General features: G+C 39.8%; 5 protein-coding genes and 2 long non-coding RNA genes across 7 annotated transcripts; 3 read left to right on the plus strand and 4 right to left on the minus strand.

Moving 5' to 3' along the window:
* Nucleotides 1-25,189: 25,189 nt before the first annotated feature.
* On the minus strand, nt 25,190-26,712 carry LOC104116105 (probable glutathione S-transferase). Its single transcript, XM_009626924.4, has 2 exons — nt 26,179-26,712; nt 25,190-25,738 (listed from the first exon to the last, which is right to left on the minus strand). Exons 1-2 carry the CDS (start codon nt 26,485-26,487, stop codon nt 25,379-25,381), a joined length of 669 nt encoding a protein of 222 aa, XP_009625219.1. The 5' UTR covers nt 26,488-26,712; the 3' UTR covers nt 25,190-25,378.
* LOC138896556 (uncharacterized) lies at nt 25,310-81,271 on the plus strand. Its single transcript, XR_011409912.1, has 2 exons — nt 25,310-25,369; nt 81,081-81,271. It is a non-coding gene; the product is annotated as an uncharacterized lncRNA (long non-coding RNA).
* LOC104116178 (uncharacterized) lies at nt 26,887-28,202 on the plus strand. The gene is made up of 3 exons (XR_690807.2): nt 26,887-27,181; nt 27,270-27,339; nt 27,988-28,202. It is a non-coding gene; the product is annotated as an uncharacterized lncRNA (long non-coding RNA).
* Nucleotides 80,893-82,546, minus strand: LOC104110588 (probable glutathione S-transferase). The gene is made up of 2 exons (XM_009620114.4): nt 82,095-82,546; nt 80,893-81,439 (listed from the first exon to the last, which is right to left on the minus strand). Exons 1-2 carry the CDS (start codon nt 82,401-82,403, stop codon nt 81,086-81,088), a joined length of 663 nt encoding a protein of 220 aa, XP_009618409.1. The 5' UTR covers nt 82,404-82,546; the 3' UTR covers nt 80,893-81,085.
* A 21,607-nt stretch (nt 82,547-104,153) lies between these two features.
* On the minus strand, nt 104,154-104,750 carry LOC138896158 (uncharacterized). The gene has a single exon (XM_070180943.1). The coding sequence runs from the start codon at nt 104,748-104,750 to the stop codon at nt 104,154-104,156; it is 597 nt and encodes a 198-aa protein (XP_070037044.1).
* Nucleotides 104,751-107,463: 2,713 nt separating this feature from the next.
* On the minus strand, nt 107,464-112,116 carry LOC138896159 (uncharacterized). The gene is made up of 7 exons (XM_070180944.1): nt 111,974-112,116; nt 111,380-111,794; nt 109,665-111,206; nt 109,424-109,509; nt 109,068-109,266; nt 108,436-108,789; nt 107,464-108,087 (listed from the first exon to the last, which is right to left on the minus strand). Exons 1-7 carry the CDS (start codon nt 112,114-112,116, stop codon nt 107,464-107,466), a joined length of 3,363 nt encoding a protein of 1,120 aa, XP_070037045.1.
* A 1,024-nt stretch (nt 112,117-113,140) lies between these two features.
* On the plus strand, nt 113,141-114,343 carry LOC104100720 (probable glutathione S-transferase). Its single transcript, XM_009608024.4, has 2 exons — nt 113,141-113,530; nt 113,781-114,343. The coding sequence occupies exons 1-2, from the start codon at nt 113,222-113,224 to the stop codon at nt 114,129-114,131; spliced, it is 660 nt and encodes a 219-aa protein (XP_009606319.1). The 5' UTR covers nt 113,141-113,221; the 3' UTR covers nt 114,132-114,343.
* The last annotated feature ends 21,394 nt before the right edge of the window (nt 114,344-135,737 follow it).

Raw genomic sequence — 135,737 nt, forward strand, 5'->3', positions numbered from 1 at the left:
TTTTATTTGGGTTAAATAATTAATTTGGTATTTACAAATTAAATTAGTCCATTTTATTATTTTCAAGCCCAAGGTCCATTTCATCTTAAGGCCCAGACTCATGCCATGTATCAGGTGACATGACATATCCAGTCAAACTCAAAGCCAACAAGATGACGCTACGTGTGAATTGATGTAGCAATCACAGTCTAAAACAGTGACCAATCAAGAGTTGTCAAGTGTCTAAAATGACATGTCTTGGCCAATCATAAATAAGTTTATCATCACATAACTTATGTGATACGTTTGATAACTCACATGAGCCAATCAGAATCAAGCAAGAGAGTTCATATGTAGCTAGACTGTCCATCCTCTACCATTATGAATGGAGGGGTTACATAACTCTCTGAGGACATTCAGAGTTGGAGAAGAGCTTTCGCAATTGGTGAAGGCATCCACATACAAAAAGATCAATCATCAAGTGCATAGTTCTTCAACAAAGGAGTGGTCAGCGGAGTTCTTCCCGGAGATCAACCCGAAACAACAAAGTGCTTCTCGACGGTTCTTGGCAATTAAATACATCACAAGGAGGTCCGCATCTTCCTATATTCAAGAAACACACTTCTAAAGCCCACGAATTACGGAGAATTCTTTAGAGGAGAATCAAGGGATACATAGAATTGTGCTCACAAATATTTATCAATAAAATCTTTGTTCTTCATATTTTTTGTTGTAGTTTATTTTTCATACTACAAAACTTTGTTGTGAACGAATTTTGACACGCCCAGCGGGACAAGTTCTATCCTTTGTCTCTTCCTCTTGCAAGTTGAAAACTATAAATTTCAGATCTACTACTGCAATGGCCTTTCGGAAGTGCGATGATGTTCCATGCAAGGATGCTACCCCTGCCGCATCCATTGAGCTCAGTCGTGTTGTCCTAATCACTTGAAGAAAGTTCAAGGGTAGTGGCTTGGATGGATCCAAATACTTTGCCTCCTTGGAGATAGCAAAGAAGAGTGGATCTCACATAACGTCCGCAACCGCAATCTCTGGGGGCAACACCACATTCTTGCTATTAGTCGAACTTTCTCAAACAACCTCCAACCTTGGTGGATTTGAGGATTTGGTGGATTCTCCTGTTGCAACGAAAGTCAACGCCTTAATGACTAATGCAACTAACGTGGACGAAAAGTTTGCCATGGTGGAACAGACTATAGAAGTCTTAAAGAAATCTATTGAAGATAAAGACCTTCAAATCGCTAAACTCATGAAACAATTTGAGGCCTATGTACCGGGAGAGTCGAGCTATGTCCCTCCTCGTTCACCTATTTTCACCTTACAGAAAATGACTATTGAGGAATCACTCACCAAGTTCAACATTCAAAAGGAAAAGCAATCCATTTAAGTTGTGGCATTATCTGCCCAACAATTGCAAGACATGATAACAAATGCCATCAGAGCTCAATATGGTGGATCATCACAAGGTTCGTTATACTATTCTATGTCTTATACGAAGCAGATTGATTGTCTAACTATGCCAACCAATTATCAACCACCAAAATTGCATCAATTTGATGGAAAAGTAAATTCAAGGCAACATATTGCCCATTTTGTCGAGACTTGTAGAAATGCTGGAACACATGGTGACCTTTTGATAAAACAATTTGTTCGTTCACTGAAAGGAAATGCATTTGACTGGTATATTGAATTGGAGCATGAGTCTATTGATATTTTGGAGCAACTTGAGAAGGAATTTCTCAATCATTTTTACAGTACCCGAAGAACTGTAAGCATAATAGAGTTGACATGCACCAAGCAAAGGAAGGACGAGCCCGTGGTGGGTTACATCAATCGTTGGAGAGCATTAAGTTTGGACTGCAAGGATCGCCTTTTAGAAATATCTGCTATAGAGATGTTCATTCAAGGAATGCACTGGGTTGTACATCCTACAAGGGATCAAACCGCAAACTTTTTAAAAACTTGCAACGCGAGCGCACGACATGGAGTTAAGCATCTCAAGTTATGGAAAGGCATCTCCATTTAATGATCAAAAGCAGTTCAAGAAAAGTGTTATATCAAAGAACCAAACCTAAGAATCTATAGTGGTGAAAGCAACTTCTGTGAAAGCCACGACCAAGAAAAAGGTGAAGGAGGAGAAGACTCCTAGTCAATATCCCAAAGAGGAGAAACGTCATCCAACTTTGAAGGAATTAGAGGCGAAGGTTTATCCATTCCCAGATTCAGACGTACCCATGATCCTTGATGAATTGCTGGCCAAGAAAGTCATCGATCTCCTTGAATAAAATAGGCGTGGGAAATTTGTAAAGTTGGCGATCCAAAATACTACAATTTTTATCGCGTCATTGGCCACCCTACAGAGAAATGCTTCGTCTTGAAGGAGAAAATCATGTCTCTTGTAAGTGAAGTAAAAATAACCATAGACATGGATGAAACAACAGAAGCAAACCATACAAGTGTCACGCCCAAGGAAAATAAGCGTTCAAGGTTGCAGAACATGTCAAGCACTGCCTTCTTATAATTTTGAAGTTTCGAGCATGTTGAGGTTGATCTTCCAAGGAAAACTTTTGAAGGTTAACTAGAGTTGGAATATCACTCCAAAGACAATGACGACGAGGGTTGGATTCCAGTCACTCGCAAGAAGCAAAAATATCAGGTAGTTTTGAGGCTATGAATTCCTAAACTATGACAGATGATGAGCAATGTGGATAGGCTACAACCACCAAGAAATATCAAATCTTCTACTAGCAAGAAGATTAATGGTGCATTATCACAAAAGTTTCGAAAGCCCATTACCTTGCATGAATTCTTTCTTGAAAAAATCCTTCATGGAAGTCACGTTGATCCACTGAAAATACAAGAACATCATGATAACGGAAAAGTTATCACATGTTGTGCAACAATTTCTTTCACAGATAATGACTTGCTGATGGGGTCTCAACCTCATAACAGACTTTCATTTATTATAGGGGCCATTCGGGAACAACGAACTCAATCGCATACTTGTTGTTTATGGATTGGTTGTCAACACCATGCCAAAGATGGTGCTAAAAATCTTGGGATCTCTATCGATGAGCTATCCAAAAGTAACCTAACAACCCAAGGTTTCAACCAAGAAGGACAACGAGCCATAGGTATAATCCGCGTGGGATTATCCATTGGTGAGATGAAGTCAAACACCCTGATTCACATCATATATGCTAAAACATCATGACACTTGCTGCTAGGACGTACCTGGATTCGTGAGAATAGAGTGGTATCATCTATTTTTGATCAATGTATGAAGTACAAAAGGGATGGAAAGATAGTCAAAATTGATGCAGATATTTATCCTTTCGCTGAGACAGAGTCATACTTTGCAGATATAAAATTCTACCTAGATTCTTGTGAACGGAGTATGGAGAAACCATCATCAGTTGACGAAGTTGATATCAATTCAAAAGATGAAAATGAGGCTCAATGGACTACCACCAAGCTGTCTAAGAAAACAACTGAAGAAGTCTTTATTAAGCTATCATCATTTGAAGGTGACATACAAACAAAGACTGATAAAGAGCATCCAATTTTCTGCTATGTTTTGCGTGAACATCAAAAGAAAAGGCAAGCTCTGTTAGAGGAATGTACTCCAAAGAACCAAATGAGCCACGAAGCTATCCAAGATTTGAAGAAGCATATGATTGTCCTTGTTGATACCCAATTTTGCCCTCATATTTTACAGAATATTATATATACTTTCCAAATATTATTTGCATCATTATCCAATTTACAAGAGTCATTTAAGTATTTTCTATAATATTTCATAATTTTTAAAGCTTTAAAATTGATTTTCTAGCATTTAGATTATTTAAATATTTATTAATTATCCTTTCAAATTATTTTGTGATGACTTAATCATCCAAATTTATTATTTACAAACCACATGCATTTTATAATATTTTATCTCATATTTTTATGATTACATGTGCATTTTTACTATTTTTATATTAGTTACAATAATAGCCTATATTCTATAAAATAATTATATTTATTATATCATTTATGCTAAAATAGCATTTTATATTTTTATAATATTTATTTATTATTTTTAATTATTTTTATTTTATAAATAATATTTTTTACTATTTATTAGACATTTTAATAATTTTTATTTTTTAATTTTGGGTGTTTTAAAAGATGACCCAAAACAAGCCAATTTTCAGACCAATTTAATGGCCCAAACGCCCCAAAATCTCTGGCCCAAAGCCAATTGCCAACTGTTGTAAATTATGCCGAGTAGTCTATTGTTATGCTGTTTGTGACCACATTCTCATTAGGGTCTCATGATAAAAACCTTCATGTGAAAACTACCATCCATTTGTTCCTGTCTATGACTTTGCTAGATTCTCATGTTAATTGTATTAAGTTCTTTAGGCTAATTCAGGACTATGCTTTGCTTTGAAACTCTATTTGAAATAGTTTGCTAGCTTATGATGTTTGATCATATCACTTTGAAACCAAGCATGAGCCCACCTTATGTATGCCTTGTGTACTTTCCAAAGCTTAATGTAATCCTGTTTATATTCTTTGGTTAGAATTGTTGTTAGTTACAACTTTAAGAATTAAGTGTGAAAAGCTGTTTAATTAAGTCCTTGAGTAGTTGTCACTTGCATGGTTAAGTCTGGCATCAGTTGGTTTAAGTAAGTCATGCATCTTGGGCCTGAAATTGGTCCATATATGTTGTTGGTCCTGGGTTCCAAATTCGGGCATACTCTATTGTTCAACTAAGGCTGGGATTTGAGTATGTTGGTTGTGTGAAGAGTGAGGCTGTTGAAAGCCCAATCAGTACTGGCTTACTTTCGTTTGGGCCTATTCTTAGTCTTGTAGTTGTTCTTTGTGTAATATTTGTACTTGTACTCATTATCTGGGCATGTAATAATTTGTAAACAAATAATTGGGGAGTTAGTAAAATTGGGGGAACGGGTATATTCGATTCTTGCATAAACGGGTAGAAAACATGTCCTTAGAATTTAATTGCCTTGTTTACTATTTACTCGACATGCTACACATAGGAATCATGCATATATGGAATCACACACTCCACTTAACTTGACTAATACTTGTACACTATCCAAAAGCATGTTAGTTTGAGTAAATGATGTACTTGCTCCCATGTCTACTACTGTGCGCTATTAGTCAGCATATCTATAGGAATCAAACACCAATAACTACTTGTTTAATTATTAGACAACATGCCTATAGGATACGATAATACATGTATTCGCTAATGCTCATCTTGACATCATGACTATAATATTTTAATTAATTAATCGATTGCTTTTGTTGCTTTCATTATACTCCCCCGCCTAGATGACATGCCTATAGGGATAAGTGTGATAAAATAAAGTTCAAATGCCAACTGTTAGAAATCCCATATAAGATATTGTTACTCGCCTAGAAAGCTTGTCTATAAACTCAACACTGGTAATTCTAAATTCTCGAACTGTTTTACTGCCTCGTTGCACTAATAATTTCGAGATCATGCTTATAGGGTTTGTAATACCTTTAATCTGAAAATTTGTTAGTCTAAATGAACAACGCTGCATGTACGATTCTTGAAATCATAATCACATAAAAGCCATGCCAATAGGACTTAACGACTCTAATGCGTCTTAATCCTGGAACTGTTGATTGCCTAATATAAAAATCTGCCAGCGTGCATTTGTTGCTTATGTGTGGAGGCTAACTTGGGCCGTCTATTGCCTTTATGTGTAGTTCTCTATGTTTTGAATGTGCGCTTAGTTTTTTCATTTTTGAGCATCCTAAGTAAAGTCTAGAACTACCCAAATAGTAGGTCCAAAGCCTCCTGAACCATAGGCATGGGACGGGTAGCGCACGCATAGGACATGATTTAGAATTGAATTAGAGCGCTTTAGGTAAACAACTTTAACATAGTAATCGGGTAGCATAAGATGATAGTATGTGCCCGCTGAATAATATGAGCAACCTCTACCCTAAGGAGGTTGCGAAGTATTATTTATGTTCTATGGGGTGATTATTTTGCCTAAAAAACTTAAGTCCCCCTCTTTATATATTTGTTGTTTGCACTTCATCTCTTGAATCTAGAACGATTAAGTTTTATCTTGTAACCTCTAAAGACTTGTACTGATTACTTATATAGTTTGATTCTTGTACGAATTTCTTCACACTCGTTTATATTATAGTAGAACTTCTAAATTTCTTGTCTTCCCTCACTTATATGATTACCTAGGATAATTATAATTCGATAATCCCACATAGTGTAAACTTCGGCTGGGACCTACAGTTGTGGACCTCGAAGAGTGCCTAACACCTTCTCTTTGAGGTAATTTGAGCCCTTACCCGATCTTTGGTGACGTGGACTAGTGAGTTACTTGCAAATAGGTGCCCTAACGCACCTTAAAATTGTTAGGTGGCGACTCTTCTATTTTAGTACCTATTTAAAAGAGTCATCACATGTCGAAGCCCGCTTTCGAGAGAAAAAAAGGGGTGCGACAGTCCCAGTTACACAAATCCCATCCGTGACTTATGAGTCTACTAAAGGCAATCCCCAAGCTGATAAAATAAAAGGGAACTTTGATCCTAAGGCCTTCATACTGCTTGAAAAGTCTGGTTACGACTTCTCCAATCCATCAAGATTAGGAGAACTCAAAGATAAAGTAATTGGTGAAAATATACATGGTCTTACTGTGTCTCAAACGAGGTTGAGAAAGCAAGGGCACTACTCCACCACTCCTAAGTTTGGGTTAGGATTCAGTTTGGCAGAGCCTCTTTGAATTTCATCTAAGAGAGTCAAAGAGATAGCTTCATCACAACACAACTAGGTAGAGGAGACGAAGGAAGTTAAAGACAAGAAAATAAAACAACAGGCTTTAGTCTTTGATCGCATTGGAGGCTCAACACCTCATGTCTCAGTGTTTGGAAGGTTAGGTCACAAAAGTGAATGTGTATCTTCCAAACAGCTAAAGGGGGTTACCGCTATCTCAAAGAACTCCGTCTTTTGTCGACTAGGAACCATAAACAAGAAATCTCGGTATCTCTATCGAAATAATCTACTTTTTAGGGATGAACCTATTGAAAGGCGTTGAAAACTTCCAAGCCTTTTCTGTAGGTGAAGAGTTCGAAAGTCTTTCTTTTAATAATACTGGTAAACGTCATGAGATAGGAGGTTTTATTAGTCGTCTATCTCGTTTATTATATGGTGATAGTAGTCTCTTTCATAGTTTTCTAGTCAATTTAAGACAATCATTTTTGTGCAAAGCAGAGGCATTACGTGAACCATTTATAGAAGACTATCGCCAATACCCATTTATTGAATCATTATCGCAGCAGGAGGAGGATATTAATGATAGGTTTATCGCGATTGGTTATCGCTTTTTTCCAGGAATGAGTCAGTTCCATATAGATGAATATCTGCTTCCACAATCAGTTGTACGATTAGAAAAACTATGGAATTTTCTTTCTTTAGTTTATAGAGGGTCCTCTCTCTCTCCCCATATGGTTTACGATTTAAGCCGTAGCGGGGTCGGTTTGCATGGTGTGGCCATCGACGAGAATAACTCTACCCGCGACCTTAGTGGAAGTCATGACCAATATGAATGGATTTTATGGGCGTTTCATTGTTTCGGTGATCTTGGGTGTTGGTTGTATCATCTGGTACAGCTTTTGTCAGGGGCTGCCTCATGAGCGCCCCACTCATGAGTCCTTCGCTCCTATAGAGTCGTATGATGTCTTTTTAAATACTAGTTACACTTCTCCTCTCTATAATAAGATAACTTTTCTTGAAGGATACGACCTTACTGCAGCAGTTGAGTATGCCTTTGAGCATGTCTTACCATTTTCTCAGATCGATCTTGCTGTTGGCGAGAACAAAGATCTCTCTCATAGAGTTGGTTTGGGTGTGATGCTTGCAGTCTTTCTAACGCTAGGTATAGTACCTAGCCATTCTATAAATATATACCAAGAATGATGATGATGTTAGCCCTTCTATATCTATTTCCACTTTTTTTAAAGATCATGACAGGGGAACCACTGGTACGAAAATATCGAAGATCAGAAAGATGTATTCCATCATCAACACCAGAGGCACCATCAGAGGTAGCATCAACATCAGAGGCACCTTCAACATCCAATAATGCTTCACCCCCCATTCCTAAGATTTCTAGCCCTGTCTGGGTAAAGCCATTTTTAAGGGAGTCGGCTTCCGTTATCGATAAGGAAATATTGGAAAGTAAAAATATTCGTTTTTGGGCGCATCAAAAAGAAGGGGGTCATCTAGAGAGATACATAAAATATCTGCTTAGATGGGACACCTATCATTATATCTGTTATAATGATTGCAATTTGATTTTCGGGAGAAATAAATTTGGTCATCCTTGGGTTCCTTATGTGCCAGACAGCAGAGAACTTCCTGCCCCATACCGATGGGGTCGTCGTCGTTTTCGCATTAGATCGCCCGAAAGAGGGGGTTTAACAAATCTAATCAAAAGATCTTCCCGAATAAAAGAAATAGAAATAAAGCACGCAATCCGCTATTCCTATTGCAGAGATCATCGATTCGTTTTACTTTTATGCTGTATGCTAGGGTTTGCAATCTGGTGGGCATTGGCGCCAGAGATACTTCTATCGGAAGAATGCTGATGCCACCTACCAATGCGCAATGCAAAACATATTTGACGACATGCTTTATATGAGGGTTGAATGCTATGTCGATGACTTAGTGGTGAAGACAAAGCATAAGCGCTACCATCTTGAAGACCTTCGAATTGTTTTCAAAAGGTTAAGAAAATTTGACCTGAAGATGAATCCACTTAAATATGCATTTGGAGTTACCTCAGGAATGATTCTTGGCTTCATTGTACGTCATCATGGAATTGAAGTTGATCCCGCAAATATTGACGCCATTCAAAAAATGCCTGAGCCAAAGAACTTGAGGGAGCTTTGTAGTCTCCAAGGAAACTTAGCATTCATCCGGAGGTTCATCTCTAATCTAGTCGGACGGTGTCAACCCTTCAATCATCTATTCAGGTTGGATGTCCCTTTTCAATAGGATCAATCTTGTCAAAATGCTTTTGAAAGCATCAAAGGGTACTAGCTAAATCTGCTTGTGCTAGGGGCTCCAATGCTAGGGAAGCCATTGATACTCTACATCGTGGCACAAGAACGTTCACTTGGGGCACTACTTTCTCAAGAGAATGATGAAGGAAAGGAACAAGCCTTGTACTACCTCAGTCGAACTCTGATAGGAGCTGAGTTGAACTGCACGCCTGTTAAGAAAATATGCTTAGCATTACTTTATGCGATAAAGAATCTAAGGTATTATTTTGAAGCATACACCATCATACTCATCTCTCGAGCAGATTCCGAGAAGTTCGTGATGACTCGACATGTTCTTTCTCGATGCCTAGAAAGATGGTCCATATTGTTAAACAAATATGAGATCACATACACACCTCAAAAGGGTGTGAAAGGACAAGAACTCGCCGATTTGCTAGCCGACCACCCTCTTCCGGCAGAATGGGAGCTTTTTGATGAGTTTCCAGATGAATACATTTTGTTCATTGAAGAATTGATACCATGGACAATATTTTTTGATGGATCTACACGTCATAACGGTGCGGGGGCAGGTGTTGTGTTGATTTCTCTAGAAATACAAGTCTTGTCATTCTCCTTTGTTTTAGGTGAAACTCTCCAATAATGTCGCAGAGTACCAAGCTTTGATCGCTGGTCTTGAAATTGCATTAGACATGAAGATTCTACAGTTGGAGATCTACGGCGACTCTAAGATGATCATCAACCAAATTTTGGGGAGTTCCAATATAAAGAAGGAAGATCTTTTGTCATACCACCAATATGCTTCTTGTTTACTTGAAAGATTCGATCAGGTGTTCTTAAACCACGTCCCAAGAGAAGAAAATCACATGGCTAATGCTTTGGCTAACTTGGCCACGACGATGGAACTTAGAGAGAATGAGTCAACAAAGGTACATGTGTGTCATCGATGGTTCATTCCTAGACTTCTTAATCTTCAAATCAATGAAAGCCATCATACGTACATTCGGGTGATTGAAGAAGAAGATTGGAGGCAACCACTGATAGGGTACCTTGAACATAGAAAGTTACCTGAGGATCCGTGACAAAGAACAAACATCAAGCGAAGGGAACCACGATTCATCTTCACTCTTTTAAAGGACTATTCTTGAGTTGTCTTGACAAAGAATAAGCCCACCAAGAAATGGAGAAAGTAGATTCTGGCTCATGTGGAATACACCAATCTGGTCCCAAGCTCCATTTTTGTTTCAAGAAGATGGGCTACTACTGGACGATAATTGTGAAGGATTGCATGGAGCATACCAAAAGATGTCAAGCATGTCAATTTTATGCCAACCACATCCACCAACTTCCATAGCATATTCATCCAACTATAGCTTCATGGACTTTTGATGCGTGGGGACTTGACATTGTTGGACCACTTCCAAAGTCATCAAAGGGATATATATATATATATATATATTGGCTACCACATACTACTTCTCTAGATAGGTTGAAGTTGTTCCACTTAAGGAAGTGAAAAAGAAAAATATTGCCGATTTTATCAAGTCAAATATAATTTTTAGGTACGATGTACTAAGATACATAATCATCGATAATGGAATTCCATTTGACAACAAGCTCGTAAGGAGTCTATGCGAGAAGTTAAATATTAATCAACATAAGTCTTCGAAGTATAATGCACACACCAATGGACTTGCTGAAGATTTTAACAAGACGCTTGGTAACCTTTTGAAGAAAGCTGTTGCAAAGAATAAGAGAGATTGACATGAGAAAATTGGTGAAGCTTTGTGGGAATACCGGACAATCTTTAGAACTGCTACATAATTAACTCCTTACTCTTTGGTGTATGGCGTAGAAGCAGTCCTTCCACTAGAGCAACAAATTCCATCATTGCGGATCGCAATCCAAGAAGGACTTACATCTGAAGAGAATTATCAACTTCGCCTAGCAGAGTTAGAGGCATTGGATGAGAAAATATTGGAAGTGTAAGTAAAATTGGAGTGCTATCAAGCTCGACTAGCTAGAGTCATCAACAAGAAAGTGCGGCCACGATCATTTCAAGTGAGAGACTTGGTCCTAGCTATTCGAAGACCCATAATCCTCAGCAAATGCATGGGCGACAAGTTTACTTCAAAATGAGATGGGCCGTATGTTGTGAAGGAAGCCTATTCAAGTGGCTCATACAAAATCGTTGATAAGGATGGTCTCAGAGTTGATCCAATCAACGACAAATTTCTGATGTAGTACTTCCTATGAAAGTTATCTACGCTCCTCGTCGTACGAGCCTAAACTGTAAGTCGTGAAGTTCCTTGATGTATGAGCCTAAATTGCACGTTACTATATTCCTGGCTCGTATGAGTTTAAATTATGTACGACCAACCAAAATAAAGTCCGCTAGGTTGAAAATCTCAAAAGAGATGGCCTAGGAAAAAGTTAGGACAAAACAAAGTCTGCTAGGTTGGAAACCTCACGAGAGGTGGCCTAGGTAAAAATTAGGACATAAACAAAATCAAAAAACATACTCATTTGTCTGAACTATGTTATAACTTGATCCTCTTCATCGAGATACATAGGCAGCTTAGAGTTTTATTCTAAGTTCATTTGCATGAGTTTTAAAAAAATGATTTAGTTTATGGGATCATCACATTAACTCTTTCAAGTAGAGAGGCATATATAAATACAAAAAAGAAGATAATTTGTGTTGAAGTGTAAAGATATTTTATTGCTTCAATATTACAAAAGTTGATATATCCAAAAATGTGAAGACGAAAGGGATTAGACATTATCCTGTACAAAAGCCTAAGTAATGAAAATAATCGTAAACTAGGCTTTGTTGCTGACGCGTCTTAAATGTGTTTCCATGTATGTATGACGTCTACACATTTAATACACCATTCTCAATGTACGTCTCTCGCTTTCCGTGGTTGTGATGATCTGTTGACCATGTGTCTTGTTGTTAGGCCTCGAGCATGATAGTTGCTTCTCTGGTGCAAGTGTTGGTTGAAGGTCCCATATGCGAGAGGTCGTATTTCTTGAAAGAAAAAAAAACCTCCAATCACCATGGGAGACGTCATTGATGAATTTCAAGAATATCAACAAATCAAGTGCAGCAGTTGGTGAAGGGGTGGTTTTGCATGACGACCAACTACAATAAATCTTTCTTTCTCATAGAGATTTTGCGTGCTCTAAACTTCAATATATTCGCATCTTGTATGATATCTCAGTCTGATACCCGGACCCTTTGAGATCCTTTGTGAGTTTGCAAAAGAAATAAATGAAGAGATAAGATTTGTGAAGCATGATAGCTAGAGTTACTACATGCAAGACTGTAGAGTCAATTTCAAGAAAACAACAACATTCGTAGGACAACTCAGAGAGCATAGAGATGGAAAGCAAGCTCAATGGACAATGATATTATTTCAAAACTACTGCATTCTATCTGGAAGACGTTCTTCCCCTAACATTGTATATGTTGTAGATTCGGATTTCTAGTTTCCAACAACACAAACCGTTTGCAATTTGGAGGCTCCTACCTTAAGATGCAAATTTTTCGCCGGAACTACACAAATCTGAAAGTTTACCGCAGCTAGGTCGAATTTGAGAATTTTTTGTTTCCAACTCGAAAGGAGTTCAGTTATGAAATTCATATATGTTGCAGCTCTATGAGTTTACTTTCTAATATCACAAAGAGATCGCAATTTCTACACCTGTAGCTCGAGATATGTATTTCTTGACGAGAGTGCACAAAGCTGAAAAGCAGCAATGTAGACATTAGGAGAAACTTCAAAATAATATTTCTGCCAATCTAAAAAGAGTTCTGCCATGATATTTTCAAGTGCTGAAGGTCTCGAACTTATCTTTCTTATGGCACAGACGTCTAATGATTTGGACATTCCTAGGTTGAAATATGTGATTTTTAATGACAACATGTAGTACTGTGAAGTTGAAATGACATACGTGTGCATCCCATTCGAGAGTTTATTCTGACTTGTCCTGATGGAATTTGCCCCTAAATTTTGGATATGTCACTGTGGTGCAAGTTTTGATTTTGTAGAATCAATAGGATTGTAGTTTGGAAACTCCTAGGTCGAGATATGAGTTTTCAATGCGAAAGCGGCAGATATTTGAGTTCTGATTCTTTAGGAAGAAGCGGCTTGTGATTTCATCGCGCCTACACCAAAGAATGGATATGTTTGTGGAGATGTGCTAAGTGCTTGCTCGTCAAGGTTGGAAAGGAATGCTCCAAGTAGTGTTAATTTCGCCAAGACGCAAAAAAGAGACACGCCATATGCTCGCTTGTAATGAAGAATATGGTTGCTCGTTTAGCCTTCTATGACAAATTTCAAGAAGACAGTGCTTCGTCTACTTCTTCACGAAAACTGGGACTTGGAATACCATGTACATATTCGGCCAACTATAAGAAGAGGATGCTCCATAAATTTATTTGCTAAGTTGCAAGAAGTTGTCTTAGCCAAGGCTTAATGGATACAAAGTTTTCATGCACCTCTTCGCATGTAAAAAAAACAAAAAGATATGGTTGAACATGTTTTACTTTGGTGAGAGCGCGTGAAGTTGAAGGAGCTCGGATGTCGAAACTCGTCGCCTAACTTCTAGAAGATATCTGGGAAGATGTATGGTCAATCTAATTGTGATCATCATATATTTTGTAACCCTGGAAGTCTAATTTCCGACGCTACAAACCACTCGTGATTTGGACGCTGCTACACCAAGATATGAGTCTTTTGGTGAAGGCATGCAAGGATGTAAATTTGAGCACGATAGCATCTGAAACGAAATTTCAAAATAATTCATGAGAAGCTACAGAAGAAGTTTCACCCCAAATTTTTGATATGTTGAAGTATTTGAAGTGTAGTATCAAAAGGATCAGACGCCTTGTGTTTCCAATGTTACTACGACAACATATGATGGTTTATTCTACAGATGCCTAAAGATGACTATCCCGGACAATTTTTGCAGTGAAAGGGAAATGATTTTGGAGGCCTCGGTACCAACAGAATGAAGCTTTTGGTTCTATCTAATTGATTGGTGCCAACGACCCGAAGCTTTGATTCAGCAGCAGGTACCGGTGTCAATGACATGAGGCTTCAACTCATCATGATAGATAAATGTACTCGCGACTTGAAGTTCGGATCAGCGTGACAGGTAATGGAGCCAACGACACGAAGCTTGAAACTATGGCCAAGTTTATGATACGCACTATATAGAATTAGAATAAGAATAAGAAAAACCTAAGAAGCAAATGTGTAGAATTGATCTTGAACAATTGAGCTTGATGGATAAAAAGAATAGAAGAAGAGCTGAGAGAGATAAGAGAGATTTTTATTGATTAAAATGTTCGAATGAATTGTACAACTAAATCCACTGTTATGTATACATGAGAAGTTCGAAAGAGAAAAGGAATCTGAAAGTTAGTTATAACTAACTCCCTCGCAGCTGTACCAGAAGTCACATGATGCACATGGCCTTAACTAACAACTAATACAATGATTAAATCTTCAATTGAAATACAAATTGGCTTCAACTAAAATATGAATTGGCAACTAAAATAGCTAATCTGAAAATCTAACTTGATAAACTCATATCAATACTCCCCCTTGAGACAATCATTGTCCTCAAGGATTGAAATCAGGAAATTGCTGGAAGAAGGACTCATAATCCTCCCATGTGCAGTCCTCTTCAACATCATTGAGCCATTTAACCAGTAGTTGAGCTACAGGTTTGCCATCCTTTTTGATCAACCTCCTATCAATGATTACTTTAGAGACCATCAGAACATGACCTGCCTCTGAGTGAACTACAGGCAATGTGACAGAAGTTGTATGTGATCCCAATTTCTTCTTGAGTTGAGACATATGGAAAGTGGGATAAATCTTAGAGTCCCTGGGTAAGTTCAGGGTGTAGGTCATAACTTCTACCTTTTCAAGGATTTGAAATAGACCAAAGAACTTAGCAAATAGATTTTGGAAATTATGGGACTTCAGAGACAATTGCATGTAAGGTTGCAGCTTAATGTTCACCCAATCTCATACAGAGAAAGATCTATCAGTTCTTCCTTTGTTAGCCTGAGTTTTCATTCTGTTTTGAGCTATCTACAGGTGGAATTTAAGGCACCTTAGCTTGTAAGCTTCTATCCACAAGGTCAAGCTGTGAGTCAAAGGCCATATAGGGTACAGGGGGTGGTTTCTGACCATAGACAACTTCATATGGAGTCATGTTAATGGCATAATGAAAGTTGGTGTTGTACCACCATTCAGCTAATGATAACCACCGGGGCAACTCTTTTGGCTTTTCAAAGGTCATACACCTCAAGTAACACTCCAAACACCTGTTGACCACTTATTTTTGTCCATCAGTTTGTGGATGGTAGGAGGTGGAAATCAAGAGAGACACCTTCTGTAGTTTAAACAATTCCTTCTAGAATTTACTAGTGAAAATAACATCTATATCATAGAAAATAGTTTTAGAAATTCCATGTAGCTTGAATACACCATCGATGAACAGATGTGCAACATCCAATGCTGAGTAAGGATGCTTGAGAGACACAAAGTGAGCTGACTTGCTTAGCCCATCCACCACAACAAAAATGGCTTCCTTGCCAGCTGCCTTGGGAAGTCCCTCAATAAAGTCCATAGAAATATCTTTTCAAACCCTGTCAAGGATTGGCAGAGGTTGTAGCAAGCCAGGGTAGGCAACATTTTCACCTTTGCACTTCTAGCAGACATCACAACATCTGATATAGGAATACATATCTTGTTTCATATTTTTCCAGTAAAAATCTTGTATTTCCTGCTTGGATGGATTGAACTAGCTGTTGCAGCATAATATCCTGGTTCCATAAATCCTTGACAGCCTCCAATAGTTGAGATTCTACACTAGAGATGCTAAATAGTTGGATAGGGTCCTACTTCCTAGATAAGGCATCTGCAACTATATTATCTTTTCCCTTCTTATAAGAAATAGTGTAGTCATAGCTAAGTAATTTCACTAGCTATTTCTGTTGACTAGGAGTAGTGATCCTTTGTTCCAGCAAATACTTCAAGCTGTGGTGATCAGATTTGATAGTAAATTGCCTTCCCAGTAGATATGAGCTCCATTTTTTCACAACAGTAACAAGTGCTAACAATTCCCTCTCATAGACTGAAAGGGCCTTGTTCCTTTCAGACAGTCCTTGGCTAAAGAATATTATAGGTTTGTTGTGCTGAGCCAACACATCCCCAATTCCACTACCTGAAGCATCTGTTTTCACTACAAACTCTTCAAAAAAATCTGGAAGAGCTAAGACAGGAGCTGAAGTAATTGCTCTTTTTAGCTCCTCAAAGGCATGTGTAGATGCATCATTCCACTTGAAGTTGTCCTTATTCAGAAGATCATTGAATGGTCTTGCAATAATGCCAAAACCTTGGATAAATCTTCTGTAGTATCCAGCTAATCTCAGAAACCCCCTCAAACTCTTGAGAGTGGTTGGTTAAGGCCAACTGACTACCGACTCCACCTTTTGTCTGTCCATAGAGATACCTTCTTTAGAGATGACATGGACTAAATAATCAATATGTCTGACCCCAAAGGTACAATTGCTAAGTTTTACAAATAAGACATTGGTTCTCAAGATGTTGAAGGCCTCTTTTAAGTGAATCATATAGTCTTGTCAGTTGGGGCTGTAGATGAGGATATCATCAAAGAAGATTAGGATGAACTTCCTCAAGTGAGAATGGAAGATCTTATTCATCAAACTCTGAATATTTGAAGGAGAATTAGTTAAGCCAAATGTCATAACAGTGAACTCATAATGACCATGATGTATTCTAAATGTTGTCTTGGGTATATCAAACTCAAACATTCTAATTTGATGGTAGCCAGACCTGAGGTCTAGCTTGGAAAAGTACTTAGCACCATGGAGTTCATCTATCTACTCTTCAATCACAGGGATATGAAACTTATCCTTCACAGTATGGTTGTTCAGTTCTCTATAGTCCGCACACATCCTCCAAGAACTATCCTTCTTTTTCACCATTACAATGGGTGAAGAGTAAGGGATGGTACTTGGTCTTATCACCCCTGATTCCAACATTTCATCGATCATTTTCTCAATTTCATCCTTCTCTACTGCAGGGTATCTATAAGGTCTGATATTGACATGTGAGGTGCCATCTTTTAGTGTAATATTTTGGTCATGGTCCCTGAGTGGAGGCAACTCCTTGGGGTACTTCAAACAAATCTTCATATTATTGCATAATAGTTTGCAACTCCTTCATATCCTCTGGCTGATCAGTGTGGCCATTCATTGAAAGTAAACTGGCACCAACTTCTTCCTGCAGTTCACACTTAAACATTTCCACAGATATCATGTAAAGTTCAGTTGGTTTAGCTAGTACTTTTTCCATGCTATGTTGTTGAATCATCTTAACAACAGCTAGTTGCATTCCCCTCAATGATACCTTATTCCCCAAGTCACTAAACTCCATTTTGAGTTTCCTGAAATTCCAATACCACCCAAGGTGATCAACTATTATATCCTTAGAACCATGTTTCACCCTCCAATAGGTAGGACTAGCATATCATAATCAAATGTAACCCCTTGCCTTTTACAGTTCAGCTTCTTACACACATAATGGCTTTGTATCTTTTTCCCATCAGCTACAGATACATCAAAGGGTGCTATAGCAGTCAAGATACACCTTAATTTCTTAGCAGTATTGAGATCCAAAATATTATGTGTGCTGCCAGTATCAATCAGCACATGAATGGCCTTGCCTTTGATAGATACTGTGATTCTCATTCATCTAAAGTCATCCAAGCCATTCATAGCATGAACTGAGACATGAGGTAGAATGGAGCCTTCATCATCAGCCGCAAAATCCTTGGCCAATCATTGTTAAGAACTCAGCAGGTTCTAGTACTACATCATCATCCTCTAACTACCTTATTTATTCACATCCTTCCTCTACTTCCATAGAAAATAGCTGCCTTCTATTCTTACAAACATGACCATAGGTGTATTTCACATGACAGTTAAAACATAATCCCTTACTCCTCATTTCATCCATTTCAGCATGCGTTAGTAGTTTAGCATGTTTAAAGTTTGGTTTAACATTTAGGTTGCTATTTAGTTTGGACACGGGATTGTTATGGGTGGTGCTTTGGGATCTTGGGTAATATTGGGCTTGTTTAGCAGGCTGGGTAGGTCCATAGGAAAAAGTAGGAACATGAGGACCAAACTTGTTATTAGCTCTGGGATTTTAAGGGGAATGGTTAGAAAAACTTTGTTTCTAAACCATTAGAGTTTGTTCTTGAATTCTAGCTAAGTTTACAGCCTTAGCTAAAAATCTAGGGCCTAGAATTTTGATAGTTAACCCAATATCTAGTTTAAGCCCCCTCATAAAACAACTCACAACATAATCTTCAAAAAGTTATACCTTGTGAGTAACTCATCAAAAGCATTTACATTGTAACGACCCGACTTGTTATTTTGAGAATTTTACGTCCTGTTCAATGACTTAAGATCTCAAGCAGCTTCGTAATATGTGTTATGACTTGATTGTGTGGTCGAGTTTAGTTTTCGGATGATTCAGGATTAAATTGAAAGAAACATTCGTATTTTTGAAGCTTAAATGAAAATAGTTGACCGGAGTTTGACGTTTGAGTAAACGACTCCGGAATAGAATTTTTATGATTTCAATAGTTTTGTATGGTGATTTCGGACTTAGGCGTATGTCCGTATTTAGATTTGGAAGTCCGTAGGACAATTCGGCATATTTTGGCAAAAATTGGAAAAACTTAAAGTTTGAAATATGTATAAGTTTGACCGAGGGTTAACTTTATTTATAACGGGTTCGGATTTCGATTTCGGAAATTGAAATAGCTCTATTATGTTATTTATAAGTCGTTTGCAAAATTTGAAGTCATTCAGGATTGATTTGATATGTTTCGGCGCAAATTATAGAAGTTGGAAGATTTAAAAACTCATAATTAGATTCGAGGCACGATTTGGATTTTCGGTATTGTTTGATGTAATTTGAGACCTCGAGTAGGTCCGTGTTATGTTACGGGACGTATTGGTGTGTTCGGACGAGGTCCCAAGTGGCTCGGATGTGTTTCAGACAGGGTTCGGATCTATTTGAGCATTTGGAAGACTGCTGGAAAATGGACTGCTGGTCCAATCGCTTATGTGATGTCCTGGTCGCAGAAGCGACCTCACAGAAGTGAGTTCATCATCACAGAAGCGACTGGAATGGAAGCTGGGCATGACTTCGCAGAAGCGATCATTTTGTCGCAAAAGCGACATCGCAGATGCGAGCTCTTACTGGGCAGTGGACAGTGGAACTTCACAGATGCGCATTTTGGCTCGCAAAAGCGAGCTCTTAGGTGCTCAAATTCTGTCTGCAGAAGCGAAATTGGACAGAATGTTTAAAGACCAAAAATGGTCATTGCGTCATTTTCGATTGGGATTTTCGAGCTTGGTTTTGGGGCAATTTTGGAGGAATTCTTCAAGACTTTGACTTGGGTAAGTGTTCTATATCCGAAAGTGATTATATTTCATGATTCTATAGTTATATCCATCAATTATTAGTGAATCAATTGGAAGAAAATGAGATTTTTGTAAAATCTTTCGAAAACGAAAAATTAAATGAAGATTTGGAGGTCGATCCGTTATCAGAATTTGATAAAATTGGTATGGTTGAACTTGTATCGGAATGAGTGTTCGAATTTTCATGAATTTTTGTCAGGTTTCGAGATGCGGGCTCCGGGTTGACTTTTAATATGAAATTTTAAGTCGACGTTATATTATCCGGAATTATTTCCGATATATTTTAATGAAGTTATATAGTTTATTTGGCTAGGATCCGTCCGGTGGTCATTTCACGCAAGAAGGCTATTTTGGAATATCGACCTAAATTTAAAAAGATAAGTATCTTGCCTAACCTTGAATGAGAAAAATACCCCTTAGGCATTGAGTCTTATGTGGAAATTATGTGATTGAAAGCTGTGTACGCGAGGTGACGAGTACGTACTTGGCTTATATGTGCAAATATATCGGTTAAAATTCTTAGACATCCTTATGTATTAAATTGGAAATTGTTGGCACTTGTTAAATCATTTTTTTGCCATGTCAAATTCTTTACTTATCGAGTTGCTCCTAAATGCTTATTTGGAATTATTACTATATTGTCCATTCATGAGCACTTTTATTGTTAAGCTGCCGTGATCATGGAATTAATTTCATTATTGATTTTTATGTGCAAATAATTAACGGAAAATTTAGTTAATAAGAAGCATAAATTATTTACCTGAAGTTATGATTAAAGGATGTTGTTTTCCTTGCTGAATTACTTTTCAATTATATTGTTATTATTAGGAATTTCGTAAATGTTGTGTGTGGCCTTGGGCTATTTGCTGTGAAGTTAATTGATTTTGTCGCACCTTCGGAATTGGTTGTGGCCTATGGGCAACTTGTGTTATGAATTGTTTGTGTTGTGTTGTTGTGATAATATTTCGTATAAATTATTGTGTGATTTGAGTTATTATTATGCGGACATAAGGGTGGTATTTCACTGTTTTTATGTATGTTGGAATATTTTCTAGGATGAGAGAGGCTATTATAGGAGCGATAAGAGTGGCTATAGGAGCGATAAGGGTGGCTATAGGAGAGTTAAGGGTGGCTATTATCAGAGATTTTTATATGATGATGCGGGGTTATTGCGTTGGTAATTTTTATGTGATGTTGTGATTTTTCTTGTGTTTATTTTTATATCTTGTCCAACTTGTCTTGTTATTTCGGTAAACTTGATAATAGTCTGATCTATGTTAAAATTGTGAGCCTGTGTGGCTACTGCCGGGCAGATTATGTTATTGGCACGTGAACTATCTGTGCATATGTGATATGAAATGTGGGCACGAGGTACAGGAGAATTATAATGATTATGTTATTGGCACGTGAACTATCCGTGTATATGTAATATGAAATGTGGGCACGAGGTATCGGGAAAATATAATGGTTTTTATTATTGGCACGTGAATTGTCCGTACGGTTATGATAGAAATATGGGCACGAGGTGCCGTGAAAATATGAAAGTGGGCTGCGACCTGTGTTACGAAAGTATGAAAGTGGGTTGAGACCCATATTTTATGATTATGAAATGAGGTGTCACATGATGACTTTTATTTGAAAGAATTATATTCGAAAGATATTTATTTGAAAGAAGTGTATTCGAAAGATATTTATTTGAAAGAAGTATATTCGAAAGATATTTATTTGAAAGAATTATATTCGAAAGATATTTATTTGAAAAAAAAAACTTATATGTGAAAGATTTTTATTTGAAGACTTGATTAATTAGTTGTAGTGGTGTTTCTTATTCGTTTGAGCAATACTTATGGTGTTCTTGTTGCCTTGATGTTTATATCACTGGTTGATTTTTGTTGCTATCATTGCTAGTTGTTTTCCAGTACTATTGTATACTGCTATGTTGCACGGGTTATTTGACTAGTGAGTGTCTTGACTGTACATCATCCCTACTCCACCGAGGTTAGTTTTGATACTTGTTGGGTACCTACTGTGGTGTACTCATACTATACTTCTGCATATTTTTGTGCAGAACCAAGTATTGGAGATATCGGACTCGGATAGAGCTAGAGTGTGATTGCAATGATTCAAGGTAGAGCTACCTGGTCGTCGCAGTCCCTTTGAGTCTTTTTATTTTATTATACTGAAAATTTCTTATTCGAACAATATTGTATATCCGATCCTCTAGATGATTCCATGAATTCAGTTAGAGTTAGTGACTCTATATTACCCGTCTTGGGAGTTGTTATAATTAATTCTGCTTTTGGTTTCAACACTTGTGTTAAATTCTATTTTTTTTTAAATGATTCGAAATGTAATTGTAATCGGCTTACCTAGTCTTAGAGACTAAGTGCCATCACGACGCCTGTGGTGGAATTTTGGGTCGTGACATACATAATCTTGGGCAGTAGTTACCTGGTGAAGTTCCTTGAAATCACCCATTGGGTCATCAAACAGTTCTGACCCAAATCCCGCATACAAACTTCTGATATATTCACCCCATCTTGGCCATTCTCTTGTGACCCTGTGCTTCATGTATGATTGATGCCATTGTAAGGCCTTCCCTTCTAGTTTGCAGGAAGCCAATTTCACCTTCGCATCCTAAAGTGTTTCATCCACATCAAAGAAATGCTCACAATTGTAGAGCCAATCCTTCAACCCATAACCATCAAATTTTGGGAAGTCCACCTCGTAGTTTCAAGCTGTTATTTGACAGTGACTAGCTAGGTTATTAGATCTGTACCCATTCTCCACAGGAACAACATTATTATCCACATGGTTTTCTCCAATAGCAGGAAGGTTTTGAACCATTTGAGGGTTCAAATTTCCCGTTATTAACCTCTTAATTTCCTTAATCGCATGTGCCACCTTTGCATCTACTGCTTGCTACTGATTTGCGATAGAACCAACTACACCTTCCATCGATCCCTTCAAAGAATCAACTTCTCTTCGTAACTCTTGCATACGAGTGATGTGATCACCCATGGTAACAGGTCGGAAGAGCACTGATCTGATACCAATGATACGCACTATACAGAATTGGAAGGAGAATAAGCAAAACCTAAGAAGTAAATGTGTAGAATTGCTCCCGAACAGTTGAACTTGAGGGAGAAGAAGAATAAAAGAAGAGCTGAGAGAGATAAGAGGGATTCTTATTGATTAAAATGTTCGAATGAATTGTACAACTAAATCCACTGCTATGTATACACGAGCAATTCGAAAGAGAAAAGGAATCCGTAAGTAAGTTATAACTACTCCCTCACAGTTGTACCAGAAGTCACATGCTGCACGTGACCTTAACTAACAACTAATACAATGATTAAATCTTCAACTAAAATACAAATTGGCTTCAACTAAAATTTGAATTGGCAACTAAAATAGCTAATTTAGAAATCTAACTAGATCGACTCGTATCAGTTTAATATCAAAACAACCATCTAAATTGCTGAAGGTTTGCAGATTCGAACTTCCTTTTTGGGTGATGTCAATTCCTGAAAAAGAAAAAAAAAATAAACTGTGAGAAGGAATATAAAAAAAAGAGATGCGAGAGAAATGAATTACAAATGGTAAGAGGTTTGTATATCTTCTGAAATGGTTAGCCGAACTTCTCAAGTTGCAAGTTTGTGCTCTTATATGTCTGAGGTCCAGCTCTTGTCTTTTTTATAGAGCTCATGAGACGGTGGTGTCTTACTTGGTGTACAGGACATCCACGTTAAATAAAAAGAGAATTCCTAGTTGATTACAAAGTCTCTTATTCTTTAAAGAAAAGGATTCTGAGTCGTATTCGAGGAAAAACTACCAAACTTTGGGTGGGTTTGGTATTTTTCAATTTTCTCATGTTTGGTTGGATTAAATATTTTTGAAAATATTTTCCTTATCAACTTATTTTCCTTCAATTGGAGGAAAATGTTTTCCCTATCAAAAGGAGAGAAAACGTTTTCGAAAACTCCTTTTCAACCTTCTCCACCCTATCCCCATGCCCACCAACCCACCCCAACAACACTCCACCCATCCCAACCTCGCCCACCACTTGACCTAAATAGAACTATTATTAAGAGTACTTTATTTTCATATTGTAGAGAGAATACTTTTTTTTTATTTCAACAAAATAAGAATATTCTTTTCAAGATGTAGTAAAAGTATTTCCTTTTATTTCAACAAAATAAGTACTTTTTATCATGATGTAGAAAAAAATATTTTCTTTCATTTAAAAAAAACGAGTACTTCCTTTTCATGATGTAGAAAAAATATTTTCTTTCATTTTAACAAACTAAGTATTTTCTTTCCCTGGAATAGAAAAAAGTATTTTTTTTCAAAAAATGAGTATTTTCATTTCATGATGTAAAAAAAATATTTTCTTTCATTTCAACAAAACAAGTACTTCTTTTTATGATATAGAAAAAATATTTCTTTTCATCTCAACAAACTACATATTTATTTTTCCTGGAATAGAAAAAGTATTTTTTTTTCAAAAAATGAGTACTTTCTTTTCATGTTGTAGATAGAGTACTTTTTTATTTCAACAAAATGAGTATATTCTTTTCATGATGTAGTAAAAGTATTTTCTTTCATTTCAACAAAACACATACTTTTTTCATGATGTGAAAAAAGTAGTTTCTTTCATTTCAACCAAACGAGTACTTTCTTTTCATGATGTAGAAAAACTAATTTCTTTCATTTCAACAAACTAAGTATTTTTTCCCCTGAAATAGAAAAAGTATTTTTTTCCAACAAAGCGAGTACTTTCTTTTGGGGAGGGTTGGTTGATAAGAGTAGTATAAAAATTATTTTCCTAAAAATATTTTATACTCTCTAACCAAACACTAGAAAATATTTTCCAAAAAACTTTTTCCACTCACTAACTAAACCAGGGAAAATAAGTGATAAAATCATTCATTTCCATAAAAATATTTTCTATTCCTTTGTACCAAACACACCCTTTGTCTTCAAATTAAAGATGCAACACAAGAGTGGGATACCCGTTATTTGACTAGGATCTACTTGTCACTATGATTATGTGGTTCCACCTAATGCTCAACCAAAGTGCATGAGCAAGTGTTTTTGTTAGGTGACAAAAAAATTATTGTCTTCTCCAGTACTTCAAGCCTCGTCCCTAATACTCATCAAGTTTACACTTCGACAAGATTTGAAGTAGGGACATCTGTAGACATATAAAATTTATTTAGTTTAATCCATACAAAATTTGGATTGAATCTTAATTTTATTTAAGTAAAATAAATAATTTGGACTTTACAAATTAAATTAGTCTATTTATTATTTTCAACCCCAGGTCTATTTCATCTTAAGGCCCAAACTCATGCCATGTGTCAGCTGACATATCATATCCAGTTAAACTCAAAGCCAACAAGATGACGCCATGTGTGAAATAATTTGGCAATCCCAGTCTAAAATAGGGACCGATCAATAATTGCCAAGCGTCTAAAATGACATGTTTTGGCCATTCACAAGCAAGCTTATCACAAAATCTGTTGCGAACAACCCCTAAAAACCTTTTGTTTGAAACTCCACTAGATTAAGGCGAAGATAAAAACATGACTCTTATCATGTAGTAGCTGGAAGAAATTACAATCACATACAATCACTGACAAAGCAGCAAAACAAATACACAAGATACTACCTACTCTGTGAAAAGCAGGCTAAGCTAGTTTTCTTTAATAGGTAGTTTTATTGCCAAAATCATGATAATTCACAAACAAAGAAGTGGTTTCATTAGGGAGCTGATACGGCTGCCGCAGCTTGAAAGCGAGCTTGGAAATGGGCAAGTAACGCATCCCTTGAAGGGAAATATTCTTTAACTTGGCTGCAGTTAATATACTCATCTTTCCAAGCACAAAAATTGGGGAATTTTTCCCTTGTCACCAAAATTACTCCAGAGGCTTCTTCAACAATTCCAAGCCAAAATGCTATCAAATTAGCAGCTATATCAGCAAACCCAAAGCTGTCTCCCACAAAGAACTTTTTGTCCTTGAGCTCATTATCAAGAATCTTCAGCAACTCACCACATTCCTCTTTAGCTTTGTCTGACTCCTCTCCTTTGCCAAAATAAGCTTTCCCAGTTGTAGTCAAGCACTGCAAAAAACTCAAATCTTGAGTTCCAAACATTTCTACTTTTATCAAAATATATTCTGCAGATAGGTATATATTGCATGACTTGCGGACAACAGGGTCAAAACTAATCCATTTATTCGTAATTCGCCCAAATCGTCCAACCTTAAACTGGTTGGATTAAGACTCATTTTACAAAATCAAAAATTGAGATTGAAGATTATATCAATTTACTAGTCCAAGCTATCTTTTAACTTGACATGTTTTGACTAGCCCAAATTTGATTCAACCTGCCCCTTTGCCACCCCTAACAACGTGACCATGAATTTCAATTGAAAGAAGGCAAGAGCAAGATAAATTAAAAAACGATTGACATAGCGAGGCTCAAATTAATAAATAATTTAAAATGGATCCTTAAAAGAAAAAGGACAAGTCAATTTGAGCAAAAGCAAATTCAACCTTACCTTAACATCAAGAAAATTAGCCCAGAAACGTGCCATCGCTCGTTCATAAGGGTCTTTAGGCAAAATAGAAGGGCCTTCAAATGTTTCATCAATGTATTCAACAATGACCATAGACTCAGAAATGGGTTTTCCATTGTGAATTAGCACTGGTATTTTTTGGTGAACAGGATTGGATTGAAGAAGCAGAGGGCTCTTGTTTTGTAGGTCTTCTTCTATAAATTCATATTCCACTCCTTTAATCTTCAGAGCCCATTCAACTCTGCAACTAAAAGGGCTGAGTGAAACACCAAGCAACTTCACTTCTGCCATCTCAATAATTAAGTTGTCTGGATTATTACTTCACTATGTTTAAAGGAAAGGAAATTTATGGGGTGGGTTTTGATTCTTGAATTTTTGTTTTCTTTATAGTGTTTTAATGACCAGGAGATGCAATGTTTCTTGATCAACAATTTTTTTATGCTTCATGTTGACCGACAATTTATCCTCAATTAATTCAAGGATGACTTATGTGCACTCGTCACCCACATTCAAATCTCTGCATTTTCATTAATGTTTTCTTCGTTGAGCTAATTGATGGAAGCAAGGGGTAGGGATGGTTGAGGTCTGTGGGGTATGTGTGGGTCAGGGGAGTGAGTGGATTTATTTTTGGTACACTGGAAAATACTAAAAAATATTAAAATCTTTCATAAGCACTGGGAAAAAGAAATTCATTTCGTTGAACGCCTCTCTTGCCATACTAGCAAGTTTTCTTTATGTTTGTGACCTTCATTTGCCAAAAATCCATGCCACAGATGTGACTAATTCGCGTCGTTGACTTGTAGCAAGTATCTGCAATCTTCAATAAAAATTCGAAGAGGATGATCCTGTATGTCGTCTTCTTTGATAAGCTTGACAGCAAACAGACCATCTATTTTCACTTCTATCTCTTAATTTAAACTTTGGACATGTTCGAATATGTGAAGAGTCCTCTACATCATCATCACATGATTGTTCTCATTTTTTGGTGAGTCGATTATCTTCCTGGTGAATTTAAGCTTATTGGACATTATAAGTCGTTTATTATGTCTTACAAGTCATATGAAATATTTTAGTTTCTCAGGAAGGCGAAGTTTCCATATATTAGTTCATCTCCTATCAACTGGAGTAGTAGCATCATCACAGGTATAATATATATTGCCGATTTAGTACTAAAATTTTCATTACTTGTTCTAATCCAAGTAACCGTATCGGCAAATAGAACATGGTCAGAAATAAATAGGGATAAAATATTATTTATGTCAGATAGGTTAAGAAAATAAACGACAAAAGAAAAATCTCATGCTCAATCCAACAACACGTCAGAGACTTTAGCATCTGTGTCAATTCGGTTAGTGTTTGACCCAAAAACTTAGATCTACCAATTAGATTTATATAAAACAAAGTCAATTTTAGCTAATATTAATAATTAAAAGATAAGGTTATCGATTTTATGACAGATAGTATGTATATTTGATTGAATGGCAATAAATGTAAGTAATAATAACAGTGTTCAAGTGTTCAATGATCCAAAAAGTTGGAAGATAGCATTAAAAAATAATAAGTAGAAATGAACGACATTTAAGTAAATAAAAATATGTGAGTCACCCGAAAAGGGCGAGATCTAATGGATATTTTTTCTGACAATAATGAATGATTGATGAGCCTTTGAGCATTTAGGTTGTTCTCGGATCAAGTGGAAAAGTTAGACACGAATCTTAGTGAAAAAGTTATTTTCGTATGCTTGTAATATGCCCAGATTCTCTCTATAAAGTCAATACGTTTTTCGTGCAGGTGAATACCCTCATCATTGTGTCTTTTTCTATTTATAGGGAACATATTCCAAAAATAAAGCTAGCAGTACAGGTACATGAATATATTCTATGCGTTTTCGTATGCTTGTTTAACAATGCAGTAGCAACATTCTCTTATATTTCAATTATTTGTAATGTACCCCTTTGTATGAGCAGAATTGGTGTTTTGCATAATAAATTTTGAGTACCTTGCAAGAGTTAGTATTAATTTAGTTTGATGAATTTATGATGTTTGCTATTATGAGTTTTTTGTAATGGAATAATGCTACAATCTGCTTTTTTTTTAAAAACAAATGAGATCATATTACGGGGTTACAAGTCCCCAAATATATATATATATATATATATATATATATATATATATATATATATATATATATATATATAAAAGTTGTTTTCGTATGCTTGTAATATGCCCAGATTCTCTCTATAGAAAACCGTCACAAATTTAAAATTTAATTTGTGGGGGTTATCGTGGGAGTTTCAAAAAATATCACAATATTACTCGTGGCAATCGTAACTGTGGCATTTTTAAAAACCGCCACAATTCATTTTGTGGGGGTCAGAAACCGTCACAAATTATCAAAATAACCCCCCAAAAAATAAGCATTTTCTTGTAGCGTCTTTTGTCTCATATCCTAAAACTAGCCGTTATAAATCTGTTCAGGATGCTCGACCTCGACCTTAATCTATGACGACTTCTCGACCTTGATCTTCGCTGACTCTTCGACCGCACCATTCATCTCTTCAGGGACCACTTCGACCTTGGGCAGGTCTTTATTTAGGTCGTACTGATGACACGTGACAGTCTGTGAGTGCCTCCTTAATGTTAACATGGTTTGGTCATATTGGAGATAATTTTTGACCCATACAGTTAGTCCCTCAGCTTATTGAGGTCGTCCTCACAGGTAAGCTTAATGAGTGGATAATTTCATTTTCGTTCGACTTATCGAGTAAGCTGCAAGAGTCATAAACGTGGTGTCGAACAGGCAATGTGGCCCTCGGTGGGCGCATATTTCAAATACCTCAGGTTTCCCGGGTGATTTGTTGGAGTTATCCTGTCCAAGGGTTAGATTGATGTCACGACATCATGCATCATTATGACGCATATTCCCGATACGTTGCTTCGATTCGTGCATGAACCTTGATTGGATCTGCCGTTTAGATTACGTTGCCAATTATGACGAGCCATTTTCGATTTTAGCACCATGATCTCTATAAATAGAGGTTCTTGAACTTGAATTTGAAGTTTGTTTCCTCTAACTTTTCAGAGCACAAACCTCCATCTCTGCATTTTTCTTCTTTGAACTTCCTTTCCTCGTTTTGTTTCTCGTTTGTTATTCTTCTTTATTACTTTGCATCATGTCCAACTTACCCCAAACGTTGGCGAAGGGGTCACGTTGCTCCCTTGGCAATTGTGTTTCCTTCCTATGGGGATGGTGTTTCTTCCATTGTTGAGGATGAAGTATTCTCGTAAGTGGATGAAATAATCCCCTGCAATCCTGACGTTAGGTCTGACCTCACCCGATCACCGGACGCTGCACCCAGGAATTTCTTATCGACGATGACGTCTAAAGAATTGGCAGAACTTAAGGCCAAGTTCGGCCTTCCAAATCATGTCGAACTGATCCTGACTGGTGGGGACGTGGTACATGTTCATCGCCCTGGATATTGTACTTTATACGTGATGTTTGGCTATAATTATATATTTTTAATGCATTACTTACCTTACATTTTAGGTGCGTTATTGCTAAACTATACTATATTTGTGCTTAATTGAGTTTATTTTATGTGTAGGTACGTTGAAGACGAAAGTGGGAGCAAAGTAAAAATTTTATGTGTATTTTATGCACTACAAGAATGACTTGTGATTATTTGATGATGGAAAATATTATGATATCATGATTAGATAATGATTGAAGACAAAATTGTTAGAGGATAATGTGTGCAAATTGACGTGAGATGAAATTGGAAAGCAAAGGAAAGAAATGAGAGTGTTAGGCAACTAGCACTAACAAAAGACCTCAAAATTGAATTGAAGCGGAGAAGCATCAGGCGTAGCGAGTCAACAAGCTTGCGTTAGAGCAGGCGAAGCGAGGGATTTTTCTCACGATAGAGCTCGTGTTGCCAGGGTTGTAGCGAGGTGGAGCGCGCAACATAGCTCGCGCCGCGAGGCTTACAACGAGGTTCACTGGGCGGTAGAGCTCGTGCCGCACGGTCTGTAGCGAGGGTGTTCCGAGTTTTAAAGCCTATTTTATCTCTTTTTTGGTTTTGGACTTGGTTATTTCGTCTAGGCTTTTTCCCTACACATATAAATAGTCATTAAACACTATTTTTAGAGGAGTTTTGCGACCGGAAGCAAGAATTCACGTGGAGGAACACACACCACGCTTGGAGGAGGCTTTCAACTAGTTTTTCTTCTCTTCTCTTCCTTTAATCGCATAGTTTATTAGTTCTAGAGTTGTTGGGTGCTATATGAACGTTGTAGTTTAAAGTTTAATTTGTTATTACTATTTTATCATATTGGTTTATTTATTCAATTTTGCGCTTAATTATTTGATTGTTTGATCACCAATTGAATACTATCTACGAATCTAGGATTGAACTCGGGAGAGGGAATTCTAGATTGCATATAAAATTGAGTAGAGCAAGATCTTAACTCTGAAGGGGACGAATTTGCGGTTAGGATAGGAATATACCTAATCGCCTTGCTTGGTTACTATACAGAAATTATTAATGCGTTCTTGTTAATTCTAATTCCATAGGAATATAGGCGTTATATTAGCTTGAATAGGCGAGTAGTACTTCGGGAGAAGGCTACGAGCAATATTAACCTTGTCAACCAATAAACCTGATACATTAATTAGACGATTTAAGTGAAAAGCTCAATGAGATTGTTAGCTAACCCGTAGCTCTAGAATATTTACTCATATTGAATTCGTCTTTAAGCTTGTCGTTGTTTTCTTTAATCTCTTAATTTGTTACTCTAGATTAATTTTAGTTAAATATTCATACGTTAGGATTCACTTGAATAGATTAATTGCTTGATTTAATTTAGTTGATAGTTAATCACAAGTCCATGTGGGTACGATATCTGGACTTACAATCATATATTACTTGTACGACCACGTATACTTGCGTGTGCGTTTTGGAGCAACAAGTTTTTGGCGCCGTTGCCGGGGACTTAGAAATTAACTAGTCTACTAGATTAGATTTTTACTCTTTGTCTATTCAAGTTTTTAAATTTTTATCTTAGTTTAATATTTACTATCTTTGTTGATATGGCATCTTGGAATGATAATTGGTCGAATATTGGTTATTCTTATTATGGTGATCCTTGTCCATATTATGGAGGACTACACTTGTGGCAAAATTGTGCATCTCAATCTTATGTGTGGAATTTTTGTAATGTGTGTGGTTGTCAAGGTGGCCATTGGTATGGTTGTCCTAATTCTTGTTATCCTCAGAGCTCTTATTATAATATTTCAAATAATGTTTATGAGTTTGATAGGAGCAATGAAGTGGAGGATATGAAACGCGATGCTCGTATTATGGACATAATGAGGCAAGTAGCCGAGCAACAAGATGAAAATTAAAAAGCTATTATGGACATGATAAGTCAAGTAACCGAGCAACAAGTTCTTGATGCCTTAGCGATCAAAAGACTTCAGGCTAGAATGGATGAATTAATGGCCAATTTCCAAGAAGAACCTCAACTCGACGAAGAGAGCGTGTTCCCACAAGAAGATAACTTTGAAGAAGAAGATATCATGAGCCAATCTTGGCTGGAGGAACAAGGTCAACTGGTAAAATTTCATGGGGTTCTACATAATGGTTTGTCAAATATGGCAGAATAGCTGATACACAAAAGAAATGAGCTCAGGCAAAAGGTAGACCAATTTGGCTCAGATATCCATTACTTGTAGGATTAATTGAATAAAACGTTTGAGCCGTCTGATGCCCTATAACCTATATTTGTGGATACTGGCCAACTTGTGGAGCGGAAAGAGGAATTCTAACTATTCGACCAAAATATATTTAATAATGCCCAGGTTGACTAAGTGTGCAAAAGCGAGGATGTCAAAAGTGAAGTAATTCTAGAGTTGGACCGCATTGGACCTCATTCTAACCATTTTTCAATATTGTGCTTAGTTGGTGACACGAGAATTGATCCATTCGAGCATATAGAGGAGTCAATAAATGGGGAACAAAGTATTTATATACTGAAACTTGTCATACCAATGAGACAAAACGACATCCCGCACTTAAAGGCCAAGAAGTGCAAGATGCGATACCTATTACTTGGTTCCTTTATTTTTACACCACCATCCCAGGAATGTGATAGAAAAATTGATGCAAAATTTGGGGCACAATTTATATCCTCAAAGTGGAAGGAAAAGTGGTGAAAGTGATGGCGTCGTGCCGCGACGTTAATTCAGGCACTTGTTGGGAGGCAACCCATCTTTACTGCTTTCGTTTATTTCTATTTTTTTCTTATTATTGTTGCAGTATTTGTTTTTGTTTTGGAGGATTATGAGCATAGGAGGCAAAGCCATTGGAAGAGTGCAAAAGTGAGCTTGAGGGTGAGAACTAAGTGTGGGGTGCCCACACAAAGCATAATACATGGGAGAAGTCTGGGTATCCCGTGAGCTGCTAATTCTTCGGCCTTTGGCCTACCAGGGAGTCTCTTTTTCCCTCTTGTTATTTATAGTGTGCATTGAGGACATTGCACAATTTTAAGTGTGGGGTGAGGAGATTGTTTGGGTATTTTTTTGTGCTATCTTAGCTTAGTTGTAGTACTCGTTCTTAGTGTAGTAAAAAAGAAAATTATAAAATTTTGGACTTCTCCCAACGATGGATCGCATTCGACAAGTGTCTTGAGGGATATAAGTTGAAAGAAAAAAGATAAAAAGATTTCTTTTTGTTAGGTAGTGTAATAATTCCCCCTTGATTATTTTATTGTGTCTAGGTTCTTTTCCAAGGGTTTTGTTTGAACCAGGTGTAGTTAGTTTTATTTTTTTAAGAGTAGGAGCCACTGTGAGATAAATTAAATTGGAGCAATATCTCTTGAGTTTGTTATGCCTTGAGAATAGTGAGTACTTTGGTTGTGACGCTTAGGCTCAGTTTTTGACTCTGGTATAAGTACCTTAAATCGTATGATCTTAACTTTGCTTGCTTTGACTAGAGTATCTTGATGAGTCCAATCGTGAGTGAGTTATGTGCCATGTGTATGTGAGGTTTGTGAGTTATCTTGTGCATTGAATTAGATGTCTAGAACTTACCCCGTGTGATTGCAAAGCGAAATAGTAGTGTTGTTCAGTCTTGGAAGTGATATAGGTGTTTCTTTGTTGAGCCAGATATATATAGTTTACCCGCCTAATTGTTATGTATCGTAGTTAACCCTTTGAGCCTGTAATCCTATTTCTTTGGCAACCACATTACAAGCCTTACCCATTTGTTTGAATTAATAATCTATTTGAACCTTTTAACCTCTCATGAGCACTTGAGTTGTTATGAACTTTGTAAAAGTTAAAGTGTGAGGTGGTTGGTTTGGCTTTTGAGTGGAATTAATGAAATAAGGAGAAAGATGCACTGTTTTGAAAAATAAATAATAAGAGCCACTTGAATTGAAAAAGAAAAGAAAAATATAGTTGTATTGCTGTGAAAAATATTCCTTAACAATGGTGACTCTTGATGTAATTGTGCTTAAAGAAGTATGGAGTTAATATACATTTATGTGAAGGTGGAGTTATGGTTTGAAGTGTGGGGTTTAAATGTTAAAGTGTATGTATTAAAGTGCTTAGGGAGGTGTAGTCACTCTTATATCCAAATATATCCTACCTGACCTGCAACCTACATTACAACCAATTAAAGTCCTACTTGATCCTAGACTGAATGAGCTCGATTAGTAGAGTAGTACACTACGGGCAAGCCTATGGTGCATCTTTTGTGGCATATGAATATTATTTCTGAGAGTGAGTGAATTTTTTCTATCTTGAGTTCCTAATTGTTCTTAAATTTTTATTGTGTGTGGAACTACTCTCTTTTGTTGTGTGAGGGCACTTGATTCATGAAGAAAATGTAATGTCATTGACCCCTATGTTAGAGTAAGTGAGTGAGTTGTCAATAATGCGTGGTACTTGTGAGTCAAATTTTGAGGTGAAGATGTTACATCCTTGTGCTTAGTCTATTTTAAAGATTTTTGGTGTGATGAGTTAGGAGAATTGTTTAAAAAGGTCATGTCTATATAAAGTGTAGTTTGATTGCTCGAGGACGAGCAATGTTTAAGTGTGTGGGGGTGATGTTTGACTATACTTATATATTTTTAGTGCATTACTTACCTTACATTTTAGATGCGTTAATGCTAAACTATACTATATTTGTGCTTAATTGAGTTTATTTTATGTGTACGTACGTTGAAGACGAAATTGGGAGCAAAGTAGCGATTTTATGTGTATTTTATGCACTACAAGAATGACTTGTGATTATTTGATGATGAAAAATATTATGGTATCATGATTAGATAATGATTGAAGACAAAATTGTTAGAGGATAATGTGTGAAAATTGACGTGAGATGAAATTGGAAAGCAAAGGAAAGAAATGAGAGTGTTAGGCAACCAGAACTAACAAAAGACCTCAAAATTGAATTGAAGCAGAGAAGCATCAGGCGAAGCGAGCCAACAAGCTCACGTTAGAGCAGGCGAAGCGAGAGATTTTGCTCGCGACAGAGCTCGCATCGCCAGGGTTGCAGTGAGGTGGAGCGCGCGACATAGCTCACGTCGCGAGGCTTACAGCGAGGTTCACTGGGCGGTAGAGCCGTGTCGCACGGTATGTAGCGAGGGTGTTCCAGGTTTTAAAGCCTATTTTGTCTCCTTTTTGGTTTTGGACTTGGTTATTTCATCTAGGCTTTTTTCCTACACATATAAATAGTCATTAACCACCATTTTTAGAGGAGTTTTGTGACCGGAGGCAAGAATTCACGTGGAGGAACACACACCACGCTTGGAGGAGGCCTTCAACTAGTTTTTCTTCTCTTCTCTTCCTTTAATCTCATAGTTTATTAGTTCAAGAGTTGTTGGGTGCTACATGAACGTTGTAGTTTGAAGTTCAAATTATTCTTACTATTTTATCATATTGGTTTATTTATTCAATCTTGCGCTTAATTATTTAATTGCTTGATCACCAATTGAATACTATCTACGAATCTAGGATTGAACTCGGGAGAGGGAATTCTAGATTGCATATAAGATTGAGTAGAGCAAGATCTTAACTCTGAGGTGGGGCGGATTTGAGGTTAGGATAGGAATATACCTAATCGCCTTGCTTGGTTACTATACAGGAATTATTAATGTGTTCTTGTTAATTCTCATTCCATAGGAATATAGGTGTTAGATTAGCTTGAATAGGCGAGTAGTACTTCAGGAGAAGACTACAAGCAATATTAACCTTGTCAACCAATAAACCAGATAAATTAATTAGACGATTTAAGTGGAAAACTCAACGGGATTGTTAGCTAACTCATAGCTCTAGAATATTCACTCACACTGAATACGTCTTTAAGCTTGTCGTTGTATTCTTTAATCTCTTAATTTGTTACTTTAGATTAATTTTAGTTAAATATTCATACGTTAGGATTCACTTAAATAGATTAATTGTTTGATTTAATTTAGTTGATAGTTAATCACAAGTCCCTGTGGGTACGATATCTGGACTTACAATCCTATATTACTTGTACGACCATGTATACTTGCGTGTGCGTTTTGGAGCAACAATACGCCTATCCCTTTCTTATCGTCTATTCTTTCCCCCTTCTTCTATTGGTGGAGGAATTTTGCCGTCACTATAGCGCCTGTCTTGCTCAGCTTGCGCCATACGTCTACACGATTATTAGAATGCTGACCAAATTTTTCGATCTGGCCGGAGTCGAACTGACGTTGCAACACTTGGTATATCTCTTCGCCCCTAGCTTCTTTAGGGGAATGATATTGAATCTTCGCCATCGCGAAGGCAAATGCTTGGTGTTGAAGACGGATGATAAGGCCAATCGCTAGGTCTGTCTCAATTTCTTCTACCTCAGGACCGAGGATGTGGTGGCTAACGCTGATGGCTTTCCTGAGGCTTAGAATTATACGCGTAAGTGTCCGGTTTTCATTTGCATTCTTTTACTTGATTCAAAATTTGTTGAAGGATTTTCTTTTTCTTGTAGCCAGCAATCAACCTCCCCTTCTAGTCATGCGCATTTTTGACTGGCTCAAGCAAATCCTCCCCCACGTCATAGGAATCCGCGACTGGCCGAGTTTCATCAAGAAGTTCAAATCGGCTCTTCCTTCAATAGGTAACTTCTTCTGCTTGACCGTGGTCGTTTCATTTTCCGGTGTATGCAAATTCATTTTAGTAATTTCAACGTTTATCTTTTTCCCAGGCAGGGGGTCTTCTCGAGGGAGTCGGGCATCGGTGCCATCCTTTCAGAGAAAGGCTGTTGCACCTTAGGCTTCTGCCCCTATTGTGGCTACTGCCTCTTCTGTACCGACCCCTCCCTCGGCTACCGCATTCCAACAATCTACCTCCGTTCTGTCCGCTGCTTCCGCTCCTCAACTCGTTTCACTAATTGATGAGAACTACGATATCTCTCCTAAGGATTGTGGTCTAATGCCCCGTAAAAGGAGAGTCATTGATACGGGTGGAGAAAGGCCAATAGTCGTCGACTTAGAATAAGGCAACTTTTTTCTTCGAGAGACGGGCACATTGCATGTTGGGAAGAGCACTGGGGAGGACTCTGAGGCCCTGCATTTGGAGGAGATGAATGTGGATGCATCGGTACATCTCGCAGGGGACACGGTCCAAGGCGGGATGCCTGACGACGGCCTCGTACTTCTGAGGCAAGAGGAGGCTTCGTCTTCTAGGGTTGCAGTGGATGTCCCCTCGTCTACTGATGACAGAGTGAAGACCGTTGCTGAAGAGGACGCTGGGTCTGATTCTGATATGGATCTGGACGAGTTGAGAATGATTGACGATGGACTTACTCAACTCGAGGTGAGGTTGGAAGGGGGCTCCATGACTATTACGATCTCAATAGATCGTAATCTATTTGTATATACCGAGGGAGTAGTCCCTGCCCTCAGTCCTCTTTGTTCTTAGATTGAGGGTACGACCCTCGAGACGATAAACGATAGTACTTTATCAAATAACATTGATGGTCTCGCTCTCAGGGTAAGTACGATTGTCATCTGTTCCTTTCCTTATGCCTTAGTTTCTTTATAAGTTCTAACACCTTTTCTTTGTTTTGTATACGGTTATTCTAGAGATTGAGAGTTCTCGATGGGAGAGGAGACGTAAAGAAATTTACGTGAAGCTAAAAGACAAGTATACAACGTGCCTTAGAAAGTACCGGGAGCTTTGGTGCCGGCTTTGTGATGGCGGCGATGTGCGGGTCCTGAGGGAGAACTTCAAGAAGAGGGACGAGGAGATGATACATGTTGTGGAGAAATGTAGTATCCTTGAAGGGACGTTGAGGAGTAAAGAGGACGAGCTCGAGCTTAGTAGAGGCGTAGAGACCCAGTGCAGCAATCTTCAAGCCCAAGTGGTCTAGCTACAAGGTAAACTTGAAGAGTGCCAGTTCAAGGAAGAGGCTCTCAATGGCGAGGTCGCCGAGAAGTAGGAGGAGCTTGATAAGGCGGAGTCCGCTCTATTGGAGGCTCGGAGAAGGGTGGAGTTCCTTGAGTTGGCGAACCGAAACCTTCATTCTGAGCGGGAAAATGACCCATCGATGGCGAGGGCCAAAGAGGAATGGCTTGATGAAAGGATTGGGGAGTTGAAAAAAGAGACCTCCGATCTTTATGATCGAGTTTCTTCTCTGGAGCACGAGAAGGCCCAACTTCTTGCACGACCTTCTTCGTCTACTACGACTTCTGGCTTTCCTGACGTCCCCTGTGAGCTGTATGAAGAATGGATTCATGCTGAGGCCCGACTGGATATGTATCGTGAGTTTCATACGATGAGTTCTGTTTCAGAGGCGGCCCTTGAGGATGCTCGGGTCAAGGCTCGTGAGGCTCGAATTTCTTATGGCTACGACCCAGCTACGCCTCGCCTTGGCGAAGAGGATGAAAATGGGGAGGATGTTGTAGATCATCTTGAGGATAAGGGCTGGTACTATTCTATTGACCCTCTAGGCAAGGATGGAGAGGACACTGAAGATTGGGACGGTGATGGCGTTGACGGTCAAGGAAGCGCCGTTGTTGAGGGTCGGACCGGTCAGGATGTTGTGGGTCGTGATGGCGATGGCCAATAATAAGTTGTTTTTATCATTTTGTGTACTATTGCTGGCGTCTACATGAGCCTTTGTAAAAAAAAACTTATCTGTAAATATTAAAGTTGATTTTTGCTTCCGTTTGTGTCTTTCTTATTTGTCGTGATTTGTTTTTGTACTTGCATGTTTTGTTCCTTTATATTTTTGTTGACGTCCTCTAACTGGTCGTAGTCTTTGGGTTGAATAGCCATAGGCTGAATCATCTCTTTGTCCGTATAGATCGAATATGTCTGAGGATCGATTGGTTAAGTTTGAACTTAGTTGGACTTAGCTTCTCGTTTGGTTAAATTTAACCTTCCATTGCAACATGGCTGAGGGCCGATAGGTGTTATTCGAACTTGGTGGAATTTTTACCTCTTGTTAAATCACGGTCGAGGGCTGACAGGTGTTGTTCAAACTCGGTCGAGCTTAACTTTTTATTAATTGAGCAGTCAAGGGCCGATAAGTATTGTTCGAGCTGGGTCGAACTTGACCTTTTATTATGGTGCATCCGAGGGCCGATAGGTGTCATTCGAACTGGGTCAAACTTAACCTTTTATTAAGGTGCGGTTGAGGTCTGATAGGTGTTATTCGAGCCAGGTCGAACTTAACCTTTTATTAAGGTGCGACCTAGGGTCGATAGGTGTTGTTCGAGCTGGGTCAAACTTGACCTTTTATTAAGGTGCGGCCGAGGACCGATAGGTGTTGTTCGAGCTAGGTCGAACTTGACCTTTTATTAAGGTACGACCGAGGCCCTATAGGTGTTTTTCGAGCTGGGTCGAACTTAACCTTTTGTTGAGGTGTTTTTGATAACCGTAAGTTTCTATTACTTTGACATTGTTGCTCTGATTACATGATTAAAGAAAGTTACAAACTTTGGGCATTGGCTAGCGTTCCAGTCCTAGTCCCAGTCTATCTAGTACCTTCATTGTTCGACTTGGAGAGTATTGAGGAGTCGGGCAATGTAAGAGAAAGCAGTCCCTTCTTCGCATACTTTGACTCGAAGTGTCCCTTTAGTCGCCTCGTTAAAAACTTCCTAGAGAAAACCCTAATGGGACTAAACTCAAGTGAGGGAAAAAGGGTACGACTTGGGGGAGCTTCTTCCTTTTAGTAGTTGAAGTATTTTAGGTGGCTGATATTCCAATTGTTTGGTAATTGTTTTCCTTCTCCCAGTTTGTTCCCAGTTTTGGCTTTGAGTATGTAGTCCCTGACTTTGAGCGGCCGGACCTTTGACTTCTTGTTGTAGTAACATTCTGCTTGCTGCTTCTGGAGAACCATTCTTATGTATGCCATATCTCTTCATTCGTCAATCTCATCGAGCTCTTGCCTTATACTCTCGTTATTACTAGTGTCGCTTTATGGGAATACCTTAGGCTGGGTTCTCCGACTTTGACTGGTATGACTGCTTCAGTTCCGTAGATCAGAGAGTAGGTGTCTCTCCTATGCTAGTTTTCGCGGTAATTCTATATGTCCTCAATACTTTTGGGAGTATTTCCGGCCACAGTCCCTTGGCGTCTTCGAGATTTTTCTTCAGGATGTTTAATATAGACATGTTGGAGGATTCTGCCTGCCCGTTACCTGCTAGGTGATATTGGGTCGAAAGTATTCTCTTAATATGTCATTTCTCGAAGAATTCGGCGACTTTCTTTCCCATAAACTGGGTTCCGTTGTCGCAGCTGATCTTTTTGGGTATGCCGAATCGGTAGATGATGTTTTTCGATATGAAGGTGATTACCTCTTGTTCGCGTATTTGGGAGAACGCTTATACTTCCACCCATTTAGAGAAATAGTCAGTTAAAACTAAAAGGAATCGTACGTTACCTCACCCTGCTAGGAGGGGGCCCACGATGTCCATTACCCACTTGATGAAAGGCCATAGAGAAGTAACTGAGTGGAGATGCTCGCCTGCTTGGTGAATTATTGGTTCATATATCAGGCATTGTTCGTATTTTTTCACAAATTCTGAGGCATCTTTTTTCATGGTGAGCCAGTAGTATCCTGCCTGTATGAGACATCTAACGAGCATTGATCACCAGAATGAGCGCCACAATGGCCTTCATGGACTTCTTCGAGGACACGCTGGGCTTGGTTTGGGCCCAAACATTTCTCTAGAGGGATGCCGTATGTCCTCTTGTATAGGTCGTTGTGGAGGAGGTTGTATCTGGTTGGCTGCATTCTTAGTTTTTTGGCTCCCTTTTTGTCGTTTGAGAGTGTGTCGTCCTGCAAGTAGGCGATAATATGATTACGCCAATCCCAAGTTAAACTTACATATCTTACCTCGATTTGGTCTAGCGACGAGTTGAGGAGGTGGACAACACTTTTATCCTCGGTCGTAATGCTTTTGGTAGCTGCAGCCAATTTGACGAGGCCATCCGCTTCTACATTCTGAGCACGCGGGATCTGGTCCAGCTAGCATTCGTCGAATTTGGGCAACAACTTGCAGATCTCGATCTGATATGTTTGCAACCTTTGTTCTTTGATTTGGAAAGTCCTTGTGACTTGGTTGACTACGAGCTGGGAATCACAACAAAGTTTTAACTGATTCGCCCCATACTTGAGTGCTAGTCTCAATCCTTCAATTATGGCCTCATACTCGGCCTCGTTGTTAGTCATATCTGGGCATCTTATGGACTGGTGAATTACTTTGCTGGTAGGGACCTCGAGTACGAGTCCCAATCTGGATCCGGAAGAGTTGGATGTGTCATCGTTTTGTAGGACCCAGAGGTCTTGTGTTTGGAGAGAAGCTGGACGGATTCTTTCTCGACCTTATGCACTATCTTTGCGCTGAAGTTCGCGACAAAGTTGGCGAGCACTTGCGACTTTATTGTTGTTCGCGGTTGATATGTGATATCGTGCTCGCTTAGCTCAATGGCCCACTTATCCATCCTCCCCGATAATTTGGGTTTATGTAAAATTCCTCTCAGAGGAAAGGTGGTAATGACCGAGATAGGGTGGCACTAGAAATATGGTCTAATTTTTCGTGAAGCTATCACTAGTGCCAGGGCCAATTTCTCGAGGTGTGGCTACCTCGTTTCAGCGTAGATGAGTGTTTTGCTAATGTAATAAATGGGATATTCCGTACCTTTACTTTCTTGGATCAGGACTACACTTACTGCCACTTCGTAGACGGCCAATTAGACAAGGAGATGTTCCCCTGGTTCGGGCTTTGAGAGTAGAGGCAGTGATGAAAAATACTCATTCGGCTCTCGCAGAGCTTGTACGCACTCGGGAGTCGACTCAAGGCCGTTATCCTTTTTGAGCACGCCAAAAAATCTGTGACATTTGTTGGATGACCGCGAGATAAATCTTGATAGGGTGGTGATTCGACCAGTAAACCTTTAGACTTGCTTCTTAGTAGTCAGTTGTTCTGGTACCCCTTGGTTAGCTTTGATTTGGTATGGGTTAAATTCGATCCCCCGTTGTGACACTCATAAACCCAAAAACTTCCCCGAGGCTATGCCAAACACACATTTTCTCTGGGTTTAGTTTCATTCTGTACCGTCTCAATATGTCAAAAGCTTCCTTCAAATGGTCGATATGGTCCTCCGCCTTTATGGATTTGACCAGCATGTCTTCGATATATACCTCCATGGTCTTGCCAAGCTGATCTTTGAATGCTCTGCCTCTTTTTCCTTATCTTGCTCTTGTTGGTTGTCATGCCGTCTAAGGCGATGCAGTAGCATTCCTTGGACGTGCGTTGTTCTTCCCGTATGCTGAATATCCCCCAAGGTATTGGGAATTTGATCACTTGGTATAAGATGGAGGGGACAACTCTCATGTGATGTATCCATGGTCGTCCTACTATGGCATTGTATGCGGTGGATTGGTCCATGATATGGAACATTGTCTCCAGAGTTATACCACCGGGCAAGATGGGGAGTGTGATTTCGCCTGATGTTCGTTCAACTGCATTATTAAAACTGGTTAGTGTGATACAACGCGTCACTATCTTTTCCTCGAGTCCCATCTGGGTGAGGACTCAGGGATGGATAATGCATGCTCCGCTCCCATCGTCTACCATGATACATTTGACATTAGTATCTAAATTTTGTAAAGTAATGACGAGAGCATCATTGTGAGGGAAAGCCAAACCGTCGACATCTGACTCGTCGAAGATGATACTTTCTTCGAGTCTGTCATACCGTTCGTGGGTGATAGATCTTTTGAGCTTGTGAGTGGCAGTTAATTTAACGTCGTTGATGGAGGCATCGTCGCTGCCGCCAATGATCATGTTGATGGTGTGAGCTGGTGATGGTGGCTTCGGCGGGCCTTAGCGTTCACGGCCTCTGGCGAAGTTGTTTCTTCCCTTATCGCTCAGCAGCTCTTTGAGGTATCCTTGCTGCAACATGTTCACAACCTCTTGCTTGAGGGCGATGCAGTCTTCTATCTTGTGCCCGCGTTTCTGGTGGAATTGGTAGAGGGCATCAGATTTTCTGGTGCTCGGGTCGGACCTCATCTTTGGCGTCCACTTTACCTTCGTGCCGAGTCTCTCCAGGGCATAGACTATTTCTATAGGTGACACACAAAAATTGTGAGCAGAGAATAAGGGGGCATGCCTCTCTCATTTCGGTGAGTCCCCATCCTCGACCTAGATGGGCCTTCATCATAACGGAAGGAAGGCGGGGTAGGGGCCCTGACGTATGGCTGATGTCATTCCCTATTTGGTTGTGAGACCGGGTGATCCCTTCTTATGTTGTCTCTTTGTTCTTTCCTAGGCTTGGCTTGTACCAAGACGAGCCATCGAGTTGGTCCGTTGAGGTCGTCATCATCTGCTAGGACTTTGGCACAGTAAGCATTATGGATTTTATACCAAGTGGTTGGAGCGTACTTCATCAACCGGCTCTGCAATTTTCTGGTTGCTCTTGAACCCTCTCTACTCAACTCGTTCTGAAAGTCCGCGACTGTCATCCCTTCGTACACATTTGGCAGGGTCATCCTTACCTTGTTAAATCGGGCGAGGAACTGCGTGATGGCAAAGATGTCATTTACTCTTGTTTCGGCTTTCTTAGCCCCAGCATGCACTATTACGAACTTATCGGCCATTCTTTCTAAGGTTTCTATGGAACGGGTTGGTCGCTGTGAATACCATGTTAGTGCTCCTCCCGTGAGGGTTTCGCAAACTTTCTTCAGCAAAATAAAGGATACCTGTCCCTTGGTGAGGTCGTTTCCCTTCATGGCGGTGACATAATGAGTCACGTGATCTTTGAGGTCAGTCGTTCCATCATATATTTTGAGATATGGCGGCATGTGGGGCTGCTTCCATGCTATACGAATGTTATATGAATCTACCGGCGTCCTTCGTCGGCAATAGCTTCGGGGCCTCTGGTATCTTGTCGACTCATTCTTAGTGTTCTTTTATTTGATCTCATAGCGTTTTGTTTAAATTCTCCATTTCTTCCATCCTCTTTACGACGGCGGTGCGGACGTTGTCACCTGCATTGTTAGTAATATTGTGAAATATACCTGGTGTTGGTTGATCATCCTGCTCGTTTGCTCGTTGCACTGTGTGGGCTCTTGTGGTCTCTATGGTCATACATGGAGCAGGTTTGTTGAGCACGCTTACTAACATATCGGTCATCCACGCTTTGATGAGATTTTTCATGGCCGGTGGCGTACCCTCTCTTGTGGACGTGACGACCCCTTTTTCCATTTGGTTTTGTTATACTGCAATGGGGGGAGGCAACCTCTCACGCCTGGGGAGAGGCAGTGGGTGCCACGCCATCGCCTAGCATTTCACAACTCTCGTTGATAGCGTTCATGAGGTTTCCATAGAAGTCACCTGTCACTTTAGTCCTATCTCCTTGGTTACCTGCCATGTAGGTTTCCGTATGTGCAAAGAACGAGAATGATCTTGTGGTTTTTTAGGTTAGTGACTCACGTGAGTTATAGATCTAAAAGAAATTAAAATATTAGCTAAGAAGTCCCCAGAGACGGTGCCAAACTGTTTGACCTTAAAATTTAGATCCGGGTTCAACCAATTAGATTTATATAAAATAGAGTCAATCTTAGCTAATATTATATCCAAAAGACAAGGTTATCAATTTTATGGCAGATAGTATGTATATTTGATCGAATGATAATAAACGTAAGCAATAATAACAATGTTCAATGATCCAAAAAGGTGGAAGATAACATTAAATAATAATAAGTAGCAATAAATGATATTTAAGTAAATAAAAATATGTGAGTCACCTAAAAAGGGGCGAGATAAGTCGATATTCTATCTGACAATGATGAATGATTGATGAGCCTTTGAGCATTCAGGTTGTTCTCGGATCAAGTGGAAAAGATAGACAAGAATCTTAGTGAAAATGTTGTTTTCGTATGCTTGTAATATGATCAGATTCTCTCTATGAAGTCAATGCATTTTTTTCACAAGTGAATATCCCCTCCATTATTGTGTCTCTTTCTATTTATAGGGAACATATTCCAAAAAACCTAGTAGTACATGTACAAAGAATATCCACTAGAATATTCTCTTTTGTGTCATATCCTAAAATTAGTCATTATAACTCTATCCAGGATGCTCGACCTCGACATTAATCTACGATGACTTCTCGACCTTGATCTTCGCTGACTCTTCGACCGCACCCTTCATCGCTTCGGGGACCACTTCGACCTTGGCCGGGTCTTTGTTGAAGTCGTATTGATGACACGTGGCAGTCTCTGAGTGCCTCCTTAATGTTAACATGGTTTAGTCATATCAGAAATAATTTTTGACCCATACAGTTAACATCAACAATAAATGAATAAATTTGTCAATGAGTGGCCTATCACCACACCATCAATCAAGCCAGAAGTTAATTAATCTATAAAATAAAAAAGCAGCCTGGTGCACTAAGCTCCGCAATGCGCGACGTCCGAGGAAGAGCCGGATCACAAGGATCTATTATATACAACCTTACCCTTCATTTCTGCAAGAGGCTGTTTCCACATCTGTTTACCGAAGATAATTAATCTGCAGTAACCCAAATTCCATCTTACGCTCTTAAGCAGAACACCCTTCGCTTTCATAATACTTCGCCAGAAATAGGAAGTATTTTGCGTAAGTAACCTATTCGATATAGGTTGATTTTGAAAGTACATACTTGTATACGAGTAAAATTAGGGATAAAGTTATCACTGATTTTTGGGTAAATAAATGAGAGAGAAGCACGATTTGACATGGCGTCGAGTAAAGCCGAGGGATTCCACATCTTAGAGCCCGGGGAGGACGAATGGTGCACCCGGGATTGGACACGGCCGAGCATCGGGTCCTAGCAGAGTGAAAAGCCGAGACAATGGGAAAATATGGTTAGACAAGATAAGCGATGGGCTGAAATATTCGTCCTCAACCGGATGTTACGGTATAAATCTTGCCCGATATCAATTGCGTATCAATGATTACCGGAAGGGGATGATTTTTACCTTGTATAGACTTGTACTAGGATTGAAACTCCCCTACTATATAAAGTGGAAAACCCTTTTTTTTCTCTTAATATCACAATTATGGTGAGAGGTTAGGCATGACCTCAACCTATATATTAAAACCATAAAAAGGGAAGATTCGATACAAGAAAGGTTGATAAAACTAAGCTAATTGGCCTCTTAGTTAAAAGCAGAGGAGCACAAAACAGAGAAATACATAGCCAACGCTCCAAATTAAAAGCCTGTGAAGTCCAAAAAACTCCTCATCAATAGGACAAGCTAAAATTGGGAAGGCTAAGCATTGAATGACTTTTTTCTAGTCCTAATTCGGAAGTTGACCAGCTGGTTTCTGTCATTCTTCAAAGAAGCTCTCACCTTCATAGGTAAAGTGTTAGCTTCCATGAAGAAAGTAGAAGATTTCCTATGTAAGATCCAATTAGCTAGAAAGTCGGCAGTGCAATTGGCTTCCCTGTAGCAATGTGAGAATTTAATGTGGCCTTCCTTCCTCATCTCTCTGATATGTTCAATTAAATGGGCAATCTGCCAAGGTGTTCCAGCCTGATTATTTATTGCATTGATTAGGATTAGAAAGTCAGATTCAATTTCGACCTCTTTATATCCACTGTTAATACACCAAATTAAGCCTACTAGAATAGCCCTTGCTTCCGCCATATTGTTAGTACATGAGCCAAGCCATAATTAGGTGTCCATATTGATTTCTCCTCCACCTGCTAACCCTAGGTTTCCTTTGCTACATCCATCAGTATTGAGGTTTAAATAACCATCGGGTGGTTTAATCCATTTAACAGGAATAATCTTTAGTAAAGACTTGCATATTTCCACACCATGGAGTAAATGTTTCCACTAAGTAAAGATAGGCAAGGATGGGAACTAGGCATTAATCAGAATGCAAATCATATTCTGGATCTGGACTACAAGTTTTTTGACAGAAAGTTTTCCATCTCCATATCTGATAGCACATCTTTGTTTCCAAATTTCCCAGCATATCAAGCATGGGAGACAGTGGAGTAAAATAGAGTGAACACTATTTTTTAGCTTTGCTAACCACAAGTTAAAGAGAGTTTGTCTCAAAGCAGTGGTGGCTTTCACACCACAATAGCCACCAAATAACTTCCAAGCATTTGATGCCCCATCACTATGAATGAACATATGTTCAATGGTTTCAGTTTTGGGAGCTTTACAACAAGAGCATATAGGCGGTCCAACAAAGCCATACCTCTTAGAGATCTCATCAATAGGTAGTCTATTATGTATCAATCTCATCATAAAGAATGAAATTTTAAAAGGGATCCCTTTATGCCAAATATTGAAAGCAGAGTTAGTAAAATTTGCAGCTTGTTTGAAAGTTTGCGAAGCCTATTTACAAAAAGAATGAACCATCATTAGTAATGGTCCAAATTGGCTGATTAATTCTAAAATTGAAAGGCACATTAATCATGGAGATATTCCTTGCAATGGGACTAGGTAGGACAGTCTCAAGAGCTGCAAGGTTTCAGATACCTTCATAAGTGAAGTCCATAATTGTCTCCTTTCCTCTACTTGGATCATTAATAAGCTTGGCTAGAGTGCCAAAATCCGACCAGTTATCCCACCAGAAAGAGGCTCTTCCATTCAAAAGTCTCCAATTGATATGATTCTCAACAACAGTTTTAATGTCCATCATTCTTTTCCAAATCTGTGAGTGACCAGGTTTTCATGAAGCAGCAACAGGGTGAATAGTATTACAGTATTTAGCTTCAATGAAATCCCTCCAAAAGGAGTTTTTGGTTCTAAAGATCCACCATGACTTAGCTGCAAAAGCTTTGTCTATATCATGAATGGATCTAAAACCAGCTCCCCCCTATTCTTATCAAAACACAAAGATGACCAAGAGAACCAATGATGCTTTTTATTCTCTTCTAAGTTACCCCGAAAAAGTTACAACATTATTTTTCAATGGCCTGAAGTATAGTTTTGGGAGGGTTAGTAGCTTCTAGGATGTGCATAGGAATAGAGTAAAGAACTGCCTTAATAAGGATTGCTTTACCTCCATACGACCCATTCCAGTTTTGGATTCTCCTACCAACCTTGTCAGAAAGATCATTGAAATATTCAATTTTTTTCCTTCCTAGGTAAATAAGAGCACCAAGATAAGTGAATAGAAAATTCTTATTAGAAAAACCAGTAAGATTCGCAATATGGTGAGCTATATTATCCTCAGCATTAGGATGTAAGAAAAAATATAATTTATTGAGGTTTATTAGTTGTCCAGAAGTGTTGGAATAATCATCTAAGCATTGCTTGATGATCTCAATAGAAGTGGTGTCAGTAGAGCTGAATAATATAGTATCATCAGCATAAGTAAGGTGTGTTATACAAGGCCCTTGTTTCCTCATTTTGTAAGGAATAAAGTCTTCGCATTGAATGATATTATTCAACGTCTTGGATAAGAGTTCAGAGAATAAGACAAGTAAAGAGAGAGAGATGGGATCTCCTTGCCTTAAACCCCTGGAGGAATTAAAAAAATCAGTTCTATTTCCATTTATGGAAATAGATTACCAGATACTAGAAATAAGTCTGAAAACAAGATCAATCCAAAATTCATTGAAGCCCAATCTTCTCATAACTTGATATAAAAAGGCCCATAATACTCTATCATAGGTCTTTGACATGTCCAGTTTAATGATAACATTGTCACCTTTATTATCCCAGCTCATATTTTGAGCGAGTTCTTGAGTAAGCATAATATTCTCTGTGATTGATCTGCCCATAATAAAGCCAGACTGATTTGGAGAAATCAGTTTTTGGCAAAATCTTAGCCAGCCTATTGTTCAAGATCTTAGAGATGATTTTAGAGGTCACATTAGCTAGGCTAATGGGCCTAAGATCAGAAAGAGAATCGGGATGGTTCACTTTAGGAATAAGGATAATATAAGTATGCGTAATAAACCTTGGAAGGTCATGACCTGCAAAGAAATATAGTACAAGATTAATAAGGTTTGTATCAATAACATTCCACGAATCTTGATAAAATAACGAAGAGAAACCATAAGGTCCAAGGGCAGAATCATGGCTCATCGAAAAAAGAGTGTCTGTAATCTCATTCACAGTTAGAGTTTCAATCAACTTTGCATTGTCTTGGTCAGTCACAATTTTAGTAATACAATCCACGCAATTTTCATCTATATGTTCAGGGGGTTGAGTGAAAAGGTCCTTGATAAGCTGATGGCTTCATTATCTATTTGATCTTCCTCCTCAATCCATTGATCATCACTAGTCTTGATTCTATGAATAGTCAGCCTCCTTCTCTTTCTGGTGACAGCTGCATGAAAAAAACTTGTGTTTAGATCTCCTTCTTTGGCCCATTGTATGTTAGCCTTTTGTTTTCTGTATGCCTTTTGAATCTTGAAGTGTCTGGTAAGTAGAGCTTTCTTTCTGTTTAACGTAGACCTCATCAATTCATTATTATTCAAGAGATATTGTTCCTCTAGTTGCTCAACTTCCTTTTCCAATTCATTAGTGCCAGCAAAGATACCTTCCTTAGACCACTGGGAGAGTTTAGAGCTGGTTCTATTTAGTTTTTGATGGAAGATCCAAAAAGGATTACCAGTCACCTTGATATTCCATGCTTCTCTAAGGACCACTGTTGGCAAGCATATCAAATGAATAAAGTTAATTTTTGTTCTTTAGCTATAGTTCAAAGTGTTCTTCAGTTGCGTGTTTATTAAGTTGTAACCGAGCTCGTTCCGAGGGTTGAATCGGAACCGATATCCAAACATCCATTGCAAAGCTAAACTTATTCATCCATTATATTTGGTTTGATCTCTCTGATTTCCTTTAATTCAATTATTTATTGTTCATAGTTCATTCGTGTTAAATTAAATCACATATCCTTTAATTGCGTATAAATTCAATTGTTACTCATTTTAAAAAGTAAACAATACTCCTAAACACATTAGTCACAAGATCATTTGAGTTCATTGCCAGTTTGAAACCATATTTTGCAAGCATCGCAAGATTGGTTTCTCTATACTTCTTAATATCCAAAGCACCTATTCTTTTGCTCTTACAAATATTATCCTAGTTGACGAGGTGTACTTTCTTTTACTCCTTTGTATCCCCCATAGGAAATTCCTGTTAATTTTATCTATTTTTGCACACACCGTACTAAGAAGAACATTTGTAAACATTATATAAGTTGGTAAGGCATTTACCATAGAGTTGAGAAGAGTGGTTCTGCCAGCAATAGATAAAATTTTGCTTTTAACTGTTTGTGTTTTTACTCAAAAGTATTTTTTTTTTCCTACTAGTTAAAGTGAGCCCGTGCTGAGCACGAATCCAAGTCCACTTGATTTTTATTTTTAAATTAACATGTTAAATTATTAAAATCAAATCGACAGCAAAAAATTATATCATGAGAGAGATGCAAAATGACGTTAGCAAAGGCATAAATTTGTCAGCACTATGATTTTCTTTTTATTGACGTTCAATATTAAGGGTAATTTTAAATAACTTTACCATGGGATAGATTATGCAACTGAGTTTTGAAAGACTAACTCTGTACATTCCATTTCAAATATAGTTTAAGAGCTTTTTCTTTTTTGTTGACGAAAGATCAAGAAAAATATGGAGCAGATGATGACAGGGCAATAGAAAGCGGGAAATAACTTAGCTTTGCACACAATATAAGATGAGACCTAATAGAAAATATTGAAAGCTTTATTTTGATCCCTTTGCCCAAATAAGTGAAAACCCCATTTACCAGCTTGCGTGTGGCTTCTTTTTTCGTAAAATATATGACTAAGCACCAGTATATGCAGCATAAAGGAGAGCTGATAATTTGGAATTTGCAGAATGACTCGAACATTATCTTTACTTACTAAATTGTGTGATGTCAGTTGTTGTAATAATGAGCTAATCCGGGCAAACAATATGGAGTATATAGTAATAGCTGCAAAAAAAACTAAGATATGATAACTGACCAAAGAAAGGTACACGTGTAACCCTTATTAATTGGAAAATTTTCATATAAGAACAACTAGACTCCCTACTTTTCAAGTTTATACCTCATATTTCAATTTCCAACCAACTAGCCTAAAAATAATAAACTAAGATTCAACATTCAACTCCAATAGGTTCTCGAAATTACTATTTAATTTTTAAAAAAGATTGCTCAAGCTTTTAAGTTAATTTTCAAATTAGTAATTGTGACTCAAATATTAGTTCAACAAACTAAATCCATTCGGGCGGTGAAAATTAGATTTTTAACAAGCTTAAATATGTGAGTTTAAATTTCGAATTTGATTTTGTGAGAAATTTGGAGTAGGTGTTATTTAGACTTGTTAGAAATAATATAAGGAGATTGTATATAAAATTTAAAGTCATTTAATGGAGATTTGGACTGATTTTGAACAAGAATTACAACTAAAAATCGTGGAAGAAGTTCGTCTATAGACACTTGTATAAAGGTGTATAATAGTGTATAAGATGTGTTTATACACTCTTGTACACTATTATATAAGATTATACATAATTATACAAAAAATTGACTTCGTCTTCTTCCTTGCATTTTTTCTGAAATTTAACTCAAATCTTGCTCAAATCTACTCCAAATCACTTCAAATTTAAATTTTGAACTACCTTTTGATATATTCAATCAATTGGAACAACACCCAATCCAAACAACTAATAAACTCAAAAAAATCCTATTTTCGAAAGCAAAACTTTGAATGGCCTTCAATGGCGGACTTCTACTCTTCAATTTTCTTACATTGCAACTAGGTGATACAGGGGGAGAAACAGTAATGGCGGACGGCCCCTTAAAGCATATGTAGAAGATGTGAGAAGAAGAGAGAGTGAAAGCAATGATTGTGAGAACACAGATTTAACTCCATATAGCTTTTAGAAACAATGGTTGTAAGAACACAGATTTTAAACTTGCTAGTGCTTTCAAAATATGTACAATATGAGCTAAGTCGGATAAAACTTAAAAACATGGGCCATTTTTTGTTATGATGTGAAGTCAAGTGTATTTTCTTGTAATTCTTTCGAGAATATGGGATACGAATGGGAGCTAATTAAAGGCGTCGTTTTGTTTATAGAAGCTTAAATAAAGGGAGAGTATTACCGATTGAAATGAAATGACTTCTTTTTTTTACTCCCTCTGTTTACTTTTACTTTTCTAGCGTTCTAAAAATAGATTTTCACTTTTACTTGTCACTTTTAATATATCAAGAAAAGATATATTTTTTTTTCTGTTATACCCATAGTATTAATTACTTATTTCAAAGCATTTTTTTTAAATCTATTAAAAATATGTATCAATTAATATGGGTATCATGGTAAATTTTACACTTCATTTATTATTTTTTAAGGAGTGTGCAAAATCCATAGTGAACAAGTAAAAATGAATAGAGGGAGTAGTTCCTATTAATCGAAAGCTCCTCTCATTCCACTTTCTGTATAGTTGTAGTCTCGTGCGCACGAGCCTGAGCTCAATTGTTACAAGTGCCTGTTAAATATGTTTTTTTTTAACCCTAAAGAAACCCGCAGTCGCTACAGCCTCTGTCACAGTCTCTGCCCTTCGGGTGAGCACTCTGTACGCATTGGGTAAATCCCCCACTATGTAATAGCCTGCAAACCACACATGAGATGTAAACCACACTAGGCAAGCCCTGTGCGACAAGCTCGACCCAGGAGGCATTGAGGGGGGATCGATCCCAGGTCATCTATATGGATGACCGTCCTCCAAACCAACTGGGCCATCCCCGAAGGGATATTAAATATGTTATTAATTAGTGTATTTTATTATATAAAATATAACAAAAAAACCTTACTTTTCTTCTGAATAAAATGCTTTTAAAATATATATAATCTTTTGAAAAGAAAAAGGAAACAGAGAACGTCAGAGAGGTCATCAAAGCTCTCTTCTCCTTTAACCTTTTGTGCATGCGAATGAGAGATATATTTCGTATGTAGTTTTGGTTCTTTTTGTGTTTGTGCTATTCGAGTACTTGCACTTTTGTAATATCTCAAAGTAATGTAATCTAATTTATATATTCTCTGGACCACATAAAATTCCAAAGACCGAAAATCTTCTTACTTTCGTTTTTTATTATTTGATATTCTCATGGTAAAAGTTTATTCAAATTAGAGCAGTAAAACTTTAAATACTGCGTAGTTAGATACACTACTAAAAAATTGTCAAAAACCGTCCAGAATAACCGACCGAAATCGGTCGGAATCGAACTAAAACCAACCGATTTCCGACCGTTTTCAATTCGTCGAAAAAAAAATGGTCGCAATTGGGGAGCGACCGCAATCGGACGGTAATTGTAAACGCACTTTGACCAAGTTATTTGATACAAAATAATCTTATCCGACCGAATTCGGTCGGTATTTTTGAAAAAAAAAATTAATTATTTTTAAATTAGCGACCGACGTCAGTCGGAATTTTATTCATTTTTAAAAAAATGTTCAATTCCGATCGATTTCGGTCAGAATTATTAAAATTTAAAATCAAAAATTCTGACCGAAGTCGGTCGGTAAATTTAAATTTCTGAGAAATCAAATGAACATTTCCGACCGACTTGAGATATCGTTTTGGTAAGAAATATCTAGCTCATTCTCAACCTCCACCGTACCAACAAGCTTAGTTTTGATTACAACCACCAATCAGCCTTATCCCTTCGCAATGGATATGGAGCATAATACACTTGCCATACTTTTCTGCAATTATAAAAGGATCTTAGCGATCATACTCCTTCTTTCTAGGTGTTGGGTCACACCACTTGCATCGGGAAAGTATGATCTTCTTATTTGGCCAACCTGAATATGATAATTCTAGAATCTCTTTGATCACACCATAATAATCATTTTCCCCATCCTGGTTACCTTCACCACCTTTGACACACACCCCACTGTTATTGCTTTTTTTAATACTTGGAGCATTCCTACTTAGACATAGTTGTAACCGTAGGTGCAGGTCCCCAAGATATTTCTTTTAAAAATTGATTAACATCGTTGTTTGGATTATTGACCTACATGTAGTGTTAAATAAATCACAAGTGAGCAAGTATATTCACAAGTGACCAAGTATGTATATTCACATGTGAGAAAGTATGTAAGATGCACTTACACACTATTTAAACCATGCCTCAAATGTAGAATATACAACATTATGGCCAAATTGACTCATGAAGTCACTGAGAGACACATTGAAAATTTTGTTAGTTGCATCAACCGAATTAAATAGTAGTCCATGTAAATTAATCTTACGTCAACACTTACATAAGAAAGGGTTGAACTTCCGGACAATTTAGGAACACATGATTTGAAGCTGATTTGTACTCCATATTACTTAGGCCCATTTTTAATCGATATTTAGAACCTCGGCCTGGCTGATTGAATATGGACATTTGTGGATATAACGGACAATCACTATATTATGTCGATTGGGCCTATTTCTAGCACATGGCACATGACTGTCGAAGTAGTAAGAACAAAAATGAGTAGTTTTCTTTGCAAGATAGGCTTCGCATATGGATCCTTCAATCCTATTCCTCTGTTTAACAAATCGTCTACACTTGCCGATAGTCCTGCACATTGTCATATTAGACGATAACGTTAAAAAAAATTACAAGAATAAATCAAGGTTTGATCATTACCTCTCGAATGGATACATCCACCTGCATTGAACCGGCCTTCCAAGTCGCGCCTCGTGTACAAGGTGAATTGGAAGATGTTCCATTACATCAAAGAAACCACATGAAAAAATCCTTTCCAGCTTATTACTAATTACAGGAATGTTCCGATTCATTTGAAATAGGTTTTCTTCCTTTAATGTGGTAAAACATAAGTCTTTGAATATTAAACTTATCTCTGTGATGGATTTTCAGATATTTTCAGGCAAACTACAAAATGAAATAGGGATTAAGGTTTTCATAAAGATATGACAGTCATGACTTTTCATATGAGTCAGCTTTCCTTCAACCATATCGGCATGTTTTTCCAGGTTCGAAGCATAGCTCTCGGGCTTCTTTAGGTTTGTAACCCACTCACAAATCTGTCGTCTTTGTTCCAAAGTGAATGTGTAGCTGGCCTTGGGCTTGACCACCTTATCATTGTTCGCAGACTGCAAATGTAATTCAGGTCGCCTGCAATATTCTTGTAAGTCCAGTCTAGCATTTGGGTTATCTTTTGTCTTAATCGTATCATCCATCACTATGTTGAACAAATTGTCAAAAAAGTTCTTCTCAATATGCATGCCATCAAGATTGTATCGGAGAAGATTATCCTTCCAATATGGCACCTCCCAATATATGCTTTGTTTTGTCCAGTTATGAGTATTACCATATCGAGGAAATCTAGAAGGTCGTGCCTCGGTAACTTTAGTGAAGTTCTAAACCCTCTCCCAAATTTCCTCACCGGACAAAATTGGAGGTGGAAAATCATGTTCAACTGTATTCTTTTTTAATGTGTCCTTTATCCTTATAACTCATGATCAACTGGCAAGAACTGACGATGACAATCAAATCATGACTGCTTTCAGCCATGTCTTAAAGTGAACGCTTGTCACGACCCCAATTTCCCTCCGGAGGATTTTAAACATTTAACCCGAGTACGCACTCATCACCTCGCGTACACGGGCTTCACGTATTGCAAATACCATAACAGTACCAAATCCTAAGGAGATTTTTCCCTACACAAGGTTAGACAAGTCACTTATCTCAAACCTCGCTCAATCAATCAATAAGAATGTCTTTCCCTTGACTTTTCGACTCTGAACGGCCCAAATCTAGCCAAAAGCAATTACATACTATTAATATAACTATAAGAAACTAATCTAAATAATGAAATTATGACTTTAACAAGGAATTAGAAAATCGCCCTAAAAGGTCGATCCGGGCCCATGTCTCGGAACCCAAAAAAAATCATAAAATCTAAACACCCATTCGATAACGAGTCCAACCATACAAGAATTACTCAAATCCGACCTCAGTTGGCCTTTCAAAACCCAAAAATTCGGTCTAAGAACTTTCACCATTTGCCCCAAATTTCTAAACCCAAATCCTTAATTAAATGAAGAAATGAATGATAGATTAGTGGGATATAATCAAAAATGAGTCAAGAATTCTTACCCAAATGTTTCTTCTGAAAATTCCTTAAACTTTCGCTTCAATTTGAGCTCTCTAGGTCCAAAAATGGAGAATAAAATCATACCCTCGAACTTAGGCCTTTTCTGCCCAGTCTTACCGCATCTGCGGACCAAGAATCACTTCTGCGATGCCCGCCTGTGGAAAAACCATCGCATGTGCGGAAAATGCCCAAGTACGGGTCTTCCTCTTTTGCGGATAAGGGCCCGCATCTGCTAGACCGCTTCAGCGGTAAATCGACTGCACCTACGACCACTGACGCTTTTGTGCCCCTACCATCGTAGAAGCGAAGGCGCTTCTGCGGAAAATGTACCGCTTCTGCGACCACAGCTGGGCAAGGCCAGCTCTGCATCTACGACTCAAAGCTCACTTATGCGAGTCCGCACCTATGTCCAATCCCACCGCAGGTGCAATGACACCAGAACCAGCCCAGCATCAGCAATCCTCTAAGTACAAAAATGATCTGATGGTAAACCGAATCACACCCGAGCCCCCTAGGACCCCGTCCGAATATACCAACAAGTCCTAAAACATCATACGAACTTAGTCGAGCCTTCAAATCACATCAACCAGCGCAAAAACACGAATTGTGTATCAATTCAAGCCTAATGAAACTTTAAAACTTCTAACTTCTACATTCGACGCTGAAACCTATCAAATCAAGTCCGATTGACCTCAAATTTTGCAAACAAGTCAAAATTGACATTACAGACCTACTCCAACTTCCCAAAACAGAATCCGACCCCGATATCAAAATATCCACTCCCGTTCAAACTTTCCAAAAATCATTCAATTTTCCAACTTTCGCCAATTAACGCCAAATGACCTACGAACCTTCAAATCAACATCTGGACAATCTCTTAAGACCAAAATCACCCTACGGAGCTACTGGAACCGTCGAAACTCCATTCCGGAGTCGTCTTTATACAATTAAAACTATGGTAAATTCCTATAACTTAAACTTCACACTTAGGGTCTATATGTCCTATTTAATTCCGAAACTCTCCCGAACCCGACACCGAGCATCCCGGCAAGCCAAGTAACCATAAAACTAATCAGAGGGGCAATAAATAGAGGATCAAGTCTAATACTCTCAGAACGACTGGCCGGGTCATTACATCTTTCCCCTCTTAAAACAATCGTTCGTCCTCAAACTAGCATAGAGACATACCTAAAGTGGTGAAAATATGAGGGTAACGGCTGCGAATATCATGCTCGGTCTCCCAAGTCGCCTCCTCGACTGGCTGGCCCCTTCACTGAAGCGATGTTCTTTGACCTCAACTTTTGAACCTGCCTGTCCAAAATGGCCATCGGCTCCTCGACATAATATAGATCCCTGTCCAACTGCACTGAGCTGAAGTCTAACACATAAGACAAATCGCCGTGATACTTTCGGAGCATAGAAACATGGAACACGGGATGAAATGTAGAGAGACTAGGTGGTAGTGCAAGTATTTAAGCAATCTTTCCAACCCTCTCAAGATTCTCAAAAGGCCTGATATACCTAGGGCTCAACTTGCCCTTCCTCCCGAACCTCATAACACCCTTCATGGGCGAAACCTGGAGCAAGGACCGCTCCCCAACCATGAATGCAACATCGCGAACCTTCCTATCTGCATAACTCTTCTGCCTGGATTGGGCTGTACGAAGTCAATCCTGAATCAATTTAACCTTTTCTAAAGCATCATGAACCAAGTCTGTACCCAATAATAGCCTAGCCTCGCCCGGCTCAAACTAACCCACTGGAGACCAGCACCGTCTACCATACAAAGCCTCGTACGAGGCCATCTGAAAGCTCGACTGATAATTGTTGTTGTAGGCAAACTCCGCAAGTGGCAAGAACTGATCCCAAGAACCCCTAAAATCCATCACACACGCATGAAGCATATCCTCCAATATCTGAATAGTGCGCTCGAACTGTCCGTCCTTCTGAGGGTTAAATGTTGTACTCAACTCCACCTGAGTACCCAACTCATGTTGTACGACTCTCCAGAATCGTGATGTAAACTGCGTAACTCGGTCAGAGATGATAGATACCAGCACGCCATGAAGCCTGACAATCTCGCGAATGTAAACCTGAGCCAGCTACTCTGAAGAATAGGTAGTAACCACAAGAATAAAATGAGCCGACTTAGTCAATCTATCCACAATCACCCAAACTGCATCGAACTTCCTCTGAGTCCGTGGGAGCCCAACAACGAAATCCATAGTGATCCGCTCCCATTTCCACTCTGAAATCTCTAACTTCTGAAGCAGTCCACCTAGCCGATGATTCTCATACTTCTGGCAATTTAGGCACCGAACTACATACTCCACTATGTCCTTCTTCATTCTCCTTCACCAATAATGTTGCCTCACGTCCTGATACATCTTCGCGGTACTTGGGTGAATGGAGTATCACGAACTGTGAGCCTCCTGTAGAATCAAATCGCGCAAGCCATCTACATTGGGCACATATAGCCCGCCCTGCATCTGTAACACACCGTCATCTCCAATAGTGACCTTCTTGGCATCGCCGTGCTCAACCGTGTCCTTAAGGACAAGCAGATGAGGTTCATCATACTGACGCTCTCTGATACGATCATAAAGAGAAGACTGAGAAACCACACAAGCGAAAACCCTGCTCAGCTCGGAAACATCCAATCTGACAAACTGGTAGGCCAAGGCCTGAACATCCAAGGGTAAAGGCCTCTCTGCTACTGGTAGTTATGCTAAACTTTCCAAACTCTCCGCCTTGCGACTCAAGGCATCGGCCACCATATTGGCCTTCCCGGTATTATAGAGAATGGTGATGTAATAATCCTTATGCAACGCTAACCACCTCCGCTTCCGCAAGTTAAGATACTTCTATTTAAACAGATGTTGTAGACTTCGGTGTAGACCTCACAAGAGACACCATACAAATAGTGCCGCCAGATCTTCAAGGCATGAATAATAGCTGCTAACTCGAGATCGTGGACATGATAGTTCTTCTCATGCACCTTCAACTTTCTAGACGCGGAAATCACCCTACTGTACTGCATCAACACCGCACCGAGACCAAGGCATGATGCATCACAGTACACCGTATAGGATCCCGAACCAGTAGGCAACACCAACACCGGGGCTGTAGTCAAAGCAGTCTTAAGCTTTTGAAAGCTCTCCTCACACTCCTCGGTCCACCTGAACGGAGCACCCTTCTGGGTCAGTCTCGTCATAGATGCTGCAATAGACAAAAAACCCTCTACAAATCGGCGGTAATACCCCGCCAAGTCAAGAAAACTCCGGATCTCTGTAGCTGAGAACGGTCTGGGCCAACACTGCACTGCCCCAATCTTCTTTGGATCTACCTTGATCCCCTCACTCGATACTACATGACCCAAGAATGCCACTGAATCTAGCAAGAATTCACACTTCAAAAATTTCACATATAACTTCTTTTCTCTCAAGTTCTGAAGCACAGTCCTCAGGTGTTGCTCATGATCCTCCCGGCTCCGGGAATACACCAGAATGTCATCAATAAACACAATGACGAACGAGTCAAGATAGGGCTGAAATACATTGTTCATCAAGTGCATGAATGTTGCTGGGGCGTTGGTCATCCCAAAAGACATCACAAGGAACTCGTAATGACCATACCGAGTCTTGAAAGAAATCTTCGGGATATCTGGCTCCCGAATCTTCAACTGAGGATAGCCTGAACGCAAGTCGATCTTAGAGAATACTCTGGAACCCTAAAGCTGATCAAATAGGTCATCAATACGTGGCAATGGATACATGTTCTTCACTGTAACCTTGTTCCACTGGCGATAATCAATACATATTCGCATAGAACCATCCTTTTTATTTACAAACAAGACAGGAGCACCCCAAGGAGACACAATGGGCCAAATGAATCCTTTATCAAGCAACTCTTGCAACCGTTCCTTTAACTTTTTCAACTCGGTTGGGGCCATACGATAGGGTGGAATAGAAATGGGCTGAGTGTCCTGTGACAAATCAATACCAAAGTCGATATCTCTGTCGGGTAGCATGCCCGGAAGATCCACCGAAAATACGTCTGGATAATACCTCACTACCGCAACTGACTCGACGGTAGGAATGTCAAAACCAACATTCCTCATATATGCCATATATGCATCATACCCCTTCTCAACTATCCGCTGAGCCTTTAGAAATGAGACAACCCTCTTAGGAATATAATCTAAGGTACCTGTCCACTTTAGTCGCGGTAGACCTGGCATAGCCAATGTCACCATCTTGGCGTGACAATCAAGGATAGTGTGATAGGGCGACAACCAGTCCATGCCCAAAATAACATTGAAATCCACCATACTGAGCAACAATAAATCAGCTCTGGTCTCAAAAACACTAAGAACAACCAAACACGACCGATACACACGGTCAACAACAATAGAATCACTCACGGGTGTAGACAAACAGACCAGGAGAACTCAATGAATCACGGGATACCCCCAAATACGGAGCAAAAGAAGATGACATATAGGAATAAGTGGAGCCTGGATCAAATAAGACTGATGCATCTCTATGACAGACCAGAACAATACCTGCGATGACAGAATCGGATACAACTGCCTCCGTCCTAGTAGGAAGGGCATAATATCTGGCATTGCCTCCCCCTCTGGGGTAACCTTTACCTGTCCGACCTCCACCTCCAGCTGGTTGTGCAGGTGGAGTGGTAGCTGGTGCTGTAACTATAGCATGAGGACCTAGTGGAGCACGAAGTGCCTGAGTGGTCTGTGGAGGTGCACCCCTCCTGAGTCTGGGGCAATCCCTCACCATATGACGAGTGTCAGCACACTCAAAATAAGTTCTCGGAGGACGTGGCTGATGTGGCTTGCTCGGGCCTGATTGGTTGGACTGACCGCTGAAAGCACCCCATGCAAGAGGTATACTAGACAATGGCAGTGCATAATAGGGAGTCTGGGGCCTAGGAGTGGCCGGAGTACCGCTAGCGGCTAGAAGTGCTGAATGAACAGGGCGACCCACATAGCCCCTACCCTGAATAGCTGCAACTGGGGCAAGAGTGCCATTATATGTGCTAGGCTCTCGAGACCTCTTGGCCTCTCTCTCCCAAGTCAACATACCCTCTAATCTCCTAGCAATCCCCACCACCTGCTGGTATGTGATGTCTATCTCCAACTCTCGGGCTATGCTAAATCTAATACTAGGGTTGAGCCCCTCAATAAATTGACGAACCCGCTCCCGAACAGTAGCAACCAAGGTTGATTCATGCCTAGACAGATCACTGAACCGTACCGCATACTCTGACACGGTCAAAGAACCCTGGCGTAACTGCTCAAACTCTATGCGCCATGCATCCCTGAGACTCTAGGGACATACTCCCTCAAGAACATATCTGAGAACTGAGCCCAAGTGAGTGAAGCTGCCTTGGCTCGACTACCCAACTCGTATGCTCGCCACCACTGATAGGCCGCTCCTTTAAGATGGAACATAATGAAAGAAACCCCGCTAGACTACGCAACACCCATAGTACGGAGGATACGGTGGCACTCCTCAAGAAAACCCTGGACATCCTCTAATGCCAAGCCACTGAAAGTAGGAGGCTGGTACTTCTTGTACCTCTCGAGCCTGAGCTGCTCCTCCTCAGAAACTGCTGCCCTAACCTCGGGTTGAACTGGGGCTACCGGCTGCATTGGTATAATATCTGGAACCTGATCAACCTGGACCCGCTGCTCTAGGGTACGGGAAGCGGGAGTTTGTGTTTCTCCCCTGGCCTAAGATATGGTAGGAGCAAGTGGTATCAATCCTGTCTGAGCCAACATGCTGAACATGCTCAGAAACTGGGCGAGAGTCTCCTGGAGGGTTGGTGCAGTAACAGGCGTCTCAGGTGCCTGCCCTCCAACTGGAGCTACTGTGGCTTCTCTGTAGCAGTGCGTGCGGGTGCTCTGGCTGCACCACATGGACGTCCTGGGCCTCTAACCCGACCCCGGCCTCTCGCGGCTCTAGCAGGGGGCGGAGGTGTTTGGTCATCTGATCCAGTTGTACGTGTCCTCACCATATGTGAGAGAATAGAAAGACTGGAATTTAGAATCCTATTTCAAAATCTAGCATGATAAGAAATCAAAGAAGTGAAGCTTTTCCTAAAAGTTCCATAGCCTCTCGAAGATAAGTACAGACGTCTCCGTACCAATCGGCGAGACTCTACTAAACCTGCTTGGGACTCATAACACTTATGAACCTAGAGCTCTGATACCAACTTGTTACGACCCCAATTTCCCTCCGGAGGATGTCGTGATGGCACCTAGTCTCTAAGACTAGGTAAGCCTAACAATTATGCGGAATAACTGAATATAAGCGGAAACTCAAACATCATCATCTGAAATAAATAAAAACTACGATTCAAATAGTTACAACTCCCAAAACCCAATAGAAATAAGTCACAAGCTCTAAAGGAAAATGCTAAATATCTCTATACATTAGAGTCTAATGAGAATAAGGAAAAACAACACAATAAAGATAGAGGGGGACTACGATGTCTGCGCACGCTGGCAGATATACCTTGAAGTCTCTACGCACGGGCTAGCTCACTGATACCTGGTTTAGTAGGAAGAACCCAGATCTGCACAAAAAGATATGCAGAAGAGTAGTATGAGTACACCACAACGATACCCAGTAAGTGCCAAGCCTAATCTCAGTAGAGTAGTGATGGGGTCAGGTTAGGGACCTACTGGGAATAATAGGAAACAAGGCAGAAGATATAATAATATAATGAAATGACTAAGAAGTGAACAATGAGAATTTTCAGAAAGATAACAACACGGGATTCAAGAAGACAACTACAACACATGAGGAAAAATAAGATTCTTACAAGTTAAGAAACAACAACAACAACAACAACACAGCAAATAGAGGTAAACAATAGGGGAGCTCCCGAGGTACCGCCTCGTAGTCCTAAAAGCAAATATCTCACACAATAGGGGCACTCCTGAGGTACCGCCTCGTAGTCCCAAAAGTAAATATCTCACACAACAGGGGCACTCCTGAGGTACCGTCTCGTAGTCTCAAAAGTAAATATCTCACAATGGCACAGCAGAAACCTCATGCAAATAATGATAACCGCATGGTAGAATTCTCGTGTCACAATAACACTCCGCACGGCAGAAACCCTCTTGCCACAATAACACTCAGCACGGCAGAGACCTAGTGCCACAACCGAAAAGTTATCTCAACAAAAGTCACGAAAATAACATATAAAAAATGGAACAATTAAATTACAGCAAGGAATCCTATAGTTAAGGAATGAATACGAAATCAAAGGAAGCAGGTAATTCAACTAAGCATGTTGCAAAAATTGCAAGTAAGAGTCAAGACACGTAGACATGCGAAATTAGGCTAAACATGATGACTACACATGCTAGAGTAACTCGTTTAAGGAATTGAAAAGGGAACTACTTAGCAAAAACTGGATTTTTAACATTTAACCCGAGTACGCATTCGTCACATCGCGTACACAGCCTTCACGTATTGCAAATACCATAACAGTACCAAATCCTAAGGGGATTTTCCCCCCACACAAGGTTAGACAAGTCACTTACGTCAAACCTCGCTCAATCAATCAATAAGAATGCCTTTTCCTTGACTTTTCGACACTGAACGACCCAAATCTAGCCAAAAGAAATTACATACTATAACTATAACTATAAGAAACTAATCTAAATAATGAAATTATGACCTTAACAAGGAATTAGAAAATCGTCCCAAAAAGTCGATCCAGGCCCACGTCTTGGAACCTGACCAAAATCATAAACTCCGAACACCCATTCGATAACGAGTCCAACCATACAAGAATTACTCAAATCCGGCCTCATTTGACCTTTCAAAACCCAAATGTTCGGTCTAAAAGCTTTCACCATTTCCCCCCAAATTTCTCAACCCAAATCCTTAATTAAATGAAGAAATTAATGATAGAGTAGTGGAATATAATAAAAAATGAGTCAAGAATCCTTACCCAAATATTTCCCTTGAAAATCCCTCAAACTTTCGCCTTAATCAGAGATAGGTTCAAAAATGGAGAATAAAATGAAACCTTCGAACTTAGGCCTTTTCTGCCCAGTCAAACCGCATCTGCGGACCAAGAATCGCTTATGCGATGCCGCACCTGTGGAAAAACCATCACAAGTGCGGAAAACACCCAAGTCAAGGTCTTCCACTTCTGCGGATAAGGGCACGCATCTGCGAGACCGTAACTGTGACCATTGGCGCTTCTGCGCCCCTACCATCGCAGAAGTGAAGGTGCTTCTGTGGAAAATGTCCCGCTTCCGCGACCATTACTGGGCAAGGCCAGCTCCACATCTGCGACTCAAAGCTCTCTTATGCAAGTCCGCACCTGCAGCCAAACCCATCACAGGTGCGATGACACCAGAACCAGCCCAGCATCAGCAATCCTCTAAGTACAAAAATGATCCGATACAATCCGAATCACACCTGAGGCCCCCGGGACCCCGTCCGAATATACCAATAAGTCCTAAAACATCATACGAACTTAGTCGAGCATTCAAATCACATCAACCAATACTAAAAACACGAATTGTGTATCGATTCATGCCTAATGAAACTTTAGAACTTCTAACTTCTACATTCGACGCCGAAACCTATCAAATCAAGTCTGATTAACCTCAAATTTTGCACACAATTCACAATTGACATTACGGACCTACTCCAACTTCCAGAATCGGAATTCGACCCTGATATCAAAAAGTCCACTCCTGGTCAAACTTTACAATAATTATCCAATTTTCCAACTTTCTCCAATTAACGCTGAAATGACCTACGGACCTTTAAATAAATATTCAGACATGCTACTAAGACCAAAATCACCCAACGGAGCTACTGGAACTGTCAAAACTTCATTTCGGAGTCGTTTTCATACAATTCAAACTACGGTAAATTCCTAAAACTTAAACGTCACACTTAGGGACTATGTGTCCCATTTTATTCCGAAACTCTCCCGAACCTGACACCGAGCATCCCGGCAAGCCAAGTAACCATAAAATTAAATAGAGGGGGCAATAAATAGGGGATCGACACTAATACTCTCAGAACGACCGGCCGTGTCATTAAAACGCTTTACCATTTTCCATGCAGCAAGAACATGCTAACTCTCCAGCAGTCATCCACCCAAAAAACATTCCATATGGAGGAAAATCATTAATGGTCCCCATTAAATTACCACGCAAGTTGAAATTTTGCTTAGTTGATATGTCATATGTCTCAACTCCTTCTTACCACAATTGTTTTAGCTCATCAATAAGAGGTTGCAAATATACATCAATCAAACTCTTTGGATTGTGGGAGCCGGAAATAACACAGTTTAAAAAAATATATGGACCAGTCATACACATTTCAGGCGGAAGAATATACGGCGTAATAAAGACCGGCCAACATGAATATGGTGTTGCATAAACAGAAAATGGCGTGAAACTATCAGCACACAAACCAAACCAAACATTCCTCGGTTCTCTAGCATAATCTGGATACATCCTATCAAAATGCTTCCAAGCTTCCCCATCTGAAGGATGACACATAACACCGGTCGGCCTTCTATTTTCATAGTGTCATTCATATGAGGAGCGGAACTCATCGATGCGTACAACCTCTTTAATCTAGGAATAAGAGGTTAATAATGCATCGACTTCACATCAACATTCTCCCCGCTGGAAACCCGCTTAAAATGAGATTTTTTACAAAATTTACAACTTTCTAAATCTGCATCACCCTTATAATACAACATGCAACCCTCTTCACAATAGTCGATTCTCATAGACGAGAGTCCTAACTTAGAAAACAATCTTTTAGCCTTATAGAAATCTTCAGGTATGTTGAAAGTTGGGTCAACTAGTTCACTCATAAAGCTAATGAAAGAATCCATTCCCGCTTGAGAAATATTGGTATCTGATTTAATACTTAATAATCTAACCGCAACAAACAACTGAGAGTGCATACTCCCTTCCCTTAGTGGACGACTAGCGGCCTCTAACTGTTCATAAAAATATTTTGCTTCTTCGTTAGGAGGATGTTCAACACTTTCATGGGGTTTCAAAATCGAAGTGCATCCCAAAAGTGTAACGATCCGGCCAGTCGTTTTAAAGGTTGTATCCCCATTCCCCTATTTACTGCTCATTTTGTGCTTTATAACTATTATGTGACTTGTCGAGGTAGTCGGTTCAAGTTCGGAGAGATTTTATTTGGAAGTCCGTAGTTAAATTAGGATTGAAATGGTTAAAATAGGAATTTAAGTTTGAAAGTTTGACCAGGGAGTTGACTTTTTGAAATCGGGGTCGGAATCAAGTTCCAAAAATTTTCATAGCTCTGTTACGTCATTTATGACTTGTGTGCAAAATTTGAGGTCAATCAGACTTGATTTGATAAGTTTCGACATCGAATGTAGAAGTTGGAAATTTTTAAGTTCCTTAAGCTTGAATTAGGGTATGATTTGTGGTTTTAGCATCATTTTATGTGATTAGAGGTTTCAAATAAGTTCGTATGATGTTTTAGGACTTGTTGGTGTATTTGGTTGAGGTCCCGAGCGCCTCAGGTGAGTTTTGGATGGTTAACGGATCAAAAGTTGGACTTAAACAGCTGCTGTAATTTTTCTGCTGGAAATTCGGAGGCAGAAATCGAAGTCATGATTGAGGCCCAGGATCGAGGGCCAGGATCGAGGCCCAGGATCGAGGGCCATGATCGAAGCCATGATCGAGGGCCAGGATCGAGGCCAGGATCGAGAACATGATCGAGGGCAGCCTGGACAAAACTTTAAGTTATAAAGCAGGGGACTTCGTCCCATTTTCCATATTTGACGAATTGGAGCTTGGAGAGAGGCGATTTTTGGGAGATTTTTAGAGAAAATATCGGGGTAAGTGTTCTTAACTCAATTTTGGTTAGATTACCCGAATCCATGATTATTTTTATCATTTAATTGGTGAATTAAGTTGGAAAAGTTTGAAAACTCTCTTGCATAAATGTGAGGATTTGAGGGTCCGATTGTTATTGGAATTTAGTAATTTTGATATGGTTAGACTCATGGTTGAATGTGCGTTCATATTCCTAACTTTTGCCGGATTCCGAGACGTGGGACCCACGGGCGATTTTTGAGTTAATTTCGGATTTTATTGAAAAATATAATATTTTCTTATGAAATTGATTCCTATAATTTTTGTTGACTGTATCGAATTATTTTGGCTAGATTCGAGCCATTTAGAGTTGGATAATCGAGGAAAAGGCTTACTAGTGGATTAAATTGGAGCCAGTCGAGGTAACTGACTTGTCTAACCTTGTGTGGGGAAAATTTCCCCTAGGATTGGTGTTGATGTGATAATTGTAATGTGATAAAAGTCATGTACACGAGGTGACGAATTTGTACACGGGCTAAATGTGGAAGATTATGTCTTTAACCTTTTGTAGATCACTGTTTCAAATTAATTAAATTATTTTATCTTGTATATTCTTCACCATTGATCTAGTTTTTATACTTTAAACTTGCTTGACCTTTTCCTACTAATTATTTTACCTGTTTAGTTGAAACTTGGTTTCTTTGATTCTGTGCATTATTTGAAAGTTGAATTTCTTAAATTTAAATATTATTAATATGATGTATTGATATTCTAAATTTGGTACGAAGGCAACGTATTAAAAAATTTAAAGTACTATTTTGTTGAACTATTTATTCTCGAATATTTTTGTGAGATTTTTGTACTCATTGTGATTGCGCCGTGAGCTCCCTATTGTGGAAAATATTGTTGATATTGTCTATTTTGGCAAATTGAAATATCTGAGCACTTGAGGTGGAGATTGTGATATATTATGATATTGATACGCATGTGGTGGTATAAGGTCTGGGTGTTGAAACGTATGCGGTAAGATAAGGGTGGCTTGATACGCGTGACTAGTAGGGAAACTACTAGAAGTCATGCGGTGTGATAAGGGTGGATAAAATGCGGGATGCTATTTTGGGAAAATATTTTCTTTAAAATTAAATATGAAGGCTCCCGCGGTTCTATAAGAAAATGAGTTATTGTGAAATTATTTACTATTTGGGACTACGAGGCGGTACCTCGGGAGTGCCCTTGTTGATATTTATTTATGGCCGCAGTTGCCTTTGATTATTGTCGTGATTTTTCTTAAAGTTATAAATTTCTATTTTCTTTCCACAAGATATTATTTTCCCTTATTCTGCGCAATTTAATGGTGACATATTACTTACTTGATTCACTTCCATTGCCATTTATTGTTATTATATTGTTAAACATATCACCATGTCTTTTATTATTCCAATAGGGCCTGACCTGACCTCGTCACTACTCTACCGAGGTTAGGCTTGGCACTTACTGGGTACCGCTATGGTGTACTCATACTACGCTTCTGCACATCTTTTTGTGCAGATCTAGGTACTTCCTATCAGACCAGGTATCAGTGAGCTAGCTGAACGCGGAGACTTCAAGGTATATCTGCCCGCGTTCGCAGACCTCGAAGTCCCCTTCTATCCTTATTATGTTGTTTTTCCTATTCACATTAGACTCTGATGCATAAAGATATTCGTACTACTTCTTTAGAGCTTGTGACTTGTATTTTTACCGAGTTTTGGGAATTTCTTTATGTACTGAGAGGTTGAGATTTTTAAAGTTTTTAATTGATATTTTGATTATTTCGCATATTGATAGGCTTACCTAGTCTTAGAGACTAGGTTCCATCATGATATCCCATAGAGGAAAATTTGGGGTCGTGACAAGCTGGTATCAGAGCTCTAGGTTCATAGTTGTTATGAGTCACAATCAGGTTTAGTAGAGTCTCACGGATCGGTATGGAGACGTCTGTACTTATCTTCGGGAGGCTATGGAACTATTAGGAAAATATTCACTTCTTTGATTCCTTATCATACGCATTTGTTGACTTCGAAATTTTAAACCATTGTCTTTCTATTCTCTCACAAATGGTGAGGATACACACAACTGGATCCGATGATCAGGCACTCGCGCCCCTTTTTGGAGCCGCAAGAGGCCGAGGTCGGGTCAGAGGCCGTGCCAGAGGCCGAGGAAGACCACGTGGTGCAGTCAGGGCACCTGCACGAGCTGCAGCAGGGGAGCCACCAGTAGCTCTAGTTGGAGAGCAGGCACCTGAGACACCTGTTACTACCCCTGCACTTCAGGAGACTCTTGCCCAATTTTTGAGCATGTTTGGCACACTATCTTAGGCAGGGTTAATTCCACTTGCTCCTGCCATATCTCAGGCTGGGTGAGGAGCACAGACTCCCGTCGCCCGTACCCCAAAGCCACGAAACCAAGTTGACCATGCCCCAGAGGTTATACCAGTGCAGCCAATTGTCCCAGTTCGGCCCGAGGCTAGGGCAGTAGTTTCAGAGGGGGAGTAGCTCAGGCTCGAGAGGTACAAAAAGTACCACCCTCCCACATTCAGCGGTTTAGCTTCAGAGGATGCTTAGGGTTTTCTTGAGGAATGTCACTGTATCCTCCGTACCATGGGTATTGTGGATTCCAGTGGGGTTTCTTTCACGGCATTCCAGCTTAGAGGAGCGGCCTACCAGTGGTGGCGGGCATATGAGTTGGATAGTCCGGCTGAGGCAACTTCACTCACTTGGACTCAATTCTTAGATCTGTTCTTGAGGGAGTATGTTCCTCAGAGTCTTAGAGATGCATGGCGCGCAGAGTTTGAGCAGCCGCGCCAGGGTTCTATGATCGTGTCAAAATATGCGGTCTGATTCAGTGATTTGGCTAGGCATGCACCAGCCTTGGTTGCTACTGTTCGAGAGCGGGTCTGCCAATTTATTAAGGGGCTTCACCCTAGTATCAAATTCAGTATGGTTCGAGAACTGGAGATGGATATCACATACCAACAGGTGGTGTCAATTGCTAGGAGATTGGAGGGTATGCGGACTCGGGAGAGAGAAGAGAAGGAAACTAAGAGGCCTCGAGATTCTGGCACATATAATAATTGTTGTGCCCCAGCTGCAGCCCGTCATGGTAGAGGTTATGTGAGTCGTCCTATTCATCCAACACTTCCAGCTTCCAGTGGTATTCCGGCTACTCCCAGACCTCAGGTTCCATATTATGTACCGCCAGTGTCTTCTGTACCTCATGTACGGGGTGCCTTCAGCGGGCAGTCTAGTCGATTAGGCCCGAGCCAGTCCCAATAGCCATATCCTCCGAGGGCTTGTTTTGAGTGTGGTGACACTCATCATATCATGAAGGATTGCCCCAGACTTAGGAGGGGTGCACCTCCACAGCTTTCTCAGGCCACACCTATTCCCCAAGGCCCTCAGGCTTCTCAGGCCATGATTACTGCACCAGTTGCTACTCCACCTGCACAGCCAGCTAGAGGTCGAGGTCGGACAGATAGAGGTCTCCCTAGAGGGGGAAGCCAGGCCAGATATTATGCCCTTCCTGCTAGGACCGAGGCCGTTGCATCCAATTCTATTATCACATGTATTATTCTGGTCTGTCATAGAGATGCATCAGTCTTATTTGATCCAGGCTCCACTTATTCTTATGTGTCATCTTATTTTGCCTCGTATTTGGGTGTATCCCGTATTTCCTTGAGTTCTTCTGTTTATGTATCTACACCCGTGGGTGAATCTATCATTGTTGATCGCGTGTATCGATTGTGTTTTATTGTTATCAGTGGTTTTGTGACCAGAGCTGATTTATTATTGCTCAGTATGGTGGATTTCGATATTATTTTGGGCATGGACTAGTTGTCGCCCTATCATACTATTCTTGATTGTTACGCCAAGACGGTGACGTTAGCTATGCCAGGTCTACCGCGGCTATAGTGGAGAGGTACCTTGGATCATGTTCCTAGCAGAGTTGTTTCATTTCTTAAAGCTCAACGAATGGTTGATAAGGGGTGTGATGTGTATCTAGCCTATGTGAGATATGTTACTGTTGATACTCCTACCGTGGAGTCAGTTCCTATAGTAAGGGATTTTCCTGATGTATTTCCAGCGGATCTTCCGGGTATGCTACCCGACAGGGATATTAACTTTGGCATTGATTTGTTACCGGGCACTCAGCCCATTTCTATTCCACTATATCGTATGGCCCCGGCAGAGTTGAAAGAATTAAAAGAACAGTTACATGAGTTGCTTGATAAGGGTTTCATTCGGCCCAGTGTATCGCCTTGGGGTGCTCCCGTCTTATTTGTGAAGAAATGGGATGGTTCTATGTGGAAATGTATTGATTACCGTCAGCTGAACATGGTTACAGTGAAGAACATGTATCTATTGCCACGTATTGATGACCTATTTGATCAGCTTCAGGGTGCCAGAGTGTTCTCTAAGATCGACTTGCGTTCCGGCTATCATCAGTTGGAGATTTGGGAGCCAGATATCACAAAGACTGCTTTTAGGACTTGGTATGGTCAGTATGAGTTCCTTGTAATGTCATTTGGGCTAACCAACGCCCTAGCAGCATTTATTCACTTAATGAATAGTGTATTTCAGCTCTATCTTGATTCTTTCGTCATTGTGTTTATTGGCAACATTCTGGTGAATTCCCGGAGTCAGGATGATTATAAGCAGCTCTTGAGAACTATGCTTCAGACTTTGCGAGAAAAGAAGTTATATGCAAAATTTTCAAAGTGTGAATTCTGGCTTGATTCAGTGAGATTTTTGGGTCATATAGTTTCATGCGAAGGGATCAAGGTGGATCCGAAGAAGATTGAAGCAGTGCAGAGTTGGTCCAGACCGTCCTCAGCTACGGAGATCCGGAGTTTCCTTGGTTTAGTAGGGTATTATCGTCGATTTGTATAGAGTTTCTCTTCTATTGCTGCACCTATGACCAAATTGACCCAGAAGGGTGCTCCGTTCAGGTGGACCGAGGAATGTGAGGAGAGCTTCCAAAAGCTCAAGATAGCTTTGACTATAGCCCAGTATTGGTATTACCTACAGGTTCAGGATCTTATAATGTGTATTGTAATGCATCGCGTATTGGTCTCAGCGCAGTGTTGATGCAAGACTGTAGGGTGATTGCCTACGCATCCAGACAGTTAAAGGTACATGAGAAGAATTATCCGGTCCACGACCTTGAGTTAGCAGCTATTGTTCATGCCTTGAAAATTAGAGGCATTATTTGTACGGTGTCAATTATAAGGTCTACACCAATCACCAAAGTCTACAGCATCTGTTTAAACAGAAGGATCTTAATTTACTGCAGAAGAGATGGTTGGAGTTGCTTAAGGATTATGATATCACCATTCTCTATCATCCCGGGAAGGCCAATGTAATGGCCGATGCTTTGAGTCATAAGGCGGAGAGTTTGGGCAGCTTAGCATATTTACTGGTAGCATAGAGGCCTTTAGCCTTGGATGTTCAGGCCATGGCCAACCAGTTTGTCAGATTGGATATTTCCGTGTCGGGCTGAGTTTTGGCTTGTGTGGTTTCTCAGTCTTTTCTTTATGATCGTATCAGGGAGCGTCAGTATGATGACCCCCATCTGTTTGTCCTTAAGGATACAGTTCAGCACGGTGATGCCAAGGAAGTCACTATTGGAGATGACTGTGTATTACGAATGCAGGGAAGGCTATGTGTGCCTAACGTAGATGGGTTGCGTGAGTTAATTCTCCAGGAGGCTCACAATTCGCGGTACTCCATTCATCCGGGTGCTACAAAGATGTATCAGGATTTGAGACAGCACTATTGGTGGAGGTGGATGAAGAAAGATATAGTGAAATATGTAGCTCGGTGCCTAAATTGCCAGCAGGTGAAGTATGAGCATCAACGGCCAGGTGGGTTACTTCAAAAGTTAGAGATTCCGGAGTGGAAATGGGAGCAGATCACTATGCATTTTTTTGTTAGAATCCCACGGACTTAGCCGAGGTTTGATGCAGTCTGGGTGATTGTGGATATGCTGACCAAGTCAGCTCATTTCATTCCTGTAGTTACTACTTACTCTTCGGAACAGCTGGCTCAAGTCTATATTCGCGAGATTGTCAGACTTCATGGCGTACCGATATCTATCATCTCTGACCGGGGTATGCAGTTTACATCATGGTTCTGGAGGGCAGTACTGTGTGAATTGGGTACTCGGGTAGAGTTGAGTACAACATTTCACCCTCATACGGATGGGCAGTCCAAACACACTATTCAGATACTGGTGGATATGTTTCGTGCGTGGGTGATAGATTTTGGGGATACTTGGGATCAGTTCTTATCACTTGCGGAGTTTGCTTACAACAACAGCTACCAGTCGAGCATTCAGATGGGTCCGTATGAGGCCTTGTGTGGTAGGCGGTGCCGGTCTCCAATGGGTTGGTTCGAACCGGGCGAGGCTAGGCTATTGGACACGGACTTGGTTCAAGATGCCTTGGAAAAGGTTAAATTGATTCAGGATCGACTTCGTACAGCTCAATCTAGACAAAAGAGTTATGCGGATCGGAAGGTTCGTGATGTTACATTCATGGTTGGTGAGCGAGTCTTGCTCCGGGTTTCGCCTATGAAGGGTGTTATGAGGTTTGGGAAGAAGGAAAAGTTGAGCCCTAGGTATATTGGGCCTTTTGGGATTCTTGAGAGAGTTGGGGAGTTGGCTTACAGACTTGCACTACCACTTAGCCTCTCTTCAGTTCATCCAGTATTCCATGTTTCCATGCTCCGGAAGTATCACGGCGATCCGTCTCATGTGTTAGACTTTAGTTCGGTTCAGTTGGATAAGGATCTATCTTATGTCGAGGAACCAGTGGCTATTTTGGACAGGCAGGTTCGAAAGTTGAGGTCAAAGGACATTGCTTCCGTAAAGGTTCAGTGGAGGGGTCATCCAGTCGAGGAGGTGACTTGGAAGATCTAGCAAGATATGCGCAGCCATTATCCTTAGCTTTTCACCACTTCAGGTATGTCTCTATGCTCGTTTGAGGATGAACGATTGTTTTAAGAGGGGGAGGATGTAACGACATGGCCAGTTGTTTTAAAACTTGTAGCCCCATTCCCCTATTTACTGCTCATTTTGTGCTTTATAACTGTTATATGACTTGTCGGGGTAGTCGGTTCAGGTCCGGAGAGATTTTAGAATGAATTGGAACACTTAGTTCCAAAGTTTAAAACTTAAGTTGAAAAGGTTGGCTGGATGTCAACCTATGTGTAAACTACCCCGGAATAGAATTTTGATGATTCCAACAGCTCTGTATGACGATTTTGGACTTAGGAGCGTGTTCAGAATTTTATTTGGAAGTCTGTAGTTTAATTAGGCTTGAAATGGCTAAAATAGGAATTTAAGTTTGGAAGTTTGATCGGGGAGTTGACTTTTTGATATCGAGGTCGGAATCTAGTTCCGGAACTTTTCATAGCTCTGTTACGTCATTTATGACTTGTGTGCAAAATTTGAGGTCAATTGGACTTAATTTGATAGATTTGACATCGAATGTAGAAGTTGGAAATTCTTAAGTTCCTTAAGCTTGAATTGGGGTATGATTCGTGGTTTTAGCGTCGTTCTATGTGATTTGAGGTTTCAAATAAGTTCCTATGATGTTTAAAGACTTTTTGGTGTATTTGGTTGAGGTCCCAAGAGCCTCGGGTGAGTTTCGGATGGTTAACGGATCAAACGTTAGACTTAAACAGCTGCTGTAATTTTTCTGCTAGAAATTCGGGGGCAGAAATCGAAGCCATGATCGAGCCCATGATCGAGGGCCAGGATCGAGGGCCATGATAGAGGGCCAGGATCGAGGCAGGATCGAGGGCAGCCTGTACAGAATTTTAAGTTATAAAGAAAGGGATTTCGTCCCATTTTCTATTTTTGACAAATTGGAGCTTGGGGAGAGGCGACTTTTGAGAGATGTTCAGAGAAAACATTGGGGTAAGTGTTCTTAACTCAATTTTGGTTAGATTACCTGAATCCATGGTTGTTTTTATCATTTAATTGGTGAATTAAGTTGGAAAAGTTTGAAAACTCTCTTAGATAATTTTGAGAATTTGAGGGCCCTATTGTTATCTGAATTTAGTGATTTTGGTATGGTTAGACTCGTGGTTGAATGGGTGTTCATATTACACAACTTTCTCCGAATTTCGAGACGTGGACTCCACGGACGATTTTTGAGTTAATTTCGAATTTTATTGAAAAATATAATATTTTCTTATGAAATTGATTCCTATAATTTTTGTTGGCTGTATTGAATTATTTTGGCTAGATTCGAGCCTTTCAGAGTTGGATAATCTTGGAAAAGGCCTACTTGTGGATTAAATTGGAGCAAGTCGAGGTAAGTAACTTGTCTAACCTTGTGTGGGAGAAATTTCCCCTAGGATTGATATTGATGTCATAATTGTAATGTGATGAAAGTTATGTACACGAGGTGACGAGTGTGTACACTGGCTAAATGTGGAAGATTATGTATTCAAATTTTTGTAGATCACGGTTTAAAATTAATTAAATTATTTTATCTTATATATTCTTCACCATTGATCTAAGTTTTATACTTTAAACTTGCTTGACCTTTTCCTGCTAATTGTTTTACCTGTTTAGTTGAAACTTGGTTTCTTTGATTCTGTGCATTATTTGAAGGTTGAATTTCTTAAATTTAAATATTATTAATATGATGTATTTGATATTCTAAATTTGGTACGGAAGCAACGTATTAAAAATTTTGAAATATTATTTTGTTGAGTTATTTATTCCCGAATATTTTTGTGAGATTTTTGTACTCATTGTGATTGAGCCGTGAGCTCCCTGTTGTGGAAATATTATTGATATTGTTTATTTTGGCAAATTAAAATATTTGAGCACTTGAGGTGCAGATTGTGATATATTGTGATATTGATATGCATACGGTAGTATAAGGTTTGGTGTTGAAACGCATGCGGTGAGATAAAGGTTGCTTGATACACGTGACTAGTAGGGGAACTACTAGAAGTCATGCCGTATGATAAGGGTGGCTAAAACGCGGGATGCTATTTCGAAAAAATATTTTCTTTAAAATTAAATGTGAAGGCTCCCGCGTTGATATAAGAAAATGAGTTATTGTGAAATTATTTATTATTTGGGACTACGAGGCGGTACCTCGGGAGTACCCTTGTTGATATTTTTTTTATGGCCGCAACTGTCTTTGATTATTATCGTGATTTTTCTTAAAGTTCTAAATTTCTGTTTTCTTTCCACGAGGTATTATTTGCCCTTATTCTGTGCAATTTAATGGTGACATATTACTTACTTGATTCGCTTCCATTGTCATTTATTGTTATTATATTATTAGACATATTACCATGTCTTTTATTATTTCAGTAGGGCCTGACCTAACCTCGTCACTACTCTACCGAGGTTAGCCTTGGCACTTACTGGGTACCGCTGTGGTGTACTCATATTACACTTATGCACATCTTTTTGTGCAGATCTAGGTACTTCCTATCAGACCAGGTATCAGTGATCTAGCTGAACGCGGAGACTTCAAGGTATATACGCCCGCGTCCGTAGACCTCGGAGTCCCCTTCTATCCTTATTATGTTGTTTTCCCTATTCACATTAGACTCTGATGTATAAAGATATTCGTACTTCTTCTTTAGAGCTTGTGACTTGTATTTTCACCGAGTTTTGGAAATTTCTTTATGTACTGAGAGATTGAGATTTTTAAAGTTTTTAATTGATATTTTGATTATTCCGCATATTGATAGGCTTACCTAGTCTTAGAGACTAGGTGCCATCATGATATCCTAAGGAGGGAAATTTGGGGTCGTGACAAAAAGCATCCGCAACTATTTCATGGTATCTAGGATGTTGAATGCTATTCTCCACCGATATACTACTTTCACCAACAATCACCTTATGAAATACACCATCAGTACCATCAACCTCTCCATGAATAGTTCACATAAAATAATTATCCATAAACCCCTTTTCTATAAAGATGGGTCGTAACATCCTCCGAATCCAAAAATTTCAAACACTTGAACTTCGTACAAGGACACCTAATCATCCCTCCTATCCGAAATGGTTCAAGTGACATTGCATACTTAATAAATTCCTTAACCTCTTCTATAAATTCCTACCTCAAAAATCGACGATTAGGATAATTCTTATTATATATCCAACTACGTTATTCTATCAACATAAAGAACATATAAATTACATGTTATATTAATCATAATTCAAATTAATTTATAGAATTAAGTTACATAATAAACTTTAGTTACAAAGTATAATATTTACTTACTAAAATATTGAATTAGTTAAGTCATTCAATTACACTAACTTACTAACTATTAATCATAATTAATAAACCCTAAATCATAATTTAATATTATACATCCAACTATGATATTCCATCTACATAAAGAACAACTATAGAATTAAGTTACATAATAAACTTTAGTTACAAAGTATAACATTTACTTACTAGAATATTGAATTAGTTAAGTCATTCAATTAGACTAACTCACTTATTATTAATCATAATTAATAAATTCTAAATTATAATTTAATATTTTCTAAATCATAGTTTAATAAGCCCTAAATCATGATTTTGTAAATCCTAAATCTAAAAAATTATAAATAAATTTAAATAATTCCAAAATCATAAATTGTAAACCCTAGTTTATACAATTGAAAGAATTTAAATAACTAAAATCAACAAATGTAGATAACTAACCTTCAAAGAGAGCAGAGGGGTCTGATTTTGGGAGTGGCGCAGTAGTGGATGGCGCGGCAGTGGTGGCGGAGGAGCAGTGATGGCGCAGCAGGGGTGGGACCAACGGAGAACGGGGAGAGACGAAGTAGGGGGTTTGATTTTGGGTGAGAAGGGGGTGATGAGTTTATTTGGGTGGGGTTTGAGAAGGGTTCACGGATGTGGAAGAAAGAGTGAGAGAAAGAGAAAGAGAAAAGAGAAAAATGGGGAAGAAACCCATCTGTTGGCACCCTAAATTAAAATTTTCCATCCGACTTTGGTCGAAAACTACGGTCGGTATATTTAAGTTAGTGTTTGACCGTTTGACCACACATTTCCGACCGAAATCGATCGGTATTTCAGTTTTATTTTTTTTTTTAAAATTAATTTAATGAAAATACCAACCGAAGTCGGTCGATTTTAGTCAATTTATACAAATAGCTTTTAAATAAATAATATCTAATATTTAATATATATATATATATATATATATATATATATATATATATATATATATATATGTGTGTGTATGTGTGTGTGTGTGTGTGTGTGTGTGTGTGTGTGTGTGTATAAATATATATACAATTTAGGATGTTTTATATACGTAGATTGTAAGTAACACTAATATATAAGTGTTTGACCATTTTGACCACTAATACCGACCGATTTCGGTTGGTAACCTATTTAAAAACAAAATGTATAGTGCTATAAGATGTAGTGCTATATTAAAATTTAAGTTATAGCAACAACAACAAAATGTATAGTGCTATACACACACACGCACTATACACAAACACACTATATATATATATATATATATATATATATATATATATATATATATATATATATATATATATATATATATATCACACACACACACGCACTATACACACACACACACTATATATATATATATATATATATATAGATTGTAAGTAAAAATAATTAATCTATAAGTGTTTGATTATTTTGACCACTAATATTGACCGATTTCGGTAAGTAACTTATTTAAAAATAAAATGTATAGTGCTATAAGATGTAGTGCTATATTAAAACTTAAGTTATAGCAACAATAACATATACTCTATCAAATCACACAATTGGAGAATATATATATATATATATATATATATATATATATATATATATATATATATATATATATATATATGATAAAGTAACAATACTCTATAAGTGTTTGACCATTTTGACCACTAATACCGACCGATTTATATATGTAACTTATTTAAAAATAATTAAATATTTAGTGTTATAAGATGTAGTGTTATATTAAAACATAAGTTGTAGCAACAACAATATATAATCTGTCAAATCACACAATTGGAGAATATATATACACACAATTTAGGATGTTATGTATATGTAGATTGTAAGTAACAATAATTAATTTATAAGTGTTTGACCATTTGACCACTAATACCGACCGATTTCGATCGGTAACTTATTTAAAAATAAAATGTATAGTGTTATAAGATGTAGTGCTATATTAAAACTTAAGTTGTAGCAACAACAACATATACTCGGTCAAATCACACAATCGGACATACATAGATATATATATATATAATTTAGGATGTTATATATATATAGATTGTAAGCAACAATAATCTATAAGTGTTTGATTATTTGGACCACTAATACCGACCGATTTCGGTTGGTATTTTTATAATTATATTAAAATTAATTTTTTATTATCAAAAATAATAATTGACGCAGGGCGGATTTTTTTTTTGAATTTTTGACTAACATCGGTCGGTATTTTTATAATTATATGTAAAAAAAATTATTATAAAAAAAAAAAAAAATTGATGCAGAGCAGAAAAAAATAAATTAAAATTTTCGACCGACTTCTGTCAGTATTTTTATAATTATATGAAAAATAATTTTTTATTATCAAAAAAAATAATTGACGCAGGGCGGAAAAAAATAAATTAAAATTTTCGATTGACTTCGGTCGATATTCTATAATTGTTTTAACTAATCATTAGCATGTCAGTTAGGACGTTTTGAAAAAATTTGGACTTGCGTTGTTTAGGGAGTCCCCACACGTGGGATATTACTGGGTTGTTGTTGTTGTTGAGTTGTTTAAGGAGTAATACATTATAACTGAAGAAATTATAAATTTTTTAGAACAAATAATTAAGGAAAATGCACATATATATTCATACTTTATTTATGAATGATGACTTTAGATTAGTCAAGCTGCCATCGAATAACGCATTATAATATATCGACATTCTTGGATATCTTAATTATTATAAGTAAATACATATATTAATGGTAAAATATCATTAAATTATTATAGTATTCCTTCATTTATTCTTTAACATTCACTGAATGAAGTGATTCTCTTAGAAGTACCTTTTTTCTATTCAAAGAGTACATAGATTTGTTCTAAAACAATTGCTTAGTTTTTAATATTTAAAACTTTATGCGGTGAAGTTTTGAGAAGTTCGCTTCCTTGGTGTTGAATTATATCTTCTAAATATTTTTGAAAAGTTTTAATTTTTTTTTTTTTACTTTAAGGAAGAAATCATTCTTTATTTACAACAAAAGTTTTCTAAAAACTGACTTCGCCGGCTTTGGTTTTGAAACTTACTTACTATCCTTGATTACCTTTTACTTTGTCATGTTGCTATTAAAAACAATTTGGTTAGTGACATGCCGAAGGAAAAGTCAAAATGGGGACCACGTTTTAAAAAAATGTCATGCTACATTTTTGCTCCAACTACTTTGCAACACCCGTTAGTACATAATGAGTAAATTCCCAAAATACCCTTATGGCGGCAAGCAGGTACCGGAAGCTCCGCAAACTCTCCCTTATGTGTAACTTTCAAAAATTTGGTCAAATATTAAAATGCATTTTTGGTCCAAAAAGAAGGTTGGCCAAACAGATTATACGTCTAAAGAATATGAGGTACTTTTTATTTTTTTCTTAATTAGTATCCATTATTTGGAGTTTACTCATTCGATTTATTCGGATTCGTATGGCTCATGAAAGAAAAATGCTCTCTATTAGAACTTTTTTTTATTTTTAGAGATCGAATATGAGACCTCAAATTAAAGATGAAGGGCCATTTTGTTATTTTATTCTGTTATTTTAGCTGGTGCTCCATTTTGAGGGTAACTCTGCCTAATATTTGGATCAAATTTTGATATTTTTTCTAAAATTCGGAATGTTTGTCTGAAGTAATAGAAAAATATTTATAAGTGTCTTTCCTTTTATATGAAAAACTTTACTTTTCTACAGAAAGTACTCATAATTTTTCTTAAAGAAAAGCTGTAAGTCTATGATTGCTAAAACTGGGGACCACTAAAATTTGGGAGCAAGATTTTTTGGCACTAATTTAACTTTGCCCCTAAAAAAATCTTTTGTTTCAAACTCCACTTGTTTGGAAAGGCGAAGATAAAAAATAAAACATGACTCTTATCATTTAGTAGCTGGAAGAAATTACAATCACACAAAATCATTGACAAAGCAGCAAAACAAATACACAAGATACTACCTACTCTGTGAAAAGCTGGCTATGCTAGTTTTCTTAAATAAGTAGTTTTATTGCCACAACCAAATCATGGTAATTCGCAAATAAAAAAGTGTTTTTATTTGGGAGCTGCTGCAGTTTGAAAGCGAGTTTGAAAATGGGCAAGTAACACATCCCTTGAAGGTAAATATTTCTTAACTTGGCTGCAGTTAATATACTCATCTTTCCAAGCACAAAAATTGGGAAATTTTTCACTTGTCACCAAAATTACTCCAGAGGCTTCTTCAAGAATTCCCAGCCAAAATGCCATCAAATTAGCAGCTATATCAGCAAATCCAAAGTTGTCTCCTACAAAGAATTTTTTGTCCTTGAGCTCATTATCAAGAATCTTTAGCAGTTCACTAGACTCCTCCTTAGCTTTGTCTGACTCCTCTCCTTTGCCAAATAAAGCTTTTCCAATTGTAGTTATGCACTGCAAAAAGCTCAAATCTTGAGTTCTAAACATTTCTACTTTTATCAAATATATTCTGCAAATTGGTATGTATTGCCTGATTAGAGGTCCAAACCAATCCATTTATTTGTAATTCGTCCAAACTTAAACAGGTTGGATTATGACTTATTTATTGACTTGATAGAACAGGTTGAATCGATATGGGTTAAAACAATGTATCCCCACCACGTCTTAAAATCCAACCCAAAGCTAAGCATACAAAATCAAAATTGAGATTGAGAATTATATAAATTTACTTGTAACCCGCCCAATTTGCCTAAGCTATATATTATCTTGACATGTTTTGACTAGACCCTTGTGGGAATATATTGTTGTTGTTGTTGTTATGTTTTGACCAGCCCAAATTTGATTCAACCTGCGGCTTTGCCACCGGTAATAGCACGACCATAATTTCCAATTGAAAGAAGGCAAGAGCAAGAAAAATGAAAAAAAAAATATTGACATAGCAACAATAACAATAACAACCTTAGTGTAATTTTACGGTTGAGGTCCAGGGAGAAGTTATTTATACACAGACCTTAAAGATTGACGTAGCAGAGGTTCAAATTAACAATTAAAGGCGATATTTAAAAGAAAAAGGACAAGTTAAATTGAGCAAAAGCAAATTCAACCTTACCTTAACATCAAGGAAATTAGCCCAGAAACGAGCTAAAGCTCGGTCATAAGGGTCTTTAGGCAAAATGGAAGGGCCTTCAAATGTTTCATCAATGTATTCAAGAATGATCATAGACTCAGAAATGGGTTTTCCATTGTGAATTAGCACTGGGATTTTTTGGTGAACAGGATTGGATTGAAGAAGCAGAGGGCTCTTGTTTTGTAGGTCTTCTTCTATAAATTCATATTCCACACCCTTAATCTTCAGAGCCCACTCAACTCTGCGACTAAAAGGACTGAGTGAAACACCAAGCAACTTCACTTCTGCCATCTCAATAATTAAGTTGTCTGGATTATTACTTTACTATGTTTAAGGAAAGGAAATTTATGTGGTGGGTTTTGATTCTTGAATTTTTGTCTTCTTTTTATAGATGGGAACCACGAGTGTCTTAACAACCAAGAAAATGCAATGTTTCTTGATCAACAATTCAGTTGTTGCATCTTTTTTTATGCTTCCAAGTTGACTGGCGACTAATCCTCAATTAATTGTAAGTCTATAATTATGAGTGGTTGGAGGTTTTATTAGTTATAAAATGCTGGTCCATTTGAAACTTACATCCCACATGAGCTGGAAAAGGAGAAGAAATGCGAAGCTTCTATTGAGAATGAACTGTACTCTTTTCAGATGTAAAGTATACACCTCCATTTCAGTTTTCAATATATGTGGTAAAGTCAAACGGTGGTTAGGACAATAAGATGACTTATGTGCACCCGTCACCCACATTCAAATCTCTGCATTGTCATAAATATAAGAAATATAAAAATGTTTTCACTAGATCTCGAATTCAATTTTGACTAAAACTAATTGTAAGATAAAGCTAGTTTCGTGGGCTATTCACATACCAGGAAAGTGTCTTGTGTTACAGTTTTACTGATTAGTCAGTGTTTGTACAATAATTAATCATATCAATTCTCTCGTAGATTTGGAAAAAGCAAGAAAGAATTGAAAGCTCACGTTTGCTTAGTGAACAGAAAATAAGTATCCCAAGCTTAGGCAAACATTATGGCTGTGTATACGGTCGAAATAGATTTCGACCTTCGCACGTCCGATCGAGTTCGAACGATGGTCGATCGAACTGAGACTCCAAAGATGGAATAAACAAGACTTGAACCCGAGGGGCCGACCCATGTCGAGTTGAACATCGTTTTCGAGCTATAGTCCAAATCGAACTATGACGCAGAGTAAAGGTATCATGTTTATGATCCAGAGACCGACCAGCATTGACCCCGAATCAATTCGAGAGCTCGAGTCAGAATCGAGCTCGAGCCAAGATCAAGAGCTCGAGTCAGAATCGAGCTCAAACCAAGATCGAAGGCTCAAGGCAAGATCGAGCTCACAGACAAAAGCCGTTGCAATCCCACTAGCGAGAATCTTGGCAGAAATTGTGGAAAAGCTGGTTTATTATGGGTCTTCCACTGAGTATTTTTTTTATTATGCTTAGAGCAAGGTCCCTCTATTATAAAGGGCATGGTTATCATTTATCAAGGGGCAAGTTTTCTCAGGCTTACATTGTAATAAAAACGCTATATTCTTCCACAGTAAAGAATCGTTCTTTCGGATTTCTTAAATTGATTCTATTTGTTGAGTCCTGAGATTCATTGTTCCTTACAACCTTATCTACTTCACATTCTTTGCAATCCATATTTATATTTCTATTTATCCTTGCAATTTGTATTAAGTTACGCCACATATCCTTGGAACTACGTATAAATTCAACTCTATCCATTTTTTAGGTAAACAGTTTGGCGCCCACCGTGGGGCCAAGGATAACAGTAGTTATTTGATACGACTCTGAAAAAACATGCCATTGTGTTTTGCGCTTATTTTCGAAAATATCTTGAATTTCGGATCAGCTACGAATAACCATCAATCAAATGGCTTCACCGGTCGATAACAGGGTTGGTCTTCAAGACGAAAACAACAACTTGACACCCAGTATTGAAAGACCACTAATGAACACCGTTGGAGCTCAAATCGGAGCGCCAATTGATGTCAATTCACACGTAGCCATTGAGGTGAACCTATATGTCGAACCCGAGAATAGAATCCATGATGGAACTCGGTCTGCGGTTCGAGATACTCATAACATCGAGAAAAACGGTGTTAGCTTGCGTATGATTTTCGTAATGTTGCAAGCCCAACAGGCAGTAATAGCCCAGTTGCAAAGCCAAACCCAGCTACAAAGCAGGTCGGAGCCCAATCTACCCCGAGAAATCACCCACAGAACGGAACCAGCCATAGTGAAGTCAAATGAGCAAGAATCGGGGACTACTCCCGAAATTACTAAATTACTCGAGGAACTCACAAAGCGAGTCGAAGCCAACGATAAAAAAGTAGAAACTTATAACTCTAGGGTCGATCAGATCCCGGGAGCTCCACCAATGATAAAAGGGTTAGATTCGAAAAATTTCATGCAAAAACCCTTTTCCTCGAGCGCAGCCCCAAAACCAATCCCCAAAAAATTTCGTATGCCAGAAATTCCTAAAGATAACGGAACTACCGATCCCAACGAGCATGTCACTTCTTATACATGTACCATCAAGGGCAATGATTTAGAAGACGATGAAATAGAATCTGTGTTGCTGAAAAGATTTGGAGAGACCCTCTCGAAGGGGGCGATGATTTGGTATCACAACCTACCGCCGAACTCGATCGACTCGTTCTCCATGTTAGCAGATTCTTTTGTGAAAGCACATGCCGGCGCCATAAAAGTCGCAACAAGGAAGTCGGACCTCTTCAAGGTAAGACAAAAGGATAATGAGATGCTGAGGGAATTCGTATCTCGTTTTCAAATGGAACGAATGGACCTGCCTCCAGTCACAGATGACTGGGCTGTTCAGGCTTTCACTCAAGGTTTGAACGAATAAAGTTCGACGGCTTCACGGTGATTAAAGCATAACCTGATCGAATACCCATCCATCACATGGGCCGGCGTGCACAATCGGTACCAATCGAAAATTAGGCTCGAAGATAATCAATTGGGGTCTGAACCCGTTGTTCGAGGGGTTACTAATCGGGAACGAGGTCCGATTGGAGATCGATACCAACCGTACAACAAAAGCCGCAGAGTCAGTGAATCGAGACATAACCTCAGGAAAAATAACAAAAGAAGCGATCGAAGTCATGGCTCCCGAGGGCTGTTAAACAGAAGCAGTATCGATAGGCTTGCCGGATCTAAGGAAGCACCTCGGTTATCGGAATATAACTTCAGTGTTGATGCATACGCCATCGTATCGGCTATTGGACGCATCAAAGACACTAAATGGCCTCGACCAATGCAGTCCGATACTGCCCAGTGGAATCCCAGTCAAACATGCGAATATCATGGCACCCATGGCCACAGAACGGAAAAATGCAGGCAACTAAGAGAGGAAGTAGCCCGCTTATTTAACAAAGGGCACCTTCGGGAATTTCTGAGTGAGAGGGCGAAGAACCATTTTAAAAACAAGGATTTCAGCAAGCAAAATGAACAAGAAGAACCGCAGCACATCATTCACATGATCATCGGCGGTGCCGATACCCCTCAGGGACCAATGCTTAAACGCACTAAAACATCGGTTGTGAGGGAAAAGCGATCTCGAACTCAAGATTACGCACCCATAGGGACTTTGTCCTTTGATGATGAAGATGCAGAAGGATTCATTCAACCTCATAACGATGCACTGGTAATATCCGTACTCATGAATAAAACTAAAGTTAAGAGGGTGTTGATCGATCCAGGTAGCTCGACCAACATCATCAGATTGAAGGTCGTAGAATAGCTCGGCCTGCAGAACCAGATCGTACCCACAACTCTGGTTCTAAACGGATTCAATATGGCATGTGAAACCACCAAAGGCGAGATAATCCTACTAATAAACGTGGCCGGAACCATCCAGGAAATGAAGTTTCACGTGATCGAAGGCGACATGAGATACAACGCCCTTTTCGGAAGGCCATGGATCCACAACATGAGGGCTGTACCTTCGACCCTACACCAGGTCCTCAAATTCCCAACATCGAGAGCTTTCAAAACAGTGTACGGAGAACAACCAACCGCAAAAGAAATGTTCATTGTCGAGGAAGCGAAATCAATATCCTCGCCTTCGCCAATAAAGGGATCGGGCTCAGAAGGAGAATGGGACACCAAATAGCAATCACAGAAGTCGCCTTCGACCCAGCCAGATAATTAGAAGATCGAAGAATATGATGATCAAAGGGTCCCTCGATCTTTCATGATTCCCGATGACTCCGATGCCACCAAATCAACAATTGAGGAACTAGAGCAAGTCACACTAATCGATCACTGGCCGGAGCAAAAGGTATACTTGGGAACGGGGTTGAACCCCGAACTCAGGAAGAAACTTGTTCAATTTCTTATCGATAAAATTGATTATTTTGCCTGGTCCCATTTAGATATAACAGGGATTCCATCGGACATAACAACGCATCGGCTAAGCTTGGACCCTAAGTTCAGACCAGTGAAGCAAAAGAGAAGGCCCAATCTGAGGTAAAACACGCATTCATAAAAGACGAGACAGCCAAACTTCTCAAAATAGGGTCCATTCGGGAGGTGAAATATCCCGAATGGTTAGCCAATATAGTTGTAGTGCCTAAAAAAGGAAAGAAACTTAGAATGTGTGTGGACTATAAGTATTTAAACAAAGCATGCCCCAAAGATTCTCTTCCGCTGCCCAACATCAATCGCATGATAGATGCCACGACCGGCCACGAGATCCTCACTTTTCTCGATGTCTATTTCGGGTATAATCAAATCCAAATGAGCCCAGAGGAGCAGGAAAAAACTTTATTTGTCACCAAATATGGAACATATTGTTATAATGTGATACCTTTCGGGCTAGAAAATGCAGGGGCTACTTACCAGCGCCTAGTAAATAAAATGTTCGAAGAAAAAATAGGTAAATCAATGGAAGTTTACATTGATGACATGCTAGTTAAGTCCCTGCACGCAGAGGACCATTTGACCCATTTGCAGGAAACGTTCGAGATTTTGAGGAAATACAACATGAAACTCAACCCCGAAAAATATGCTTTCTGGGTCAGTTCGGGCAAGTTCCTCAGCTTCATGGTGTCGAATCGAGGAATCGATATTAACCCCGATAAAATCAAAGCCATCGAAGACATCAACATCGTGGACAGTGTAAAAGTTGTACAAAGGCTAACGGGACGGATTGTAGCCCTAGGCCGATTCATTTCGAGATCATCAAATTGAAGTCACAAATTTTTCTCTCTACTCAAAAAGAAGAATGGTTTCACTTGGACCCCGGAATGCCAACAGGCATTAGAGGAACTAAAACGATATCTATCGAGCCCACCACTACTTCACACACCAAAAACAGACGAAAGACTGTGCTTGTACTTGGCAGTGTCAGAAATCGCAGTGTGCGGTGTCCTAGTTTGGGAAGAGCGAGGTACGTAATTTCCTATTTATTATATAAGTCGGACCTTAGGAGAAGCAGAAACTAGATATCCGCACTTAGAAAAATTAGTACTCGCACTGATAAGCGCCTCTAGAAAGTTAAGATCATACTTTCAATGTCACCCCATATGTGTATTAACTACTTACCCGCTTCGTAATATTTTGCACAAGCCCGAACTATCAGGCCGATTAGCTAAATGGGTCGTCGAACTCAGTGGGTATGATGTCGAATATCAACCCCGTACGGCCATCAAGTCTCAAATTTTAGCAGACTTCATGGCCGACTTCACGCCAACCCTCGTACCTGAAGTCGAAAAAGAACTATTGAAATCGGGTACATTATTGGAGGTATGGATCCTTTTTACGGACGGGGCTTCGAACGTGAAAGGGTCCGGGCTAGGCATAGTTTTAAAGCCACCCACGGGTAACACTATTAGGCAATGTATTAAAACTACCAGGTTGACTAACAACGAGGCCGAGTATGAGGCCGTGATTGCAGGTCTCGAGCTAGCTAAAAACTTGGGAGCAGAAGTCATTGAAGCCAAATGTGACTCTTTGCTGGTGGTGAGTCAAGTAAACAAAACCTTTGAAGTTCGAGAAAATAGAATGCAAAGGTATTTAGACAAACTACATGTCACTTTGCACCATTTCAAACAATGGACTTTACGGCATGTTCCACAAGAACAAAACAGTGAGGCCGATGCACTTGCGAATTTGGGATCGTCGGTCGAGGAAGATGACTTGAGCCCGGGGACTATCGTTCAACTCTCGAGATCCGTGATTGAAGAAGGTCACATCGAGATAAATTCTACAAGCTTAACCTGGGATTGGAGAAATAAGTACATTGAATACTTAAAGAGCGGAAAGCTCCCATCGGACCCTAAAGATTCAAGGGCCATACGGACCAAAGCTGCTCGATTCACGTTGGCTTCCGATGGAACGCTATACCGAAGGACATTCGATGGACCATTAGCAGTATGCTTGGGTCCAGGAGATACTGATTACATCCTACGTGAGGTGCACGAGGGCACTTATGGGAATCAGTCTGGTGCCGATCCATTAGTCCGAAAAATAATCAGAGCAGGGTATTATTGGATCAACATGGGCAAAGATGTGAAGGAATTTGTTCGAAAAAATGACAAATGTCAAAGTTTTTCACCAATGATCCATCAACCCGGAGAGCAACTTCACTCAGTCCTATCCCCATAGCCATTCATGAAATGGGAATGTATATCGTTGGCACTCTGCCATCGACACCAGGTAAAGCTAAATTTATTTTATTTATGACCGACTATTTCTCTAAATAGGTCGAAGCCCAGGCGTTTGAGAAAGTAAGAGACAGAGAAGCTATAGACTTCATCTGGGATCATATCGTATGTCGATTCGGGATACCCGCCAAAATAGTATGTGACAATGGGAAACAATTTTTGGGTAGCAAAGTTACGAAATTCTTCAAAGATCACAAAATAAGAAGGATATTATCAACACCGTACCACCCCAGTGGGAACGGACAGGCCGAATCAACAAATAAAACCATAATTCAGAACCTAAAGAAGAGGCTGAACGACGCTAAAGGAATGTGGAGAGAAATCCTACCCGAAGTCCTTTGGGCATATCGAACGACTTCAAAATCCAGTACGGGGGCAACCCCGTTCTACTTAGTATATGGGTCTGAAGCATTGATACCAGACGAAGTCGGCAAACCTAGTGCCAAATTTCGATACACAACAAAAGAATCAAATAATGAGGCTATGAACACTAGCCTCGAATTATCGGACGAAAAGCGAGAAGTTGCTCTCATCTAAATGGCCGCCCAAAGGCAACGAATCAAAAGATATTATAATCGAAGAATCAAGCTCCGCCATTTCAAGCCCGGGGACTTAGTGCTAAGGAAAGTCACCCTCAATACCTGAAATCCAAACGAAGGAAAACTAGGACCGAACTAGCAGGGACCACATCAGGTTCTCGAGAATGCCAGAAAGGGATCATACATGCTCGGTATTATAAAACGGCAAACAACTATCAAGCAATTGGAATGTGTCACATCTAAAACGATACTACTACTAAGGTACGACCCCTCCATTATTCATTTACATTTTAAAACTGATCCCTACAGAAGTCCGATCAGGAGCTAAGATGGATCCTTCGGTACGAAGCCATAGATCTGAAAGCACGCGTTGTACTCTTTTTCCCTTAGATCGGTTTTATCCCAAATGGGTTTTTCGGCAAGGTTTTTAACGAGGCAACCAACGATCGTGCTGCACTTATAACAGTATCTGAGGCTTCTTTACAATTGACCTCGAATACTAGGGGAGCATTAGGCCCTCAAATACATCAAGTTCAGATGCAAGAAAGTTATTTCGCAACAACAGGGTTCCAATAGGAAAAGTTGTAAGAGCCAAATGGTCAAAACGAACCATGATCATGTAGGCGCAAAACATGAACACATGTTTAGTGACTTGCAAAGAAAGTTCTCCTCTTTACCGACATCTTATACCCAAGAAACATTCCTCTATTTGGAGATTTATTACGCAAACAGAATTAAGATAAATTTGAACTTTACGCCTATGGGATATATTACTTCGAGGTCGAATCATTCACTCGACTACTAAGACTAAGGGCTACTTTTATTTCGAGTTCGAGCAAGCACTCACTCGACCTTTACGCCTACGGGCTACTTTACTTCGAGTTCGAATCATTCACTCGACAACTAAGCCTAAGGGCTACTCTTATTTCGAGTTCGAGCAAGCACTCACTCGACCTTTATGCCTACGGGCTACATTACTCCGAGTTCGAATCATTCACTCGACGACTAAGCCTAAGGGCTACTTTTATTTCGAGTTCGAGCAAGCACTCACTCGACCTTTGCGCCTACATGCTACATTACTTCGAGTTTGAATCATTCACTCGATGACTAAGCCTAAGGGCTACTTTTTTTTTCGAGTTCGAGCAAGCACTCACTCGACCTTTACTCCTACATGCTACATTACTTCGAGTTCGAATCATTCACTCGACGACTAAGCCTAAGGGCTACTATTATTTCTAGTTCGAGCAAGCACTCACTAGACCTTTACGCCTACGGGCTACATTGCTTCAAGTTCGAATCATTCACTCGACGACTAAGCCTAAGGGCTACTTTTATTTCGAGTTCGAGAAAACACTCACTCGACCTTTACGCCTACGGGCTACATTACTTTGCGTTCGAATCATTCACTCGACGACTAAGCCTAAGGGCTACTTTTATTTCGAGTTCGAGCAAGCACTCACTCGACCTTTACGCCTATGTGCTACATTGCTTCGAGTTCGAATCATTCACTCGACGACTAAGCCTAAAGGCTACTTTTATTTTGAGTTCGAGCAAGCACTCACTCGACCTTTATGCCTACGAGATACATTGCTTCGAGTTCGAATCATTTACTCGATGACTAAGCCTAAGGGCTACTTTTATTTCGAGTTCGAGCATACACTCACTCGACTTTTATGCCTACGGGCTACATTGCTTCGAGTTCGAATCATTCACTCGACGACTAAGCCTATGGGGTACTATTATTTCAAGTTTGAGCAAGCACTCACTCAACCTTTACGCCTACGGGCTATATTTCTTCTAGTTCAAATCATTGACTCAACTAGTAAGCCTAAGGGCTACATCACTTCAAGTCTGAAAAAACACTCGATCGATCATAGAGACTACGAAGTCCAAATTTTATTAAGTTGTTTAGATCCTTGTGAAAACATTCATAAAGGCGTGAAGTCTTCACAAAACAGAAGCAAGTCAGCAGAATTATCAATATACAAAATTATCTACATGGTTGATTACAACGTAAAAACTAAGGACTAAACTTCTTGGTCATCCTTAGGAGCGGTCTCTTCTTTATCAGGCTCCCCCCGTTCTCGGATCCGCTATTGCTCTCATCATCATCATGGTCATCAAAAACCATAGCTTCAGCATCGGCTTCGAGCTCTTTGGCCCTTTTTATCTCTTCAGCGAGATCAAAACCACCAGCATGGATCTCCTCGAGGGTTTCCCTTCGGAATCGACACTTAGCTAGTTCGGCAATCCTATGTGCTCGAATATCGGCGGTCTCGGCCGCCTCTCTTGCTTGGACCTGGGCAGCTTCAGCATTGGCCCGATAGACGGCCACGAATGCATCCGCATCGGCCTTTGCCTTTTCAGCATCAGTTTCGGCCTTGGCAAGTACAGAGGCCAAACGAGCCTCAAGCTCCTCTATTATTCTTGCTTGAACCAAGACTTTTTCCTTCATTTTCTAAAGTTGGGTTTCGGCCGAAGATAACTGGGCTCGAGCAGTTTCTTTTTCTACAGCGAAGCAGTCCATACCTTCTTTCCACTACAAAAACTCCATTTTTATTACGTCGACCTCCTCACGAAGCTTCCTGATCATCTCGATTTTTTACTGCAGCTGTGAGACTGAAAAGTTAGCCATTGTTCCAGTATCAAGCCTATAGGCTTTCAAAAGTATCATTACCTACTCAGACAAATCGGTCTGATCTCGGTAAGCCTTGGCCAACTCAGCTCGGAGGTCTTTTATTTCCTCTTCTCTCTGCCCTAAGAGAAGTCTTAGGGAGTTCCTCTGATCAGTAACCCGTTGAAGGTCGGCCTCATATCGACGCAGCTCGTTTTGAGACCGAGAACATGCTTCTCGATGAACTGCCGCTACCTACAAAGAAACAAGAAACAAAGTTAACGAAAAGTAAACATAAAGGTAGTACCGGCAAAATAATTTTGAAAGCCTACCTGATTCAAAGCCTGCCGCACCCCGTGAAAAAGATCCAATTCATCACCAGTACCAGCAACGTCCTCGATACTGGTAAACAAGTCACAAAAAGGATCCTCTCTATCATGAGGCCTGTCTAGATCGAGGCCCCCCAGAGCTTGGGCTTCCCGAATCACCCCAGCAGAAAAAACGGGAAAGGTAGGAGAATCTTCGATTGTTGCTGCCCCAAATTAATCACCTGGAGCATTCTCTTCGGTTCGAAGGGATTCGAGGGCCCCTTCAGTCATATCCCCTGCCCGTTGGCTCCGATGTGATGCGTCTTCGATTTTCGATAATTTGGGGACTCTACCCAAATCTTTCTCCAGTATATCCTCAGTTCGAGGCGGAGCCTCGTGAAGCATCATCGATCCAGCTGCCGATGGGGCATTTTCTTCTTCTTCATCTCCATCCCTTAGATGCAGAACTGATTCCACAGTCAAAGGAGTGGCATTCTTGTTCGGCTTACGAGCCATCCTCTTTTTCGATTTTGGGTCTTCAGGAACGGGGGCTCTTTTCTTTTTGTTTCCCTTCACCGGTTTTGGGACAGAGGCCAAGATTTCTTCCTCGTTGGACAAAGGCCTCAAAACCGCGTCTTTACCCAAACCTGCATATGGAAAATCTTAATAAAATATTTGAAAACCACCTCGTTCGAATTATCAAAGAGTACGAGAATGTGGCTTAGCATGATTTTTTGCCTCCTACCAACCCTTTGACAAATCACGCCATGAGTGCTCGGCGTATGTGGAGGTCGAAACAAGAGCTTGTGCCCAGTTCTTGAGATCGGGAACTGCTCCGGGCATCCAGGGGACCACTACATCACAAAAGGGGGAGTGTCGATGAGAAAAGGAATGAAAGAACAAAGTAGAAATAACAGAAGGATCACACTTACGTTTCATGTTCCACTGCTCGGGAAAGGGCATCTTTTCAGCCGGAATCAGGTCCGAAGTCCTCACTCGAACGAACCTGCCCATCCAACCCCGATCCCTGTCCTCGTTAATGCTCGAGAATAGAGCCTTGGTAGCCCGACGCTGAAGTTTTATTAACCCTCCTCAAAAAAGTCGAAGACGGTACAATCGGATAAGATGGTCGAGAGTGAACGACATCCCCTCGAATTTGCTCACAAAATATCGGATCAGGATAATGATCCGCCACAAAGAAGGATAGATCTGGCCTAGGGTTACCTTGTATTGACGACATAAGTCAATAATAATGGAATCTAGGAGACCTAAAGTGAAAAGGTAAGTATACACATTCAAAAACCCTTTCACGTAAAAAGTGATATCTACGTCAGGGGTAGGAATTATTATTTCTTTTCCACCCCAATTGCAGTCCTTCTTTAGTTGTTTGAGGTGCTTTTCGGTTATCGAACACAGGTACCTCGATACCGGCTCACACCGACCAGGGGCCGATGAACCTTTATCGACCTTAAAATATGAAGTACGAACACACGCCCCGGGAATACACTCCTCAGGTCGTGGTTCTGCCGGTGTCTCATCGGCGACACACTGTGAACATAAAGCCTTCTCTTTATGAGGAATGGTTTGTGATATTTTTGCCATTTTCGAATTCAAAGGTGACGAATACAAGAAAGTGACAAAAATTTGGTAGAATTGAAGAGGGGCTTTCGTTTGGGAAAATCACAAACTTGCGGGTGAATCAGAAAATTCGAAAAGAGACTTGGGAAGTTTGGAAGATTGAAGATGTAAAAGTGTTAAATGGTAAGAGGAAGGGTTATTTATAGGCTTAAGCGATGGCGGTTCAGTATCAGCGGTGGCCGACCACCGTCTGACATACATTAAATGCCTTGAAAGACTAAACCAACGGGACAGCTATCATATGTGTCATGATCGAGCCCGATGGGGACGTCAGGTTATAATTTGATCGAGCCATTAAAAAATCATATCGTTTATCATCACATTCTTCCTGAAAAATGAGGGGACTATCTGTATACGGTCGAAATAAATTTTGGCCTTCGCACGTCTGATCGAGTTCGAACGATGGTCGATCGAACTAAGACTCCAAAGATGGAACAAACAAGACTCGAACCCGAGGGGCTGACCCATGTCGAGTTGAACATCGTTTTAGAGCTCTAGTTCAAATCGAACTATGAAATAGAGTAAAGCTATCATGTTTATGATCCAGAGGCCGACCAACATTGATCCCCAATCAATTCGAGAGCTCGAGTCAGAATCGAGCTCGAGCCAAGATCAAGAGCTCGCGTCAGAATCGAGCTCAAACCAAGATCGAAGGCTCAAGGCAAGATCGAGCTCACAGACAAAAGCCGTTGCAATCCCACTAGCGAGAATCTTGGCAGAAATTGTGAAAAAGTTGGTTTATCATGGGTCTTCCACTGAGTATTTTATTTATTATGCTTAGAGCAAGGTCCCTCTATTATAAAGGGTATGGTTATCATTTATCAAGGGGCAAGTTTTCTCAGGCTTACATTATAATAAAAACGCTATATTCTTCCACAGTAAAGATTTGTTCTTTCGAATTTCTTAAATTGATTCTATTTGTTGAGTCCTAAGATTCATTGTTCCTTACAACCTTATCTACTTCGCATTCTTTGCAATCCATATTTTTATTTCTATTTATCCTTGCAATTTGTATTAAGTTACGCCCCATATCCTTGGAGCTACGTATAAATTCAACTCTATCCATTTTTCGGGTAAACAGGTGGATAGGTAGGTGTGCTATTGGTCGGGGGGCAAGGGAAGGGTGGGAAGGATTATGGGTGAGAGTAAGTGGTGGGGGCGCGGTTTGGGTGTGAGAGAGGGTGTGGGTAGGGGAGGTGGTTAGAGTGGATGGGAAAAGTTGAAGCAGTCAATTAGAGAGTTTCTATAAATATTTTTCCTCGGATGGTAAAATCATTTTTAAAAAAAATAATAATAAATAGGAAAATGAAGTTCATAAGTAAACTAAGATTTGACGAAAATGTGGGTGACGAGAGCACATAAGTCATCTTAGTTGTTTGATTGAGTTGGTCAAAACTATGGTCCTTTTTTGAAGCCATACAATGTCACATTCCAAATGGAAATTACTTATTCAGATATGGTTCTTAATATTAGGAGTTAGATGTCTTGCATTATGGTTAATTATGCAACAGAAAATTTGGACTAGATAAAATAATAATTACATATTATTTACCCTAAAAATAGGATAACAATTGAATTTATATGCGGTTTTAAGGATACGTGATATAACTTAATACAAATTAAGGAAACAGATTAGAATTGAAATTGACGATAAAAGAATAAATGCAAACCACACAAATCAAATAGCCTTACGCCAAACTGTTTACCAAATCGAACAGCCTTGGCCCTAGAGTTAGATCACCCTTGAACCAAGAGATGTCTCCACTGAAGTATGAACAGAATAACAAGATGAATAAAAGCGAGAAAATGACAGTATATTATTTTATGTTGTGTAATATGTTCTATTACAAATGACCAGACCCCATTTATATAGTATGAGAGTCCTACTCTTGATACAATTCTATACAAGGTAAAATATCTCATGATTTGCTAATCAATCGGCCTATCCTTGATACGTGCCAAGATTTTTGCCGTGATCTACAACCGATCACGGATATTTCGTCCTTCTGTTATTCGGCTCGGCAAATTTCCCTCGATCTCAATTTTGTTCGATGATATGGTCTCGAGCTTAATGATATAACTTCGCATCTCGGTTCGATATAATTCGAGGTCAAACTTTAACCTATCATATTTCAGTCTTGATTAGTCACACAAGAGGCAAGCCCGGTTTTGACCGTATATAGATAGTCCCCTTATTTCTCGGAGAGACGATGACGAGAAACGATATGAACTTCCGAATCCCCTCTCGATGTGCCATGACCTAAGCGACAAACATCCACTAAGACACCCAACTATGACGTAAGCGACAAACGGATACCAAAATATCCCGTCGGTCTAGCTACCAAGGCATTGAATGCCTGTCAGTTGTTGGTCGGACACCACGGGTTCTGAACCGTCATCAGTAAGTTATAAATACCCTAACTTTCATTTATTCAAACTTTACGTTCAAAGCTCTTCCTATTCTTATTCTTTAAAAATCCCTTTGCTCTCCAACACTTGCACCCAAATTTCTTAAACTTTTAGCAAACCGCTAAACATAACTTCTTAATTTCCTTTTCTTCTGTTCTACAATGGCAAAAACTTCTAAGACTGTCCCAGGCCGCCTCTTCATCATGACCCGCCGGCGATGGGGCTGGGCGGAACCACACCCTAAGGAGTTCGTTCCTGCAGGGTGCCCGACCATTGCCGATTTTAAGATTGAAAAAACTTCCTCGGTACCGGGTCGATGTGAGCCGGTCTTAAGGTACATATGTACGATCACCGATGATCTCCTCACTAACGTTAAAGAAGATTGCAACTAGGCCAATAAACATGTGGTGGTGCCTTCGCCTGAGGAGTCAATCACTACCCACGTGGAGGGGTTTTTAAGTGTTTACACTTACCCCTTCACGTTCGGTCCCTTAGACCCAATCATTATTGCCTTCTGTAAGAGGTACGACGTGACTCTTGGCCATATTCACCCTTCATTCTGGAGAATAGTGATTCTCCTTCGATTCTTCGTAAACAAAATTGAGGGATGTTCCTTCACCCTTGATCACCTTATGCGCCTCTACAGCCCCTGACTCTATCGAGGGGGGTTAATCAAGCTTGCTCGCCGAGCCAGTACGGCCCCATTCTTGAGTATAGATGAGGCTCAGTACCGAGGTTGGATGGGCCGTTTTGTTCGAATAAAGACTTCAGATCTGATCCCTGCTGAGGACATGCCGTTTCCCGAGAAATTGAATATGAATCGTAAGTATTACTTTGCCTTGAAGATTTAATCTATTATTTGTCCTTTTATCTCCTTTCATATGGGTGTTTTTGGTGTTGCAGTTGTAGATCAGATATCGGATGTGGTTCCTCTACTCAAGAAATGGGTCGAGGACCTTGTGTCACAGAGACCATACTACGAGTGTGCTTGGATAGAATTATCGAAGGGTCGGTGGGAGGCCCGTAATCATGGTAAGTTTCCTTTTCTGGTTCGATAAGGTTTTGACTTTCTCCTTGTGTTGTCGAATTCTTATCGGCTATATTTTGTTTTGCAAGTCTCCCCAAGGATGTTGCTATGAGGCCTTCATTCGAGATTGGGGATGTGCCTCTCGAGTCCCCTACTCCGAAGCAAGTGACGAGAAGAAGAGGAAAAGGGCCTCGGACTCTCTGGACTCGGAGAAGAAAAAACCAAAGAGGAGGCTGGCGCGTAAAGTTAAGGAAAGTACCAACGCCCTCCCATCGGACTCGATCCGTCGACTAAGGGATGAGTCCGAAGAAGAAGAAAAAGATAACTCCGAGCTAGTGGCTCAGGTACGGCCTGCTTTGCCTCAAACTGAGGAGGTTGTTGAGAAGGCATTAGCTGGTACCTGCGTACCGGAATGGGGTGCGACTGCTTTGCCCCAGGCCAGGGAGATCGAGAGAGAGACCGGGGCCGACACTTCTCGGGTAGAGGGAGGTGCCCCGAGGGACGAGCTTGGGGCGATCGACCTTACCGGGTCCCCTCAAATCTCAGACGCCATGATACGCGAGGCCGGTATGCTAGAAGGTCGTTCTTACGAGAGGCCTTAGGGGGCGACTGATATCCACAACTTCTTGGATGGGTTAGAGTCTGCTGCCTCAGAAGATGTCACCGGTCTTGGTGACCTACCGGTGCCAAGGAAGGTACCGTCATCGGGTGCCAGTGGGTATTCATCAAGCTCAAAGCTGGTGGATCGGTTCCCGGCCCCAAGTGTTAACCCTGACCGCAGGCGATCGATAGTTTTCTCTGTCCCGGAGGATGCCCTGGTTTTCTCTGCCCTCGTGGGGGTTTCTAGCTACCTTAGTTGCTTGGTGACCGAAGAGGACCAAGCCATGATGGAGGCGGTGGAAGAGCCTTGCCTATTCAATGATGCTCATCACACTTTGAATCGGGTAACTTCGAGTGACACTTCATTATTTATTTTAAATTTAAAGTTGTAAATAATCCTAACACCTTTCTTTACGCTTGCAGGCCTCGGTATTGCACCATGAGGCTTTCCTCCATATCCGGGAGGAGTTCACCCAGCATGAGGCTGAGGTTCAGGGGCTCACCTAGAAGAGAGATACTTATAAGCTTCTGAGTGAGTAGCTTCAGACCGAGTTAGAAGCGGCTTGGAAGGAGCATACCGAGTAGGTCGAGCAGGCAAATCGAGTACTTGAAGATAATGACGACGAACTGTACTTAGTGGCTAATGATCCGATCCTGCAAGTTTGACAAAGGCTTAAACAAATCGGGCAGCTCCAAGTGCATATAGACGCGATACAAACTGAGGCTGAGGAGTTAAAGAAAAACATGGACCTGATAGCCTCGCAAAATGAAGTTGTCCAAGCACACTGGCGTCGGCCGAGGCTCAGCTTCGGGATGCAAAGGAGAAGACCTCGATACAGGCCAAGAGGATCAAGGAGCTTCAATATGAGCTTAACTCGGTTATTTCTAGCCAAGAGAGCCTGGCCACGGAGCTCGAGGTGGCAAAATTTGAGGTGACCATAGCCAATACCAAGGCCGATGCTAAAGTGGCCCAATTCAAGGTTGACGTCGAGGCTATTCAGGCACAGGCCAAGAGTATGGTGGATCATGCAAGGTGGGAAGCTCGAAAGGAAGCCCTCGAGGGAGTCCATGCTCAAGGCTTTGACATACTTGCGGAAATTGAAAATGCCAAGGTAGAAGAGGCCGGGGCTCGGAAGCTAGCTTTTCCTGAGAAAGGCTCCGAGAGCTTAACTGAATCTGAAGGTGGGGAAGACCCCGATGATGAAGACGCTGCCCCCGATGAGGACCAGACCACTTAAGCCACTTAGGCCTTTAGATGTTTTTATTTTTTGCTTTTTGCATCTTTTTGAGGCCGCTTTGGCCGTTGTATATTTTTAAATCGGGCAATTCTAGCCTTTGTAAAAGTATTATATATACAAGGCTTTCTTTCCCTTTTGGCTTTCAAATTTTTCCTTCGCTTTATTACTTGTATTCATAACGGTCGAAACACCTTAACATAAAGAAATTTAGGATGTGTTCGAAAGCTCGAACAAACCTTGCCTTTGCCCTACTTTGTTTTAAGGCATCTTGAGGGTTCGGTGTTACTGGAACCTTTTCCCTAAGTAGGTAGCCGAGATTGTAGTTTTTCGAGGGTAGCCTCTAGAACCGATTGTGAAAACTTTTCTTTTTCGAAGGCCTAGTTTTTGTTACGGGTTTCAGACGTCTCTGAGCCATATTAATTTGGCTGTAGCTTTTTAGTTTGGGAGCTGCCAATTGGACTTGTTTTCCTGAGCTATCCGGGCTTACCCAAGATAACAGTCTCCCAGTAGGGTGGCCGTGGCTTTTAAAAATCAAGGAATTGCCTAATAGATCTTATTCCCCCTAGGACTAGTGACTTGGCCATGTTCGAGTTTTTCGGACGACAGTCCCCGAGTGAGGGAGTGGTCGTTCGTGTTCCGGTTATAGACTGCCCTTGGGCTCGTTATTTTTAGGAGATCGGAAGTACAAAACTCTTTAAGGGATGTAAAGAGGAAATATTTTTAAAACGTAAGATGATTGCAACGAAAGTACTTCTCTTTATTCTTGTGTAAAACAGCCATACATGTGTACATATTTTATGCCAGGGCTCGAGTAATCTATGTGGGCACGGTTCGTTTGACTGTTTTCCCTTACAATAAATCCTACATGTCGAAACCCTTCCTTTTCGAAGTAATTTCCTCTCTAAAGTTAATATCCGAAGGTAATGTATATCCGAGGGTAATACTCCCCCCCCCAGTATTCGAGGTTGATTGTACAGGGACCTCGGATGTTGTTGAATTGATCTTCGATACCGATTCATGATCAGACTTGATTCTAGGTTAGCATGATCCATTGCTGCCTCATTAAAAACCTTGCTGAAAAACCCATTTGGGACAAAACTAGTCTAAGAAAAAAAGAGTGCAACGCGTGCTTTCATACCTAAACACTTCATGTCGCTTCTTGTTGATCACCTGCAAGTGTTAGTCCAAAATAAAAAAGAAATGAAACGGGATCGTACCTTAGCAATAATATCATTTTAGGTGGTATATATTCCAATTGATTGGTAGTTGTCTCCGTTTATCATTCTGAGCTTATAGGATCCTTTCCCGGTGACCTCGAGAATCTGGTACGATCCTTCCGAGTTCTGACCCAATTTCCCTTCGTTTGAATTCTGGGTGTTTAGGGTGACTTTCCTTAGCACTAAGTCCCCAACATTAAAGTATTGAAGGTTGGCCCTTCGATTGTAGTACCTCTCGATTCGTTGTTTTTGGGCAGCCAATCGAACAAGGGCGGCCTCACTCCTTTCATCCAATAGTTCCAAGCTCGTATTCATGGCCTCGTCATTTGACTCCTTTGTTGCATATCGGTATCTAATACTTGGTTCCCCAACTTTGACCGGTATTAAGGCTTCAACTCCATAAACCAATGAAAATGGAGTAGCCTCGGTACTGAATTTCGCAATTATGTGGTATGCTTAAAGGACTTCGGGTAGGGTCTCCTTCAATTTTCCTTTGGCGTAAGTTAACCTCTTCTTAAGGTTTTGGATTATGGTATTGTTGGTCGATTCGGCTTGCCCGTTCAAGCTATGGTGATAAGGTGTCGATAAGATTCTTTTGATCTTATGATCTTCGAGAAACTTGGTCACTTTGCTGCCGATAAACTGTTTTCCATTGTCACACATAATTTCGGATGGCATCCCGAACCGACATATGATGTGGTCCCAAATGAAGTCGATGACTTCCTTCTCCCTAATCTTCTCGTATGCCTGTGCTTCAACCCACTTAGAAATATAGTCAGTCATAAATAAGATAAATTGAGCCTTACTTGGTGACCATGGAAGAGGGCCAACGATGTCCATTCACCACTTCATGAATGGCCATGGTGACAAGACTGAATGCAGCAGTTCCCCGAGTTGGTGAATCATTGGACCATATCTTTGGCATTTGTCACATTTTCGAACAAACTCCTTCGCATTTTTTTCCATGTCGATCCAGTAATATCCGGCTCTGATTACCTTTTGAACCAATTATTTGGCGCTTGAATAATTTTCGCAAGTGCCCTCATGAACATCCCTCAAAACATACTCGGCATCTCCCGGTCCCAGACATATTGCTAGTGGGCCATCGAACATTCTTCTGAATAAGGTTCCGTCTTCGGACAAGGTGAATCGGACTGCCTTTGTGCGCATGGCCCTCGATTCTTTTGGATCTGAAGGAAGTTTCCCGGCTTTCAAATATTCTACGTATTTATTTCTCCAATCCTAGGTTAAACTTGTGGAATTTATCTCGGCGTGACCTTCTTCGACCACTGACCTCGTGAGTTGCACAACAGCCCCTAAGTTGAGCTCGTCGTCCTCAACCGACGACCCTAAGTTTGCGAGGGCATCGACCTTGCTATTTTGATCTTGAGGCACGTGCTGCAAAGTCCATTCTCTAAACTGATGTAATGTTACTTGTAACTTATCTAGGTACCTTTGCATTCATTCTTCTCTGACTTCAAACGTTTCGTTAACCTGATTCACTACAAGGAGGGAGTCGCACTTAGCTTCGATCACCTATGCCCCCAATATTTTGGCTAGATCGAGACCTGCAATCATGGCCTCATATTCGGCCTCGTTGTTAGTCAACTTCACAGTTCGAATGGATTGTCTAACCAAATTTCCTGTGGGTGGCTTCAGTACGATGCCAAGTCCGGACCCCTTTGCGTTTGATGTACTATCCGTAAAGAGGGTCTAGATTCCCGAGGACGCTCCCGAGTTTACGAACAACTCTCTTTCGACCTCGGGTATTAGGGTCAGCATGAAGTCAGCCACGAAATCTTCTAAGATTTTAGACTTAATGGCTGTTCGGGGTCGATATTTGATATCGTACCCGCTGATTTCCACGACCCATTTGGCCAATCGTCCCCAAGAGTTTGGGTTTATGTATTATATTTTGTAATGGGTAAGTTGTCACAACACATATAAGGTGGCATTGAAAGTACGGTTTCAGTTTCCTATAGGCGCTTAACAAAGCGAGCGCCAACTTTTCTAGGTCGGGGTATCTTGTTTCGGCCTCACCCAAGGTCCGGCTAACATAATAAATCGGAAATTTCGAACCTTGTTCTTCCCGAACTAGGACTCCACTTATAGCTATCTCCGATACTACCAAATATAAGTACAATTGTTCGCCTGCCCTCAGCGTGCGAAGCAGTGACAGGCTCGACAAGTATCACTTAAGTTCTTTCGGGGCCCGTTGGCATTCCGATGTCCACGTGAAGTTATTTTTCTTCTTCGGCAATAAGAAAAATCGATGACTCTTATCGGAGGACCTCGAGATGAATCACCCCAGGGCGGTTATGCACCCGGTTAGCCTCTGCACGGCCTTCACGCTGTCCACTACCACAATATCCTCGATAACTTTGATCTTGTCAGGGTTGATCTCGATTCCTCTGTTGGATACCATGAATCTGAGAAATTTACCTGACCCGACTCTGAACGCGCATTTTTCAGGTTTCAATTTCATATTGTACTTCCTCTATATACTGAAGGTTTCCTACAAATGCTTCAAATGGTCCTCTACATGCAGGGACTTAACTAACATGTCATCAATGTAAACTTCCATAGATTTCCCTATTTGTTCTTCGAACATCCGGTTTACTAGGCGTTGGTAAGTGGTACCGACATTTTTTAATCCAAATGGTAGCAGTATGTGCCATACTTAGTGATGAAGGAGGTCTTTTCCTGATCATCCGGGTTCATTTGTATTTGGTTGTACCCGGAATAGGCATCACAAAAACTGAGGATCTCGTGGCCGGCCGTGGCATCAATCATGTGATCGATGTTAGGCAAAGGAAAAGAGTCCTTGGGGCATGCCTTATTTAAATCTTTGTAATCCACACACATTCTTAGTTTGTTCCCTTTCTTAGGGACTACTACTACCTTTGCTAGCCATTCGGGTTATTTGACTTCCCATATGGACCCTATTTTAAGGAGCTTAGTTACCTCGTCTTTGATGAAGGCATGCTTGATCTCGGACTGGGATCTCCTTTTCTGCTTCACCGGATGGAATTTCGGGTCCAAGCTCAGTTTATGAGTGGTGACCTTTGGTGGGATTCCTGTCATGTTGAGATGGGACCAAGCAAAACAATCCATGTTAGCTATAAGAAATTGAATGAATTTTTCCCTGAGTTCGGGAGTTAACCTCGTGCCCAGCCCAGGTATACCTTTCGATTGGGAAGATGTTCGATCAGTATGACCTGCTCCAGCTCTTTGACTGTTGATTTGGTAGTGTCGGAATCATCGGGGACTATAAAGGATCGAGGAACCCCATAATCATCGTCTTCTTCAGTCCCATGCTTATCTAGTTGGGTCGAGGCCGGCATTTGTGATTGATATTAGGCTTTCTATTTTGCTTTCGAATCTGACTCCTTTGTTGATGAGAGTGTCGATATTGGAATCACTTCATCGACGACAAACATTTTCTTCATGGCGGGCAGCTCCCCGTAGATTGTTTTAATCCCTTCTGGTGTAGGGAATTTTAGCACCTAGTGAAAGGTCGAGGGCACAACCCTCATGTTGTAGATCCACGGTCTCCCGAACAGGGCTTTATATCTCATGTCCCCTTCGATCACATAAAACTTGGTCTCCTGGATGGTCCCGGCTGCGTTCAGTGGTAATGTTATTTCTCCCTTAGGAGTTTCACAAGCCATGTTGAATTCGTTTAGCACTCGAGCCGCGGGCACGATTTTTTCCTGTAGGCCGAGTTGTTCTACGACCCTTGATCAAATGATGTTGGACGAACTACCTGGATCAATTAACACACGTTTAACTCGAGTTTTATTCATCAGTACAGATATTACCAGTGCATCATTATGGGACTGTATGATTCCTTCTGCATCATCATCATTGAAAGATAAGTTTCCTTTTGGTATGTAGTCCCGAGTTTGTTTCTCCCTCGTGATTGACACCTTGATGCGTTTTAACATCGGACCTTGGGGAACATCGACAACTCCGATAATCATAAGAATGACATTTTGAGGTTCTTCTTGCTCATTTTGTTTATTGGAATCCCTGTTTCTGAAATGATTCTTAGCTCGATCACTCAGAAACTCCTGAAGGTGCCCGTCATTGAATAACTTGGCTACTTCTTCTCTCAATTGTCGACAATCTTCCATTCTGTGTCCATGAGTGCCATGATATTTGCACATTTGGTTGGGATTTATCGGGGCAGGATTAGTTTGTAAAGGTCGAGGCCATTTGGTATCTTTGATGCGTCCGATAGCCGATACGATGGCGGCTTCGTCAACATTAAAGTTATATTCTGATAATCGTGGTGCCTCTTTAGGTCCGATAGGCCTATCAAAGCTATTCTTACTCATAAGCCCCCGAGAGCTCTGGCCTCGATCACTCCTCCTTTTATTTCATATAGGATTTCACCCAGATCCGCTGCTCCTACGATCTCCATTATACGACTGGTACCGATCTCCGTTCAACCTCAGTTCTCGATCAATGTCCCTTTTGATTCTATCAATGGGCCTGATAGGATAAACGAACCCGGAAGGAGCCCCAAGCTGGTCATCTTCTACCCTGATCTTTGATTGATACCGATTCTGCACATCGGCCTAAGTAATAGCCGGGTATTCTATCAAATTATGCTTCAACTGCTGCGAAGCCACTAAACTTCGAACATTGAGTCCTTGGGTGAAAGCTTGAACAACCCAATCATCGGCGACCGGTGGAAGATCCATTCGTTCCATTTGGAATCGACATACGAATTCTCTGAGCATTTCGTTGTCCTTCTGCCTTACCTTGAAAAGGTCCGACTTCCTGGTTTTGACCTTGATGGCCCCAGCGTGTGCCTTTACAAAAGAATCTGCAAGCATAGCAAATGAATCAATAGAGTTAGGTGGTAAATTGTGGTACCATATCATAGCTTCCTTTGATAGGGTTTACCTAAATTTCTTTAGCAAGATAGATTCGATCTCGTCATCCTCTAGATCATTCCCTTTGATAGCACATGTGTAAGAGGTAACAATGCTCGTTTGGGTCGGTCGTTCCATTGTATTTAGGAATCTCGGGCATGTAGAACTTCTTGGGAATCAGTTTGGGAGCCACACTCGGGGGGAAGGGTTTTTGCACAAACTTTTTGGAATCCAGACCCTTCAATATTGGTGGTGCCCCCAGGATTTGATCGATCCTGGAGTTGTAAGTTTCCACCTTCTTGTCGTTTGCCTCGATCTTCTTTTCCCCCGGCTCAACTCGTTTTGTCAGTTCTTCAAGCATCTTCAAAATTGCAGGATTGGCCCCTGATTCCTTCTTGTTCGATTTCCTTGAAACCGATTCGACACTGTGGACGACTTCCTGGGACTGCCCGGGCTCGATCTTGCTCGGTGGGTGATTCTGGTTTTGGAGCTGGGCTATCACTGCTTGTTGAGCCTGCAACATTTCGAAGATCACCCGCAGGCTGATCCCGCCCTCTTCGCCACCACGTGTGCTTTGAGCGGCTGATCAAACGACTCTACGGATGCTGCTCTCGAGATCGACGACCAAATTTGCATTGATGGCTACATGCGAGCTGACGTCGATTGAATCTACAGCCGGAAATCCGTCGAGGCCAACTGGAGGTACATCGTTCCCTGGTGCTATGTTATCATTTTTGTCGTGGTGACTGAAATCATTGTCCACGTGTAGGGGTGTCGACTGGGAGTTCGACATTTTGATCCTGGAATCAAAGATACTCCAAAGAACAAGTGTAAAATAGTGTGTGTTATGAAAGATTATACCAGGTAATCACTATTATCCTTAGCCCCCACGGTGGGCACCAAACTGTTTACCTTAAAAATCGAATAACAATTAAATTTATACACGATTTTAAGGATAGGTGATATAACTTGATACAAATTATGTAAACATATTAGAATTGAAATTGACGATAAAAGAATAAATGCAAATCACACAAGCCTTACGTCAAACTGTTTACCAAATCGAACAGCCTTGGCCCTCGAGTTCGATCACCCTTGAACCAAGAGATGTCTCCACTGATGCATTAATAGAATAACAAGATGAATAAAAGCTAGAAAATGATAGTATATTGCTTTATGTTGCGTAATCTGTTCTGTTACAAATGATCAGACCCCCTTTATATAGTAGGGGATCTTGATACATTTCTACACAAGGTAAAAAAATCTCATGATTTGCTAATCAATCGGCCTATCCTTGATACGTGCCGAGATTTCCGTCGTGATCTACAACCGATCGCGGATATTTCATCCTTCTATTATTCGGCTCGGCAAATTTCTCTCGATCTCGTCTGATCTCGAACTTTAACCTACCATATTTCAGTCCTGATTAGTCACACAAGAGGCGAACCCGATTTCGAACGTATATACATATATTATGTTTATGCGAAATACATGTCTTGCATTTTATTAATTTGGACTAGATATCGATTACAAATGAGCTTTTTAATTCCGAATTCTGTTCTGTAAAAAGAAAAGTGCCAAAAAGATTTCACATATACTGATCATAGAGTTTGAGTAATTAAGAAGGGGAGGATGCCTAATTCCAAGATAAATAAATAAATACATAAATAAATAACCCAATTCGCCCGGTCTATTCATCGTTGACCAGAACTATATATTCAAAGTAACTGAAGCTATTTGAAGTAAACCAAACTTTTGATAGCAACTAATAGGGGAATTTGATTCAACAATTGAAAGGAAATTACAAACTTGAAGAAAATTGAAAAGCTGCAACAGAAGGGTAAGAGGTGAGAAGGGATTACACCAAGAACGTGGGGAAGAGATAGAGAAAGAGATGCAACATTACACATTAACCATACCACTACTGATACTAGACATGTCTATTATAACAATATAATATCCCCCTATAACCAACCAGCTATTGACACTTGCCTCATCCAGCTTGCCATATAAAATCCCCCAAAAGCCTATTGGGCTGTTTCAATCTTCTGCTCCTACGCAGTTGATCCCCAGGCCCAAGTTCTTCTCCCATTTGGTCTTTCAGCCCAACTACATCATTATCCAACATTGGGTCCAATGACGGGTTCATAACACTATTGGATGTAATGGCTTACGCCAAATATCCTACTGTAATTTGTTCATCTGGCTGCCCGTTACAGCGCTTGAGTAAGGAAATGTGGAACACTGAATGAATCCTAGCTTTTTCAGGTAATTGAAGCTTGTATGCCACAGAGCCAATCCGCTTTAATACCTTGTAAGGTCCAAAGTACTTCCTACTTAGCTTGTGTTGGTGAGCGCTCCTCAAAGACTGTTGCTTATATGGCTGCAATTTCACGAACACCCAGTCACCTTCCTCAAAATGATCATCAGTTCGCCCCTTATCAGCATCTTTTTTCATGCGGGATTGTGACTTGGACAGATTAAACTTCAGGATCCCCAGTACTTCATCTCGCCATAGCATGTACTGCTCAATCAAATCATCGGAAGCACTGCCCAACACATAGCGAGCGATGGTGGGAGGTTCTCTGCCATATAATGCTTGGAAGGGTGTCATCCCCACTGAAGTTTGAAAAGCTGTATTATACCAAAACTCGGCCCATGGTAACGTGGGTACCCATTCATGCGGGCTGTAAGCCACAAAATACCTTAAATATTGCTCCACACACTTATTTAATGCCTCAGATTGCCCGTCGATTTGGGGATGGTAAGCAGTACTCATGGCTAGAACAGTCCCCTGTAAATGATGAAGCTCTTGCCAAAATTAATGTAGGAAGCGAGGGTCTCGATCCGTCACAATTGTTCGAGGAGGACCATGCAACTTAATGATATGGACTACAAAAGCTTCAGCTACGGACTGGGCAGTGAAAGTTGCCGGTAAAGGAATAAAGTGCCCGTACTTAGAAAGTCTGTCAACCACGGTCATAATGGTGGCATTTCCCTTAGAGCTCGGCAAGCAAGTGATGAAATCCATAGCTATCTCCTCAAAAACCATGTCGGGAACGGTTAACGGTTGTAAAAGACCTGCAGGTAGCTTATTGATGTCCTTGGATCATTGGCATATTTGGCAAGAGGCAATGTAAACCTTAACATCATTACCTATTCCTGGCCAGTAAAAGTTTGAGGATAAGCGATGAAAAGTACGAGCAACACCAGCATGTCCGCCTATCTTTGAATCATGAAATTCCTGAAGCAAAAGTTGCTTTAAGGAAGAATCGTGTGGTATGACCAGACGACCTTTGTAAAAGAGCAACCCTTTGCGAAAAGAGTAGGCTGCATAATCCGTAGGTTTATTTTCCATGCCCTGCTGGATGGCCAACAACTCAAGATGAATTTTGTTTGCCTCTATCAACTCAGCGAGCCACTCAAATGAACGCTCAGAAATAGCATAAAATGTGCCAACCTCAGGTGGTCTAGATAGGGCATCCGTAGCCTTATTCTGTTTCCCGGTCGATAATTAATGATGAAATCATACCCAACTATTTTTCCTAGCCACTTTTGTTGTTCTGGGGTCTGAATTATCTGAGTTGTGAGGTTTTTGAGGGACGGCTGGTCAGTGATTATTGTGAAACGTCGCCCTAAGAGATATTGCCTCCATTTTGCCACAACTTGCGTGATGGCATACATCTCTCGGTGGTAAGTTGAGGCTTTTTGCATCCTAGGACATAATTTTTTACTATAAAAGGCAATGGGGTGCCCTTTCTGTGACAGGATTGCCCCAATCCCTACGCCAGAGGCATCAGTCTCCAGAGTAAAATCATCATCGAAGTTGGGCAGGGCCAGAACTGGAGTAGAGCTAAGCCTAGACTTCAGGTCCTCAAAGGCTTGTTGGGCTTGCTCATTCCAAACAAAGGCGTCTTTCCGGAGTAAATCAGACAATGGACTGGCCACAGTGGCAAAGTGACGAATAAAGCGCCTATAATAACCCGCAAGGCCCAAGAAACTACGGACCTCTTTAACTGACTTAGGTGTGGACCATTGTTGTACAATAGAAATTTTTGAGGGGTCGACGGCAAGTCCATCTGAAGATATAACATGGCCCAAATAATCCACATTGGTCTGTCAAAACTGACATTTGTTGCGCTTTGCAACCAATTGGTGTCGTTGGAGCAATTTGAGGACTAACTCCAAATGCTCCAAATGCAACGACCAGGATGAACTATAGATGAGAATATCATCAAAGAATACGAGTACAAATTTGCGAAGATGAGGCCGAAAAATGTCATTCATGGTTGCTTGAAAGGTCGATGGTGCATTGGATAAACCGAACGGCATAAACAAAAACTCGTAATGGCCATCATGTGTCCGGAATACCGTTTTAGGAACATCAACAGGGCGAACACGGATCTGATGATAACCAGACAAGAGATCCAACTTTGAGAAAAATTTAGCCCCATATAATTCATCAAACAACTCGTCAACTGAGGGAATTGGAAATCTGTCACGCACGGTAATGGCATTAAGGGCCCTATAGTTAACACAGAAGCGCCATGATCCATCCTTCTTTCGCACCAACAAGACTGGTGATGAGAACGGACTTGTACTAGGTTGTGTTACTCCGTCCCTTAACATATCAGATACGAGTTGTTCCATCATTTGCTTCTGAAAATGAGGGTATCGATAGGGCTTGACATTGACTGGACGAGCCTCGGGGGAAAGATGAATGGAATGATCAGTTGTTCGCACTGGTGGAAGTCTGTGTGGTTTAGTGAAGACAGTAGCATGTGAATCCAGTAATGCCCCTAACTCTGAAGGTATATCCTGTGGTTCCCCAGAATCTTCGTGCACTAGAAACAGGAAAAAACAAGTAGCAATGGCATTAGTGGCATGATATCGGCGTAATGTTTGTAATTGAGCCGGTTGCAGATCATCCGGGGGGTCACCCACCCACTTAACTTGTTGGCCTTCCAAATAAAACTCCATTTGGCGAGTGGAATGGTTGGTCAGTACCAGACCTAGAGTGGCTAGCCAAGCGCCGCCCAGAACAATATCCGCGCCATGGAAACCCAAGAGATATAAGTCCATTATGAAGTCTGTTCCCTGGAGAGTAAACGAAAAAGCACGAATTACTCCTTCACAACACAAACGCTGGCCATTTCCCACAACCACCGAAAAATTAATAGTGGGTTCAACTGTAAGATTCAGGAATTTAGCTGGTCGTGTCTGAATAAAATTATATGTACTCCCACCATCAACCAAGACAGCAACAGGGGAACCATGGGCATGACCCTTGAAGCGAAGAATTGTTGGAGAATAACCACCAGCTAAGACGTGATAAGGCATTGTCGATTGGGCCTGTAACTCCAAGCACTGAAGTTTCTCTGCCAACATTTCATCCGACGTGATTTGTGCGGATTCGGCAATGAGTGGTTCGGAATCGTCTTCAAGCAGAAGGATTTGGGGTAGGGATTTGCATTTATGATTTGCCACGTATTTCTCATCACAATAATAACACAACCCCTTATCGCGATGTTGCTGCATCTCCGCCGGCGTTAGCCGTTTGACGGGCACTCGAGGGCCTGATGTGGAGGCATTGCGTGCTAGCACTATAACTTTGGACGAAAGAGTAGGCAGTAAGGGTTGGGTTATAGAAAAAGCAGGTTGCATGGGCCCTCTTTCTATCTGCAAACGCTGCTCATGAGCTTGGGCCAAAGAAATGGCCCCATCAAGTGTTTTGGGCTTGTGAACCAAAACTGACGTTTTAATATCCGAACGGAGCCCAGACACAAATAACTTGAGCATCAAGGATTCAGAAACATCTTCCGTTTCATTAGCTATTGCTTCGAACCGAGCCTGGTAGTCGGCAACAGTGGAAAACTGACGGAGCTTGGCCAAGCGACCTTCAGGTTCTTCCAGCTCTTTTTTTTAAATCGAATTACCAACTTAGTCGCAAAATGAGGCCAGTCAACCAGTTGTTTGTTACGGAAGAGCCAGCGATACCATTCGAGAGCCTCCCCGTCTAACTAAAACGAAGCAATCGTCAGCCTCTGTTCTGGAAGAATTTTGTAGAACGAAAAATACTTGTCAACCTGAAAAACCCAAGCATCTGGGTGATCGCCGGAGAACCGACTCAACTCCACAGAAGCAGGTTTGTGCCGGAGCACGACAGAGTTACCACCACTATCGTTTGTGGACAGAACCAGCTCAGTCGTCTTCGAACGAGACGTCTCTACTACGGACTCATTCAACTGAGATCCAATGGAAGCCACCTGAGAAAGAACCTCTTGCATCAATTTATGTTGACCATCAAATGCTATGCGGAGTTCCGACATCTCCCAGGCCATGCCCGTTTGCGCGTCTTCCAGTTGCTTGAGTCGAGTATCCACCATTTGGCAGATAACAATGAAAGCACCAATGAAGTAAATCAAACTTTTGATAGCAACTAATAGGGGAATTTGATTCAACAACTGAAAGAAAATTACAAACTTGAAGGAAATTGAAAAGCTGCAACAGAAGGGTAAGAGGTGAGAAGGGATTACACCAAGAAAGTGGGGAAGAGATAGAGGAAGAGATGCAACATTACACATTAACCATACCACTACTAATACTAGACATGTCTATTATAACAATATAATATTCCCCTATAACCAACCAGCTATTGACACTTGTATCATCCAGCTTGCCATATAAAACCCCCCAAAAGCCTATTGGGCTGTTTCAATCTTCTGTTCCTACGCAGTTGATCCCCAGGCCCAAGTTCTTCTCCCATTTGGTCTTTCAGCCCAAGTATATCATTATCCAACACTGGGTCCAATGACGGGTTCATAACACTATTGGATGTAGTGGCTTACGCCAAATCTCCTACTGTATATGTTACCTTATGAGTACCAAATTAAATATTATCTTATATTCGGTATAGGTTGCAAAAAATTAATGACCAAACCAATGCCCGAAACTAATCTGAAAACAAGGTAGTCTGCCTCGAAAATGTTTAGTTCACTCGATTTAACAATTTTGAAATTTAAATTACTTTATTAAAATATTTACTATATATTTTATTGTCACCGGCGAACAATTTAGAGAAAACTTTACTTTTTAGGCAAAACAATTAAGTATTAATATAATATAATTTATCATTTATCCGCGGTATCCCGTCGATGGCGTGGTTGATAACTGCGTTGAAATTTCCGGTATTCTTACCAGTGTATTTGCTTGTACTGCTTATCTTTAAGCTAGCATTGATCATAGATTCCTAAATTTATTCTGAAAAATCTGATTCGGATGAAGTTTGGTTTGAAGATGAAAATGTGTTTGGACATCTGTTTTGGGTAAAGTTTGGTTTGGAAAAATATGAAACATGACTTATACCCATAAGTTTTAAAAAGTATCACAAATAGCCAACAATATCATTATCAATAACATTCATTATATTATCGCAAACCATAGTCCTGAACATAAATAAATTTGATACAAAATTATTATTTTTATAATAAACTACATGATACACTATCAGATGACCGAGAAGACGAAACAACATCGTTACAAAATAATAAATGGTGGGCTCTTTTATAAAATACCAAAGTTTGGGGCAGTTTTTAAAAAATATAATAGTGATATTTTGGCCCGCTAGTTTTGGGATTTGAAATTTGACCAAAATGTAGGCAAAATCTATGCCCAAATATATATTTGCCAAATAAAACCCAAATTTATTTTGTCAAAATCTACTGACAACTAACTCTTCGGTCAATATGAAGCAGTAAAGTAAGAAGATTGAATTAGTCAAAGCATTTGCTAATTGGCTGTCAAGACATTTCCTTGGTTTTTCCTCTATAAAAGAAGCAACTCAAGAGTGAACCATTAACCACCACATAAGAATTAAGATTCCTAAACCAGTAAAGCAAAAACACTTAGAACCAAAGTAGTGATATCATATGGCAGGAGTGAAGTTGCTTGGTCTTTGGTATAGCCCTTTTAGTCACAGAGTTGAGTGGGCTCTTAAGATTAAGGGCGTGGAATATGAATTTATAAAAGAAGATCTACAAAATAAAAGCCCTCTACTTCTACAATCAAACCCTGTTCACAAGAAAATTCCAGTGCTAATTCACAATGGAAAGCCCATTTCTGAGTCTATGGTAATTCTTGAATACATTGACGAAACTTTTGAAGGCCCTTCCATTTTGCCTAAAGACCCTTATGACCGTGCTATAGCTCGTTTCTGGGCTAAGTTCCTCGAGGATAAGGTAAAATCCGTCTTCATGCTTTGTATTCCTCTTTGCAGAATTTAGTAAAAAATTTATTGAAACTTAAAAGTTTTTGACTGTTTTATTTTTTATATGATTGGTCATGTCCTGTGTCGATTTTAGATGCTGTGTGATCATCATGGTGAATAAATGTGTTAAAAGGGCAAGGTAATATTAAAATCACATCAAAAGAAGTTAGGGTTGAGACATTATATATTGTCATTGTTGTTAAGTTTTGAATTTATTGCAGGTGCCACCAGTGGGAAAAACATTCTTTCTCAAAGGAGAGGAGCAAGAGAAAGGTAAAGAGGAAGCTTTTGAGATGCTGAAAATTCTTGATAATGAGCTCAAGGATAAGAAATTCTTTACCGGTGACAAAATTGGGTTGGCTGATATTGCTGCAAATTTTGTGGGACTTTGGCTGGGAGTGTTTGAAGAAGCCTCTGGAATTGTTCTGGTTACAAGAGAAAAATTTCCAAATTTTTGTGCGTGGAGAGATGAGTACATTAACTGCAGCCAAAACAAGGAATATCTACCCCCTAGAGATGAGTTGCTTGCCCATTTCAAAGCTCGCTTTCATGCTGCAGCCGCTCCCAAATGAACACCTCCAGTGAAATTTCAAGATTTTGTGTGGCAACTTCAAAATAAAAATCTTCATATGTCTGAACTTGGGCTTTAACAATTTCAGACCCAAATATCTGAAGTCTATAAAACTCTAGACTTGCAAACTTCAAGTTCATGACATTTTGTGTGGCTACAAAAGTATTTGTCGAAAGGCTAGTTTAGCAAGATATTCACGTGCTTTTCGTGTTACTGTTTTGTTTGGTTGATCAGAGATTGTAGAATAATTAATAAATATTATGACTTCTCTCATCAAATTGATAAAGGCAAAGAAAGAAATGTTGACTCATATTGTGAAAGCATTTTATATTTCTAAGAAAGCAGAAAATATTACAAGGAAGTATCTCGTGTTACAGTTTTGTTGGTTAGTCGGTGATTATACAATAATTATTCATATCTTTTTTCCTCATCGAATTGAAAAAAGAAAGGATTGGTGACTCGAATGTGAAATCAGTTTTATATTTCTAGGAAGCACAAAAAATTAATTAGTATGCTATGACATTTGACGAAAATGTTGGTGTCATGAGCACATATATAAGTCATCGGTATTATTTTGTACCTAAAAAAAGTAATAGTATTATTGTTAATCTTCTCACCATCGTTGAGTTCTAAGAAAAGGAAAGCCTTTTATTAAGATTGTCACAGTCGAAAAAACTCGTTCTATAAAAAGAATACAACAACAACAACCCAGTATAATCCACTAGTGGGGTCTGGGGAGGGTAGCTGTTTCCAAATGACTATCGGCATCCTTCCCTCCAAGAACTCCCCACCTTGCTCTTGGGGTGACTCGAACTCACAACCTCTTGGTTGGAAGTGAATGGTACTTACCATCAGAGCAACCTACCTTGTCAAGGATAGGAGCATGAAAAAAAGTAAGGGTTCTTTACTTTCTAGTCGGAATACACAGATTACATATTGAGTTTTACACGGTTATACACATATTTTACATATGTTATACACTTATCGACTATTTTAATTTAAGTGATTGATTAGACTACTATTTTAAGTTAAATTCTCACCTTCTCTCCGCGCTAAGCGACGACTTTAAGCTATTATACGAGGCGGATGATGGCCCAGTTTCAAGGGAAGAGAGAGTGCTGATAGTTATGATGTTAGCCCAATTGTCTGTTTTGTTTAGAAAAATATTTGTAAAAATAAATAAATGTTGTAAATTAGTTAATTCTTAAGGTTCTTTCTTTCTCTCTACATTTTTTATTTATTTTCTTGTTTCATATTATTACTTGAGCTAAATTTGTCAACAATAAATAGATATTTTTTAAACTTGGCTGCAGTTAATGTAATTATCTCTCCAAGGGAAAAATTACCAATACAATAGCGGAGGCTTCTTCAATAATTCCAAGCCAAAATGGCACTACATTTGCAGCAATATCAGCAAACTCAAATTTGTCACGTACAAAGAACTTTCAGCGTCTCATAAGCTTTCCCTTTACCTTTCTCTTGCTCCTCTTTTGAGAAAGAAAAATTTCGTCACTGCTGGATGGTACCTGTAAAACACTCAAAATTAAAATGAATTTTTTTCTAGATTTAGCATAAATGAATACGCAACAAAAATAATTACGTTTCAATCTCAAATAAGTTAAGAATCTTCGCTTCATTTAAGTTCATCTCAGACCAATATTATATAAAAATAAAATAAAAGTCAATAAAAGTTCTTCATATTTTCTATTGGTAGCTATTTTGCAGTCATGTTTGAATACATTTCGGCCGTCAATGTTGATTCTTTTGAACTTCCTTTTTATTTTTATTTTTCTGTATAGTAGTTGGAATATTTATAATATTTCACAACACAACGAAGTGAAAAGTAACAACCTTACACATATTAGCAGGGAGAGCAATAACAAGGATGACTTATGTGCTTATGTCACTCACTTTTTCGTCAAATCTCGTGGCTTGCTTTTTCATTATATTTTTTAGCCTCCTTAATTAGAATTTAGAAATAGAAGACTGTTGTTTAACATTATGAGTCACCAACTTTATCTTTCTTTTTCAGTTCAATAGGAAAACTGATATGATTAATTATTGTTCAATCACTGACCAACCAATAATATAGTAATACGAGACACATACGTAAATAGCCAGCTAAGCTTACTCTCTCGAACAAGTAGTTTTATCAAGATTTAGCATCAGTGGGTTGTGAATTAGTTTGATTTTATAATATGCATACATTTTAAATATCTTTAAGGTGTGAATGAAAATGAAGGGATGCAGCCCGCGTGGAAGAAAGAAAAGAAATTTGTTGGATTTATATAGAAAATGTTATAAAATAAAACTGTAAAGTAAATAAACCGAAGACAAGTATAGAGATTGATATATTATTCAACTTCAAACTCATGTACATAATGAACTGAATTCTCCTCTATTTATAGAAGAAAGGAAGCTGTTGTGTAAGCTACTACTGCAAGCTGCTTGTAAGCTGCTACTATAAGCTGCTGTGTAAGCTGCTATGTAAGCTGCTACTGTACCAGATATAGATAATCTTCTACAAGAGGTAATATTTATCCATAACGGAGTACCGAAAGGATAAGCTTCTTCAGGAGGCTTATTTCCAATAGAGTACTAAATAGATAAACATATTTACGGTGGAGTCCCATATGGATAAGCTTCTTCAGGAAGCTTATTTACAATGGAGTACTAAATGAACATCCATAATATAATATATTCATAACACTCCCTTTTGGATGTTCATTAAAAGATATTGTGCCTCGTTAAAACCTTACTAGTAAAAACCCAGTGGGAAAAATCTTAGTGAAGGAAAAGAGTACACATATTTAGTAATACGCAATTCTAGCTGCCTCATTAAAAACCTTATAAGAAAAACCCCATGGAAAAAACTTTAGTAAGGAAAAAAGAATACAACGCGTATTTCACTCCCCCTGATGAAAATCTTGTTCTAAATATTTGAGTCTCCGCATTCCAATTTTGTATATCATCTTCTCAAAAGTTGAAGTTGGCAAAGTGAACAAATGTGCTGGATTGTCACTTGAACGGATATATTGCACATCGATGTCACTATTTTTCTGAAGATCATATGTGTAGAATATTTTTGGTAAAATATGCTTCGTTCTATCTCATTTTATAAATCATCCTTTAATTGGGCTATGCATGTTGCATTGTCTTCGTATAATATTGTGGGGTTTTTTATCACATTCCAACCCACATTTTTCTCGAATAAAATGAATCACTGATCTCAACCATACGCATTCCCTACTTGCTTCATGAATAGCTATTATCTCAGCATGATTTAAGAAGTAGTAGCAATAGATTGCTTTTTGAAGCGCCATGATATGACAGTACCTCCACATGTAAACACATACCCGATTTGAGATCTAGCTTTATGGGGATCGGATAAATAACCTACATCTGTACAACCAATATGATCTGCACCACCTTTGTTAGCATTAGCAAGATATATAAGTGCACCAATTACACTGAGATAGAGTATTTCAGGACCAAGGAGTTCCTCATCCTCTTTTAGAGGTCGGAACGGATCCTTATTCACTTCATGTGATCGAACACCCATTTGGTGTACTTAATAGGTGTATTTTATCCATATAAAAGTGTTTTAAGACCTTTTCTGTATAGACAGATTGATGGATAAAGATCTCATCTGCTAAATATTCAATTTACAGATTAAGACAAAGTTTTTCCCTTTGGAGCTCCTCTGGAATTCCTATGATATTTATGCCATTAACGTAAACAACAAATATAACAAACTATGATGTTGTTTTCTTTGTAAAAGTGCATGGACAAATGCCATCATTTACATAACCTTCATTCATCAATTCAGTGAGGCGATTATATCACATGCGCCCAGATTGATTTAAACCGTACAAAGATCTTTGTAATCTGATTGAATACATTTCATGATGCTTTGAACTATATGCTTCAGGCATTTTAAATCCTTCAGGGATCTTCACATAGACTTAATCAAATGAGTCATATAGGTTATGACTTGCATTTAAATGGCATGACATCTTCAAGTGTCTGGACTACAGGTCCGATCCTCACAATCTTTTACAATATTGTGAACTATATTGTATCAAATATATCGTCGACGATCGTTTTGTATCGGTTCCTAAGCGACATAACTTGTTGAGATCTCATCACTTTCCTTATTTTCAGGTACCTGAACTTCTTCTGGAGCTTCATGAAATGTTATGTCGTGGGCTCTTCTAGAGCTCATTCCCTCCTCATTATGATCATTTTGATCATTTGCTCCTATCATTTTTCAAGGATTGTTACCTTTGGAACCGATCGGTTTACTATACTTCATGCATGCAGTACACTTTATCCTTCAGGGACTTTAATTTTAATAGGAGCATTTGCACCTGTAATATCATATTTAATTTTGGATCAGCAAATGCTTCTGGCATTTGACTTGAGTTATCTTCTAAGTGAGGATCATATTAATGATAATTCGATTCATATAACATATTTTTCAGCTGTTCGTTCCATCCCCAAATGTTAGAAAAACTAACACATATCCCCAATCTTCTTTGAAAAACTTATATTTGTACATTGTGGTTGAGAAATTAATTATACACCACACATCAAAAGTTATTAAATAGTAAAAATATTTGGTTCCTGATCCTAAACCAATTGTGAGGGGAGGACTTATCATATATTATTGGTCTGATGCATACAAGTGTTGTTGTATGCAATTTAAAAAAATCTTAGACCAACATATGAGGCTTTGCTCTCATAAGCAATAGTTTAGCCATTAATAGGAGGTATTCAATGCTAAACTAGCTTGGATATAAACCAGCATCATCAAGATGAACTATCTTGATTTCATAATCTGAAAATTATGCTCTTAATTAAGAAAGGCAATTTCAAATGCCAAACTGCAAGTTGACAATAAACACATATAACCATCTCATATATGCATCTATAAGTGGTTCACACGATAGTTGAATGGGCTCATATTCACTTGTTATATATTCCAGAATTCAGGGATTTTAGTCTCAACTTTAGCTAGTATAATCAATTTATTATGAGAACAAGCAACACAAGAGAATTCTTGAAGAATCTTCTAGTTCTTTAGTATATTCTTATCTAAATTCTCAAATAGCTCATTTAAAAATGGCAAATGAAAATTTCAAGTTTATCATGGCATGTGCTATATCTAAGTAAACTTCTGGTTTACTATGACATAAACTTTTCTATCAGTAAATTTCTGATTTACTGTGGCTACTTTTATATCAGTAAATTTCTGGTTTACAGTAGCTATTTTTGCCTCAGTAAAACTTCTGGTTTACTGTGACTGCTTTTGCATTAGTAAGCTTCTGGTTTACTGTGATACATGATATAGTACGAATTAAAGAATAAGGCGGGTCACTTCTCACATACATATTATTTTACCACCTATGATTATGGAAACTTGAAGATTTTCAATCTTCCAGTCATTTGTAGTTTCAATATGATAGCCATTTATTAGTAAACTTCAAGTTTACTATAATATATATTTTGACCATAATCATATAATATGAATGACATATTTGTATATAAGCTCTTCGAGAGTCTTCATTTATTATCCACAATCTAATATTTATCCGACAATACTGGTGTCATGTATCTTCTAAACAAATAGTTAGATCTTCAGGAGCTTTTGATAAATTTTGTACTACCAAATATTGTTCTGACACTTCTGGTGTCATGAGAGAAAATCATAATCAAATGAATAATATAAAGACAATTCTAAATTTATAAATGACGAAAATTAAGAATTTTAATTTTTTTTACCACTACATAATATTTTCCTGTTTCAGGAGGAAATTTTAATTATTTACTACTTCAGGAGAAATTTAAAATATAAAATATTGAGAATATATTCTCTCAATCGCATTACCTCTTCTGGAGGTGAATCGTAATATATTTACATCAAGAGCGCATTCATATTTAATATTGTCACATTCACTTCAGAAAATGGATTAATATTATCAAAAGTTCTCTTCCTTCAGGAGATAGAACATAATTATCTGAACGTGCATAATCACATCAAACTGTGATGCTTCGAACCTCTTTTAAGATATTTGCTACTTCAGAAACAAATTGAGGTATGAATATAATATAGAGAATTTTCTCTAACTTATCTTCATTGTAACCATAGCAAGCCTAAATTATCACTTCTGGTGGTCATAGCCTCTTCTGGTGGCCGTACTCTGCTAGAGTTCAAGTGAACCATGAAGTTAAGTCATAACGAGACTTCAGAAATATTACCACTATTGGTAATTATATATTTCTCATAAACTCTGCTGGAGTTTAGATGGATCTGACTTTGTTATTCACTTTGTAATCTTTTATGGAGATGACAACATGATGAAAATAAGTATATAAAAAAATAGTTGTTATATGCTAATACGTATACAGAGCACGTAACATAGCAAGTTGATTCAATATCCATTGTCTTCTTAGTCTTCAAATTTGTATTTCAAATCACAATGTACCTGCAAGTCCTGCATCACTAGTTGCTGAGAATTAGCACGTGATGGACATAGATAATAAGCATAATTTTTCAAGATCATGAAGGAAATCAAATTAACATTATAAATTAATAAGCCTTATCTTTGAGAAATGACATCAGATGGATTTCATCTCTTCATAGAGTTGGAAATTAACAAAACCAACGTGCTGTTCACCACTCCAAAGATGTATTTTCCTCAAAATGCTTTGACTGAACTCGGTTTGACCACGCACAAGGGCAGTATGTTGCCTCACAGTCAGATAGTAATGGTGAAATTAGAGACTCGTGCTGATAACGTGTTATAAAATAATACTGTAAAGTAAATAAACCGAAGACAAGTATAGAGAGAGATTGATATATTATTCAACTTCAAACTCATGTATATAATGAACTGAATTCTCCTCTATTTATAGAAGAAAGGAAGCTGTTGTGTAAGCTGCTACTGTAAGCTGCTGTGTAAGCTGCTACTGCAAGCTGTTGTGTAAGCTGCTACTCTAAGTTGTTGTGTAAGCTGTTACTGTACCAGATATAGATAATCTTCTACCAGAGGTAATATTTATCCATAACGGAGTAGCGAAAGGATAAGCTTCTTCAGTAGGCTTATTTCCAATAGAGTACAAAATAGATAAATATATTTACGGTGGAGTTCTATATGGATAAGCTTCTTCAGGAAGCTTATTTACAACGGAGTACTAAATGAACATCCATAATATAATATATTTATAACAAAAAGATATTTTTATACTAATTTAAAGAGTTTGAAAGAAGGCAAGCCCTCGTGTCATTATTGTCGGCTTGTATTAGGATTGATTAATTTTATGGACGATAAATTTTTATCTTTAATCTCATGAAATTTTCGTAAAGACACCTGGTTATTTCCGAAAAGGCAACAACTTTGGTCCTCTTACCCATTTAAATAAATAGAGGCCTTGCCTTAAATTTTATTATCGAATTTTTAAACTTCTCCCATTATTTTTCAAACACATAACAAAAGCTGAGTGTAATTTGTTCTAGTCTTTGAGTTCGAAACTTGTTGGGAAATTTGAAGTACCGTTATCACAATAAAGGTAAATGCGTTCTATTTCGGGAGGGAATAATCCAACACCTTGACTACTATTTACTCTAAAAAATAGATAACAATTAAATTTGTAAGTAGTTTAAGGATACGTGATTAATTCGATACGAACGATAAATTGCGTTAGATTAAACAAATAAAGATATAGTAAATTCAAACTACGCGAGGAGGATGATTCCAGCTTTGATGAAATATCCACCCTCGATCTGGATTCACAATGGCTAGCACATACAAACGAGAATAAGAGCTATGAATAACGGTAAAAATAATAGTATATTGCTTAAGGATGCGTGTTACAATGTCTCCAATGAATAATCACACTCCCCTTTATATAATAGGGGATTTTACCCTAAGTACAATTCTATAAAAGGTAAAAAATCTCTCATTTACCTGATTATTAGATTCCCGTCGGTACGTGACGAGATCTGCGCCGTGATACCCAGTTGATCGCGGATATCACGACCTTTCGTTAATCGTGTTTGATCGCCAATAATGCTCTCCGAAGTCTCTTGAGATTTGGACCGATCCGGGGTCATGGCCTCGTTATACTCGAGGGCGGGCATCGTGCCCCAGATGCCTGACTTGGTGAGTCCCTTACCTCGATTCTGGTTCCTTGTCATCGCGTTCCTTACTCAATTTATTTTATCGGGAACCAAGCCAACTTATGGGTCCGGTTTCACCTGTATATAGATAGTCCCCGCATTTCTCGGAGAGTAAGTTTTATGAAAACGACGAGGAATGACATGAGTTCTTCGATCTTTTCTTCAACACGCTGCGACACAAAACGAAAAAGAAATCGAAACGTCCCATTAGTCGCGTCATAATGACCTCAAATGTGTGTCAGTCGTCGGTTGGCTGCCCCTGGACGTGAAACGTCGTGGAAACCCTATAAATATCTCCTAATTCGTTCATTTTCCACTTTACGTCCAAACTTCTACCCTCAATCATTTAAGATATTACAATATTCTTTTATCCCTCAATATTCTTACCTTCGTTACTCAAGATTTCTCAGTACGTTGCAAAATCTTTACTCATCCTCCACTCAAGACAACACATCTGAGCTTTCAACTTTCACCCTTTCTCTATCTTTTTCAAGTTTTTGCAGCTAACAATGGCCAAAACCTCCAAATCTATTCCCCAAAAGGTCGCCTCTATCTCCCAACCGACTGCTGAAATTAACGAAACTGCTCTCGATGTAGTCGACCTCGGGGGGTCCGTCGCTAACGTTGCTACCGATGAACTGGCTCCTGAACCTCCATTGAAGATGTTCATTCCCGGAGGTTGTTCGGTTATGGACGACATCAAGGTTGAGAAGCCTTCTTCGGTGCATGGTCGACGTGAGGAGGCATCGAGATACATTTGCTCAATCACCGAAGATGACCTCCCCACAGTTCGAAAGGACTGCAACTGGGTCGACAAGGACATAGTGGACCCGGTTATTATAGACTTCTGTAAGAGATACGAGGTATTCCTCGGTCAGATCTACCCATCGCTGTGGAGGATCATAATCCTCCTTCGATTTTTTATGAACAAGATCGACTCTTGTTGGCTCACCATGGATCATCTACTCTACCTGTATAGTCCCCAAATCTTCTGAGGGGGACTGATAAAGCTCGTGCGCTGGTCTAGTAAAGCCCCATTCTCAAGCATCGATGAAGATCGGGATCGAGGCTGGCAGGGACGCTTTGTCCGGGTGAGGTACTCGAACTTGATTCCGACCGAATTTAGGCCATTTCTCGAGAAGTGGAATGCATCACGTAAGTACAACTTTCCTTTGAATGTTGATTTTATGTTCATCTCCCTTTTCTTTATTGGTATTCAAGGCGGTGCAGCTGTTTCTCGAGTCCCAAATGATATCCCTCGGTTAAAGGAGTAGATCGAAGTCATTGTTTCACAGATGCCCTACTCCGAGCGCTCGTGGCGCAAACTCTCAAAGGGCCGTTAGGAGGCCCGTTCCCATGGTAAGATCTCTTTCCCGAATAAGTCGCGTTAGGATTCTTCTCCTAACATCACATTCTTATTTCTTTTATTTCCTTTTTGCAGGTTTGCCTAACACTGTCGAGCTTAGGCCTCCGGTTGGGGACGAGGACTTGGCCGCTGATTCTTCTGCTTCGGAGCAGCCCGGAGCCACAACACGAGAGAAGAAAAGGAAGAGGGCACCGAGTTGCCCGAGCTTGGAGAAAAAGAAACCAGGGAGAAGGTTGGTTCGTAAGTCAAAGGAAAGCTCCACCTCCCGAGTGCCTCACTCTGACTCACTTCACCGGCTCAGGGACTAGCCCGGGGAGGACAAATATTTTGTTGCCCACGATCCGTCTTTCCCTGAGGAGTAGGTGGCAGCCGAGGGGGAAGCGACAGAGGAAAATCGTCCTCAAGAGCACGAGGCTGGCGCAGGGGCGAGTGTCGAGACTCCTCAAGACGCCGGTTCTTCCCCACCCGGTGTCATAGAAATTTCAGGACCACCCTCGTTCACGGAGTCTATTTTTGACGAAGCCCGAGCGACGAAGGGGAGATCCAACGAAGGGCTCCATGGAGTGGACGACCCCCTTCGATGCTTCTTTGATGGTGTGGACTCAATGATAAGTTAGAATTTTGACTACTTATTAGCGCCTTTTAGCTTTCGTTTTAGTCCAAAAATGTCTAATTGTATTTCCGAAAACTGATGAAATATGTTTACCTGCAGGATTATTGGAAAATGAGCCATTACGATGTAATCCAACTCAAGGAGGAGTGATCTGAACAAGGACAAAAATCATACACAGAAGCTCAAGTGCGGACCGCAGATTACTATCTGCGGCCGCAGAATGTGAAGGAAAATCAACAGAGCCCTAGTGCAAAGTGCGGAGCGCACAATTATTGTGAGGCCGCAGAAGCTACGTAAGAGCCAAAGTTCAAAGAGTTTCATTTCAGGCTCAAGAAGAAATGCGGACCGCACAATAATTGTGCGGCTACAGAAATAGCTATGCGACCGCAGTCAGGAAATGTGCGGTCCGCAGAAGAGCCTAGTGCGGCCGCACCCAGAATTGTGCGGACCGCAGAACATTAGAGATGCGGCCGCAATCCAGAATTGTACGGCCGCAGAGTCAACACCTGTCAATAGCTGAAGAGAAGTGCAGACCGCACATATAATTGTTCGGCTGCAGAACCTCTGAAAGGGCAATTTTGTCCGAAAATTCTAACTTTGTATAAATAGACTACTTTCACGAAATTAGGTCAAGTTTTGAATATTGAAAGTACTGTAGCCATTTTTCTTTACCCAATTAGGCAATTTAAGCTTATTTTGGTGATTTAATATTGAATTTTTATCTTTTAGTCTTGCAATATGAGTTTTATCATCTTTTGTTCTCTATTTTCCTCTATACCCATTATGAGTAGCTAGATTTCTAACTATGGTTGTGACCCAACCCTAGTGTGTGAACCTAATGGTGTTTGATTTATGGCTTGTTTATAGTTGGGTGTTTATTATTTAGCCTTGTTCTTGCTTTTGATTGTAGAATTAATGGTTGCAAATATTAGTTTATGCCTATTTGACTTGGTCTTTTCTCGAGAAAGAGAGACTTAGTCTAGGAAAACATGGCTAACAAGAACTTGGGATAAAATCAAGAGATTGATAGTCCCAATTAAAGGGTTGAACCTAGAGATAGTAAAACCCGACTTGAACATTTTATCAATTATTTTGTTCAATACCCATTTGGACTTGAGAAAGCCAAATTGGGCAAAATCACTCTCTAACCGAGAGGTATTGAATGAGTATTTGAGTGTTGATTGCTATACTATACCCCGACCAACGACACAAGCTTTAAAGTTTACAACCAGTTAAGCAAACACCTAGGTGAAGGTCATAACCCTAGGACTTTTTATATATTTGAAAACCATCAAAAAATAATATTCTCTAGTTTTATATCTTTAGAATTATAATACTTAACGTAATTTTAGAAGTAAAAACAATACCATATTTGTGGAAGTGCAACCAAGATACTTCACGTACTTTATCCATATATATACCATTAATCTCATCTCAGCTCCCTGTGGATTCGATCCCGACTCCTTGTTGGGTATTATTATTGCAATCGACCGTTTCACAACCCCGAATAGAGGTGTGACTTGGACGAGATCAATTTTTGGCGCCGTCACCGGGGAGCATAAAAATGGATTCAGCTATATATTTGGTATTGTGTGTGAATTGTCTTCTTTTCCTTCCGAGTTACTAATCTTTTTGGTGAAACAATTGTAGGAGAAACAATGGCTCTTAACAACAATGATCTTCTCGGAAACATGCCTTTGGGGGATGTGTACGTGGATGATGACCAAGTTTAAGAGGTTCCTACTGAACCTCAGGCAAATAGACGAGGCCGACCGCCTCAAGACAATGTTCCCGTTCCACCCCCACCTCCACCAAGAGCGACTCCACACCGGGTGTTGCCGAATGAAGGGTATGCAAGTGCCATAGTCCCTCCCCACATTAGGGTGGGCAACTTTCAAATCACAAATGGTATGCTCACAATGCTAGAGCAACGGGGATTCTTCACCGGGGCTCCGAATCAAAATGCGTACAAACACTTGAAAGAGTTTGTGGACACTTGCTGGGAGAGTAAATAGACAAACGTCTCCGGGGATGCTTTAAGGTTGAGGCTATTTCCTTTCTCTCTACAGGGGAAAACCTTGGATTGGTTAGAAAGGTTGCCAAACCATTCCATCCATACATGGGATGTATTGGCGGAGAAATTTATTTCCAAGTTCTTTTCTCCCGAGCATATGGCTACTCTTAGAAACGAGATTCTAGTATTCAAACAAGAAACCAATGAGCCATTGCATGAAATATGGGAGAGGTACCAAACTATAGTGAAAGAGTTCCCAAAAAATGACATGACAGAGGCTATGATTCAACAAACTTTCTACAGGGAGATCAATACTACCAATCAATGCGTGGTCAACCAACTTGCCGGTGGAAATTTGATTGCAACGCCATATGCGGAAGCTTGTGAGATCTTAGATGAAATGGCGGATACTTCATCTGCATGGAAAAGTAGAGCAAATGTTCCTCAAGGTGATCCAAACGTGATTCACCTACATAAAGAATTGCATGATCATGGGCAAGCAATTGCCGAGTTGACCACCACAATGAATCAATTAGCCAAGGCTCAACTTCAACAAATGCAAGGTCCTAAGAAAGTCAATGCAATGGAGGGAGTTAATATGATGGTAAACAAGAGAAGGCAAAAGGGTCATCAAGTGCAAAACCGTGCGAAACATTATGTGCAAGAAGATAGTGGGTTTGATCAAGATGAATCTTACAATGAACAAGAGGAGGAAGTACAATATGTGAACAACTTCCAAGGGCAAAGATACAACTCTCAAGGCCCGAATCAACAACAATGGCTACCTCATGGTAATCAAGGGAATTGGAATTCTAGCGACCAAGATAATTGGAATGGTGGTAACAACCAAAGGAATTGGAACAATCAAAATAATCAAGGAAATTGGAATGGTCAAAATAACCAAAGCAATTGGAGTGGCAATAGTCAAGGATATTGGGGAGGCAACAACCAAGGGGGATGGAACAATAACCAAGGAAATTGGGGGTTGGGCTTTCAAAGGCCCCCGATGTATCAACAACCAAGCAACCCGCCTCCTTATCCTTCCAATAGTCCAAGCTCTTCCAACAATGAGATGGGATGAGTTGAGAGCATGTTCAAATAAATGATGGAGAAGAATGCCAACTCTGATGCTAAACTAGCTTCTCACAACACTTCAATTCGTAATTTAGAAGTTCAATTGGGGCAAATCTCGCAAGCTTTAAACACTCGTCCTAAGGGGGCACTACCAAGTGACACCGTGGTGAACCTAAAGGGTGGGAACAACACGGGACATGTCATGTATGTGACTACAAGGAGTGGAAAAAGGTGGGGATGTACCCACCTCAAGTCAAAGGAAAATTGTGGATGATGAGATCCCGAACAATGTGGTGCAAGCAAATGATGAAGTAAGAATTAATATTGATGACAATGTGAAGGAGACTCAAGAGGAAGTGAACCCGTCTAGGGATCATGTGATTGACATACCGGAAACGATAGTGCAAAAAGCTAAGGCACCATTGCCTAAGCCACCTCCTCCCTATCCTCAAAGGCTTGCCAAGAAAAATGGCGAGAATAAATTCAAGAAGTTCATTGATATGATGAAAGGTCTCTCTATAAATGTGCCATTACTTGAGGCTTTGGAGCAAATGCCCGGTTATGCAAAGTTCATGAAGGACTTGGTGATAAAGAAGCGGTCGATGAATTGTGAAACTATAAAGATGACTCATCAAGTGAGTGCAATTATGCACTCAATGGATCCTAAATTGGAAGATCCTGACGCTTTCACAATCCCTTGTACCATTGAAAGTGCCGACTTTGCTAAAGCTCTTTTTGATCTTGGGGAAAGTATCAATTTGATGCCCTATTAGGTTTTCAAGACTTTGGGAATTGGGCAACCAAGACCCACATCTATGAGATTACAAATGGCGGATCGTACCATGAAGAGATCGTTGGGTATAATTGATGATGTGTTGGTTCGTGTTGATAAATTCATTCTCCCAGCAGATTTTGTGATTCTTGATTGTGAAGTAGACTATAAGGTGCCGATTATTATGGGTAGACCTTTTCTTTCTACGGGAAAGGCTCTTATTGATGTGGAAGCCGGTGAATTCACTTTCCGGGTGGGTGATGAAAAGGTAGTTTTTCATGTGTGCAAATCTATGAGGCAACCGAATAGTAATGAAGTGTGTTCGTTTGTGTACTTGGTGACCGATGTGATTATTGATGATACTAGTACCACGATAAATTTAGATGATACTTTGGAGGTCGTTTTGCTTAACCTTGATGATGACGATATAAGTGGCTATGTGGAATGCGTGAACTCATTGCAAGGAATGGGGTCGTACCCTTATTAACACCGCAAATTGTCCTTGGATCTTGAAAATTGGAAGACTCCTCCAACAAAGCCCTCAATCGAGGAGCCTCCCACTTTGGAGTTAAAGCCATTGCCTCCGCATCTCAGGTATAAATTCCTTGGCCCTTGTTCTACTTTACCGGTTATGCTTTCCTCTTGTTTGACTAACGTTCAGGTAGACTCCACATTGGCGGTGCTACAAAAGAGGAAGAAAGCTATCAGATGGACATTGGCGGATATTCGGGGAATAAGCCTCGCATTATGCATGCACAAGATTAATTTGGAGGAAGATTCCAAACCCTCCATTGAACATCAAAGGAGCCTAAATGAAGCAATGCAAGAGGTGGTCAAAAAGGAGATTTTCAAGTGGTTAGATGCAGGGGTTGTTTACCCTATTTCCGATAGTTCGTGGACCTCTCCGGTGCAATGTCCCAAAGAAAGGGGGGCATGACGGTGGTTACCAATGACAAGAACAGTGTGATTCCTACAAGAACGGTGACCGGGTGGAGAGTGTGTATGGACTATCGCAAGCTCAACAAAGTCACAAGGAAGGATCATTTCCTACTTCCCTTCCTAGATCAAATGCTTGATAGGTTGGCCGGCCGTGCTTTCTATTATTTCCTTGATGGATATTCTGGCTAAAATCAAATTCTTATTGCTTCGGAGGATCAAGAGAAGACTACTTTCACATGTCCTTATGGTACTTTCCCATTCTCGCGGATGCCATTTGGGTTATGCAATGCACTGACTACTTTTCAAAGGTGTATGATGGCTATCTTCACAGACATTGTGAAGGATTTCCTTGAAGTCTTCATGGATGACTTTTCGATGGTCGAAAATTCTTTTGATGTTTGCTTGAAAAATTTGGATAAGGTCTTGGCAAGATGTGAAGAGACGAACTTGGTGTTGAATTGGGAGAAATGTCATTTCATGGTTGAGTAAGGCATTATCCTTGGCCACAAAATTTCAAAGAATGTCATTGAGATCGACAAGGTGAAAATAGAGGTGATTTCTAAACTTCCACCTCCAACATCCGTGAAGGGAGTGAGGAGTTTCTTGGGTCATGCGGGGTTCTACCGGCGTTTCATCAAGGATTTTTCCAAAGTGGTGAACCCCTTGTGTAATCTTTTGGAGAAAGATGCCAAATTCCATTTCAATGAGGATTGCATAAAGGCATTTGAATTTCTCAAGTTCAAATTGACAACTACTCATATTATCACCGCCCCGAATTGGAGCTTGCCTTTTGAGCTCATGTGTGACGCTAGTGATGTGGCTGTCTGAGTAGTTTTGGGGCAACGTGTTAACAAGATCTTTCATTCGGTCTACTATGCTAGTAATACCATGAATTTTGCCCAAGTCAATTACACTGTGACCAAAATAGAGCTCCTTGCTATTGTTTTTGCTATGAAGAAGTTTCGCCCGTACTTGATGGGTACAAAGGTGATTGTCCACACAGATCATGCGGTACTTCGGTACCTTATGAACAAGAAAGATTCAAAGGCTCGGTTAATGAGATGTGTGCTTTTATTGCAAGAGTTCAATATAGACATCCAAGACCGCAAAGGCAATGAAAACCAAGTGGCGGACCACTTGTCTCGCCTGGAGGAGGAGGGGAGGCCACATGATGGCCTTGAAATCAATGACTCCTTACCTGACAAGCAACTTCTAGCCATTTCAATGACCGAGATGCCATGGTTCGCTGATTTAGCCAATTATCTTGTGAGTGGTATTGTACCATATGAGTTCTCTTCAAACCAAAGGAAGAAGCTCAAACGGGATTGCCTAGACTATTATTGGGATGAACCGTACCTCTTCCGGATTTGTACCGATGGCATGATTAGAAGATGTGTGCCGGAGGTGAAACAAGGTAAAATTCTTGGGGCTTGTCATTCTTCACCCTACCTTGGTAACCATGGGGGAGCAAGAACGGCGGCCAAAGTGTTGAGTTGTGGATTTTATTGGCCTACTCTCTACAAGGACGCAAGTGATCTAGTCAAGCATTATGATGAATGTCAAAGGGCCGGTGGGATTTCAAAGAAAAATAATATGCCCCACACCACCATCTTGGAAATTGATATTTTTGATGTGTGGGGTATTGATTTTATGGGACCGTTTGTAAGCTCTTGTGGGAACACCTACATTTTGGTAGCTGTGGATTATGTATCAAAATGGGTTAAGGCCGTTGCTCTACCCATCAACGAAGCTAGAAGTGTGGTAGCATTTTTGAAAAAGAATATCTTCACAAGGTTTGGTACTCCGCGGGCCATTATAAGCGATGGGGGGTCACATTTTTGCAACAAAGCTTTTGATACCTTGCTTATAAAGTATGGTGTCACTCACAAAGTTACGACCCCCTATCACCCTCAAGGAAGCGGACAAGTGGAAGTCTTTAACCGGGAGATCATGAGTATTTTGTCAAAAATAGTGAATGCCAGCCGGACGGATTGGTCAAAGAAACTTGATGATGATTTATGGGCTTATAGGACGGCTTACAAAACACCGATTGGGATGTCTCCATACCGGTTAGTGTTTGGGAAAGCTTGTCACCTTTCGGTGGAACTTGAGCACAAGGCCATGTGGGCTTTGAAGAAGCTAAATCTTAAGTGGGATGCCGCCTCCAACTTAAGGGTGGCACAATTGAATGAGCTAGATGAATTTCGGTACCATGCATATACAAGTTCATCCTTATACAAGGAGAAGATGAAGTACCTCCATGACAAGTACATTCGGAAAAAGGAGTTTAAAGAAGGTGATCTTGTGTTATTGTTCAATCCTCGGTTACCGATGTTTTCGGGAAAGTTGAAGTCTAAATGGAGTGGCCCGTTTGAAGTTGTGAGTGTGACACCCTTTGGTGCATTGGACTTGAAGAATAAAAATGATGAAGTGCTTAGAGTCAATGATCATCGGGTGAAGCACTATTTGGGAAAAGTTGGTGATGTCCACGTAGTGGCGGTGATTCATTTCAAGTGATTGATAGTAATTTGCGTCGTGCCGCGACGTTAAATCAGGCGCTTCTTGGGAGGGAACCCATGTTTCTTTTTCTTTTCCTTTTTCTTCTTCTTTATATAGGTCTTGTTTTGTGCTAACTGGTTTTGAAGTGTGTTGTAGGAATGAGTGTGCTTTGCAGGAACTGTGCTCAGAAAAAGTGGCTAAGTATGAAAAAAGTGCAGACCATACATTTATTGTGCGGACCGCATAATTTTGAAGGCCACAACAGAAAGAGATATGCGGCCGTACAATTCTTGTTGTGGCCGCACAAGTGGAGATTAGAAATTGCAAACTCTTTGAAGTTGTGCATATAAGAGAAATGGCCAAAGTGCGGCCGCATAAGGAAATGTGCGGTCCGCACAAAAATTTGCAGCCGCACTAAAAAATGTGCGGACCGCAGATCATCAAAAGGGTAATGCGTAACAGGTAAAGGAGTGCGGACCACACACAAAATTATGCGGCCGCACTCAGCTCTTGAGTCCTTGCCCTAACAAGTCAAGTATAATTAGTAGCCTTCTCACTATTGTTGAGACTTTACGAACTTTGAACAATTAACACAAAGGAAAACACATTGCAATCAACTGATTCACGCATATAACACTCATTTAATCATCTTTTATTCTTCCTTAGCATCACTACATCACTGGTATGTTCAATTCATCTTTAAATTTTTCAATTTTCTTAATTTTGTTCATAATTAGTTTAGTTATTTTTAGGCCTAATGTCAAATTCATCATCATGTGAGCTTACGTTTGTGTGGGTAACTTCATATTTTTTATTTGTGGGATGGGTAAACTGTGTATTATGTCTAAATTGCTACTACCATGTCTAAATTGTGAGTAAATTAGAAAACCTAAAAATCTGCCCGATAAGTTTTTGAATTGTGCGGACGCACAAGGAATTGTGTGGTCCGCAGATCAGTAGGCTAGGGCATTTGGTGTAGAATGATTGTGCGGACTGCACTTGAAATTGTGTGGTCCGTAGAAATTCAACCGTGGCAGCAGAAAAGTGTGTGCGGCTGCAGATCAAGCAATTCTCTGACTTTAGAGAGTTAACATTTTGGAGCTTGCAATTGTGCGGCCGCACTCAAGATTTTGCAGACCACATTTGAATTGTGCAGTCGCACATAAAATTGTGCGGACCGCAGAACCTTCACTGCGGCCGCACTTCCAAAATTGTGTGGTCCGCATAAGCCCATCTGCGGCCGTACCCAAAAATGTGCGGACCACACTTCCCCCAACTTGCATACTGTTTGTCTACCACTGTCTGATACTTTGGATTTGAACTATAACTGATTCCTGTTACTATGTATTGCAGACAATGGTTAGATCACGAGGACGAGGTGATATATCAAAGGCAAGAGGTGAACCCTCCCCAGGTCGAGGCAGGGGTACCCTACCACTTTCCGTGCAAAAAGTGATATCTAAAAAGGAAACTGTAGGGCGAGGTAGGGATGCAGAGCCCTCTGAGTCAAGTTGATACATCTCATCTAGGGAAGCATCAGAGGGCCACTCTGTGGAAGAAAGACCTGATGCCCAATCTCAACCACATCAATTTCCAGGGAGATACCAGCTCCGAAATGAGCCTTCCACCTCAGCAAGCACTTATGAGGGTTCAGAACCCTCATATACTCATGCCCCCACTGCACCAGTCACAATTGATGATGATGATGATATTCCAAATGACGGTTGAGGGGGTGATACCATAGTTGCAGGCCTGGAGAGGTAAAAGAAGAAGCAAGTTTGGGAAGATAGGTTTGTGAGCCTGACTTCATTCAATAAGTTCCGAGAGTGGTGGCCGTAGAGATCTCTCACTCTTGAGTGGCAGTTTGTGTTGAAAGATCTGGATAGATACAACCCAAATGTGTTAAGACAATTTCGGGAAAGAAAAAGGTGGAAATAGTTCACGAAAATCGTATTGGATGCCAAGGAGCACTTAGTCCGGTATTTCTACGCCAATGTGGCGCACATTAAGAAGGGGACTAAGGTGAGGAACTTGAAAGTACAATTTGATCAGAGCACCCTGAACACTTATTTGAGGCTCGAGGATATGGAGTCGGTGCAGTATTTAGAGAAGTTCGCAATGGGTGATGAAGCTCACCCTTGGATAGCTGAGATACTAGCAGCTCCAGTACCACCACCACCATGGATCACAGCAGGGGTTCCCATTCTGCGGCACACTCTCAACTTTGAAGTAAAAAAGGTGGCAAACATTTGTGTGCAGTTGCTTAGACCCAAGCCGGAATGAAAACAATCTCCCAATACCTCGGGCAGTCCTAGTTGCTTCCATCATGGTCGGGTACCCAATCAATGTGGGTGCCATCATGTCGGCCAACATTCTAAGTAAGCACGATCTATTGTTGCCTCGTTAAAACCTTCCCCGAAAAACCATTTGGGACAAAACTGGTCTAAGGGAAAAAGAGTGCAATGCATGCCTTCAGGCCTAATAGTTGCATCATTCTTTGGTCGTTGCCTGCAAGTGTTAGTTCAATTCGTAATATTAGGTCAAGAAAAGAATGAATGGGGTCGTACCTTAGCAGTAGTACCGTTTTAAGTGGGTCACATTCCAGTTGTTCGGTAGTCGCTCACCGTTCCCTGCTTCGAGTTTGTATGATCCTTTGTCGGTCATCTCGATAATTTGATATTGACCTTCCCAATTCGGTCCCAGTTTGCTTTCGTTCGGGTTCCAGGTGTTTACTGTCACTTTTCTTAACATCAAGTCCCCAATATTGAAGTGTCAGAGGTTGGCTCTCCAGTTGTAATATCTTTCGATCCATTGTTTTTGGGCAGCTAACCGGACGAGGGCGGCCTCACACCTCTCGTCCAATAGTTCAAGGATCGTGCTCATGGCCTCATCGTTTGACTCTTCGGTCGCGTATCAGAACCTGAGACTCGGTTCCCCTACTTCGACCGGTATTAGCGCTTCGGCACCGTAGATCAACGAGAACGGGGTAGCCCCGGTATTAGATTTTGAGTTCGTTCGATACGCACACAGGACTTCGGGCAAAACTTCTTTCCATTTTCCTTTGGCGTCGGCCAACCTCTTCTTAAGATTTTGGAGTATGGTTTTGTTCATAGATTCTACCTGCCTGTTCCCACTAGGGTGGTACGGTATCGATAGGATCCTTTTGATCTTATGGTCTCAAAATATTTACTCACTTTACTGCCGATGAACTGCTCCCCATTGTCGCACACGATCTCGACTGGCATTCCGAACTGGCATATTATGTGGTCCCAAATAAAGTCAATAACTTCTTCCTCCCTGACTTTCTCAAATGCCTGGGCTTCCACCCATTTAGAAAAATAGTCTGTCATAAATAATATAAATTGAGCCTTACCGGGTGCCCAAGGCAGGGGGCCAACGATATCCATTCCCCATTTCATGAATGGCCAGGGTGACAAGATCGAATGTAGCAGCTCCCCGGGCTGATGAATCATCGGTGCATGTCTCTAACATCTGTCACATTTTCGCACAAACTCCTTCGTGTCCTTTTTCATGTCAATCCACTAGTATCCTGCTCTGATTATCCTACGAACCAACGATTCGGCACCCGAATGATTCCCGTAGGTGCCTTCGTGAACTTCCCTCAAAACATACTCGGTATCTCCCGGTCCCAAATTTATGGTGAGTGGGCCATCGAACGTTCTGCTGAATAGGGTGTTGTCTTCGGACAAGCGAAACCTGGCAGCCTTCATATGTAGAGCTCTTGATTCTTTAGGGCCCGAGGGTAATTTTCCGGTCTTATAAGTATGGCCTCATACTCGGCCTCATTGTTAGTCAATTTTACAGTTCTAATAGATTCCCTAACTACATTACCCGTTGGTGGCTTCAACATGATGCCAAGTCCGGACCCCTTTGCGTTTGGGGAACCATCCGTAAAGAGGGTCCAGATTCCGGAGGAGGTCCACTAATTCAACAACAACTCCTTCTCGACCTCAGGTATCAAGGCTGGTGTGAAGTTGGCCACGAAGTCTGCCAAAATTTGAGATTTGATGGCGGTTCCCGGTCGGTACTCGATATTGTACCCGCTGATTTCCATTTCCCATTTGGCAAACCGTCCCTAGAGTTTTGGCTTATGCATTATCCTCCTCAACGGGGTAAGTAGTCACGAC

This window comes from Nicotiana tomentosiformis, chromosome 7 (assembly GCF_000390325.3).
Source record: "Nicotiana tomentosiformis chromosome 7, ASM39032v3, whole genome shotgun sequence".
In the NCBI taxonomy this organism is placed as follows: domain Eukaryota; kingdom Viridiplantae; phylum Streptophyta; class Magnoliopsida; order Solanales; family Solanaceae; genus Nicotiana; species Nicotiana tomentosiformis.

What these genes read in the sequence shown, in the direction of transcription:
- LOC138896159 (XM_070180944.1), bottom strand. Translation starts at nt 112,116, where the DNA reads ATGAACCCGTCATTGGACCCAGTGTTGGATAATGATATACTTGGGCTG. An exon ending in CAGATGCTTGGGTTTTTCAG is followed by an intron (nt 111,207 to 111,379) that starts GTTGACAAGTAT and finishes TAAAAAAAAGAG; the next exon opens with CTGGAAGAACCTGAAGGTCG. An exon ending in GAATAGGTAATGATGTTAAG is followed by an intron (nt 108,088 to 108,435) that starts GTTTACATTGCC and finishes CATCATTTACAG; the next exon opens with GGGACTGTTCTAGCCATGAG.
- LOC104100720 (XM_009608024.4), top strand. Translation starts at nt 113,222, where the DNA reads ATGGCAGGAGTGAAGTTGCTTGGTCTTTGGTATAGCCCTTTTAGTCAC. An exon ending in CTAAGTTCCTCGAGGATAAG is followed by an intron (nt 113,531 to 113,780) that starts GTAAAATCCGTC and finishes AATTTATTGCAG; the next exon opens with GTGCCACCAGTGGGAAAAAC.
- LOC104110588 (XM_009620114.4), bottom strand. Translation starts at nt 82,403, where the DNA reads ATGGCAGAAGTGAAGTTGCTTGGTGTTTCACTCAGTCCTTTTAGTCGC. An exon ending in CTAATTTCCTTGATGTTAAG is followed by an intron (nt 81,440 to 82,094) that starts GTAAGGTTGAAT and finishes AGCTTTTTGCAG; the next exon opens with TGCATAACTACAATTGGAAA.
- LOC138896158 (XM_070180943.1), bottom strand. Translation starts at nt 104,750, where the DNA reads ATGAGTAAGAATAGCTTTGATAGGCCTATCGGACCTAAAGAGGCACCA.
- LOC104116105 (XM_009626924.4), bottom strand. Translation starts at nt 26,487, where the DNA reads ATGGCAGAAGTGAAGTTGCTTGGTGTTTCACTCAGCCCTTTTAGTTGC. An exon ending in CTAATTTTCTTGATGTTAAG is followed by an intron (nt 25,739 to 26,178) that starts GTAAGGTTGAAT and finishes AGTTTTTTGCAG; the next exon opens with TGCTTGACTACAACTGGGAA.